Here is a 144,179-nt window from a genome sequence, read left to right on the forward strand (position 1 = left end):
AGAAGAGAAGTCAATGTAAAGACGGAGGCAGACATTGGAGTGATATGGCCTCAAGCCACGGGAGCTGAAAGAGGCAAAGAACAGATTCTCCCCTAAGACCTTCTGCAGGGAGTGCAGCCCTGCCAACGTCTTGATTTGGACTTCGGGCATCCAGACTGTGAGAGAATAAATTTCTGTTGTTTTCAGCCACTAAGTTTGTGGTAATTTGTTATGGCAGCCACAGGAAACTAATACAGATGGGCTGGAACTAGAAGGTAACATTGTTAAATTTTACCTTACACTGCTATCTCAGTTTTCATCCATCCAAGGTTTGCCTTTAGCAGAAACTGGTTAAAAAAGATGCCCAAGCACCTCTTTGATGAAGCAAACACTTGATTAAGGAATCCTTCTCCTGAATTCCCATTTGAAGCTATAATAGGATTCAGAGCACTGTCTTTGGCTGTAGTCTCCGGTATGCCACATCAAGAACCTAAAAGCACTTAAGCTAGAGAGTTGCTGAACCTAATTTCTCTTTTCTTTAAAGACCCCTGTAAAATAACGTAACGGAAAGTCAGATTCATAACAACTATTAAATTATTTTCGTATGCAAAACAGCAGAAAGCCATCGGGAGGAAAAAAGTCTTGCCTTACAAATAGTGACTGAAGTACACTGACAAGAGTAGTAGTACTACATATAAATGTTTTTTAAAAAAATATAGTAGTACTACAGAGCGGTAGTTTCTAGTCTAGATTTGTAAACCCCCGAAAGCCTTGTTTTGCTGTAGCCTGTCCCATCTCCACCTTGCTCTTTGAAGGGCTGCTAGTTTCCCAGGATGGAAACTCCTCCCAGGGTCCCGGCCTCCATCTGGGGGCGGCCCTCCAGTCTAACTTCTCCCCAGTCCCCTACCCCGCGGTCCATGTCCCCACCGCGCTCTAGAGGGAGCCCGCGGGCCGCGCGCCCGCCGCCGACTGGTTTTGCGCGAGGCCGCCTAGTCCCCGGACCTTGTTCCAACACCTGCACTGGCGGGGCCGACAGCCAATGAGAGCGCCTCCGCAAACGTGGTCCCTTGCGTCCTCACAGTATTCGTGAGCCCCCTGACCCCTGCTAACACAGAGCCAGATACACATCGCCGGCCTCACGTGTGCGCCTGGCGTGAGCCATGGCCCCTCCCCGCCCCGGGAAGCCTGGTGGCTGGGTTCCCACAGCTCCCCGGCCAGACTCTGTCCTGCCCGCTAGCTCCGGCCCTGGCCGCCCTCCGTCCCCGCCCTGTCGGGCTCCAGGCAAAACCCGGGGAGGCGGCCGCTCGGAGGCTCCCGGGAGGCGGCGCGGCGCGGCGGACTGAGCATGCGCAGTGAGCAAGGCCGGCTCCGGCGCAAGAAGGAAGTCTTCTCTGTGGTCCCGGCGGCTGCGCTGGGGTATGCGGTACCGGCTAACGTGGCTGCTGCACCCCGGGCTGTTCAGCACCTTCCGCTCGGTCCTCGGCGCCCGCCTGCCCCCTCCGGAGCGCCTCTGTGGGTAAGCCGAGCGGAGCGCCTGGGCCCTCGGGGCCCTTGGGTCACGGTGGTTTGGAGCTCGGGTTGCAAAGTGGTGATTCAGCACTTAAAGCCGCCGCTGCCGCCCCTCACGCCGCCTGTTCCGCCGGCCTGGGGCCCGGACGGCCGCACTGAGGCCTCCGGGGGCCCGGAAGGGCTGCTCGCGGGGAGGGAGCTAGGGCCGTTGCCCGGAGAGGAGGGTGTACCTCGGATGGTGAGGGCGGACGGAGACTGTGACCCGAGGTCATAGGGCGTGTGTTACAAGTGCGGGGAGCGGGGGGGCGCGGGCGCGGACAGTCACCGCGGCCCGCTCCCGGGAGCCGCGCCGGGCCGCGCCACTCTGGGGAGAGTCTTCGTGAGGGACTGGGAAGCCGAGGCGGACTGTCCCTTGCCATGGGGTAAAGGATCCGAGTCCAGGGAGACGGCTTTTCACCTTCCTCTCAGGTCCGCTTTTTCCTCTGCGGACTGAGTTTCCACTCCTCTATGGAAATGCCAGCCTTGGGAAGTGTAAAAGTTTGCCTGCCTCCGCCTTAGCGAGTAGCCGAATGTTGGCTTTACTGTGGGAGGGAATTTGGGAGCCGAAAGATACCCTGGGGATCCATCACCGCAGCTCTCTTGTTTTACACCTGAGACAACCGAGGCCCAGGAGAGATTGTGGCAGAAATCAGGATTGGGACGCAGGTTTTTGCCGTCCGGTGGCGTGCTCTCTCCACTTGGCTGCTCTGTGTGTACTAGAGATTTTCAGCGTTGTAGCTAACGCTGAATACCCTTTACTGTGAATAAAGAGGAACTGGCAAAGATGGGCAGTATTGTCTTGCCCTACTCAGGTACATTATTTGAACTCTCCGTCTGGTTTAACAAATATCTGGGACCTAATAAGTGCAGGGTACAATGATGACCCTCTGTGTAATATGGTCTACCTTCATAATTGCTGGAGCGGATTGAGATGCCACAAGAGCATAGCCATCTGAGAGGGTCAGAAGCTAGGCAGGATGTGTTTTAGGAGAATGGTGCGGGACAAAGATAGAGGAGGGGGTCTGGGTTGGCCTTTGAAGGAAAGGCAGAAGGTGGGTGTAATCCTACCTAGGTGTGCAGGTTAGTCTGTCTGTGTTGGGAGGACAGTGAGCAGATTAGTCGGAGCCTTAGAGAATTTCCTTGCGGGAATTAGGAGGAAACAAGTCCTGTGTTATAAAAGTAGGGTAATGCTAGCTTGACCTTTGGATTTTACTTGGGCTTTTTCTGGTGAATAATTGGTAGGGAGCCATTAGGAGTTTTTGAAGTAGGAAGTGATCTAATGAAACTGGTTGTTTAGGAAATTAGTTTGGTAGCTGTGTGCAGGATTGTAAGGGAGTGGAGAGGCCTGAGGCAGAGAAATTGTTTGGGCCTTAGTCTTTACTGCCCGAACTAGGATAGTAGTAACGGTACTAAAGGAGACCTAATGCAAATGAAGAATCTGTGGAACTTGTTTTCCCTCTTCTGTTTCCTACTACACCCCAGAATCCACTACAACATACAAAAAGATCCCTGAGTTTAAAAAGGGAAGTGGAGGTGCTGAGCATAGGCGGGGTACCTCTCTGGGTCTCCTTCATGTCAGAACACTTTTTTAAATTGTTGCTAATAGGCTGTGTTTCGCTCCACCTTATCTCCAGTGTACAGAATTTGTGATTTTAAAGAAAGTATCAATTTTAAGTTTTATACAACTAAAAGGTTTATATGTTCTACTTACAAGTCACTTTTCTCTATGGTTTTCTGCCACTGTTCTTCACTTTCATTGATGAAGTCCAGGGCATGTGTTGAACAACCAGAGCTTCAAAATATGGTGGTTCTCAGAGAGGGAAATTCGAGACTCAAAGCGTAATAAATGAGATCAACCTTTTAGAAAGCTCTACACTAAAAATTAGTGTCTGAGGCTAGTAAGGAAAATGCAGGTCTAATCAAAGGGATCAGGGTGTAGTTTTAGGAAGGAACATACTAACACCGGAAGTTACCATATATTCTGACCTTAAGGAAGGTACTCAGTCCTACTCTACATTGGAAGAATGTGTTAACAGAGATGGTTACGTAGCTATTTACTGGAAGAGCTGGGATTTAACCTGTGTCTGTCTGGTGCCAGAGCCTGAGCTCTTAACTGTTATTTTATACTTCCTTTGCCAGTGTTTGGGCATTCGTTTCCTGTTCTAACCTGTTGAGAAAGAAGTGGTCTTACAGCATTTGTATAAGATGAATTCATTTAAAAAGCAGCCTCATTGTTTTCTGTTCAGCCATATTGGATAAACGGAAGCTCTGCAGAATCATCTGAACCTAGGGGAACCTGGAGGTAATAACCCAGTTCCTGGCAACCACTTGAAACACCTGAGCATCAGTCATCTCACTTTGCAGGTAGCTCTACTTTGCCTTTCTCTGTTCTACAGGCTTAAGAAACAGTGGTTTGCCAGGTGGGGCTACCTATTAAGATTCAGGCTTTTAAACCACTTTTAACCAGAACAATGTCTTTTAACAATTTAAAAGGACCGGATGCCCTTGAATATCTTTCGCATTAGCCACGCACATAAAAAGTTACATTCTGCCTATCTGCCTTAAAGGTTAGAGTTGGGCACAGTCTCATTAGAGAGTCATGTGGGGAGCAGAAGTTCAGTATATGTTTCCTTGAGAATGGGTTTCCTTTCTGTTTTCCTGTTGGTATTTTAGATCTCCTAAACAGGTACCAGAGGCTCAGCCTACCTTTCAGCCAGGGTGATAAGGCTAAACTCTCTTTCCATAGGGTTAGATCCTCTAAGGTATGTTGGGTTCTGAAGGCTTGGGTAGGGTCTTCTTAACTGGCTTGTCTTCAGTCTGCCCTCACTCTTCTGTCTGTTCATTCAGCCTTACTTGAATGTCTGTTCTGTAGTGATCAGTCACTGTGCTCAGTGCTGTGGGGGATGCAAAGAGAGTCAGTTATACATTCTGTCTTCAAGGAGCGTTCAGTCATGTAGTGACTCGTCCATTCCTTTACCTCTGGCCTTTCACTGAACATCTCCATTTTTGTGTTCTGTTCCTTCTTTCAATTTATTTTGAAAAGCAACTCAGTATTATTATCACAGTACTCTTTTTTAAAAAATTAGTAGATCATGTTTGCCTCTTTTCTTTTTTTTCAAAAAAATATTTATTTATTTGGCTGTGCCAGGTCTTCATTGAGGTACGTGGGCTCTTTAGTTGCAGCACGCGTGTGGGATCTAGTTCCCTGACCAGGGATGGAACCCAGGCCCCCTGCATTGGGACCGTGGAGAATCCGCCTGCTAATGCAGTGGACACGGGTTCGAGCCCTGGTCCGGGAAGATCCCACATGCCACGGAGCAACTAAGCCCATGAGCCACAACTACTGAGCCTGTGCTCTAGAGCCCGTGAGCTACAACTACTGAGCCCACATGCCACAACTAATGAAGTCCGTGCGCCTAGAGCCCGTGCTCCGTGACAAGAGAAGCCACCACAATGAGAAGCCCGCACACCGCAATGAAGAGTAGCCCCCGCTCGCCGCAATTAGAGAAAGCCCACGCATAGCAATGAAGACCTAATGCAGCCAAAAATAAATAAATAAATAAATTTTAAAATAAATAAATAGGTTTTCCCTGGTGGCGCAGTGGTTGAGAGTCCGCCTGCTGATGCAGGGGACACGGGTTCGTGCCCCGGTCCTAGAGGATCCCACGTGCCGCGGAGCCGCTGGGCCCGTGAGCCATGGCCGCTGAGCCTGCGCGTCTGGAGCCTGTGCTCCGCAACGGGAGAGGCCACAACAGTGCGAGGCCCACGTACCACAAAAAAAAATAATAAATACATAAATAAAATAAAATGGTGCTTATAAAATTCTTATAGAGTTAAAAGCTATAAAAGCTTTTATTCTTCCCAAAGAACTGTATACTTTCTTTTTGCCTATTAAAAGTATGTAACAAAAAAAAAAAAAGAAAGAAAGAAAAAAGTAGGACTCACAGGCTGTTCCCTGAGGGGAAGATATCACACTGCTTGACACATTTATCCCATGAATGAATTAATGGTCTTCCTTCAACACTGGTTTTCTCTGTTGATTTTCCTAGTTTTGCATATGTTGGTGTTATCATTTTCTCAGTTTAGCTTGAAAATTGGAGTAATCTATGAATCTCTCTTTTCCCTTCATTGCCTATTCCCAAGACCAAACTCTCTTCAATCTTTCATTTTAAAGTTCCTTGGAGTAAACTTGATTATCCATCAGGATCCTAGTTCAGGCCATAATAAATCTTCCCTGACATCTCACATCTTCAAGTTTTATAACTGATTTTTCCAGCCTCCTATTATCCTATTAGTTGATGCTTATCATTGCTGTTGTCTTGTTTAGACACCACCAGTGGTTGTGCACCATTTCAAGATCAAGTCCAAACTTCTTGACCCAGCATTTAAGCATCTCATAAGCTGGTCTTAGCCCAACTTTTCTACCTAACTTCACTCTTCTCTGGTCAGACTCACTAATTTATTGATTCTTGTACATGACCTGTTGATTCCCATTCTAGAATGCCCTTCCCTCTTTTCTTTTTATATGACTCAACCTGTCCTTTTTAGACCTTATACAGGTCACACAGTTATCTTTCCTTTTTCTGAACTTAATGATTTTAAGATATTTTGAAATACCCATTTTACATTTAACCATATACTGCCTCATAATTTTTTACTCCTTTAATTATTTAATATTATACATGCCAGAGTGTATAGGACAAAGAAGAATAACAGAATGAACACCTGTGTACCCACCAACTAGTTCAGGAAATTTCTGGTAACTTTGAAGCCCTTTGTGCTCACCTCCCCTGAAGAGATGATGTTATCCTGAATTTGGATATTCATTCCCTTGATTTTTCTTTATTGCTTTATCAATCTTAATATATTCCTAAACAGTACATTGTTTAGTTTTGTCTGTTGTTGATCTTTATGGAAAATTTTCTTCTCTAAGTTACTTTTTTCATTTAACAGTGTTTTTTTTTTTTCCCTGTACGCGGGCCTCTCACTGTTGTGGCCTTTCCCGTTGCGGAGCACAGGCTCCGGACGCGCAGGCTCAGCGGCCACGGCTCACGGGCCCAGCCGCTCCGCGGCATGTGGGATCTTCCCGGACTGGGGCACGAACCCGTGTCCCCTGCATCAGCAGGCGGACTCTCAACCACTGCGCCATCAGGGAAGCCCTAACAGTGTTTTTGCGATTCATTCACATAGATGTATGTGTTCACTGTTGAAAGACAATCTTATGTGAAAATGTCACTAATTATTTTTTTATTCTGTTGTTGATGGAGATTTGAGTTGTTTTTTTTTTTTTCCCTATCACAAATAATCCATGTGGTAGGCTTGCCCCAGTACCCAATCTTATCTACCTACACTCACCAGGGTTCTTATCCAATCACATGTTTCGTCTAATTTGTGGCCACTTACCACATGTGCTTATTTAAATGTAAATTAACTAAAATTAACATTTCAGTTCCTCAGTCACCCTGTCCACATTTCAAGTCATTGTGGCTTGTGGCTGCCAAATGGGGCAGTGCAGATATAGAAAATATCCATCATCACAGAAGTTTTGTGAAACTGGCTTGATCTGTATGTATCTGGGCAATTCCCAAATGTGTATCGCTAGCCAGAACCTCTCCCCTGAACTTCAGATTTAGGTAATAAACTTCATACTCAGCATTTTCCTTTGTATGTCTGATATACATCCTTTTTTTTTTTTTTTTCGCCTTTTTTGGGTCTTCGTTGCTGGGCACGAGCTTTCTTTAGCGGCATGTGGGGGCTCCCCTTTGTTGCAGAGCACAGGCTCTAGGTGTGCAGGCTTCAGTAGTTGTGGCACACGGCCTTAGGTGCTCTGCGGCATGTGGGATCTTCCTCGACCAGGACTCGAGCCCATGTCCCCTTCATTGGCAGGCGGATTCTCAACCACTGTGCCACCAGGGAGGCCCCTGATATACATCTTAAACTGATCATGTCCAAAACCTGTCACCAAATCTTCTACCTCAAAACCTGCTCCTGCCACCGTCTTCTCCCTTATCTCAGGTAATGACACCTCTGCTCTTCCACTTGTTTAGGCTAACAACTTGGAATCATCCTTAACTCCTTTATTGTTCTCATAGCCCTCATCCAGTCAGCATATACATCCAGATTCAGACTCTTCTCACTGCCACCACCCTGGTTCTAATCACCCTTTTACCCAGATTACTATAATAGCCTCTTAACCAGTTTCCTCGCTTCTGCACGTGCCACTCTACATATAACCTGCTCTTGTCACCACTGGCAACATGATCTTTTTGAAATCTAAGTCATACATCTTTGTAGGGAATATAGAAGACCTTGCAGTTGATCCCCATTTTTGTTCGGACTTAAAAGTCCTTATAATGGTTAAGAAGGCCCTGTGGCGCCTGGCCTTGCATTACCTCTCTGATTTTGTTTCCAAAATGCTCTCACCTCAGCCAGTTGCACTGGTCTTGCTTGATTCGCTCTTGCTCAGATTATTTGCACTGTTGTCCCTCTGCTCAAAATGCTCTTCCAGCAGTGAGATCAGGGAGGGCTTCACAGAGAATATGGGAGGCAAACGCCTTTGAAGGGAATATAAAATTTGGGTCAACAGAGAAGGGGAAGAGAGAGAATATTTTAGATAGAAGGAATGGTATTAGCAAAGGCTTAGACGTATATTGTTCAATTCACAGTATAATCAAGGCACAGTGAGATTTTTTTCGTAAAGGGAATAGAGAGCCTCAGATACCTTTTGAGTAGTACTGACACAGAAGCTGTGATTGTGGGCCCCGCCCTTCGCTCGGCCCAAGATGGCGGCGCCCATCTGCGGTCTGTGGCTCCGGCCGCTGGTGCTGTCCTGGAACCACGAGCTGCTGTGCGTCTGGCGCGCCCTGCACACCTCCGCGGTCTGCGCCAAGAACCGGGCGGCCCGAGTCCGAGTGGGCAAGGGGGACAAGCCAGTGACCTACGAGGAGGCGCACGCGCCGCACCACATCGCCCATCGCATGGGGTGGCTGTCGCTGCACGTAGGTAACCTGGATGGGGAGCACCATGCTGCAGAGGGAATAGTGGAAGATGTTTTCCTTCGTAAATTTATGCTGGGCACCTTCCCAGGCTGCCTGGCCGACCAGCTTGTTCGAAAGCGCCGGGCTAACCAGGTGGAGATCTGTGCCCTGGTCCTGAGGCAGCTACCTGTAAGTTCTACTTCCTTGTGGGCTACAATGAGACTCTTTTGTCCCACTTTTACAGTGTCCTGTGCATCTGCACCTCCAAACTGTGCGCTCAAAGGTTGTGTATAAGTATAACTAGGACAACCAACCTGTTTGCATCAAACTGTAGCCTGCAAAGGACAGAAACTTGTGGAAAAGGACTGAAGTAGAAACGGGAAATACATCCCCTCAGACTACTGAGGCTTTGTCTTCAAAGTTGGCTGTTGAATAAATAGACTCTCCATGTTGTCTTGCTTCTTGGTCTGTCTAGAGAACTAGAATAGGGTTTCTTTGAGGATGCTCCGGGGTTCCCAGGAAGGCTGCCAGTTCCTGAGGTTTAGGTAATAGCTATGGTTCAGTGAGTAGCTTGTGCCCATCACTGTGTCAGGAACTTTACCTGAAGTTCTTTGTTTTCTCTTAAAATGGAAAGAGCCATTTTTGGAGATTATAAAACAATTAATTTTTTCAAAATTAAAATAATGTGGACATGTATTAAATCAGCCGTGAAGCTTACTTGTAATTCTACCCCAGAGAAAGCTACTGTGAACAGTTTGTTGTAATTCCAGATGTACTTTTATTCCCCCAGAAATAATGTAGCACATAGTCATCTGTTAAACAAGCTCAACTGCACCTAGTCTGTGCCAGACACTCTTCTGAGTAGCTTGGAACCCATCAATGACAAAAACATTCCATTCCAAGATCCTTGCCTTCATAATACTTGTATCCCAGTGGAGGGGGACAGGGAGGGTTAGGCCACATTGAAGACTCCAAGCAGGTGAGGAATATAGATATGCAGGTAAATGGACGAAGAATATTTCAGAAAGTGGCATCTGCAAAAGCCACACACGGTGCTGGGAAATGGGACAGGGATTGCTCACCTTCAACTTCACCCTGACACTGATGACCTTCACCTTGACCATGATCCTGGTACCCTTAACTTGACCCTGAACTGTAACACACCCACTCTAATCCTAACCCTTGATCATCCCTGATCCTACCCACAACTTGACCTTTACCCTCAGTCTCACTCTTACCTGAGGGTGCCAACCAGGCCCCACCCCACCCCGATCCTGTCTCCAGTGCTAACTGACTGACTCACCATGACCCTGACCCTGTGTCCCTCACATTTATGTAACCCTGACTCTCAGTCAGGAACTTGACTGAAGACTTCATCCTAACACTGTCTCAACCCTTACGGTGACCCTAACTCATCCTAACTGGTAACACTGATGCTTGCTTTGACAGATTATGCTCCTCATCCAAACTCTTATGACCTTGACTGTAAACCTGAAAGTCATTTAAATCTGACCTTAATCCTGACCCTCACTCATCACTAAACCAGACTATGACCTTGACCTTGAAATTCAGCCATCACCCAGACCGTGTCCCTCACACAGATTTGACCCTGACCATAACCCTATTCTTAGACTCAACAATCCTGAAGTCATTCAGGCCGTGAGACTCACCCTGATACCCTGACGACAAACCTCAACCTGAACCTGACTTTGATTCTCACCCTGACCCTTCTGACCTTCACTCTCACACTGACCCTCACACTCAGTCTGATCCTGGACCTGGCTTTTCATCTGAATTTGACCCTCACCCTGTTCCACGTTTTCATCATAATACTGACTCTGACCAGAAGGTGTTCTGACCCTCACCCTTACACCGACTTTGACTGAACCTCAGCTGGACTCATGTCCCTGACCCTCATGACCCAGATCCACCCACGTACTGAATCTTATTCAAATCCTCAGCCTGACACTGGCCCAACCCTGTACCTGACTGTGACCCTTAGGCTCACCCTTGCCTTGATATTGACTCATCCAGACCTTGACCCTGATCCTTTTTTTTTTAATCAGGTAAAGTTACATAAATTGAAAGTGTACAACATGTTAATTTAAGGACATTGTTATATTTTAATGTGATTGTAGCAATAACTAGCACCTCTATCTCATTACAAAATTATCCTTTCTTTTTAGTAGTTGGAAAAATTGTTACAGTCTCTTAGCAAGTTTGATGATTATAATATTTTTGTCCTTATTGTACAGTACTAAGCATTATATCTCTAGGGCTTATTTACTACTTGTAAATGTGTACTCTTAACATCTGTCCCCCCACCCCCTCGTCCCCTGCTAATCACTTTTATTCTGTTTTTAAAAATTTAGCTTTGTTAAGTTGTATATGTACGTGATGTCATACTCTATGTCTGCAAGTTCATCCGTGTTGTCGTAAATGGCAGAATGTCCTCCTTCCTCGAGGCTGAATAATATTGCATTGTGTGTGTGTATGAGAGAGAGAGAGAGAGAGAGAGACATCTTTATTCATTTGATGAGTACTTACATTGTTTCCATGTCTTGGCTATTGTGAATAATCCTGCAATAAAGATAGGAGTGCAAAAAAAAAAAGCTGTGATTGTGAACGATTAATCTGGCTATTTTTGGAAGCACAGTTGAAATGCAGTCAGAGATCGACAGAGGATAAAGTAGTAGTGCAAATAACAAGGAAAGGAGAGTGTCTGCAGAAGATATGTGTGAAAAGATTCAGCAGCTTTGACTGAGTATGGGTGGAGATGGAGGAATCAAAGAGGCCTAAGGACTTGGGCCTGCGTGACTTTGAAATTAGCCAGGAGTGACCACCAGGGTAGAGAAGGCTCTTGTGGGGAGATTCAGCTGCAGGCAGTGGGAAGAAGTCCAGGCAGGTGCTGGATGTCAGTGCTGCCTGGCGGGTGGCTGGTGTTCCAAAGGCATACCAAGAGAACAGGTTGGTCAGGTGCAGTGGTAGAGCACAGCAGTGCAGTCAGGTTGGCACTTCAAGAGCTGGCTGTATTGGGAAGTTGGATGACTCGAGGCCCCTCAGGACAGTGGACCAGACTGAGCAGTCCTTAAACATCCAGAAAGAGAACCAAAATGATGATCCAGTTTGTGGATTGGTAGCTCAGGGAAGAGTTCAATTAAAAAATCATGATGGGACTTCCCGGTGGCTCAGTGGTTAAGAATCTGCCTGCCAATGCAGGGGACACGGGTTTGAGCCCTGGTCGGGGAAGATCCTACATGCCGCAGAGCAGCTAAGCCTGTGCACCACAACTACTGAGCCTGTGCTCTAGGGCCCGCAAGCCACAAGTACTGAGCCCACATGCCACAACTACTGAAGCCCACATGCCTAGAGCCTGTGCTCTGCAACAAGAGAAGCCACTGCAATGAGAAGCCCGCGCACCAAAACGAAGAGTAGCCCCCGCTTGCCATGACTAGAGAAAGCCCTCGCGCAGCAATGAAGACCCAACGCAGCCAAAAATAAATAAAATAAAATAAATAAATTTATTTTTTAAAAAAATCATCATGATCCTTTGCCCAGTGTTACAGGCTACTTTATTTTAGGATGTGTAGAGTTATATTTGGAGCCAGGAGCTCTGAAGGAGCAAGGGTCCCTGTAATGGTATCCCTGGTACCTAGCACAGTGTCTGGCACATAGTAGGAGTTCATTATTTGTTGGACGAATTTGACAGGGACACGGGCTTCTGGAAGTAGGAAGCCCTAATCATAAACATAATTCAGTTTTTGCCTACAGTTTGCCATTTCCATTCTCCAGATGTCAGTGTAGCCAGTAATTAGTATTTGTGTGTGTGTCTCTTATAAAGAAATTAGAGGTGGTAGTGTATTTCCAAGATTTCTTGCAGGTCTGAGTTATTCGTAGGAACTACCTTGGTTTGAAAAGGGATAGGACATAAGAGACAGGACAGTGTGGTGGAAAAGGGCTCTACATATTGTACAAAGACTCAGTTCAACTGGATTCTGGTCTTGGTCTGCCATGAGCTTGGCTGTGTGGTTGTGGGTGCTCGATCAGATCATCTTTCAAGTTCCTCCCAACTCCATGAATCTGAGACCTTAATTTTTAAAAGCTCTAATCTCTGTTAGAACCTCAGAAGGGATTTTGCGTTGCTCTCTAGCTGTACTTTGGCTCTGAGAATAGGCAGTTTCTCATAATCAGTTGGAGTCATGATGCTAGTATAATTGAGTTGCTGGCAGTAGAGATTGTATAATTGTTTTATGAATTGATGTATAATAAAGAATATTCCTGGGCTTCCCGGGTGGTGCAGTGGTTGAGAATCCGCCTGCCAATGCAGGGGACACGGGTTCGTGCCCTGGTTCGGGAAGATCCCACATGCCACCGAGTGGCTAGGCCCGTGAGCCATGGCCGCTGAGCCTGTGCGTCCGGAGCCTGTGCTCCGCATTGGGAGAGGCCACAACAGTGAGAGGCCTGCGTACCACAAAAAAAAAAAAAAAGTTTTAATTTTTTAAATAGCTGTATAGTTGCCTTTGTAGTATAGCAACAAAGTCTCACTCAAGATCAGTTTATGAGGAAGATAATACTGCTTATTATGGAGCTTTTTGTCACAAAGGATCCAAGTTCACTTGCAATAGTGACTGGATAAAAAATATCAAACAATTCAATGACTAGCATAATGGGCCCTACAACTCATTTGTTTTTGTTTTCTTCTGTCTATTAAATACAGAAAAAAAAATGGCTTGTGGGGCAAACCTAATGCGTAATTGATTGACTTTCTTAAGGAATGAGATTCTGAATTCAGTAGTTGCACTGGTGATTTTTTTTCTGAAGAACACATGACCTACTACATATATGCTAAAAATCAAACATTCTGCCTTTTAAGGGAAAACTTAAATGAATCTATTTAATACATGGCTGATTTTTAAAATTAATTTTTATATTTACCAAAGTAATACAGGCAGAGTTTTAAGAGTTAAATAGTACTAAAAGGTTTACAGCAAAAACAGCAGCTCCCTGCTCCCAGAGGCAACCACATTCAACTTTTTTGGGGGGGCGCTGCACTGCGCTGTATGCAGGGATCTTAGTTCCCCAACCAGGGATGGAACCTGCATCCCCTTCCGTGGAAGGGCAGAGTCTTAACTACTGGACCACCAGGGAAGTCCCCACATTCAACTTTTTAAGCTATTTATTTTGAAATTTATTTTAATATTTCCAAATAATATGCTAATACTGTTATTCCTTGATTTCTTAATTTTAGGAATTATCTGTTGATTTGTTTTTATGGTAGATAAAGATTTAATTCTTTTCCCTTATCCTTCCTTCTTGCTCCATCTTACCAAACTAGTTATATCACAGATTTTGGATATAACAGTCTTCAGTATTTATATTTTTATGCCTTTGCAAATATTATTCACTGCCAGGCTAAGTAGTGTAATCTGATTACATTCTTTTTCTTGTTCATATTTTTGTTTTTGCCTTTTGTCATTTTCTGTTTACTTATTTCTTCTCCTTCCCAGTTGCTTCCACAGCTGCTTAGTATAATTTCTCACATGACCAAAGTTATTAAATGATCTATTGATTCCATATTTTTTCCTTGGAGTCTTCCCCTCCAGACACTTTCCCCTGAGCTGCAGTCTGTACTAGTTTTGCTCCAGGCCTGCTGTAAAGTGGTTGCCTGGAATTTCCCTTTGTTTCTCTCCTATAATGAATTTCCTGAATCTCATATTTTGTTCTATCTTGGTTTGCTCCTTCATTCAAAAGATACATGGTATATTTGAAACATGTATTCCAGTAACTTCTTGAGAAAGAGCACATGGGAGATAACTTTTTAAAGATCTTCTAATGATTTCCTAAACAGAAAAGTGTAGATTTGGGTTTTCGTATGAATCTACATATTTGTAGAATAAATCTACAAAATTGAGAAAGATGATCTGAATGGCTTCCACTCTTCCATCCAGCTCTAGAGTTGTAGGATTCTAAATACTTGAGAATTAAATGATTCTACAGATTATTTAGCAAATGGTTAAAGAAACAAACTTTTGAAGAGACCCTTTGCAGAACTTTGACCAAAAAAAGACATATAACTTTTCTTTTTCTCCCCTTTCTTTTGATTGTTCTTTGCATATTTCCATTTTATTTATTTTTTTCTTGCAATTTCATTGAGATCTAATTGGCATACAGCATGGTGTAAGTCTTAGGTGTACAGCATAATGATTTGACTTACATACATCCTGAAATGATTACTACAGTAAGTTTACTGAACATCCATCATCTATATAGATACAAAATTAAAGAAATAGAAAAAAATATTTTTCCTCGTGATGTGAACTCTTGGATTTACTCTCTTAACAACTTTCATATATAGCATAGAACAGTGTTAATTATATTTATCATGCTGTACATTACATTCCCAGTACTTATTTATCTCATAACTGGAAGTTTGTACCTTTTGACTGCCTTCATCCAATTCCCCCTTCCCCTATCCCTCTACCTCTGGTAACCACAAATCTGACCTCTTTTTCTAGGAGTTCTTTTTTTAAAAAATATTTTATTTATTTATTTGGCTGCACCGGGTCTTTAGTTGCAGCATGCGCGGTCTTTGTTGCCGCATGCAGGATCTTTAGTTGCAGTATGTGGAATCTTTGGTTGTGGCATGCGGGATCTAGTTCCCTAACTAGGGATTGAACCTGGGCCCCCTGTGTTGGGAGTGAGGAGTCTTAACCACTGGACCACCAGGGAAGTCCCTGTTTGTTCTTGTATAATTGATCTACAACACTATGTTAGTTCCTGTTACACAATATAGCAATTTGATATTTCTGTACATTTCAAAATGATCATCATAATAAGTTTAGTTACCATCTCATCATACAAAGATATTACATAATTATTGAATATATTCCCCACACTACATTTTATACCCTTCACTCATTTATTTTGTAACTGGGAGTTTGTACTTCTTAATCTCCCTCACCTATTTCTCTCCTCTCCTAGCCCCCTCCCCTCTGGCAACCACCTGTTTGTTCTCTGTATCTGTGATTCTGTTTGTTTGTTTGTTCATTTGTTCTGTTTTTTAGATCCCACATACAAGTGAAATCATACAGTATTTGTCTCTCTGACTTATTTCACTTAACATAATACCCTCTAGGTCCATCCATGTTGTTGCAAATGACAAGATTCCATTCTTTTTTATGGTTGAGTAATATTCCATTGTTTGAGATATATATATACACATACACACATATATCTCTCACATCTTTATTCATCTATTGATGTGCACTTGAATTATTTTATAACTTGGCTATTGTAAATCATGCTACAGTGAAATGATATATCCGATAAGGGGTTAATATCCAAAATATACAAAGAACTCATACAACTCAACATCAAAATAAACAACCCAATCAAAAAATGGGCAGAGAGGGACTTCCCTGACAGTCCAGTGGTTAAGTCTTTGCCGTCCAGTGCAGGGGGTGTGGGTTTGATCCCTGGTCGGGGAGCTAAGATCCCACATGCCTCAGGGCCAAAAAACCAAAACATAAAAGAGAAGCAATATTGTAACAAATTCAATAAAGAGTTTAAAAATGGTCCACATCAAAAAAAAAAATCTAAAAGAAAAAAATGGGCAGAGAATCTAATAGATATTTTTCCAAAGAAGACATAAAGATGGCCAACAGGCACATGAAAAGATGCTCATCACTAATCATCAGGGAAATAAATGAAAACCACAATGAGATCTCACCTCACATCTGTCAGGATGGCTATTATCAAAAAGACAACAAAGAAGAAGTGTTAGTGAGGATGTGGAGAAAAGAGAACCCTTGTGCGCTGTTGGTGGGGATGTAAATTGGTGTAGCCACTGTGGAAAACAGTATGGAGGTTCCTCAAAATATTGAAAATAGAACTACCATATGATCCAGCAATTCCACTCCTGGGTATATATCTGAAGAAAATGAAAACATTAATTCAAAAAGATATATGGAGTCCTGTGATCGTTGCAGCATTATTTACAATAGCCAAGATGTGGAAGTAACCAAAGTGCCCATCAGTAGATGAGTGGATAAAGATGATGTGGTGTACACACACACACACAAAATGTAGTATTACTCAGCCATAAAAAATAATGAAATCCTTTGTTTTTAATTGAACTTAAAAGATTTGTTTTTATGGAGCAAGTGCATTTGAGATTTTGCTTTTCAAACAAGAAGAAATGAAAACAAACATTAGTTTTCTTTTTTCCTTCTTTATTTGGTTGGTGAAAGTTTTCCCGCCTTCCCTTCTTCCCTAGGGCTACTCAGTGGCTTTTGTGTGTTCTGCTGATGGCTAATACAAGTCACCATGTACACATCATTAGCCACTGTCTGAAGGGGCTAGGTATTGGGCACCATTTAATTTAGGGTAAAATATTCTTGAGCTCAGAATCTGTTCCAGGAAGATATCAGTGAACTGGACTCCTGGTTCTGAGTTTGTACTCCAAACTGCCATCCCGTGACGAAATGTCATATTCTCTCTATAAGTCTGTTCCTTTGGGATCCAGTGTGATACAGTGGAAAAGTCACTGTCTAGTAGTCAGACCTGAGTTAAAGCCCTCTTTGGCGTGGGTTGGTTTTGTTATCTTGAACGAGTTACTTTGCATGGGCCTTTTTTTTTTTTTTTTTTTTTTTTTTTTTTTTTTTTTTTTTACTAGGCATTGGACTAAGTAGCTTCAAAATCCCTGAGTCCAATAAGTTTTGATTTCTGAACAGCATTGGCTTCTACTGATGTATAGTCCCCTTTGTTTTCTTGTGCTAAAATGTTGCCATCTCCTCACTTTGTGTTGTTTTTATTTTAGAGAGTTATTCTGGCCAACTATAAAGTATGTGGCTGTGGACCAGTAGGCTGGGATGTGGCATGCAAATATGTTTTGCAGTTGTTATTTTTTATTTATTTGAATTTATTTTAGGCTGCGTTGGGTCTCCGTTGTGGTGCGTGGGCTTCTCATTGCAGTGGCTTCTCTTGTTGAGGAGCGTGGGCTCTAGGCGCTTGGGCTTCAGTAGTTGTGGCACACAGGCTAAGTAGTTGTCACTCGTGGTCTCTAGAGCAGTCTCAGTAGTTGTGGCACACAGGCTTAGCTGCTCTGCAGCATGTGGGATCTTCCCGGACCAGGGATTGAACCTGTGTCCCCTGCATTGACAGGCGGATTCTTAACCACTGTGCCACCAGGGAAGTCTCTGCAGTTGTTATTTTTTAAATGTGTATAAACACTTAAAAATCCCAAGAGTTCAGTCCCTTTAGGGAAAGTGGCATGATGTGTGATACCGGGCCCACATTACTCTCTGGCAGCAGTTGGCCTGAGCTGAGATTTACTTCCCTTTCATATGGGACATGTATTCCTTCTCACCACAATTTGCTCATTTATGTTACCTGTTTGACCTCGTAAGCATGTAGATTCATGAGCCTTGCTATGAAGTGATTAGAAGAAATCAGTCTTATTAGTTTTTAGTCCTAGTTTTTGTTAATAGTAAAAAAAGAAGTAAAATACACATATTAATTGCTCTGAAGCTACAGAAATGATTGTGTAATCAGGACTACCCCCTGCTTTGTTTATGGTTTACAAAGAATTATCACATCATGTTATTTGATCCTTATGGCAACTGAATATAGTTGACAGAGAAATAAAAGAATCCCACATCTCTTAAGAATTTAATTCAGGTAGCTCTGCTGCCTCTTGAATTCACCTTATAGTCTGGAACCTGGGCAAGGCTGAAGGAGTGAGAGTGGGTGGGTATAGAAGAGCGTTAAGCTTGTTTCTAGGAAAGTAGGTAGCTTGTTTCTAGGAAAGTAGGTAGAGCGTCAACCTGGGCTAGATGGGCAAACATAAAAGGAATAGCAAGTCTCTTCTCCCAATCTGTGAGGCATCTCCAGAGATGCCCAACAAGAAGAGAGCAGAAAAAGTGAAAAAATTAGTATACAGAATGTCAAGAAGATGATAAGTATAATGTGACAGAGTGGGGAAGGCCAAGAGAAAGAAACAAGATGACTACTTTAGGGTCTCTGGTAGATAAGGTCAGATAAATAAGGCAGATGTGCACACTGACACTGGGAAGATACCATTCCTGGAAGCTGAGTAGACAAGGCTGTCTGGTAAGCTGGATACATGGTTAAAACAATAGACTTTTTTTTCCTAAAGTAAAATGGGTATTTGTTTGTACTAAACTTATAAATCGACCAGCTACACTGGTACTAATGTTATCATGACTCAGCAAAATACAAAACATCTTTCCACAAATATTAGAGTAATGGACAAATTAGGAGTTGTAATAATATAAATGCTGTATATATTTATAATAGCTTTATTGATACCATACAATTCACTCATTTAAAGTATGCCATTAAGTGGCTTTTGGTATATTCACAGAGTTTTGCAGCCATGACCACAGTCAATTTTAAACATCTTTATCCACTCAAAAAGAAATCCTTTACCCTTTAGCATTGACTTCTCATTTCCCTCTTCCTCTAGCCCCTGGCAACAATTAATTTGCTTTCTGTCTCTAAGGATTTGCCTATTCTGAATATTTCATATAAATGGAATCATGCAATATGTGGTCGTTTGTGTTTGGCTTCTTTTGCTTAGCATGTTTTCAACGTTTATCCATGTTGTAGCATGTGTCAGTGCTTCACTCCTTTTTATTGCTGATTAATATTCCATTATATGGATATGCCACATTTTATCCATTATCAGTTGATGGACATCTGGGTTGTTTACAGTCTTGAAATGTTATGAATAAGACAGCTATGAACATTCAGGTACAAGTTCTGTGTGGATATATGTTCTCATTTCTCTTGGTGTGTACCTAGGAATGGAAATGCTAAGTCACATGGAAACTGTGTTTAACCTTTTCAGGGACTGCCAGACTTTTTTTAAGCAGCTGTACCACTTTACATTCTTACCAACACTGTACGAGAGTTCCAATTTCTTCACATCCCTGCTAACATTTGTTATTATATATGTGTTTTGTTATAGCCGTCCTGCTGTGTGTGATGGTATTTCATTGCAGTTCTGATTTGCATTTCCCTGCCGGCTAATGATGTTGAGTATCTTTTCATGTGCTTATTATCCATTTATATTATATATCTTCTTTGGAGAAATGGCTGTTCAGATCCTTTGCCTGTTTTTTTCAACTGGGTTGTCTTGTTATTGAGTTGTAAGTGTTCCTTATATATTCCAGATATGTCTCCTATCAGATATATGATCTGCAAGTATTTTGTCCTATTCTGTAGGTTGTCTTAATGGTGTTCTTTGAAGCACAAAGTTTTGTGGGTTTTTTTTGGCTTAAACAACAGAAATTTATTTTCTCACGGTGGAGAAATGGAGGTTGGAAGACTGAAATTGAGGTGTTGGCAATTTGCTTTCTCCTGAGGCCTCTCTCCTTGGTTTGCAGGTGGCTGCCTTCTCTGTGTCCTCACATGGCTTTTCCTCTGTGCCCATGCATCCCTGGTGTCTCTGTATGTCCTAATCTTTTCTTATAAGGACACTAGTCAGATTTGATTACGGCCCACCCTAAAGGCATTTTAACTTAATTACCTCCTTAAAGGCCATATCTCCAAATACAGTTACATTCTGAAGTAGTGGGATGTTAAAAAACAAGACTACAGGCCCAAAATGGAGTTGCTTATACTAAGCCCCATGTCATCAAACTGAGACTTAATTACAGTTTTGGCTCTTCCAGAAATGGAATCTTAAACCAGTCAATCAGAAATTGTCTGATCAGCACTAGTTAGATAATCTGCCCGAGAGACCTCTGTCATCCCCTAAAGGAAAGTGACCTTACAATAACCAACCCGCTTTTTTGCCTAGTATAATTGGAGCTCCTTTCTATCTGCTGCATTGGCTGTTGCCCAATTCTAATTGATTTTTGCTCAAATAAACTCTTAAAATCTTTAACATGTCTTAGTTTATCTTTTAGTCATATAAACGTATGAATTGTGGGGGGAGCACAATTCAGTCCATAACAGCAACATTAAGGATTTCAGGTTTGCTCTTAAGAGCAATGGAAAACCATTGAAAGATTAGAAGCAAGGGCTATGTTAAAGGAGATGTAGCTGATGCTTCTAGACATCATTTTTTTTTTTTTTTACTAACAAAACCCTGTTTTTTATTCAAGGCTTCAGTGTGTTCAGTCAAAAATACAAACTGGTTTCCTTGGCACAAGGAACCTCTTGGGAAGCCATGTGACAGTATAAGTGGCTAATGAGATATAATTTGGAGGTCTACTGAGTGGACTTTAATAGTCTCAGGGGAGGCTTTTGTTTTACTGAAAAAAGGTATGTTCCTTTATCCTACACTCTTTCTTCTTCCTATCTGGGAAAAGGATACAATGCTTGGAGGTACAGCAGTCATCTTGAAACCATGAGGATGAAGGTTTCATGCTAAGGATACAGAGCAGGCAGATAGGAAGAGCTTGGTTCTCACATTACGCCCTTGAGCTGCTATATAAGCTCTGGTCAGTCTACATCCAGACTTTTTGTTATATGTGAATATTAAATCCCTACTTATTTAAACCACTGAGGTAGGGATTCCTGTTACAGCTGAACACATTACTTCCTGGTACAGAGGACTAGAGGAGAAGGAATACCAGTTTAGAGGCCTTTGCCAGAGTCCAGACCAGAGATAACAAGGACCTGCATTAGAATGGCAGCAATGGCCTTGGAGCAAAGTGGATGGATCCCAGATACAAGATACATTGCCTGAGCAGCCTCCACATTTGATCCCATGAATTTCCCCTTGCTTGTTAGGGCCTTTGAGTTTGCTTTATTTAGCCTTCCCTTAAAGTTCTATAGCATACACAGCCAGTAAACATTTTTGGAGCACCTACTCAGTGGTGGGTCCTGTATTTTTGGGTTTTTTTTTTTTTTTTTTTTTTTTGCGGTACGCGGGCCTCTCGTTGCTGTGGCCTCTCCCGTTGCGGAGCGCAGGCCCCGGACGCGCAGGCGCAGCGGCCATGGCTCACGGGCCCAGCCGCTCCGCGGCATGTGGGATCTTCCCGGACCGGGGCACGAACCCTCGTCCCCTACATCGGCAGGCGGACTCTCAACCACTGCGCCACGAGGGAAGCCCGGGTCCTGTATTTTTGAGGTATTTTTCCCTGGCTACTCATAAGTACATTGATCACTCTTTCCTGTGAAGTCAGTTGTTTTCAACTTTATGTCTGTAATCCACAGTAATAAATATATTTTATATCATGACTGAAACACATGCAACTTGATATATAACTGAAAAAGAAAAGTTTCGCAAAGCAGTATTTGAAATATGTGCCATAAGCTTCATTTTTTTTTCATTCTATTCTACTGTTTAAAAAAAAGATGCTGATCTCATCCACCACTCACTAAGTTTGCTTTCATGATCCACCAATGAGTCAAGGACCATGGATTGAGAACTCAATCTCTATCATTCTTTTGGCCGCCATTATTCACTACCTAGTGATATCACTTGAACTGATATTTGTGTTACCATCTGGACCATGAGCCCGCTCCCTGCCGTACTGTATCTATCCATAGTGCCTGGCACTGTGCCCGGCACATGGTGGATTGTATGCTTCTTGAGATCAAGAGCCTCGCAGTGTGACCCTTTGAGTCCCCTCAGCACTATGAACATGAGAAATCTACCCTTCCCATTTGTCTGGGGTCGAGTAGCAGGAGGTCTTTTTAAAAATTTTTTATTTATTTTTTATATAGCAGGTTCCTTATTTACTTTTTTTTTTTTTTTTTTTTGTGGTACGCGGGCCTCTCACTGCTGTGGCCTCTCCCGTTGTGGAGTGCAGGCTCTGGACGCACAGGCTCAGCGACCATGGCTCACTGGCCCAGCCGCTCCGTGGCACGTGGGATCTTCCCGGACTGGGGCATGAACCCACGTCCCCTGCATCAGCAGGCGGACTCTCAACCACTGCACCACCAGGGAAGCCCAAGATTTTTTGTTCTAGTTCTATAAAAAATGCCACTGGTAATTTGATAGGGATTGCATTGAATCTGTAGATTGCTTTGGGTAGTATAGTCATTTTCACAATATTGATTCTTCCAATCCAATAACGTGGTTTATCTCTCCAACTATTTGTGTCATCTTTGATTTCTTTCATCAGTGTCATAGTTTTCTGAGTACAGGTCTTTTACCTCCTTGGGTAGGTTTTATTCCTAGGTATTTTATTCTTTTTGTTGCAGTGGTGAATGATTCCTTAATTTCTCTTTCTGATCTTTCATTGTTATAGGAATGACAGAGATTTCTGTGCATTAATTTTGTATCCTGCAACTTTACCAAATTCATTGATTAGCGCTAGTAGTTTCCTGCTGGCATCTTTAGAATTCTCTGTGTATAGTATCATGTCATCTGCAAACCGTGACAGTGTTACTTCTTCTTTTCCAATTTGGATTTCTTTTATTTCTTTTTCTTCTCTGATTGCTGTGGCTAGGACTTCCAAAACTATGATGAATAATAGTGGCGAGAGTGGACATCCTTGTCTTGTTCCTGATCTTAGAGGAAATGCTTTCAGTTTTTCACTGTTGAGAATGATGTTTGCTGTGGGTTTGTTGCATATGGTCTTTATTATGTTGAGGTAGGTTCCCTCTATGCCCACTTTCTGGAGAGTTTTTATCGTAAATGGGTGTTGAATTTTGTCAAAAGCTTTTTCTGCATTTATTGTGATGATCATATGGTTTTTTATTCTTCAGTTTGTTAATATGGTGTATCACACATTGATTGATTTGCCTATACTGAAGAATCAAAGTTTTACTTATATATTTTTTAGTTTTGGCTGCGTCGGGTCTTAGTTGTGGCACGCAGGATCTTTGTTGTGGCACACAGGCTTCTCTCTAGTTGTCGTGTGCAGGTTTTCTCTCTCTAGTTGTGGCGTGTGGGCTCCAGAGCATTTGGGCTCTATAGTTTGAGGCACATGGGCTCAGTAGATGTGGCACGCGGGCTTAGTTGCCCCATGGTATGAGGGATCTTAGTGCCCTGACCAGGGATCGAACCCTCGTCCACTGCCTTGGAAGGCAGATTCCTTAACACTGGACCACCAGGGAAGTCTGTGAAGCACAAAGTTTTAAATTTTGATAAGTTTAATTTATCATTTTTTAAACTGCTTATACTTTTGAGGTCATACCTAAGAAACCACTGCCTAATCCAAGGTCATAAAGATTTACCCTTATGTTTCCTTCTAAGAGTTTTATTGTTTTAGCTCTTACATTTAGGCCTTTGATCCCTTTTGAGTTAATTTTTGTATATGGTGTAAGGTAGGAGTCCAGCTTCATCTTTTTGCATGTGGGTGTCTGATTGTCCCAGCACCATATGTTGGAAAGACAATTCTTTCCCCCATTTATTTGTTTTGGTATCCTTGTCAGAAATCAGTTGTAAGGGTGAGGGTTTCAATCTATTCTATTAATATGTAAGTCTGTCCTTATCCAGACCACACTACTTTGATTACTATAGCTTTATTGTAAGTTTTGAAGTCAGGAAGTTTGAGTCCTCTATCTTCATTCTTATTTTTCAAGATTGTTTTGACTATCCTAGGTTCCTTGCATTTCCATACAAATTTTAGGATGAGCTTGTCAATATCTGCAAAGAAGCCACCAGATGGAATTTTGATCTCTGGGGAGTATTGCTATCTTAAAGATATTAAATCTTCTAATCCATGAATATGGAGTTCTTTCCATTTATTTAGATCTTCTTTAATTACTTACAACAGCATTTTGCAGTTTTCACTGTATACGTTTTCTACTTCCTTGTTAAATTTATTTCTGTTCCATTTTTTGATGATATTGTAAATGGACTTGTTTTTTTATTTCAATTTTCGTTTGTTCATTGCTATTATAGAGAAGTACAGTTGATTTTTTGTTTTCTATATACAAGATTATGTCTTCTGTGAAAAGAGCTAGTTTTACTTCTTCCTTTCCAATTTGGATTCCTTTTATTTCATTTTCTTGCCTAATTGGCCTGGCTAGAACCTTCAAGTACAGTGTTGAATAGAAATGGCAAGAGTGGACATCCTTGTCTTGTTCTTGATCTTAGGGTGAAAACAGTCTTTCACCTTTAATTATTTTGCCAGCTGTGGCTCTTTCATAGATAGCCTTTATCAGGTTGAGGAAGTTCCCTTCTGTTCCTAGTTTTTTGACTTCATTATGAATAGGTATGAAGAGATGTATTTGGGGCTTCCCTGGTGGCACAGTGGTTAAGAATCCTCCTGCCAATGCAGGGGACACGGGTTTGAGCCCTGGTCCGGGAAGATCCCACATGCCGCCGAGCAACTAAGCCTATGCGCCACAACTATTGAGCCTGTGCTCTAGAGCCCGTGCACCACAGCTACTGAAGCCCGCGCATCTAGAGCACGTGCACTGCAACAAGAGAAGCCACTGCAGTGAGAAGCCCGCGCGCCACAAGGAAGAGTAGCCCCCACTCACCGCAACTAGAAAGCCCGCGCACAGCAATGAAGACCCAATGCAGCTTAAAAAAATAAATGTTTTTTAAAAAGATGTATTTTAAAAACAGCCTCATACTTGGCATTGAAAATATTACAGATATATTAAACAGAGTATTTTCTTTAACCATTTGACAGTAAGCTGCCAATTTGATGCCGTCACTCCCTAATTCTTTAGTGTGATTTCCTGTAAACAAGGACATTCTCCTATATAACCGCAATATGATCATTAAAATCAGAAAATTAACATCGATTCATTACTGCCACTTAAATCTCAGATCCCATTCAAATGTCACCAGTTGTCCAGTTTTATCCTTTACTGAAGGATACCTTAATGAAAGGATTCATTTCAAAATTAGCATTGTCTTTAGTGGTCGTGTCTCTTTAGTCTCTTCAGAAGGGAAGAGCCAAAGCATTTCATGACCTTGACTCTTTTAGAATTTACAGACTGGTTACTTTTAGAATGTCCCTAATTTGGGTTTTTCTGATTATTCCTCATGATCAAATGCAGGTGACCCAGCTTTGGCAGAAATATCACAAAATTGATGCAGTGTATGTTTTCATTGCATCCTATCAGTTGACACTCAGTTTTGTCCTTTATTGGCTATATTTACTTTGATCACTTTAAGATAGTTCCTCCCAGGCTTCTCCACGGTAAAATTACTCTTTTCCCTTTGTTATAAATATCTTCAGGGGAGATACTTTAAAACTATGTAACTGTAATGTTCCTCATCAAACTTTCAACTTATTCATTTTATTTATTTATATCAGTATAGACTTGTGTTGTCCTGTTTTATTTAAAGAGTTTTACTCTGTTACAGCTGTCTCCTGTATCCATTTAACATCCATCTTTCTTTTGGTATTTTTGTATTTTTTGGCACAATGAGATATACCAGGCTCATCGTCTCATTTCCCTGTCCCAGTCCTGGAATCAACCATTTCTCCAAGGAACCTGGTTCCTTTTAGTGGAGAATAAAATTTAGAAACCAAGTTCTAGGTGCTAAATGTACTCATCTGCTGTTTGGGGAGGAAGAGGAGGAAGATGGTTACTTCCAGGCCCTCTTATTAAACAGAGCCAGAGATACATGTATATACATAAATAGGTATTTGATGTAGATACAGATACATAGATATAGACAGATATTCTGTACACAGACCCACGTTAACATCTGTATTTATTTCTTGTCTGTCTATATGTGTATATTGAAAACCATGAACCATACAGATAACCTCCAATTCCAGTCAAAGACTACAAAGTTCATTTTAGCTTTTTTCCTTTCCGTGTTTGTAATTCTTTGCCCTGATAGTGAGGACCCTGGTTCTTATTATTCTTAATAAATACACTTACTTAATCATCCCGCTAGATGTAACCAACATCTCATCATTGCTGCCGCCCCCTTCCCTTTGAGGTGCTTCCTGGGCACTGTCACCCTGTGTTGGGCTACCCCAGGAGTCGTTGCCCTTTTTATTCTGTGAGAGCTTTGACACCCCGCTTGAGGCTGTTTTCTCAAAAGTATGCATGCCTACTTAACCCTGCTTGGGCCTCAACTACCATGCTGGGCCACCAAGAGCAATTCTACTCTCCTCACCCCACTCAGGAATGGGAATATTTTGAAATTTGCATTAGCCTTTATTTTAAATACCCTAAAGTTTGTAAATAGAGCCGAGTACAAGGCCTAACTTTGTATGTTGTCTGTAAAATTCAGGGAATAGAAAGTGATGGAAAAGGGTTTGGGTAACCATGTCCTCAAAAACAACACTATCTTGTCTTTTTTCCTAGGGGTTTTCTGGTTGGTGGCTGTAAAACAGGTGCTGTTTGAATAGGAAGTCGTAGGTGCAGAGTGGGTTGTTGGACTTAAATTTGTAACCATTTATGTGGGAAAAGTATATAAGCACATTTTCTAGAAGGAGATACATTTAAAATGTGTTTATCTTTAGATGGTGGAATCTAGGTAATTTGTATTTCCTCATACTTAAAAAAAACTATATACAACTAGCATAGATAACTTCATTTCTTTTATTATATGAGTAATTACAAAATAAAAGAAATAAAAATAAAACAAGTGCTTTAAATGCCCAGTACTGAGAACTTTTGCTTGATGGTCCTGGGATGCAGGAGAAGAAAAACGAAAAACGTATGTGCCCATATTCTTAGGAAACCCTTTGATAAACATTTAGTTTAATGTAGTTTTGTTTTTTTCTACCTTTGGCCTTCTAGTAGCATAGAATCCTGGCTCTTAACATCTTCTATAATGTAGTGTAGACATCCCAATGCATTAACTTTTTTTTTTTTTTTTTTTTTGGTGGGGACAGAGGGTCTGGATACAGATGTATTTTTAATTTTAAAAAGCTTTTTATTTTGAACTAATTTTAGACTTACAGAAAAGTTGCAGAAATAATACACTTCCCCCATACTTAATCTTTGTATAATTATCAAGAACAAGAACTTAATATCTTTACCTTTGTAGTTGATAAATACCTTGGAGGAGATACTTTGGGACTGTGCAAATTCTTTTTACCTTACTTTTTAGCATCCACCAGTAGATCTCTGCAACAGTTAGTACTGCACTTGATGATTATTTCCCTCTTTATTTATTAATTGAAATTGTGTGAGGGAGACCTGTTTTTCTCCCTCATTTGTTTACTTATTTACTTATCTCTTTCAGTATGGATTCACAGATACTTATTTTACTCTACAGGTTAAAATCCATTGCTATCATTATTTATGTGTTGAACAAATTGTTCTAGCCTTGGCTATTAGAAACGCCTTTGGGTTGGCTCCTGTGTACTTTCAGTAAGCCCCCATTTTTTTAGAGAACTTCTTTACTTCTGGCACTATAAGGTGTTTCAGACTCATTTTGTATTTTCTTTGCCCTAGCCCTGAAATCAACTACTTGATTCTTTTTATTGGAAAGTGATGTTTAGGGATCACAGTCTGGACACTAGATGTACCTACGGTCACTGAGGTGTCATTGCGTTTAGAGGATAGTCTAGCTACCCCCACACATAAACATATTTATGTTTCTAAATCTGGATGGATGTATTCCAAATCATGAGTTTGTATTGATATCTCTGATTCCAATTTAGTATTACAAAGCTTATTTTAGTCTTTTCTTTTTCCCTATTTATAGTTTCTTCCTCTAACAACGAGTACACTGGATTTCATTATCTACAACTTATTTACTTATCTGATCAGTTCTGGTACACATATAAAGTGCTTTCATAATTGCTAGCCCACACCTCTGTAAGAAACACTTTTGATAACTATATCATAACATTTATGTACAGTAATATCTGTCTTTATTGTATCCAATCAAAATACTATTTTCCAGTTAAAGTTAGTTCATTTCTGTCTTTTTAAAAAATTACTTTATTTATTTTTGGCTGCATTGGGTCTTTGTTGCTGCATGCGGGCTTTCTCTAGGTGCAGTGAGTGTGGGCTACTCTTCATTGTGGTGCGTGGGCTTCTCCTCGTGGTGGCTTCTCTTGTTGCAGAGCACAGGCTCTAGGCACACGGGCCGCGGTAGTTGCATCACGCGGGCTCAGTAGTTATGGCTCGCAAGCTCTAGAGCTCAGGCTCAGTAGTTGTGGCGCACGGGCTTAGTTGCTCCACGACATGTGGGATCTTCCTGGACTAGGGCTCGAATCCGTGTCCCCTGCATTGGCAGTCGGATTCTTAACCACTGAGCCACCAGGGAAGTCTCAAGTTAGTTCATTTCTTTCCCACCCTCTTCAGTATGATTATGTTCATTTCTAATATAGTTCGTTTCTTTTGTTAGTATTTTTATTTTATTTTGCACACTAACATCCTGACTGATTTTAATGGTTTTTTATTTTTTTAATTGTGAAATATACATAAGGTTTACCATTTTAACCATTTTTAAGTGTACAGTTCAGTGGCACTAACTGTATCACATCAGTGTAATTACATTGTTGCACAACCATCACCACCATCCATCTCCAGAACTTTTTCATTTTCACAAACTGAAGCTCTGTATCCGGCAAACAGTAACTTCCCATTCTTCCTTCCCCTCAGCCCCTGGCAACTACCATTCTACTTTCTGTCTCTGAATTTGACTACTCTAGATAATCACATATAAGTGGAATCAAACAGTCTTTGTCCTTTTGTGACTAGTTTACTTCACTTAACATAATGTCTTCAAGATTCATCCATGTTGGGATTCTGTATTAACTTTTGAACTGTACTGTCAGAGTCTTGGGAATGCTTGACAGTATCACTGCCACTGAGGGGCCCTGAGATGGTGAGGGGGGGACTCTGACTTCCTCTACTCCTTTTGAACCACAGTAGTTTAGTTTTATGATTTACACTTCTATAAGATTTCAGTAGAGGAAAGCATATTTTCTTTTTAAAAAAATAGTTTGGGAATCACATTATGAATAGTATTCAAGCCTCAACTTTAATACTAGGTGGTCAGGTGCTTCTGACATGACCTAGTCAGTGAAGACTATCCTAACTGTTCATCGGTTGCATAAGCATCAATAGCTCTCCTTCCACCTTCCACCATTAAACTTAGTTTTGCCTGCTGAGGCAACACAAAGTGGGTTTGCTCTTTTACCTAATAGTCTTGGATATTTGAACGTTGCTTTTATGGATTGGTCATAGTATTATGGAAGAGTCCATCCTGATACAGATCCTTTTGGGACTAGACGAGAATGTAGATAATTATTCTTTGGCTTGCATTGCTCTTGGGATTTTGGAGCCACAATGCCTGGACTCTGCCATTCACCTCTGTGTGGCCCGGTAATCGTTACTGCCCTGTTCAAGCCTTTTCCCTCATCAGCAAAATGGGGACAATAATAGTATCTACCTTACAAGTTTGTGGTGAGAATGAAATAAGGAAATGCATGTAATGTATATGTCTCCATCATATAGTTATGTGTTCAATAAATGTGGACTAATAACAGTAACGATGCCACCATTGCTATGAAGAGGAGAAGAAAGTGTTAATGTATTTTATTTTTGGATGCAACAACAGGGGTGTAATTTCAAAGTTGTAGGCAGCCACCTAGATGGGGCTTGAGGGGTAAGTTTTTTTAAAGTCTGTATCTAAATAGAATAGCATCTGCAATTAAAAAAAAAAAGTCATAAGAATCTAGGCTCTTACCTACAAAACTACCTGAAATTCTTATCCTATTTGTAGAAAGAAACAAAATGAATCCTAAAATTGACAGTGACATTGGGCCAAACCACATTAGGTCAGCAATTGAGAAAGTAGGTTCCGGAATTAGGCTGTGGGTTCTGTTGCACTGTCTGCTTAAAGCTTTTACCTCACATCACAAACCATTCAAAAAAATTTGTTTGGAAATTGCCCAAGTTGTGAGCCAACCAACTAGTTTCTTAAGGGAACCAAGTTGTCAGCAGCAACAGTGAATGGAAATGGAGCTCAGGTTTTTTCTTTATTAATCAGCTTGTATTGTGATATTGCTGATGCAAGTTAACAACAGTAACAAAAAGTTCACTTTGGGCTTATAAGTTTACTAATAAATTTACTAAGCAGAGACTAGTACGTTCAAGTCCATTAAGTTTTATCTTTTCAAAGATTCTTTCTGTACTGACCTGAAAAGTACAAAGAATAAAGACCAACTAATAGTTTACTATCCATAGAAAATCATACTGAACATTTCTGTGAGTATCCTTCCAGGGATTTAGTCTCTGTACATAAGATAAGCTTTTTAACTTGATGGAGTGATTAAGAAGAGCATGGTGCTTTGGTGTCTAAAGACTTGGGTTTAAATCTTAGTCCTTTTATTTAATGCGTGTATAGCCCTAGCCAAATAACTTTATGAGGTTTAATTTCCCCATCCAGGAAAAATGGGAATAATAGGATCTACCTAAGGGGTTTGTTGAAGGTATAATCCCTACAAAGAGTTTATGCTGTGTAAAATACTGACTGAGCATTCAGTAAGAGTCTGTGCCAGTCCCCTGGCTGTGCTCCTTCTAAGGCAGATCCCTTTACTTGTGTACTAGATTGCTTACTCAAGGACAAGGTTTCTACAAACCTCTCTCTTTTTCCTTCATTATCAGTTTTCCCCCCTCTTCATTTAAGCCTTTTCTGGTTCAGATTTTTTAAAATAAATAAGTAGGACTTCCCTGGTGGCGCAGTGGTTAAGAATCCGCCTGCCAATGCAGGGGACATGGGTTCGAACCCTGATCCGGGAAGATCCCACATGCCGCAGAGCAACTAAGCCTGTGCGCCACAACTACCGAGCTTGCGCTCCAGAGCCTGTGAGCCACAGCTACTGAGCCCTCATGCCACAGCTACTGAGGCCCGCGCCTAGAGCCCATGCTCTGCAACAAGAGAAGCCACCGCAATGAGAAGCCCGCTCACGGCAACGAAGAGTAGCCCCTGCTCACCGCAGCTAGAGAAAGCCCACGTGCAGCAACCAAGACCCAACACAGCCAAAAATAAATAAATTTTAAAACCTAAAAATAAATAGGTGGGAGTTTAATAGATAACAGCTTTCTGTGTTTTGATGAGTCTATCTCCTGGTTTTATTTTAAATGGATTAAATTGGTTGCAGTTATCCATTATTTTTGGATGATGAAGTCAGAACTATAAACTAGGGTCTTTCATCCTGAGCACTGTTGACACTTTGGGCCAGATAATTTGGTCGTGAACATTATCCTGTGCATTGTAGGATGCTTAGCAGCATCCCTGGCTTCTACTCGCTAGTTGCCAGTTGTACCTTTCAGTTGTGACAATTCATTTGTGACACATTGCCAAATGTCCCCTTGGGAAGCGAGTGGTTCTGTTGAGAACCACTGACTATAAACAGTGGCTTGCCTATAGCAATTATAAAGGGATAATTATTTGCCTGTTTTTCTGGTAGTCTTATAAAGTACCATCCTATTACCAGGCTGTCCTGGAGATGACAGTATTCAACTGGAATTTGCATGAGTATATGTTAAGAATGCCAGTAATAACATGGTGACTGTTGAGGTGGTCTGTTTGCTTCTCGCCACCCTAGGAACATAACAGTGGTGATGATTATAAGGTTACCATTTGTGGGTGCCTACTATTTATCAGACACTGCCTGGGTGAAGTTTACTTATACCTGTTTTACAGGAGAAAAGCTGTAAAGACTGTCCAAGTCTGATGCAACTTTAGGTACCTCTGTCAGTTTAGTGCACCCATATGAACACTTCACGTGACTCTTGATTGGCAGTACCAGATGAGGCCCCAAAGCCGTTTGACCAAGAGTTCAGTAGGATCCAGGATCTGATTAGCATAGGGGTCATTTGGTAAAGGTGAAGGTATATAATTACTGAACGTTGTCTGGAAGTGGTCATTGAGTCAGTACTGGCATGGAGAATCATACTAAGGCAGAGTAGAGGTCAAGCTTTCTGAACCGGCATTATCTGAAGAGGGCAGGATTCTCTTTCTGTCAGAACCAGGATGTACATGTCAGTGGAACTGAGCCCTCACATGGAGATTCACCACTCTGTACAGAATATGAGTGTGCTGTTTGCTTTCCTTGGAGGGCTGTTTTGATAGAATTATTTACAGATTGATAACTCTTCCTAGACAGTGATTTGAATTAATCTTTAGAGACCATGATAGGGATCTTTGAACTGTCCTTGCTGTTCTGAGGTCGTGGAGAATCTATGAGGACGATGACCCATGTGTAAAATTAATTCTGAGTTTGAAGAAATGTTCACTTTATATACTATTCTTTTTTTGTTTTAAAATAAAGAAAAGAACCTGTCTAATTCAAATCCTGGGTTAGTGGTGGGAATGTAAATTGATACAGCCACTGTGGAGAACAGTATGGAGGTTCCTTAAAAAACTAAAAATAGACCTCCCGTATGACCCAGCAATCCCACTACTGGGCATATACCCTGAGAAAACCATAATTCAAAAGAGTCATGTACCACAATGTTCATTGCAGCACTATTTACAATAGCCAGGACATGGAAGCAACCTAAGTGTCTATCGACAGATGAATGGATAAAGAAGTTGTGGCTCATATATACAATGGAATATTACTCAGCCATAAAAAGAAACGAAATTGAGTTATTTGTAGTGAGGTGGATGGACCTAGTGTCTGTCATACAGAGTGAAGTAAGTCAGAAAGAGAAAAACAAATACTGTATGCTAACAAATACTGTATGCTAACACATATATATGGAATCTAAAAAAAAAATGGCTCTGAAGAACCTGGGGGCAGGACAGGAATAAAGATATATGTAGAGAATGGACTTGAGGACACGGGAAGGGGGAGGGGTAGGCTGGGACAAAGTGAGAGCGTGGCATGGACATATATACACTACCAAATGTAAAATAGGTAGCTAGTGGGAAGCAGCCACATAGCACAGGGAGGTCAACTCAGTGCTTTGTGACCACCTAGAGGGGTGGGATAGGGAGGGTGGGAGGGAGATGCAAGAGGGAGGGGATATGGGGATATATGTATACATAGAGCTGATTCATTTTCTTATACAGCAGAAACTAACACACCATTGTAAAGCAATTATACTCCAATAAAGATGTTAAAAAAAAATCCTGGGTTAGTTGTTGTTTAATGTAAGTGTTGAAAATTATTGATGGGAGAATTTATTTATTTGAAGTTTAATCATTTTGCTTTTATTTGGATCACAGTTATTGCTTGTCACTCTTTTTTTTTTTTTTTAGCGGTATGCTGGCCTCTCACTGCTGTGACCTCTCCCGTTGCGGAGCACCGGCTCCGGACACACAGGCTCAGCGGCCATGGCTCACGGGCCCAGCCGCTCTGCGGCATGTGGGATCTTCCCGGACCGGGGCACAAACCCACATCCCCTGCATCGGCAGGTGAACGCTCAACCACTGCGCCACCAGGGAAGCCCACTTGTCACCCTTAATTGGTTGCTGCGAGTGTCAAGTTTTATCTTTAAATCTTTACTGGGGTCTGAAGTAATTACTAAAAGCTAGGCTTCAAATCATACATTATGAGTAAAGACTTGTTAAATGATTTAACATATTATTGACTCAGTTGACTCATGCTGTGCTTATTACATGGGTCTCCTAGTTGTTGTGGCCAAGAGGACATCAGCAGAAATAATTGTCTCAGGACACACCTGAGAAGGTTTAGATAATTATTATGTTAACTGGACTATTATTTCTTCTGAGCCTTCTTAGTTTAGCACCTGTTTGATATGGATAGTTACTTCTCAGCATCTAAGTGGTACTATTTCCAGGATGACTTTTTTAAAAAAAATTATTTATTTATTTATTTTTGGCTGTGTTGGGTCTTCATTGCTGCACGTGGCCTTCTTTAGTTGCGGTGAGCAGGGGCTACTCTTCCTTGTGGTGCACAGGCTTCTCATTGCAGTGGCTTCTCTTGTTGAGGAGCATGGGCTCTAGGTGCATGGGCTCAGTAGTTGTGGCTTCCAGGCTCTAGAGAGCAGGCTCAGTAGTTGTGGAGCACGGGCTTAGTTGCTCCCGCAGCATGTGGGATCTTCCCGGACCAGGGCTCGAACCCATGTCCCCTGCATTGGCAGGTGGATTCTTAACCACTGCGCCACCAAGGGAAGTCCCTCCAGGATGACTTTTGATGGATGATCTTTACAGCCTTGAGTAATTCATTTATCTCCCTCCTCTTTTATTTTACTATCTTTTATATTTTCAAAAACTCTATTTAAAAAAACTCTTAATCGAAATATATCATAAGTGTTCAGCTTGATGAATTTTCGCAAACTGACCATACCTCTGTGAACATACCTATATAACCAGCACATGTTCAGCATCTCAGAAGCCCCCCTCATGTTTTCTTTTGTTCACTACCCACTACCCCCAAGGGTAACCACCATCCTGACATAAAGCATAGCTTGATTTTACTTATTCTTGCACTTTTTTTAAATGGGAGAAAAAACATTTACTCTTTAGCATCTAACTTCTTTCACTCAACCTTACATTAGTGAGATTCATCCTTATTTTTGTTCTTTGTTCTAGATTATTCATTTTCATTGTTGTATACTATTCCATTGTGTGAATATATCACAGTGTATTTACCTTTTCATTGCTGATGGACATTTGATCTTTTCTAGTTTTAGCTATTATGAATAGTATTGCTATGAACATATAAATGCATTTATTTGGAGTATATAGCTAATACATGAACTATTAGGTCATATTGTCAGCTTTAGTATATACTGCCAGTTTTTGAAAATAGTTGTGCCAGTTTGCATCCCCATCGGCAGTGTATGAGAGTTTGGGTTGCCCTCTGACTTCTCTATCACTGGTGTTTTTTATTCTTTTCATTTTAAACATTCTGGTTGGTATGTAGTGGTATCTCAGAAAACCTCCTGTGGCAAAAATCAGCTGTGAATTTGGGGCATCTTGGGGCTTTAATCTGTCAAACCAAGCTCATGCACCCACCAGAGCCTCGTTTGTTTCTCTTCCCTTAGTAGAGTCCTTCTTCTTGGGTCAAATACGATCTTTAGTCTGCACCCAGAATTGGCAGATACCTCCAGAGAAGAGAATAGGTGATGATCATCCACTCACCTCAGAGGGCTCTCGCCTCTGGAATTCCAGTTTATCCACTCTTCATTGCTTCCACAACTCTCCAACATCTATGAAAATGTGATTTTTAAAATTTTTTGTGGCTTTTTCTAGTTATTGAAACTGAATCAGGTTGCTACGACCTATTATATCCTACGCGGAAGTGGAAGTTGTCAGTAGATTCTTGGGATTTTCTGTGTGCCCAGCGATGTCACCTGTGAGTAATGTTAGTTTTTTTTCCCCCTTCCTTTCTCATCTTTTTTTTTTCTTGCATTATCAGACTGGTCATAATTACCAGTACAGTGTTTAATAGAAGAGGTGATAATGGCATCTTTTTTGTAGGGATGGAGAATGAATGCATTATTTTATCATTGTGTATGACAATTGCTGTGGTTTTTGTAGTTTTTTTTAGATGAAGGAATTCTCTTCTATTTCTAGTTTGCTGACATTATTTTAAAGACATGAATGGTTATTGAATTTAAATACTTTTTCTGCACGTACCAAGATGATTATATGACTTTCTGTTTTGTTCCCCTATTCCTATGGCTTAATGTATGCTTCTGAAAAATCACGTATAATCTTACCATGTCTACTGTTATATTATTTTCATATTCCCTTTCATCCACGAGACAGTTCTGTACAGAGAGACAATTCTGTCTTTAAACCTGCTGTACATTTAAACCTACCATACATTTTCCTTTTTATTGTTTATTAGCAAAGTAGATAATATGGTTCTCAGCCCAGGAACTACTTGGGCAGGTTGGAAATATTCTTCCAGGCTCCTAGCACTACCTCTCTCTGTTTTATATAGGGAGGAATGAGTGAAAAACTGAAAAATCTCAGAGCATGATTTTGACCTATTTTAATTTTTATTTCCTTGTTTTTATTATTTGGGATTGTAAGGGAGGAGAATGGGGTCAGGGAAGGGCTGAGGGGGTGATAACGAGGAGCTGGGGAAGAAAGCCGCATGTGATTTCCTTAAGCATCACCTGCTCCTCCCCTTCCCATGCTTCCTCATTATAGTTCCAGCTTTGCCACAAATCAATTGTGTGAATGACCCTGGACAAGTCACTTAATCACTGAGCTTTTGTTTCCTCATCTGGGACTGAGGAGAATGGCCATGAACAGCTGCTGTGACCTGCCACTTAGAGAGGATGGAAAGATTCAATGAGCAGTTTATAAAGCATATGACACTTTTAAAATGCGAGAGATTTTTAAAAATATCTTTATTGGAATATAATTGCTTTACAATGTTGTGTTAGTTTGTGCTGTACAGCAAAGTGAATCAGCTATATGTATACACATATCCCCATATCCCCTCCACAAGTGGTTGTTAGGATTAGTTTTCTACAGTGGAATCTATCTCACATTTTCTAACAGCTTGAAAGTTACCTGTGGAAGACAGATGCTTGTGAAACACCTTCATCCCCCAAACTACAACTGTAAGAAACCTGTAGTTAACTGTGGCAAGAGGTATAAAATGGAGGTTTTGTTAATTTGCTTAAACCTTCATAAAGTCTCTATAAATTGTTCATAGCTAAGCTTGTCACTTTTGGAATGAACAACCTTTGATATGTATGTACCAAAGCTAAAACAAAATTTACGAAAGCTCTTTTCTCTAAAATCATACTGCTGTAGGATTCCTTTAAATTAACATAACCCTCGTAAATTTAAGGGTTTGTTTTTTCATTGTAAACTCCTTTCCAAAGGGCACAGAGTTAGAACAGCTGACATGCTGCCTGGAACAAAGGCAGAGCATCACATCGTGGAAAAGTAAGACTTAATTGACAGGATTTTAGTTTATACCCACCTTTATGATCTGTCTGGTGCATGAAGTGAGATACACTGGTCCTGTGTGTGAAGAGCCATGGGGTAGATCAGGGGACCGGTACCAGTCTGAGGCCTGTCAGGACCCAGGCCGCACAGCAGGAGGTAAGCAGCGGACCAGCAAACAAAGCTTCATCTGCCGCTCCCCATTGCTCCCCATCACTCGAATTACCACCTGAACCATTCCCACCCCAACAACCCCCACCCCCATCTGTAGAAAAACTGTTTTCCACAAAATTGGTCCCTGGTGCCAAAAAGGTTGGGGACTGCTGAGGTAGATGGTTCCCTGAGACATGTCATTTTTTAGGTCAAGTAACATGAATAGTATTATGGGAATATGTGGTCTTACAGTGAGACATCCGAGGGCTCATATCACCACTACCTTGATATTCTGTTTCACTAACCTCTGCCTTGTACAGGGAAGAAAGGGTGTTTGTGGAGTGGTTCTGATTCGAGGCGTTTTCTCTCTGGGTACCTCCTCCACGCTCAGGAGTGCCATGGGTAAGCTTCACTTCCGCCTAGGGGTTTGGTAGTGGATGGATGGATTCCACAGAAGGGAGGTTTCGATTTATAATTTGACTATTAGCCCAGTCATCTGCCTGTTCAGGTTTATAGGTCATCCATTTAGAAATTAGAAATGGATCAGGTCTAACTTTAAACATGTCTCGGGCTATGGGGGTGGGTAGGGAGCAAACAGCAGAGTAAACTTGCTCAATCTTCTATTAAAAATCATCTGTGAAACACTTAGAGACTTGAGAAAAAAGACTGTAAAGGGTCATCTGAATAAAAGATTATTTGCATAAAAGTTTTTCTCTTGGTACAGGAATTTATAAATGAACTATTTGGGTTTTTTTTTTTTTTTTTTTTCAGACCTTCAATTTAGGCCTAGATAAAGTCCATGATCTTTCAGTGGAAGTTCTGGTTGTAGTTCTGTTAACATCAAGCTCTTGTTTATCTGCTGAATGCCTCACATTTTTTTCTTCACCACCATTCTTTTGCTCAGGTCTCCCCTTCCTTTTATTTGTCATGCTTCTACTCACCTACTGTCTTTCCTGTCTCCCCTCCTGGACTGAGTTAGATGCCCCTTTTATTACTCCCATAGTTCCTTGGGGATAACTTTGTCACCACACTTAAAAAATAATGTCTTGTTTTCATCACTTTCATAAGTCTGGGTTCCTTCAGAGCAAGGGCTGTGCTGTATTCATCTTTGTAGCCAACATGTATGGTGTGGTGTCTGGGCCTTAACTGTTTGTTTGGATATCAGGGTGCTGAGGTGGACGAGGACTGGGAGTTAAGAGCTAAGTCCTAATTGTAACTTTTTGCTGTATAATCTTGGACAAGTGATCTTCAGTTTTCTTATAAGTAAGATGAGGGGACTAGTTCACCTCGGGATCTTGTTAAAACTGCAGATTCTGGCTTAGTAGGTCTCTAGTGGTTTCTGATATTTTGCATTTTTAACAAGCTTACAAGAAGATCTAGTGCTGCCAGTTCAAGAACTACAAAGGACTAGATAACATCTAATGGCTTTTCCAGCTTTTACCTTCTGTGATTTTAGTCACTGTTTTAAATTATGAACAAAATTACAAGATATGCTGTAATTGCTAAGCATCTCTCCAGTTTATCAGAATGTGAAACACTGACAATTCTGTGCCTTATTATGAAGTTGTATGATAATGTCCCTGTATTACTTCCAAGATTTTGACTTCGACAGGATAAAAATATCAAATAGATGTCCGGAAAAGCATTTGAGTTAGCACTAGCTTGTCATCTAAAAGTCACTACTTGCTTGCTTGCTCTTTGGTGCATATTGGAGAACATTTGCAATAAATAAAATGCTAATGAGGTAGCTGAGATGAGTAGACATGTGATCTCATCAGTATAAATACAGACAGGCAAGCTGTTGAGAAATTCATCATCATCAGAGGAGTTCCTGATCATTTCCTTCAGTTCTCCAGAAGGTGAGAATCAAATTGTCATATGACATATTGATAGATATGCTGTAGATAAAGGCAGACTGTACCTATTGAATATGGATTGCTGGGGATGGGTCTTGTTTGAAAACGTCTCTACTGTAGTTTCTTTTAGCTTTTACTTCCTCAAGAAGTCATGATATTTGATTTGGGAGCATTACCAGCTTAGAAATTTATAGCTTTCCTTGATCTGGTGTACAGATGTCTAAAAGTAGTTGGGTTAATTTTTATGTTTGATTCATAGAAAAAAAATCCACCTCTTTACTGTTAACCACACCAGGAATATTAAACAGACATAGCTTCAATGTCCAAATGAGTTATATACATGCCTGTGATTGACTGTGGTCATTTTTTTTCGTCTAAGCAAATGAAAATCTGGACAAGGGAAATTAAACCCTGAAAAAAATACAGAATGTAGCATATAGTTGAGGGTGGTTATCTTAATGATAATGAAATTTTCACCTCCCACAGAATAAGACAGTTTGTCCTACCAAAGTGAGCTGTATTTCATTTCCTGACTATGGTTGTGGATTGAACAGAAGTTTTAGAGCTAGCTTCATCATCATCATCATCATCATTGCATTTTAATCATTTGTAACCCTTGGTTCCCCTAGATCAAACTCGCTGGGACCAACACAGTAGAGGGAGTTGGGTATAAGCAATGGCAATGGAACCAAAATAAATAGCCTTTGGTTTTTGCTCCCACTTAGTGGAATCCATCACTAGAATTCCAACCTTCTCCCTCCCTCCTGGTAGAACCTTACAGGAGGGAGCTTAGGCATCCTCTGTGGTACACATGGAGCTTTTTTTACTGTTGCCTTTTTAAAAAATAATATATTTATTTATTTATTTTTGGCTGTGTTGGGTCTTCGTTGCTGCGCGCGGGCTTTCTCTAGTTCCGGCGAACAGGAGTTACTCTTCGTTGTGGTGCATGGGCTTCTCATTGCGGTGGCTTCTCACTGCAGAGCACGGGCTCTAGGTGCACGGGCTTCAGTAGCTGTGGCACGTGGGCTTAGCAGTTGTGGCTCGCGGTCTCTAGAGCACAGGCTCAGTAGTTGTGGTGCGTGGACTTAGTTGCTCCAATGCATGTGGGATCTTCCTGGACTAGGGCTCCAACCCGTGTCCCCTGTATTGGAAGGCAGATTGTTAACCACTGTGCCACCAGGGAAGGCCCTAATGTTGCCTCTTAATGCTGTCCTTCTTGCTGGGGGTCTTAATGGAGGCTACCTAGTGGCTTATTTAATCTTAATCTTGCTGTTAGGTTGGAACTCAGTTATTAAAGTTTTTGAAAGCCAGCTGTGTTTCAAAGGCATTTGCTGCAGTCCAAACAGGTTGTCTTTTGGGAAATACCTTAACCAGGATTATTATTGTTGTGACCTTCTTTGGAGGCTTAGATAGACCATTTTTTATTACCCTGATAATTTTTTTTTTAACAACAGAACACTATTTAAAGACTTTCCACTTAGACATTTTAATTTGTCTTTGATATTGAACTTAAGTAGCTTATGGCTAATGAAATAGAAAGGAGTTCTTAATAATAATATTGCCTTTTCACTTTCAAATTGCTTTTGGATTGTCCATGGTGGCCTTATAGCTCCAAAATGTTAGCATTATATTTTATGCTTTATTTTTAAATCTTTTTTTAAAATTAATTCATTATTTTATTTATTTATTTTTGGCTGTGTTGGGTCTTCGTTTCTGTGCAAGGGCTTTCTCTAGTTGCGGCGAGTGGGGGCCACTCTTCATCGCAGTGCGCGGGCCTCTCACTGTCGCTGCCTCTCTTGTTGCAGGGCACAGGCTCCAGATGCGCAGGCTCAGTAGTTGTGGCTCACGGGCCTAGTTGCTCCGTGGCATGTGGGATCTTCCCAGACCAGGGCTCAAACCTGTGTCCCTGCATTGGCAGTCAGATCCTCAACCACTGGGCCACCAGGGAAGCCCTATGCTTTATTTTTAAAGAAATTAGTTTTTACTATAAAAGGGCAAGATTATTAATACTATAAAATACTGTGTGTTTTCAGTATTACACATTTAGTATGACCTATAGTGTTGATATCCAGAATTCCAAATACTCTCCTCAAAAGAAGATCTAGGGGACATTTCTTTTTTTAATAATTTTTATTTTATATTGGAGTATAGTTGATTTACAATGTTGTGTTAGTTTCAGGTATATAGCAAAGTGATTCAGTTATACATATACACATATCTATTCTTTTTCAGATTCTTTTCCCGTATAGGTTATTACAAAACACTGAGTATAGGTCCCTGTGCTATACAGTAGGTTAGGGGACATTCTTAATAAGAGTGAACCTCTTTAGTTAATCAGTTGTTACCCAGAAGACTAGTTACAGATGATTTCATAGAGAAAGATATCCTGATAGAAGCAAACTGGATTTTTCCCTCTCCAATCTCCAGAGACTTTTTTTTAAAAAATGGGCACATTCCAGTACCAATTTTTTAAATTAATTAATTAATTAATTAATTTTTGGCTCTGTTGGGTCTTCGTTGCAGTGAGCAGGGGTTACTCTTTGTTGCAGTGTGCGGGCTCCTCATTGTGGTGTCTTCTCTTGTTGCAGAGTGCGGGCTCTAGGCATGTAGTCTCAGTAGTTGTGGCTCGTGGGCTCTACGGTGCAGGCTCAGTAGTTGTGGCGCATGGGCTTAATTGCTCCTTGGCATGTGGGATCTTCCCGGACCAGGGCGCGAATTCGTGTCCCCTGCATTGGCAGGCCGATTCTTAACCACTGTGCCACCAGGGAAGTCCCAATCTCCAGAGATTTTAACACAGAAAAATAAAAATTTTATCCAAAATTAATTGCATGCATATTTATGTCACCTCTGATTTACCATTAAATCTGGACGTCTGTCAGTCTTTTTTTTTTTTTTTTTTTTTTGCGGTACACGGGCTTCTCACTGTTGTGGCCTCTCCCGTTGCGGAGCACAGGCTCCGGACGCGCAGGCTCAGCGGCCATGGCTCACGGGCCCAGCCGCTCCGCGGCATGTGTGATCTTCCCAGACCGGGGCACGAACCCGTGTCCCCTGCATCGGCAGGCAGACTCTCAACCACTGCGCCACCAGGGAAGCCCTGTCAGTCTTTAAAGAGCAGTTAGATCCACTTCTTTTATGTTTCAGGTAAAAAGCAGATGTGTTAGCACAGGCTCATTTTTTTTCTCTGTAGTTTCGGACAAGTTTTTGGCTTTACCTGATTAGTATATTGACCTACTAATAATAGCAGGTTCAGTTTTTGTCTCTTTAGCAGTTCCCAACATAGACAAAAATAGCGTTCACTCTTAGTCTCAAAAACACACATACTGCAGATCTGGAAAATCCCTTCACTACACTCATACCAACTTACGGGTGCAGAGAAGGGATGGGTCCCTTCCCATCAGTGTAACTCCAGCCTTCCTAGAGAAGAAAGGAGAGGACTATCAGAGGAAGTGAAATCCTTTGTAAGAGAAATTATCAAGCATCTCTGTTAAGATCATTGGACTGTTCCAACTCAGACATTCAACTCTTCACCAGATTACAGAAGTTTCTTGGGGTCCTTCCAACTTTTTGTTTGTTTGTTTTTATGTGTTTGCTTTTGCTGCCTTCATAGGACAACCCAGGTCTCTTATTTTTATTAGGACTTCACAGGATTTTTCCTCAATGGTGTTGTTTCCTAGGTTTTGAGCATGTGAATATCAGACCCATCAGTTCCAGATCTGCCTTATCTCTGAATATCATAAGTTTGAGCAGTGTTTTGGTTAATCCAACAATAATACTTTCACAACTTCTCACCTCACTTACTCTAGTAGATACCTCTGAAATATGTGGGAAAACAGTTATTGGTATTGAAAACTCTTCTAGGTCAGCACACTGATGAACTCATGGCCCAACCAGTCCTGTTGCAAATCCCCATCGATGTGTTTTCCTAGATACAAATATGGCTCCACAGAAACAATATTGTTATCATTCTGTGAAAGAATGATGGTTAAGAGGGAGGAGAGGAATGATTATACCCTGTAGATAGGCTATAAAAAGTTTCCTCTAAAGTCTGGATCAAAATGGTAGAGTAGGAAGATCCTGAGCTCACCTCTGCCCCTGGACACACCAAATCTACAACTACAAATAGACAGCTATCTCTTAGAATGACCTGAGGAGTAGCAAAACAGATTTTCAGATTTGTTATATGTGAACCTCATGGTAACCACAAACAAAAACCTATAACAGATACACAAAAAATAAAGAGAAAGGAATACAAACATAACACTAAAGAAAGTCATCAGAGCACAAGGGGAAGGAACAAGAGAATAAGAAAGGAACAGAGGGCTTCCCTGGTGGCGCAGTGGTTGAGAATCCGCCTGCCGATGCAGGGGACACGGGTTCGTGCCCCGGTCTGGGAAGATCCCATATGTCGTGGAGCGGCTGGGCCCGTGAGCCATGGCTGCTGAGCCTGCGCGTCCGGGGCCTGTGCTCCGCAACGGGAGAGGCCACAACAGTGAGGCCCGCGTACCACAAAAAAAAAAGAACTAAATGCTCCAATCAAAAGACATAGGGTGGCTGAATGGATTTTTAAAAAGACCCATTTAGGGCTTCCCTGGTGGCGCAGTGGTTGGGAGTCTGCCTGCCAATGCAGGGGACACGGGTTCGAGCCCCGATCCGAGAAGATCCCACATGCCGCGGAGTGGCTGGACCCGTGAGCCATGGCCGCTGAGCCTGCGCGTCCGGAGCCTGCGCTCTGCAATGGGAGAGGCCACAACAGTGAGAGGCCCACGTACCACAAAAAAAAAAAAAAAAAAAGACCCATTTATATGCTGCCTGTAAGAGACTCACTTCAGATTTAAAGATACACACAGACTGAAATTGAAATGTTGGAAAAAGATATTTTATGCAAATAGAAATGAAAGGAAAGCTGGGTTAGCAATATTTACATCAGACAAAATAGACTTTGAAACAAAGACTGTTACAGAAGACAAAAAAAGGCATTACATAATGATAAAGGGGTCAATCCAACAAGAAGATAATAACACTTGTAAATGTGCACCCAACTCAGGAGCACCTAAATACATAAACCAAATATTAATAGATGTAAACTGAGACATTGACAGTAATACAATAATAGTAGGGGACTTTAAAGCCTCACTTACATCAATGGATAGATCATTCAGAGAGAAAATCAATAAGGAAACATTGGCCTTAAATGACATATTATATAAAATGGACTCAATAGATATCTATAGAACATTTCACCCCAAACTAGCAGAATATACCTTCTTTTCCAGTGCACATGGAACATTCTCCCAGATAGATCACATCTGAGCCACAAAACAAGTCTCAGAAAATTTAAGAACACTGAAATTATATTAAATAAGCACCTTTTTGGACCACAATGGTATGAAAACAGAAATCAGTTTACAAGAAAAATGGAAAAAACACAAACACACGGAGGCTAAACAACATGATGCTAAGCAACCAGTGGGCCAGTTGAAGAAAGCAAAGGGGAAATCACAAAATACCTTGAGACAAATGAAAATGGAAATACAATGTTCCAAAATCAGTGGAACACAGCAAAAGCAGTTTTAAGAAAGACGTTTGTAGCAATCCAAGCCTACCTCAGGAAACAAAAATCTCAAATAAATAATCTAACCTTACACCTAAAGGAACTAGAAAAAGAAGAACAAATTGAGCCCAAAGTTAGTAGAAGGAAGTAAAAAATATCAGCAGAAATAAATGAAATAGAGACTAAAAAACAATAGAAAATACAATGAAACTAAAAGCTGATTCTTGGAAGATATAAACAAAATTGATAAACCTTTAGCCAAACTCATAAAGAGAGGACCCAAATAAATAAAAACAAATGAAAGAGAAGTTACAACTGATACCACAGAAATGCAAAGGATCATAAGAGTCTGTGATGAACAGTTACTTGCCAACAAATTGGACAACCTAGAAGAAATGGATAAATTCCTAGAAACATACAGTCGTCTGAGACTGAATCACAAAGAAACAGAAAATCTGAACAGACAGATCACTAGTAATGAAATTGAATCAGTAATCAGAAAGTTCCAAACAGGGGCTTCCCTGGTGGCACAGTGGTTGAGAGTCTGCCTGCCGATGCAGGGGACACGGGTTTGTGCCCTGGTCCAGGAAGATCCCACATGCCATGGAGCAGCTGGGCCCGTGAGCCATGGCCGCTGAGCCTGCGCATCCGGAACCTGTGCTCCGCAACGGGAGAGGCCACAACAGTGAGAGGCCTGTGTACCGCAAAAAAAAAAGTTCCAAACAAAAGTCCAGAACCACACAGCTTCACAGGTGAACTCTACCAAACATTTTAAAAAGACTTAATATCAATCTGTCTTTCTCAGACTATTCTAAAAAATTAAAGAGGAAAAGGAACACTTCAAAAATCATTCTACAAGGGCAGTGTTACCCTGATACCAAAATCAGATAAAGACACTATAAAAAAAAGAAAATCACATGACAGTGTTCCTGATGAACAAAGATGCAAAAATCCTCAGCAAAATATTAGGAAACCAAATTCAACAATACATTAAAAGGGTCATATACCACAATGAAGTGGGATTTGTTCCAGCAATTCAAGGATGGTTCCGCATCTGCAAATCAATCAACATGAAATATCATATTAACAAAACGAAGGATAAAAATCATATGATCATCCCAACAGATGCAGAAATAGCATTTGACAAAATTCAACATCGATTTATGAAAAAAACTGTCAACAAAGTGAGTATAGAGGGAATATAACCTCAACATAATAAAGGCCATATATGACAGACCCACAACTAACATAATACTCAATGGTGAAAAACTGAATGTTATTCCTCTAAGATCAGGAACAGGACAAGAATGCCCACTCTCACCACTTTTATTCAACATAGTAATGGATTACTATTTTCAGATGACATGCTACTGTATATAGAAAACCTTAAAGACTCCACCAAAATAACTGTTAGAACTAATAAATGAATTCAGTGAATCTGTGGGATTCAAATTCAGTATACAGAAATCTGTTGTGTTTCTGTATAGTAATAACAAACTTTCAGAAGGAGAAATGAAGGAAATAATCCCATTTACATTTGCATCAAAAAGAATAAAATACCTAGGAATAAATTTAATCAAGGAGGTGAAAGACCTGAACTCTGAAAACTATAAGACATTGATGAAAGAAATTGAAGATGACACAAATAAATGGAAAGATTATATTATGCTCATGGATAGGAGAATTAATATTGGTAAAATGTACACATGACCCAAAGCAATCTACAGATTCAGTGCAATCCCTATGAAAATACTAACGGCATTTTTCACAGAATGGAACAAATAATCCTAAAATTCATATGGAACTGCAAAAGGCCCTTAATAACCAAAGTAGTCTTAAGAAAGAAAAACAAAGTTGGAGTTATCATGCTTCCTCATTTCAAACTATACTAGAAAGCTATAGTAATCAAAACAATATGGCACAAAAAACAGATGCATAGGGCTTCCCTGGTGGCGCAGTGGTTGAGAGTCCGCCTGCCAATGCAGAGTATGCGGGTTCGTGCCCTGGTCTGGGAGGATCCCACATGCCGCGGAGCGGCTGGGCCCGTGAGCCATGGCCGCTGAGCCTGCGCGTCCGGAGCCTGTGCTCCGCAACGGGAGAGGCCACGGCAGTGAGAGGCCCGCCTAGCACAAAAAAAAAAAAAAAAAAAAAAAAAAACAGATGCATAGATCAGTGGGACAGAATAGAGAGCCTAGAAATAAACCCACTCACATGTGGGTCAATTAATTTACAACAGAGGAGCCAAGACCATACATTGGGGAAGAGACATTCTCATCAGCAAGTGATGCTGGGAAAACTGAATCACTTTCCTATACCATATACAAAAATAAACTCAAAATGGATTAAAGACTTAAATGTAAGGCCTGAAACCATAAAACTCCTAGAAGAAAACATAGGCAGTATGCTCTTTGACATCGTTCTTAGCAATATTTTTTTGGATGTATCTCCTCAGGCAAAAATAAACAAATGGGACTACATCAAACTAAAAAGCTGTTGCACAGCTAAGGAAACCATTAACAAAATGAAAAGAAAATCTACTGAATGGTAGAACATATATGATATATTTGATAGAGGGTTAATATGATATATTTGATAAAGGATTAATATCCAAAATGTATAGAGAACTCACACAACTCAATATCAAAAAAAATCTGATTTAAAAAATGGGTATTTAAAAAATCAATATACATTTATCCATGGAAGACATACACATGGCCAGCAGACACATGAACAGATGCTCAACATCACTACATCAGGGAAATGCAAATCAGAACCACCCCACACCTGTCAGAATGGCTGTCATCAAAAAGACAATTAAGAACCATTGTTACTTTAAATTAAAAAAAAAAAAGTTTGAACATGATTTTTTCTGTATTGAAAGCTTGCATTATTTGTTTTATATTTGGATCCTTCTGAATCTTAGTGTAACTTTTGGAATATGAATTTATAATTGAATATTGAGATGTGAAGCCATGAAATCAGAAATATTAACAAATCAATGTAAGCAAGTGCCGATTGCCCATCATCACAAGACAGGTACAAAGAAATGTGAACTAAAAAAAAAAAAAGACAACAAATTAAGTGTTGGCAAGGACATGGAGAAAAGGGAACCCTTGTGCACTATTGGTGCACTTCATGCAATACACCAATTGTATGAAGTTTCCTCAAAAAATTAAAAATAGAACTACTATACAGTCTAGCAATTCCACTTCTGGGTATTTATCAAGAAAGTATGAGAGAGCTTCCCTGATGGCGCAGTGTTTGAGAGTCCTCCTGCTGATGCAGGGGACACAGGTTCGTGCCCTGGTCCGGGAGGATCCCACATGCCGCGGAGTGGCTGGGCCCATGAGCCATGGCCGCTGAGCCTGTGCATCCAGAGCCTGTGCTCTGCAATGGGAGAAGACACAACAGTGAGAGGCCTGCATACCGCAAAAAAAAAAAAAAAGAAAGTATGAGAACGCTAATTTGAAAAATATAGGCAGACCTATGTTCATTGCAGCATTATTTATAGTAGCCAAGATATGGATGAATGCCAAATAGCAAGATTTCATTATTTCTCATGGCTGAGTAATATTCCAGTGTGTGTGTCTGTGTCTGTGTCTGTCTGTGTGTCTCTGTGTACCATACCTCACACACACACACATACACACACACAGGAATATTACTCAGCCGTGAAAATAATGAAATCTTGCCATTTGCAACAGCACAGATGGACCTAGAGGGGTATTATGCTAAGTGAAATAAGTCAGACAGAGAAAGACAAATACCGTATGATTTCACTTGTATGTGGAATCTAAAAAAATGAAATAAGTGAACAAACAAACAGAAACAGACTCATAGATACAGAGGAAAAATTTTTGGTTGCTAGAGGGGAGGATGGAGGTGGGGGGTTGGGCAAAATAGGTGAAGGTGATTAAAAGGTACAAATTTCCAGTTATAAAATAAATAAGTCAATGGGGATGTAGGGAATATAGTCAATAATATTTTAAGAACTTTGTATGGTGATAGATGTTTACTAGACTCATTGTGGTGATCAGTTTGTGATGAATCACTGTGCTGTACACCTGAAACTAATATTGTATGTCAGTTGTACTTCATTATACACATTTTTTTAATCTGATGATATATGGTTTTGTTTGTTACTCTTTGTTCATTAAAAGAAAAAAGCACAATCCAACAATTAATAATTTTTTTCTTTTCAGTTTCCAAAAAAAGACTTACAGCAAAATGAATAATCCAGCTATCAAGAGAATAGGAAATCATATCATCAAATCTCCTGAAGACAAACGAGAATACCGTGGACTAGAGCTGGCCAATGGGATCAGAGTACTTCTCATCAGTGATCCCACAACAGATAAATCATCAGCAGCACTTGATGTACACATAGGTACAGTTTAAATTTATGAATTAATCTTTGTTCAGTTTCATTGACCTAATGTTGACAATTATTAGAACTTTCCATATTTGTGCAAATGGAGACCTGGTAGTTACCAGTTCGATGTACCTTACTTTGTACAGTAGTCCTGTACAGCTATTGGTAATCTACAGTTGTCTAAGTTAAATCACCTTATATTTACCAAAAGTATCTTGTTAGGTTCCCAGCTAAGGTGACCTAGCAGCAAGGAGATTCATTCCCATCCTTTAAAACAGTGACAGTTCTAATGCCTTTACTTTTATAAACTTTTGATATACTAGGGAATACCGTATTTCCTAAATTCTTGAGTGCACATTTCTTCCACATTTAATGCTGCTTTAATCAAGTTATTTCTTATTTATATGTACATTTAGTTTCTTTTTTTCCTCTCTGAAAAGCTTTTATTTAACTCAGTTGCATTTTAGAATTGGGAAAATAAGATAATAACCATCATAAGTTGAACAAATAATTATTGCCAAGCACAGCTCAGTGTGCTTTGCAAATTATCATCTAATTTGTAGTTGCACAACTCTCTAAGTAAGGTATGTATACAAAAAGTGAGGGCTTCACTGGTGGTGCAGTGGTTAAGAATCTGCCTGCCAATGCAGAGGACATGGGTTTAAGACCTGGTCCGGGAAGATCCCACATGACGCGGAGCAACAAAGCCCGTGTGCCACAACTACTGAGCCTGCATTCTAGAGCCCACGAGCCACAACTACTGAAGCCCGCGTGCCTAGAGCCCATGCTCCGCAACAAGAGAAGCCACCGCAATGAGAAGCCAGCGCACTGCAACGAAGAGTAGCCCCCGCTCGCTGCACCTAGAGAAAGCCCACGCGCAGCAACAAAGACCCAGTGCAGCCAAAAATAAATAAATTAAATAAATAAATAAAATGTTTTTTAAAAGGTGACTGAAGCAAAATATTTTGCTCAAAGTTTTACAGCTAGCATAGCTGCTAACCCTGAAACTTATGCTCTTAGCACTGTGCTATATTGTCTCCTGCAATAAAATATAAGAGCTAGAAAGTTTCCAGCTCGTATAAAACAGTGAATTCAATTCTTCCTCTTAGTGTGATGTGTGAGGAAACTAATGTCCAGAGGACTTAAGTATCTGCCCAAGGCCACCAACTAACTGATGTCAAAAGCTGGGGCTTGAATCTAAACTGCACCATTTAGAGTAGCCTATGCTTAACTTTCTCTGACTGTGGTTGGAGTTATCATGCTAACAGAAGTTCCAAACCATCTGTGATTCATCTGTACTCCATAGCTTTCAACATTTAAAAAAATGATTTATTACATATGTATATTTTCTCTTCTCTTTCAGGTTCCTTGTCAGATCCTGCAAATATTGCTGGCTTAAGTCATTTTTGTGAACATATGCTATTTTTAGGAACAAAGAAATACCCTAAAGAAAATGAATACAGCCAGTTTCTCAGTGAGCATGCAGGAAGTTCAAATGCCTTTACTAGTGGAGAGCATACCAATTACTATTTTGATGTTTCTCATGAACACCTAGAAGGTGCCCTAGACAGGTAATGCTGAAAATACCCTATGAATTATCCACCTTTGTTCACTTATCATGTTAATAATAATAATTAATATTTTTACAAAGATGTCTTCACAGCTTTATAGCTTAACAAAAGATATTTTAACCAGTATTTTCCCCCTCTGGATTTTATAAAAAAGAAAATAATGAATGATGTCATATATTTACTTTGTGGTAGAGGAAAAATAATGGCATGACTTTAAACCAGCCTTTAAGTCTACAAAATATTTTATTGACTTATAAAATTCTCACCAGGCCTTCCCATTCTAACTGGTATTACATATGAAGCATGTGATGAAGAATAAACTGTAATAGTGTCATGGACCTCCTTTCAACCATATTCCTGTTCCAGAATGCTAGAACTTAAATATTCTGTTCTCCTTTAATTCCTCAATCCTCAAGGATACTTAGTGGATACAGAATGTTTTGACCTGCTGTTTCAACCCTGCGGACATTTTGTGAAAGTATTTTCTGGAGCAAGCTCCATTGGGCTATTTTAATTTCTTGGTCAATTTTCTATACAGCTAACAATATATAATTTTTTGTATCAGTGATGTGATTCATTGTTCAAAGTGTAATTTTTCCCATGGTGAATTTTTACAGTTTTCTGTGTTACCAAGGTGTCATTCTGCAGCCTTTTGATGGGTCTATAATGAAGTTTGACTTCACAGTTTTAATAATTTTCAGCTTTAATTGCTTACTTATATTAATAGTCATTTTTTTTCAAACCTAGTAGTTTGAATTTATTCTGTAGCACAAAGAACATTAACAGAACAAGGGCATGGGTTCAGGATACAGGACTGGGTCGGAGTAGCCTGTTTCTTATTTATTCTAGCTTATGTTTCAGTCTTCAGGCAGCAGCTTTGAGGTGTAATCATCTTTTGTATGTATTCCCAGAAGACTTCCATTAATGAGTTCCCTGGGATCATACACTGAATTTAATTCCCTGCTTTACAAATGCTTCAGCAGATGTTCATATAATAGATCTCTGTTTGATGGAGGATGTCTGTTACTTGGATCAGAGTAAAAAAACCACTTGTATAGAGCATCTTTCAAAAATATTGATTATACTGTGTCAGAATCATGACCCTTTATGTGGACTTGTCCAGCTATGGTATGTAGCTATGAGGCACTTTTCCCAGCCTGAATTGAGGTAGGTAAAAGTGGTTATATGTCTAGAATTATCTGTTTCCGTATATCTTTGATTATAGGCTCTGGATAGATGGAGTTTCCCTTTGGATTGGTGTGTGTAAGGTACTTAGCACAGGATTGCATTCACTGTGTGCTTAAAATAATATCAAGTAATGGTAACAGTCTTTTTGACTGCTGGACTATGAGGTGCAGTTGCTGAGATGTTTATAAACCCAGGAGTCTCTTAGACCCACTGAATAGTAGTCTCATTCAGACAGAGCCTCTTCTCTTGGCTTCATCTGAATTCTGGACGTTGTTTTTTATAAGATGGGGTCTAAAGTTTCTTAAGAAGACTTACTACTATATGAAGTCATGATTTAAATTGCAACCTAATATAGGAGAGTTAATATATTAACTAAAGGAATCTTAGTTCAGCTTTGATACTACTATTAAAGAATAACCTCAAGAAAAGCATATTGGTTACTGATGTTAAAGTTACATGCCATGTTATTTGTTGAACCACTGCTTATTAAATTTTTAAAAGTCTCTTAATATTTCATAAAAGCCCATAATTATGTCTTAGTCAAACTACTGTGTCATAGGTTTTTCACTCCATTATTTTATCCACTAATTAAAGTTTGTTTCCTTTTCTTTATAAGAAGGAAAAATATTCAGACAGAGCCTTTTAAAAATAGGTCACTTAGTTTGTCCTAAAATGCCTGAGTCTTAGTGAAATTGCACTTAAAACTGTAAGTTTAAGATTTATTGCCTAAGAACCATCACCTGCCTTTTCCTTTCTTGGAGAATTAGGCATATACAACAGGGATTTTCATAGACATGCTGAATTGTAAATGTTAAATACATTGCTCTGTCTCATAAGTCTGCCCTGACTTTTTGTTGTTGTTGTATTGTGGCTTATAATAAGAAATATATATTTGGTCTTTGTCCCTGGTCCTGGCCCATAGCTCCTAAAACCCTTGGAATTTCCTAAGTGATGAGAGCCAAAGGTTGCTTTTTGTTATTTTAATGAAGTGACTTTGGGGAAGTCCCTTGATATTCTGAGGTTGGGGGCTGGTTGCCAGGGGAGCCAGCCCTGTGATTAAGGGTTGGAACTTGCAGTCCAGGGGCTGGAGATTGACTTCAGTCACCAGTGGTCAGTGATTTACCCAATCCTGACGAGGTTTGGAGAACTTACAGGTTGGTGAACACATGGAGATTTGGGGAGGGTGGCCTGCCTAGAGGGCATGGAAGCTCCATACCCTTCCCACATACCTTGCCTTATGCATCTCTTTCATCTGGCTGTTCCTGAATCATATCCTTTTATAATAAATCCAGTAATTTACTAAGTAAAACATTTCTCTGAGTCCTGTAAGCTGATCTAGGAAATTAATCAAACCCGAGGAGGAGGTCGTGGGAACCTCTGATCTACAGCCAGTTGGTCAGAAGCCCAGGTGACAACCTGGACTTGCAACTGGTGTTTGAAGTTGGGGGCAGTCTTATAGGACCTGTGAGATCTGATAATATCAGTATTGAGTTGAATTTTAGGCCACCCAGCTGGTGTTAGAGAATTGCTTGGTTGTGTGGTAACAACACATGGGAATTGTCAGAATCAGAGGTGTTAATCTTTTTATATTTTCACTAATTATTTAACATATCTGGGGTAGAGTTCTCTGAATTTACGTATGTATGGTATATTTTTCTTCTGTTGCTTAGAACTTATATTCCTTTTTACTTAGTAGCAATGGTAGTTTCTTCTTATTCTGTAGAATTTATATTTCCTATCTAAGTTTCAAACATTTTTTAAACATATTTTTAAAAGCCCACTTAAAATAACAGCTTTCAAATTGTTAATTATGTTTCATACCCTTAGGTTTGCACAGTTTTTCCTGTGCCCCTTGTTTGATGAGAGTTGCAAAGACAGAGAGGTAAATGCAGTTGATTCAGAACATGAGAAGAATGTGATGAACGATGCTTGGAGACTCTTTCAGTTGGAAAAAGCTACAGGGAATCCCAAACACCCCTTCAGCAAATTTGGAACAGGTTTGTCAGCTGCGGCTCTAATGCATCCGTTCTCCTTGACCTCACTTAAACCATGGCCCCTTTGCCCAGTATTGTATTTTACAGTTCAGGATAGAAGATTGCAGAACTCCTTATTCCTGTCTACCCTGTTGTTCATAAACTCAGAGTCTGGAGCTGATAAATGGTTGTTATATCATTGTTACTCCTTGGTATTTCTTAAACCATGCCCCTACACATATGTTATCTGGCAGGTCTCTATATAGGCACCTATATTTGTGATTCGTGACCTAAAAAGAGGTTAAAGCTTAGGTATGTGAGCTTCATGGAGAAGGTGATAGTTTATTGAGTAGAAGAGTGACCAAATATGAAGCAAGTTTGTTGGATAACAAGGTGATAGAATTGAATTTAGATTTTAGAAATAGTAAGAATGAAGTGGTAATAACCCCTTTAACAGATGAGTAACATTTTGGCTAGTAGTTCAAAAAGAAGGATGTCGGGCTTCCCTGGTGGCGCAGTGGTTGAGAGTCCGCCTGCTGATGCAGGGTGCACGGGTTCGTGCCCCGGTCCGGGAGGATCCCACATGCCGCGGAGCGGCTGGGCCCTTGATGCATGGCTGCTGAGCCTGCGGTCCGGAGCCTGTGCTCTGCAACGGGAGAGGCCACAGTAGTGAGAGGGCTGCGTACCGCAAAAAAAAAAAAAAAAAAAAAAAAAGAAGGATGTCAACAGGAGTTGGGCCCTTGACATTGGATATTCTTTTTAATTGAGGTGTAGTTGATGTACAATATTTTGTAATTTTCAGGTGTACAACAGAGTGATTCTGGCATTGGACTTGTACGTAATATGTGGAATGATATTCTCAAGATTGTAGTAACAGTGACCTAAGCAGTTATTTAGCCCTCTAGAGGTTACTCTGGCCATCCCGTACAAATAGGGGTCTGACTGTTTAAGGAACAGAGCAGTTAGAGCTGTGAATAGATATTTTTAAAATATATTTATTTATTTATTTGGCTGCATCAGGTCTTAGTTGTAGCACGTGGGATCTTTTAGCTGTGGCATGTGGGATCTTTAGTTGCAGCATGCAGGATCTTTTAGTTGCAGCATGCAAACTCTTAGTTGTGGCATGTGGGATCTAGTTCACTGACCAGGGATTGAACCCCGGGCCCCCTGCATTGGGAGCTTGGAGACTTAGCCACTGGACCACCAGGGAAGTCCCTGTGAGTAGATATTAACCATCATTTCAAAGGGAGGAGATAATAGATCTCTTTATTCTGAATGTATAGAATGCTCACTTCAAGGCTTGTTGAACCCCCCTGCTCCTATCACCTCCACCTACCTCTACTATCTACAGATAGATGCATAGCGTCTGCTCCGGGCATGACTATAAAAGACATATAAGGTCCCTGCTCTCAAAGTGCTACAACATCCTGGTAGGAGGTTAGAGGTAGGGATAACAGGGAGTAGAATAAAATAAATGTAGAGATTCTTGATTTTACAATTGTACCCTTTTTCTTTATTCAGTTTTTCATTAAAAAGTACATTTAATTTAAATATTAAATGATACAAAAGTATTTTTTTTAAAAAGCAAAAACAAAAAGTTGCCCTTTTCTTCATCTACTCTTGCCATTACCACTTTACCAGATGTAATCATTGTTAAAGGTTGCTGTGATTTTAAAATACTGCTTTGGTGGTTGAGAGTCCGCCTGCCGATGCAGGGTACACGGGTTCGTGCCCCGGTCCGGGAAGATCCCACATGCCGTGGAGCGGCTGGGCCCGTGAGCCATGGCCGCTGAGCCTGCGTGTCCGGAGCCTGTGCTCCGCAACGGGAGAGGCCACAACAGTGAGAGGCCTGCATACCACAAAAAATAAAATAAAATAAAATAAAATAAAATAAAATAAAATAAAATAAAATAAAATAAAATAAAATATTGCTTTGGGGATTATGAAATAGCATAAAAATAATAGATTGTTTAGTGTACTTAAAATTTATGCTTATTACATAAGTTAATTTGGGGGACTTTTTAAAAAAGACTATAAAGACAGCTTTCTTTCATTTTGGATACCATTCTAATATATCTAGTAGCAGCCAGGGAATTAGCATAGCTTTATAGAAATAGGAGTTTTTAAAAATTGTAATTAAGCAGTGATACTGTATTCTTTAGACTTACAATATTTGGCACTCTGTGACAGCATCATTGCTAAGGTGAATATTGTGGTCTCTAAAATGTCTATGTAATGATTAATTATCTGAAAAGTGGCTTTTGTAGAGGACATCAGCATATATGGTATATCAAGAGGGAATGAGTTTTAAAAACCAAATTTCAAAATCACTGCATCCAAATGAGTGTTGTCCTTTAAATAGTCCCTTTGGCAGGTTAGATACCTCCACCAACAATGCTGCTATTGTGCAGAACGTGTTAGAGCTCCTCTTTGGGAGTTGCCTTCTTTTAAATAGTCTCACTGGTGATAAATCACAATCAGCATAATCAGGAAGCAGCCACAGATCTTCCAGAAATAAATCCAATGAATAAGGTGAGCAGTATTACCTCTGGTCACAAACAAGAAACAATCTTGAAATGTCCTAGAAGAAGGTTTCGGGAGTGACGGGCAAAGAAAAACATTGAATGAGGTCAGTTACGTAGAGGTGGAGTTTAAGAGCATATTTCTTTTTTAACCACTGACAAGGCTAGGCAGTTAGCAAAATATGAGGTAATATAAACAGCTAAGAGGTGAGTTAGCCAGACTCAGTACAGAAGTACAGAAAATGTGATATAAGTAATGCAAATACCAAGTTACCTACTGATTTTAGAAATATAAACTAACATTGGACTTTTTGGAGTAGAGGTTCTGTCGATTGTTAAAGTCACAGACAAGTTTGAAAGTATGATGAAAGCTATATACCCTTACCTTAGAAATTACACACATATAGGGGCTTCCCTGGTGGCGCAGTGGTTGAGAATCCGCCTGCCGATGCGGGAGACACGGGTTCGTGCCCCGGTCCGGGAAGATCCCACATGCCGCGGAGCAACTGAGCCCGTGAGCCATGGCCGCTAGGCCTGCGCGTCCGGAGCCTGTGCTCCGCAACGGGAGAGGCCACAACAGTGAGAGGCCCGCATACCGCAAAAAAAAAAAAAAAAGAAATTACACACATATAAAATTTTGCAAAAGTTATTCTTGCAGAAGAATTCTTGTCAGAAATTCATACTTAATTTACTTCTCTTATTTTTTAGTAACTTCAGATGTTTCTGTGAATGTGGGCCATTTTGTCCATCAAGGGATTATGATTTATTATTTTAACATTAATATTTAAATATTAAAATATTATTTTAATAATAATATTATTATTTAATATCAGGAAAAGCTGGGTATTTTTAAATGAACAAAAACCAAGCATTGTGTTCTGTATTTTTAAGAAAACCTTACAGTAAAATGTTTGTCCTTAACAGTACTTTTTCTTTATACAACCCACAGTAAGAAGCATATTTTACTCAGAGCAGACGTATGCGTGTTTGTGTAAGCAACTGAAACAAAAGTTTTAGCAAACGATATCTTTCTTATATTTTCAGATGTAGTCTGGTACCCTCTGTTATATTCTGTTTCTTTTAAAAAAAATTCTGGTCTGCCAATACATTAAATTTATTTCATCACAATCGAGTGGGTCCCAACCTACAGTTTAAGTAATTCAGAGTGATAGGCAGTCATTTCATAGGCAGTGATAGACCCAGGAAAAGCATTTGATAAAACTCCTTCATGAACAAAACAACAAAAAAGCACTCATTCATGAACAAAACAACAAAAAACTCTTGAGTTGATAACAACCTATGCCAGACATCATGATTAATTCTTAAGTTTCAAAGGTATTTCTGTTGAAAGGCAAAAACAAAACAAGAATACCCTCTAATCACTTTCTTGTTCAGTTGTGCCGTAGGTACTAGTCATTGCAGGAAGTTAAGGGGAAAAAAACGTGGTAAGAGGCTGAAAGGAAGCAAAAGAAAACTTTCCTTATTTCCATATGATATGATTGCATAAAAAATTGAAGAACTCTTCAGATCAGTCATTAAAATAAGATTATTCACCAGCCAAAAGAAGAGAAACACTAACATTGCATTCTTGTATCAATATTAATCAGTTAGAAAAATGCTACAGGAAAAAATAATTTCATTTACAATATAAAAATAGCTATAAGGTATTTAGAAATAACTAACAGAAGAGCAAAAAATATATAATGGATATAAAAGAATGCCTGAGTAGGGCTTCCCTGGTGGTGCAGTGGTTAAGAATTCGCCTGCCAGTGCAGGGGACATAGGTTCGAGCCCTCGTCCAGGAGCATCCCACATGCCGTGGAGCAACTAAGCCCATGTGCCACAACTACTGAGCCTGCACTCTAGAGTCTGCGAGCCACAGCTACTGAGCCTGTGCTCTGCAGCCCACGTGCCACAACAACTGAAGCCTGCGCACCTAGAGCCCATGCTCCACAACAAGAGAAGCCACTGCAATGAGAAGCCTGCACACCACAATGAAGAGTAGCCCCCGCTCGCCACAACTAGAGAAAAGCCCACACACAGCAACGAAGACCCAATGCAGCCAAAAATAAATTAAAAAAAAAAAAAAAAAAAAAAAAAGCTTGAGTAAACAGGAAGATAAACCATGTCCATGAATGGGTAAACTCAACATGACACAGTTATTTCACCCCTAATTTATCTAAATTCAGTGTAGTGCCATTTGAAAGCCCTAGAAGTTTTTACTTTATAATCTTATAATCTGATTATTAAATTAATAAGAAAGAGTAAAGGGCCAAGAATAGCTAATTTTGAAGAACAACAAAGAAGGCACTACTTCTACCGGATATCAAAATTTTAGTTGTTACAGTAGTGGAACTAGTGCAAGGATACCTGAAGGTAACAGTAGAATAGATTATAGACCCTAGAAGCATATCCATAAGTGTATGGAAACTTGACATAAGACAGAGGTACATTACAAATGAGTAAGTAAAGGATGGACCTTTCAATATCTGGTGCAGGGGCAATTACTTATCTATGTAGAAGTAAGTAAAATTAGATCTCATCTCACACCATGCACAAAAATAAATTCCAGGTTGATTGGACCTAATTATAGAAAGAAAACTTTATACAACTTTTAGAAGAAAATATACAAGAATTTTTAAAAGTCTTAAGATAGGAAAAGCGTTCTCAAGCACACATAGCACAAACCATATTTTTAGAGGTAAAGATAAACCATAGATTTAAAGATAAATTTGACTTCATTAAAACTTAACATTCTGTTCAATAGAAACACAAAAACAAGACAAGCACATACCCAGTGAAGATATTTGCAAAGCATATAGCAGATGAGAACTTCTCTAAGTAAATAAGTAAAAGATAACACAGCGCACTAGAGAAATAGGCAAAGGCTGTTCTGAGTCATTTACTTTGTTTGAAAGTCATTTTTGTAGATATTATGTGCTAACTCTGTTCTCCGCACACGCGTCTCATTAACTCCACGTGTGATCCTCCTAGCCTCAGACTTCAGCCAGGAATCCCACCTCCTACTAGCATATTCCTACGTGATGTAAAGTTTTGTCCTCTGAAGGTGGGCTGTGCTGAGGTTGAATCTTTGCTGTACCGCTAAATGGCTGAGAGAGACTCTGGGCCAGTTTCTTAACTTCTGTAAGCCTCAGTTTCCTCCCATGTCAGGTTGGTGTGAGGATTAAAAGAGGTTGTGCGTGTGAAGTGGTTAGACAGAAGTCTGGCCATAAAGGTGCTCAGTAAATGATAGTAGCCTCCGTAATAACAATATAATAGAGGATCAGAAGCTGTGAAAGACAGCAAAACTTTGAAAAGGTCTTTGCCATGAAGTCGTGAGGGGCAGCCAGGGCTGCTTGAAGAGTCTCGGTGGGTTTGGTGAACTGACTGTTGGGCAGTGTTATTAAAGAAGTGTTGTTCTCCTGCTCTCTTTTTAGGCTGAACCAGTGGTTGGTGACCACATTCCCTTTGCCGCTTCATTTATCACTCACATATGCCTTTAGTTTTAGCTCCATAGTTCCTGATAAATTATATGTCTTTTCTCTGCCCTGTTGCCTTAAAATTTTTTTTTTCTCTGCGTCTCCATGGAATAAAAGCAGAAGCACTTGAATTTTTAGAAGTAGTTTGGAACAGGAAAGGGAAAACTTAGTTCTGGTTATTCTTTAGTGATCTGTTTCTCTAATCATAACCCCACAGACACTGTGGGAGCGACTGGGTTTAGTCAGCTGAGAAGGAAATGAAAGAAGGAAGTCAGGATGTGGGTGAGGGAAACAAAACAGGCCCTCCTTGACAGAATGAAAGGCAAAGTGAGAGAGTGCCTGGAAATAGAGGGTGGAGCTGTATTTAGATATGGGTGATGTTTTTCTTTCTTAATTATGTGACAGTTATGTTTTGTAGCACGTACCACAGGATCATAAGAATCTGAATTGGGTGTTATAAGTGCGCTCAGATTATCTCTCTCTCTCTCAGTTGACAAGTAATTTTTTAAAGTAATTTTTTAAAGGTCCTCTACATGTAAAGTGCATTAGAAAATGCAAAGTATAATCAATGGCTTTGCACTCAAGATGTTTCTGGTTTAGTCGGAGAGGCAAGTCAAACCCAGGATTTCACTGGAGTATAATCTCAGATTTGATTTTCCAGGATCATAATCTCTTCTCTCTTTTTTCCTCCTTGCTAATTTTTACTGAGTGCTCTACTAAGCACTTTGCCTGGATTATTTAACTCAGTTCTCACAATATCCCCAGTAGGTACGTGCTCTTATTATTTCTGTCTTATAGATGGGTGAACTAAGACTTCAGAGAAGGTAATTAAATTGCTTAGGGTCACTCAGCTTTTTGAATGCTGGATCCAGGTCTGGTGCTTTTAACTACTGTTCTACCTCCTTTAAGGTTTGCCTAAAATTAAATTCTCCAGGATCTCAGAGGAGATGCAAATTGAATTTTCCTGAAGGCTGGGTAGGATTTTCTTAAGTAGAGGAAGAGCCACTCAAGAAGAAAAGGAACAATATTTATTGTATGAGTATCAAGTACCACACACTGGGTAGGTGTTTTACCTAATATGATTTCACTTAACTTTAACCACAATACTGAAATTTTCATCATCCCATTTGACAGATGCCAAAACTAATACTGACAGAATAATTAGACCAAAGTTTCATAGCCTTGCGGGGAATACAGGGAGGAGGGAGAGAGGGAGGGTGGTAGCAAAAGTGTCTGTGTAGGTTATGGAATTCAATGTCAAATCAGTCCGAACTCTTAAGCCTGTGTTCTTTGTGATAATGTTAGGTTGACCCCCAAAACCAGGACAAGAAGCAAAGACCAAGGAGTGAGCCCTTGGCTGTTATTGGCCATAATAATGGATGCTTTTGTAGGAAGGAGTAGGAAAATGGATTAGGACCAAAAAAAGTATTGTGGGGCTTCCCTGGTGGCGCAGTGGTTGAGAATCCGCCTGCCGATGCAGGAGACACGGGTTCGTGCCCCGGTACGGGAAGATCCCACATGCCGCGGAGCAACTAAGCCCGTGAGCCATGGCCGCTGAGCCTGCGCGTCCGGAGCCTGTGCTCCGCAACGGGAGAGGCCACAACGGTGAGAGGCCCGCATACCGGAAAAAAAAAAAAAAAAAAAAAAGTATTGTGGAATACGAACCAAAAGGTAGTTGAATGTCTCTTGACCCTGGGATGATGATAATGACACACAAAATTAGATCCCAATAAAAGTTAATCATTTACATTTTTCTCCCTTTCCTCCCTCCACGCCTTCCTCTTCTTAACTGAAGAATTTAAAATGTACGAAAGTAAACAAAATACTATAACGAACCCTGTGTATACATCACTTTGCCCCTGGCCAGTCCTGTCTGATCTGCATTCCCAGTCACCCCCTCATATTATTTTGAAAAGATCCCAGACATCATATCATTTCACTCACATATATTTCAATATATGTCTCAAAAGATAATGACTTTTTAAAAACATGATAAAAGTACCACTATCATCAATATCATCAACTATGCAGGTAGTGTTCAAATTTCTAGTTGTCTCATAAAAGTCATAATTTTTTTTTTTTTTTTTTTTTGTGGTGCGCAGGCCTCCACTGTTGTGGCCTCTCCTGTTGCGGAGCACAGGCTCCGGACGCGCAGGCTTAGCAGCCATGGCTCACGGGCCCTGCCGCTCCGCGGTATGTGGGATCTTCCCGGACCGGGGCACGAACCCGTGTCCCCTGCATCGGCAGGAGGACTCTCAACCACTGCGCCACCAGGGAAGCCCAGAAGTCATAATTTTTAAAGGTTTATTTGAATAAAGATCCACTTAAGTGTCAAATGTTAGTGATTAATATGTCTTTTAAATTTTTAGTCTATAGATTCATTCTTCATCTCTCTCCTCTGCTCCCTCCCTTTGACCCCCTGGAATTTATTTATTGAAGAATCAGGATATTTATTGTGTAGAACTTTTCACAGCCTAGCTTTTGCTGATTGCATTCCCAACAGTGTAGTTTAACATATTCCCCTGTCTTCTGTATTTCCACAAATTGACAGTTGGATCTAGAGCCTTGATCAGATTCATGTTTGTCTTTTTTGGGGGAGGGCTTCATAGGTGGTGCTGTATCCTTTCATCAGGAGCATATAATGTCTAGTTTCCTGTTTACAATGTTGCAACCATCCTCGATGCATCATCTCTCTAATTCTAATTCTGTTGTTTTTCCTCATATTGATTTGCTTGAATACTACTATAAAAAGAAAATCTTTTTCTACTTTTGCCTACCCAGTGGTACAATTATTATAGGAAAAGCAAGACAAATGTTTGATTCATTCCTTTTATTTACCAGTTTTCAAAATATTGAGTTGGTTCCCTAGCATCCTTGAATGATGACTAATTTGTTTTTTTTTAGTATCATGATAAACTCATAGATATAAAAATATTTGATATGTTTCAGCCCGCTTAGTCATTTATTATTCTCCAAATTTTCCCCTGGCCTTTTTTTTTTTTTCCTTGCTAGGAAATGTGTCTATGGAAAATCAGAAATTTATTGCAAACTACAAGTGTACAGGTGCTTTATTATGGCATTTAAGAGGCTTTCACTTCAAGTCCCCTTTTCTTTTGTAACTCACATCTTGTACTTACACGTACTTACCCAGCTGCAGGAGAATTGTCCTTTTTAATTTTTTAGGAAAATTTATGTATCTCCAAAGACTTTGGTCTCTTCCAGGATTTTTAGAAGATTGCTATAGCAAGAAGAAAGCTTAAAAAGAAAAAAGAGGTTATAATAATTCCAAGTAACTAACTGTAGATATATTAACCTAACCTTCAGAATCTCGGGTTTTCAGAGAACAATTAAGAGTTTCATAGTTATAACTATCAAATGACTTTTCACTGAGAACCTTATGAGACATACAGTTGGAGCCAGCTTTGATTTCTAAAACACATTTCTAAAACTTCAAATTCAGCCCTTCCCACAGAGTATAAGAAATATTTGGCTGGCTTTAGAATTTTCCAGGAAAATACATTCTATTTACTTGAAAATCAGCACTCATATACATTAGTACTGAGTTTGTAAGCTTTTTTAAAAATAGAATTTATAGTTCTTATAATGAAAATATGAAATAAAATTTCTGAGCTTACAATTTACAAAACCGTCTTCGTATCCGTTACCACTTTCCGTAAACTTCACAGAAACCCAAGTTCCTATTAAGTAATTATTGTCTTACAGATGCTATGCTGAGCCTTAACACAGATTATTCATTTAATCCTCATGGCAATCCTGTGAGGTTGGTTCTCTTATTATTCTTATTTACCAAAAAAGAAACTGGGGCTTAGAGAAGTTAAGAAACTTGTCTCACAGCTGGTAAACGAAGGAGTCAGGGATTGACCCTTGCTTTTAACAATTGGGCATGTACCCATATTACCCCCATTTTACAGATAAAATAAATGACCCCTTGGAAATATTTGTAGACTTTTCCAAGGTTGCTTAATTAGTCGATGATGGAGTCAGGATGGGAAACCCTGAATCTCCCAACTGCCAAGCCAGTGCTCTCTCTTGGCAGGCCCAGAGCGGAAGGTCCCAGTGGGTCAGCAACCCTGACATCCTCAAGCCTCTGCTGGAGCTCACTCTTATGGTGAGAGAGCCAGAAAGGTAGGATTCAAGATTTTTGTAGCAGCATTTTAATTTGATATAAATGACCCGGCTGAATTAGTGTTAAATGAGGATAGTATATGTCTAGAGACTGAACTGGTATCTGTAATCCCAGCCATATTCACATTGTTCTCCACATATGGATTCTTAGGTAGAGAAAAGTCATCTGGACCATTTACTGAGCTTTCTTCCCTACTTTGGTGGAACGGTTTCTGTGCTGTACTCAGAAGCCAGGAATCCCTCCTCCAATTCAAATTGTAACAGAAGTAGATACTGTTTATTGCCTATTTTCTGCTGTATGTCAAGTATTATATTAAATTCTGTAACATTTTTACAGATTTATTTTTTGTCATAAAAGAGATCAGTATAAAAGCATTTGCCAGATGATTCTTTACACACTACTTAAAGAAACAGAACATTACTAATACAGTTTGAGCATCTGTTGTACACTTCTCCAATTGCATTTTTCTCCCTGCTCCCAAGAGGTAACCACTATCTTAAGTTTGGTGATTGTCACTGCCATGCTTTTCTTTATAAAACATTGCTAAGTCATGCATTTATTTCTAAGCAATATGTTGTATAGTTTTTTAGTTTTATAAAAATGGTATTTTATTGTGAGTAATCTCTACCACTTGTATTTTTTCATTCAGTGGTATATTTGTAAGGATTATCCATATTACAGACTGTGCCTCTGATAAGTTTTTTTAATATGTTAATTAATTTATGGCTGCGTTGGGTCTTCGTTGCTGCACGCAGACTTTCTTTAGTTGCGTCGAGCGGAGGCTACTCTTCGTTGTGGTGTGTGGGCTTCTCGCTGCGGTGTCTTTTCTTGTTGTGGAGCACACGCTCCAGGCACGCGGGCTCAGTAGTTGTGGCACGCGGGCTCAGTAGTTGTGGCACACAGGCTCTAGAGCGCAGGCCCAGTAGTTGTGGCTCACGGGCTTAGTTGCTCTGTGGCATGTGGGATCTTCCTGGACCAGGGCTCAAACCCCTGTCCCCTGCATTGGCAGGCGGATTCTTAACCACTGTGCCACCAGGGAAGCCCCCTCTGATAAGTTTTTTATTTTTATTTTTTGCTGCTATCTGAAAAATTTATTGAATGCATGTACTATTTATCCATTTTCCTGTTGATGAAACATCGCTGCTATAAGTGTTCTTATACATGTTTCCTTGTACACAGTTCTCTAGGGTTCTAGGAGTGGAATTCTGGGAGTGGAATTACTGTATATTAGGATATGTACATCTTTTAGATTAAACAGATATTGCCAAGTTGTTTCCTATAGTGGTTGATCCAGTTTGCACTCCCTCATGCAGCGTCTGAGTTCTCATTTCACCATCACCACGACACTTGGTGTCATCAGACTTTCTGTTCTATTTATTGGTTGTTAAATATTAGTCTTATGCTTTTTTACATCCTTTTTCTTTTTTTAATTTGGTGTTATATAAGTCTACCAATGTCAGGACAGCAGATTGAGCTTAAGAGAAGTAGGGTGACTTGCTCAAGGTCATGCAACCAGAAGACATTTGACCCTGGATTTGATGATAGCTCTGCCAACACCAAAGCCAGTGCTTGTTCCTCTGCGCCTCCCTACCTGGGGATGATAGCACTGAGAGTAACAGAGTCTACTCAGTAATTTAAGGACTAATTATGGAATTCTGTGCATTATGTCCTGCTTTTCCTTCCATTTTCTCAGCTAACTTTCTTGAGAACTTCCACTATAGCTAGCCTTCTTGTTTTTAAAAAACTTTTTTAAAAAAAATGGTTATAGGGCTTCCCTGGTGGCGCAGTGGTTGGGAGTCCACCTGCCGATGCAGGGGACACGGGTTTGTGCCCCAGTCTGGGAAGATCCCACGTGCCGCGGAGCAGCTGGGCCCGTGAGCCATGGCCGCTGGGCCTGCGCGTCTGGAGCCTGTGCTCCGCAACGGGAGAGGCCACAACGGTCAGAGGTCCGCGTGCCGCAAAAAAAAAAAAAAAAGTTTATAAAAGGGCTAATAAACTTAATAACAAGCCTGACTCTTTGGCCCATTTTTACTTAATATTCATGTTTTTCTGTCAGTGTATTAAGAGCTGACTATCCTGACCTCAAGAGAGTAATAGTGGAGAACTTTTTCCTCTTTCTGACTCAGGAGCTTCTAAGGATACAGGACTGCCATTCTGGGCTGTGTTCCCAAACAGACCACAGTTTCCTTGTGTCATCATATATTAGAAAGCCTAAAAGCATCTAGGTAGCAAATAAATGAATATGTAGATTCACAGAATGGTATCTATTTGTGGCTAAAAGCCGCTTTTCAGAACAAATGTGATTGGGCCTCTGTTTAGAAGTTTGGCCAGAGATACAGAATCCCTAGATTTTTGTACCTTAGGTAGGTCAGGTTGCTGTTCACAGAGTGGCTCCTTTGGCTCGTTTTTCTTTTAACTTTTTGTTGAAATATAATACATGTATTGAAAAGTGTGTGTGGCTCTGATAAATTGTTGTTGTTGTTGTTTTTACTTTGCTGCTATTTGACGAATCAGTTGAATGAATATACTGCTATTATTTATGTACAACTCACTGAATTTTCAAAACCTCAGTATACCATGGACCCAGCACCCAGTCAAGAAACAGATTACCAGCACCTCTTTGTGCCCCTTTGTAGTCACTATCCACCCACCAAAGGATAACCTCTGTTCTGACTTTTCATGACTCAGGTCTTAGTTTAGCCTGTTTTTATGCTTTATATAAATAAAGTGATGCAGTGTATACTCTTCTGTGTCTGTCTGGCTTCTCTTGTTCAACCTTAAAGTTGTGCAATTCCTCCATGCTGCTGCATATGAACAGTGGATTCTTCGTTTTTTCTGTGGTATGCTATACTGTTTTGGTCCTCTGGATCTTTTTACTCTAGCATTGTCAGTATTTGGCCAGTGATACATGTCTTAGTGTATTTGGGATATGTTCTTGCTTTATCTCTGTGTTTTTAAATGAACCTAAAGATAAAGGGTAAGGGTTAGAATGGTAAGATATTCAGGTACATTAAAATCAAAGCAGAATGAGCTAGAACTAGTCAAACTGAAAGAATTTTAAGTTCTAGATGGAGGCCATGATCTTGGTTTTTGTATACTTTGATTTGAGATTTTTTTTTAACCAGAATATTGACCAGATTGTGAATAGGCATATCACACTTAGACTGAAAAATCTGATTTCTATCTAACACTATCACATTTATAGTCTGTTGAAATAAAACATATTTTCTCCAAACTTGGGTGTCCCAGTGTGTGGATCTTGATGCACATACTTTAGGACTCTGAGCTTGGCAGTATAAATGAGTAAGGAAGCTCTAAGGACTAGTCTCTCTGGAACTGAGACTTTTATAACCTTCATTTAGTAGAAAAGGGAGGTACCATCAATACTCAAGCTTTACCTTAATATGAGAGAACTTCAAACCATTACACAGCAAAAAGCTTTTTTTTTTTCCTTTTCCTTGTTTTGTCTGAGGAGTTAGGACCCTGGATACTTTTTAGATCACCTGGATTCCTCAGGTAGAATGAGGGGTTATTTTAGGACCCCTAGGAGAGCAGATCTGGAGTTGAACTGGATCTTCAGTGAAACTGAGAGGACTGATAAAGAACCTGGAGACTTGATTAACAGGCTATGCTAGTGAATAGGAGTACATTTGATGGCTTTCTGACTAGAGAAAGGTTAATGAGTACCTGCTGGACTGTTTCTTGCACACTCCACTAGATCTGTTAATTGAAGCATTCTGGGGCATGAATCTTGGCTCAGAATCTTTAGCTCTACGTGGCTATAGACTGGGTCTGAGAACGCCATCTGGTGGCTCTCTCTAGATACCCAGTTTAGTGAAGGGGTCTCTCCCAATGCCAGTCCATCAGCCATTATAATAACCCAAGGGGAAAGAACACATCAAGAACATGTTCTGCCACAGTTTAATCTATGCAGGTGAAAAAGAGTAGCCCACTTAATAGTATAAGCAGGAACAATAATAAAAGTTATTATACTAGATCTTAGGGTATTTCTAGTCAAGATGCCATTTTTAGAGAGATACCAATCATTGAAATTCCACCTCCCAACCTTTAAATGGCAAGATCTTTATTAGAAATGTACTACTTAGAGAGTTTGACTATTTGCTTTTGACATGCATATTTTATCCTAATTGAATTAGTTATTAAATTTCATAAGAGGTCTCATAGTGGTACACTATGTACATTGCTTGAGACTTACAAAAATAGCATTGCATCCTATTTTTACCAGTGTAGATCAAATTCATGAGAATTCACATCACAAATTTAATGCTTCAGCCAAGAATAGTACATTTCTTTCCACCAGTAACTTGGCAAGTTCCAAAAAGATCCCTCAGTGACTATGTTCAATTAATTACAGAGCACCTAGGGAACTGGAAGTTAAAGTAAGTGTGAATGGAGGCCATGTGGATCTCATTTTGTCTTATAAGTGCTCATAATACCTACTATCTCTTAGGAATTTTAAGAAGTATAATTTTTATAAGGCACTTTAAGCTCTTGAGGGAAAACTCTCTATAGATTAAAATGTTACTAGTTTGTACTATACTATCCTGTTTATCCAGGTTATGGTCAAACATATTTGACTAATCATTGTATGTGTTGGTTTGGACTCTATTTTTTAAGTTTACCTTATAGCAATGTCAGTAATAATTACAAGACTTTAAAGTTCACATATTTTGCTTTTTCATAGAAATGTTTTTCCTTCCTTTCAGGTAACAAATATACTCTAGAGACTAGACCAAACCAAGAAGGCATTGATGTAAGACAAGAGCTACTGAAATTCCATTCTACTTATTATTCATCCAACTTAATGGCTATTTGTGTTTTAGGTCGAGGTAAGAATCCTTAAAATTTTTTCATAGTGTTACATAATCTTAGTTTTCCACTTTGGCTTTTTCAAAGTATTGGAAGAAGGATATAAGACACTTCCTTTTATCTGTTCAGAGGCTTTTGAAGAATATGTGGAGGGGAATTTTGTTTTTAACTCACTATGTTCTAAAAAGAAGCTTAGGTGATTTTAAATGGAAACCTGAAGAAAATATAAATTAATAGCAAGGAAAGGAAGTATAAAGGAAATGATTGAGAGATTTGATCTTATAAGATTCGAAAAAACTAAAAAAAATTAAAAGACAGATGATTATAAACTAGGAAAACTATTAGAATGCAACAAAGTTTGATATTGTTTCCCTATTAAATTACCATAATTTTGGTTTGGGTTTTGTTTTAACTAATACCCATTATGAGGAGAGGTACTCTTTTGTATTTGTGGTGTATACAATTTATGCAATTCCTCCACACTTTCTGGAGGACAGTTTAACAAGATGCATTGCCCTAAAAAGTACATTTTTACTTCTAGAAGTGCAATCTAAGGAAATAATCAGAGTTGTTCAAACAGGTGATGTACAAGGATGTTTCAGTATAGTATTTATTAGTGAAAAGTTAGATGCAAGCTAAATGCTCATTAACAGAAGATTGGTTAAACAGGGATGTTGTAGGTGTATAATAGAGCGTCTTATAGAAAATAGTATCCCTCCTCCCACTTCCTCTCCTCTCACCTGCTTTATTTTTCTTTAAAACATTTATCACCACCTGAAATAGTAAATATTCTTTATTGTTGTTTGCTGTACCAGAATATAAGTTACTTGAGAATAGAAACTGTTTTGTTCACTGCTTTGTCTGGGTTAGTGCTTGACATATAAGTACTCGGTAAGTAAATATTGAATGGATAAATAGTTTCATGACAGTGTTTTCATAACTTGGGAAAAGATTCTTATTGTATTAAGTAGAAAACAAAAGCACTCTGTAAAAGCACTGTGTGCTATCTGATCCCATTTGGGGATTTCTAAAAAATTCTGATAGACGTAAATGGGAGACATAAGACAAAGTAGAAAAACATACCAGAAATTTAATAATGTGGTATAGTAGTTAAGAACTCATGCTCTAGAGTCCGAGAGCTTGGGTTTGAACTCCTAATACACCACCTACTCAGTATAAAGTGGCTATGAGCTAACAAAGTTACTTCAGTTCTCTGTACTTCAGTTTTTGCATTTGTAAAATGGAGGTGGTACCTCATACCTGTTGTGAGGTTTAATAGAGATAATGCAGAAAAAGTGCATAGTGCCTGGCAACACAGTAAATGCTCCATAAATGGTAGCTACTTTCAGCATTCCATAATCATGAGCTTATGGGCAACTTTTGTTTTCTTCTTTTGTTTTTGGTTTTGTTTTTTTGCTTTTGTTTTTCAAAGTATTCTGCGATTGACAAATGTTACTTTTGTGGGTAGAAACTAAACAACTATATATATTTTAACTTGGTAATAGGAACAAGGATATAAAATGGGTCCAAGGAGTAAGGCTAATAAAAAGTGTATGTTATAATCCTGTGTGCTTTCTAAAGGTAGGTAGATCTATAGAGTGTTAAAAAATATCCCTTGGTACTTAGAGCCTCGTCCTGGGAGTAGGTTTCTAAGCTGTATTTTTGTCCATGTCATCTTGAGATAAAACACATGATTTCAATAAGCACTTATTAGGCAAGTAATAATGACAACAGATGACACATACATAAGCCCTGCCCTCAGTGTTCTTGGTTTAGTGGAAATGACAGAATAAGCATCTGAAAGAGACAAAGAGTTTTTTGTTCCAGTTCCCTCTCCCAGTGTGACTGACCTCCTGTGCTCAGTTCAGTGAATTTAATGACATGTCCGGGAGAAGTGTCCTTACAGTACAGTGGTGTGTGGAGGAAACAGGATCTCTTAAAGGATTAATAGATAATCCGCTTCTTCTTCTAGGAGGAGGGGAGAGGAAGAGTAACCATGTGGAAGGATCTCTGTCAGAAAGGGACAAAAAAGTTTTTCTCTCTTCTCCCACGGGGTCCTCCCTCTAGTTGTGGCAGCACCAATTACCTGGACACTTGACAAATAGGTAACTGTCAAGTAGAGACCCTAGGATTGCCAAGTCCTGGTAATGTAAAGATGAATGGGACTCAGTTCCCTGGTCTCTGGTAGCTCACAGTGAAGACAAAAGGTGCATTATTGTACAGCTGCCTTACCTTTAAAAAGCTACATGGTGAATTTAGCTTCTAAAAGGAAAGGCATACCCTAGTAGATCCTTGCTCTAAAGGGCCTCACTGTCATCAGCACTTCAGGTTGACAAATCATTGTTGACTGTGCATCTTGTTTCCAGTTACGTGTTCCATCTGTGTGTCTCTTTATGTCTTTATGTCAGATGTCTCTGACATCTCTTGCTCCAAATACACCCGATTCATTCCCGAGTTCACTTGTCATATAACAAACAGCCACAGGTTGGGCTTTTATTTGGCTCTGGACATTTTAGGGTCCTTCATACATGTCAAAAAAATTAAAGGAAAAATACATATGTTTTATAAATAAAGTGCACATGCCCACATTCATAGGCCTAAAAGAGAACTTCATACTATCTATAGGCAATTCTCATATAGTGATTAAGTGCTTTTTAGAGAGTTCATGGAAAAGTTCAAAATGGGTCCTACAATATCAAGGGAAATTTCTTATTCGATTCAAAGCTTCCTGACAGTAACAAGTAATGAATGTTTATACCATTTATAAATAACCTATTTTTGAGGAAGCAGAATCAAGGTGAGAGGTTATCTTGTTTATATATATATATATTTTTTTTTTTAATTTATTTTTTTTTGTGGTACGCGGGCCTCTCACTGTTGTGGCCTCTCCCATTGCGGAGCGCAGGCTCCGGACGCACAGGCTCAGCGGCCATGGCTCACGGGCCCAGCCGCTCCACGGCATGTGGGATCTTCCCGGGCCGGGGCACGAACCCGTGTCCCCTGCATCGGCAGGCGGACTCTCAACCACTGCGCCACCAGGGAAGCCCTATCTTGTTTATAAAAAGATAACCTTTTCTACTTTTTTCTTTCTAGAATAATAGTAATATGTGTGCACAGAAAAAAATTTATCCCATACAGAAAGGTATAAAATGGAAATCATGTTCTTCTTTATCCTACCTTATGACCACTGTGCCCTCTCCTCAACGATAGTCAATTTATATCATTTTTTGTTATACTTCCAAAAGCAGAATTTTGTTAATATACTTGGATTTATGTGTGTCTGTTTAAAAATTAAATGAGATTATACTACATGGCACTGAAATCTGTGGTTTTCACTTAATAGAGTTTTGAGATATTTTCATATCAGCACATACAGACCTCTCCCTCATTAACGGCTACATAATATTCCAGTATACAGACTTTTCGTAACATGCACACATTGATAGATGTTTAGGTCATTTCCAGTTTTTATTGTTGTTATAAATGGTGTTGCAGTGAACATCTCATACTTTTGCAAATACAACTGTCTTATTAAAAATATAGATAGATGATAACATAGAAGAACTTCGCATAAGTGGCTATATAATCTTATCAACAATTACAAATCTTTGCATGAGTTTGACACAGTATATGGTACAGAATCATATAGTGTTAGACCTTGAAGAGACTTGTGATCATCCTACCCAACTTTCATGGGGTTTTTTTTTTTTTTTTTTTTTTTTTTTTTTTTTTTTTTTAATTTTTGTGGTACGTGGGCCTCTCACCGCTGCAGCCTCTCCCGCTGCAGAGCACAGGCTCCGGACGCGCAGGCCCAGCGGCCATGGCTCACGGGCCCAGCCGCTCCGCGGCATGCGGGATCCTCCCGGACCGGGGCACGAACCCGCGTCCCCCGCATCAGCAGGCGGACTCTCAACCACTGCGCCACCAGGGAAGCCCTTTTTGTTTGTTTTTAAAAAATTTTTATTTATTTATTTTTGCTGTGTTGCATCTTCTTTTCTGTGTGAGGGCTTTCTCTAGTTGTGGCAAGAGGGGGCCACTCTTCATAGCGGTGCACGGGCCTCTCACTATCGCGGCCTCTCTTGTTGCGGAGCACAGGCTCCAGATGCGCAGGCTCAGTAGTTGTGGCTCACGGGCCTAGTTGCTCCGCGGCATGTGGGATCTTCCCAGACCAGGGCTCGAACCCGTGTTCCCTGCATTAGCAGGCAGACTCTCAACCACTGTGCCACCAGGGGACCCCCCAGCTTTCATGTTTTATAGAACCTGGAGTGGTTAAACAGTTTGTCCAAATAGTCTCTTGACATAATTGGTTGGTGAAGTTGGGGTTAGAATTGAACACCCAGGATTCTTCTCACCATTTTATACTATTCCCCCACAAAATCAGTTACTTAAAAACTCTAAATTTTACTTTTAGCAATGGATTTAGACTGTGTTTATAAAGTCAATGTTATAATCTGTCAGCTAGTGGTTTCGTATGTGCCTTGTAGGAATCGTAGATAAAATAGTTTCCAAATGCCAATCATTATTCTATTATTGTTTCCAATATTTGTTTGAAATTTATTGTAAGATAATATTTGTAAAACAGTTTTTTAAAGTATAAAGAGGCAGATATGTGTGAGGTATAATCAATATCAATACTGCATAGCTTCAGAAGTTATATAGGCACTGGTGGGATTTTACTAAATGCTTCAACTTTATCAGATGGAGTTTTAAGAAAATTCCTAGGTTTTCCTTTTAATAGTCCTGAGATTTTTCAGGCGATCATAAGGTGTTTTCTTCCCCCCCCAGCTTTATTGAGATATAATTAAAATATAACATTGTATAAATTTAAGGTATACAGGGACTTCCTGGTGGCACAGTGGTTAAGAATCCACCTGCCAGCGCAGGGGACATGGGTTCGATCCCTGCTCTGGGAAGATCCCACATGCCATGGAGCAGCTAAGCCCACGCGCCAAAACTACTGAGCCTGCGCTCTAGAGCCTGCAAGCCACAACTACTGAGCCCGTGTGCCACAACTGCTGAAGCCTGAACACCTAGAGCCCATGCTCCGCAACAGAGAGAAGCCACCGCAATGAGAGGCCCATGCACCACAATAAAGAATAGCCCCTGCTCGCCTCAAGTAGAGAAAGCCCGTGCAAAGTAATGAAGACCCAGTATAGCCAAAAATAAATAAATTTATTTAAAAAAAAAAACTTAAGGTGTACAACATAGTGATTTTATATATGTGTATATAATCCTAATAAATACTACCCATCATGTGTTATGATTAGTTTAAGTTCTGTTTCCATTGTCTGTTTTCTTGTAGAATCTTTAGATGACTTGACTGATCTGGTGGTGAAGTTATTTTCTGAAGTGGAGAACAAAAATGTCCCATTGCCAGAATTTCCTGAACATCCTTTCCAAGAAGAACATCTTAAAGTAAGTGCGTGTATTTCTAGTATTTTTTTCTTTTTTAAATTTATGGACATAATATATGCCTGGTTTACCAAAGAGTACATGAACATTTCCATTATTTATATAGTTTTAAAAAATCAAATCAAATCAATTTCACATTTATTAGGGATGTGTATCACCAAAAAAATAACAATATGTTCTGATCTTTGCATGTTAAAAGTAGTTTTGGTAGCTATAACCTTGGCAGACTGTAGAAGCTGTTATCAAGTGCCAGAAGGCAAGTATCCAAAAGTATTGAGCTGCATGGTCAAGGGGACCAAACATGGCCTGCATACCAACTGTAATGAAATCCCACTAAGAAAGAGCCCAGGTCATTTATTTCTGTATGGTCAGTATGGTTTTCTCTGGCAATTGATTCTCTCCTGAATTTGGGATTTTTCCATGAAAATCGTTATTTATTTATTTTTTTTTTGGAAAATCACTATTCTTCATAGTTTGTAAGTATTTTATTCAGTAGGAGTTGTACATAGCTAACCTTTTGTGATTTGTTTGTTTTATTTTTTCCCCAGCAACTTTACAAAATAGTACCCATTAAGGACATTAGGAATCTTTACGTGACATTTCCCATACCTGACCTTCAGAAATACTACAAATCAAATCCTGGTCATTATCTTGGTCATCTCATTGGACATGAAGGTCCTGGGAGTCTGTTATCAGAACTTAAATCAAAGGGTGAGTCTCTTGGACACCACCTTCTGAGGGTAGTACCCCACATCCACCATATTTTTTTACTCTGATTCTCATTTCTCCTAAATATTTTCTTGTGAAGGAACATTTTCAGATGATACCATTTAAGGGTGATGAGAGTGATGTGTTGGTTGTTAGTACGCTTCTGTTTTTTGCTTTGGGGTTTTTGTTTTTGTCTTTTTCCATAATTTGTTTTATCCTTCAGTATTGAGCTGTGAAGTTTACATATTTCAAAAGGTGTTGTAGTGCATGTTTTAAATAAGATAGAGGTTAAAAAAAGTAAAAGCTCACATTGGGTATTCTTTACCATCTCTGTGAAATGTGCTGAAATATTTATTTGCCTGCGCTTATCCATCAAACCAAAGGGTGTACTAGGATCAGTCAATAGATTTCCAAGGTTCCTCTCCATTCAGACTCTTTTTATATAACACTTAAACACAGTCGTCTACTCTTGATTTGGGAAATGATTTGAGGCGTCCCAAGGAAAGCTCCCAAACTAAAAAAATCACTTGAATCTTTTGCAGTGTCTGAACTGCTTTTCAGTGCTTTTCTGAACTGATTTTTTTTCCAGTCTTTTCTGCAAGAGGGCCATTCTGTATGAACATACAGAATGAATTTTTTTTTAATTCCTTGTCTTAAAAGAAGACACACATGCAATCATGTTGATTTCCTTTGAATGTTACAGGCTGGGTAAATACTCTTGTTGGTGGGCAAAAGGAAGGAGCCCGAGGTTTTATGTTTTTTATCATTAATGTGGACTTGACTGAGGAAGGATTATGTAAGTATTGACCTTTTTGTTTTTGAATGAAAATTGATTTCTTATGATTTACTTTTATTAACTTATGCTGTGGATCTGTTTTTTGCTGTAAAGCTATAAACACTTTAATTCATACCATTTTATCCATTGTATTTTTCATGTGTAACTTCATTTCATGGATGATTTTCCCTCCTTAAAAACTGATCATTACATTGCACTTGTAAAATGTGTACTTGACCTTTTATTTGCTCCTTTACTACCCCAAAGCCCCTTCAGTCACATATACCAAATCCTGGAGGGGCATGTATGTGGGACCCTAAAACCAGTCTCAGGGAGGTGAGAACTCCATCGCTAAGAGGGACCACCTTCTACTTACCTGACTTTACCTTAGGAGTGAGCTCATTGCTTTGAAGGATTCGAGGACTGAATGGTTTTTAATTGTGCCCCTTTTTTCCAGTACATGTTGAAGATATAATTTTGCACATGTTTCAATACATTCAGAAGTTACGTGCAGAAGGACCTCAAGAATGGGTTTTCCAAGAGTGCAAGGTACTTTTGTTTCACCAAAATTTTTCTTAAGCAAATTTTTCAAGAAACAAATATATGTGAATTAATTTAAATATAAGGAAAAGGAAAGAAATCAGATTGCTTTTCTATCCCTCAGAATAAAGTCAGCAGTTTCTTGAGCTTTTATCTATCAGAGCTTACTCTATTGTCTGCCGGCCTGAAGTTGCATGAGCTATGTCATTTTCAGATCTCGTGAGAAAAATTTGTAGCATACTCTCAAAGAAACAGTGAATTGTTATATATATGATTGTGTTCTTAAAAGTTATTTTATTGTCGTATGTATGGAAAAGACTGGCCTTTTTTTGCATAAAACAGAAGGTATTTGTCTTTTAAATGTTAAAGCCTTCTTTTAAGAGTTTTTAAAAATATCTACTATATAATTAAGGAATATCAAGACTCTGAAATGTATTTTAGGATAAGAGATTACCTCTTTACATAGATAAAAGTTTAAAGGTACAATCTCCGCTTGTGAAACTTATGACAATAACTTCTAATCAGGCTGCAGTTCTCTGAAAGGGTCAGCAAAATCATCATGTATACAACTGTTGGATCTCACAAGCTTCCTCCACAGTTTTCCTAATTCTTTGACTAATCGTTTCAACAAAATCATATTCTGTGTTTGTTATTTTCATTCATGTTCTGTACATTCCTAAATCGAGCATAGCCATTTTTTCAAAAAGTGTGATAGTTAAATATGGAGTAGAAAGTCTATAGTACAAACCAATCCCCCCCAAAAAGTATTTCTAAATAATAGGTGACTTATGTCTAATTGATTTAATTTTTCATTTAGGACTTGAATGCTGTTGCTTTTAGGTTTAAAGATAAAGAGAGGCCACGGGGTTATACCTCTAAGATTGCAGGAATATTGCATGTAAGTTTATTGTTATTTTACTCTATACATTGGCATGTAGAGTATTTCAGTGATCTTGTATAAATAATATTACTGTCATTACTACACAATTGATAAAAATTGAGGTATAGTCTAAAACTTTAGACTTTGTAGCAACCAGGTAAAATTTGATGTGAAGACATTCTTTAAATCTTAATTTTCATCATCCTAAAAATCATCATCTGTAATATTTTCATTTCATAGACATTTTGCTTGTTGGCTTTAAATATTTTTCAATTCTACAATGTATCAGGTGCTACTTACGTGAAAGCTATAAATCATCCACTTTTCTCCATTTCCATTGCTACCACCCTCGTATGAGCTACCATACGAGCTACCATACCAGCATTTCTTGCCTGGACTACCATCACAGTCTCTTACCTGGGTTCCCTGTTTGCCTTCTGCTGCCCCACCTTAGTTTATTTTTCCAGCCTTAGTGATCTTTTGAAGACCCAAATCAGATTGTTCCATTCCTCTGTGTCAAGTAAGTTTCCCATCAGCGTTGGAACAGATCTAAATTTTTACCTTGACCTACATGGCAATCTGGGCCCAGCCTCTCTCTGACTGAATTCCACTCCACTCCAGCTACACTGGCTATGTGCCTAATCTTCAAGCATTAAGTTTACTCCTCCCTCTCAGGGCCCTGACATTTGCTGTTTTCTCTGCCTGGAACACTTATGGTTCTTCCATGACTAGGTTCTTCCTATCATTTGGGTCTCCACTCAGATGTTTCTCCCTCAGAGAGACCTTCCCTGACCTCCCAATCATGAACCTGCCCCTTTTAAAATTTTCTTCATAGCACCTATCACTATAATGACAGTATTTGTTTGTTTGTTGTCCTCCTCCCTCCCAATTAGAATATAAGCTCCTTAGAGAGCAAGGACATCATCTGTCTTATCTTATCATTGTATCCACAGCAGCACCTAGAACAGTGCCTGGCACAGAGTAGGTGTTCTTTATATACTTGTTGAATGAATGAATCAGTCTATCTCAATAAGTTGCTCGTACTAAAAAGCATCTTCTACATTATTTTTCTTTACTAACTGAAAATAGAAGCCATTTTTCCTACACAGCAACTTTCTAAATGCTTGTCTGATTTCATTCATAGAAATTTGAGTAGAAATTCTGTTTATTAAAATGTATGTACTTTATATTAAGAATCCTACAGGTGTCAGCATTTAATCATCAAATTTTCTTTATTAACAAGTACTCAGTTTTAGCTAGAGGTATTACTCACATTTTTCCCTGAAAAAATGTGATTTTGTTCTCTATAATGTAAGTGTGTTTAGGGATTAACTGCAGAATCATTTCACAATATGAAATTGCTTAAAGTGTGGTAGGAAAGAGAAAAGATTCAGAAATATTTCCCCTCAATTAAATTTAAATTAATTTTAAATTTAAATTAAATTAAATTAATTTAAATTAAAATTTAATTGAAGGGAAGAGGGGGGTATAAAATAGAGGATTTAACATGTTAGAGATCTGTTTGCTTTAATAAGTTAGACTCTATTGTAGCCTTGCAAATTTTATTTATTTATTTTCCTTTTAAAAAGTATTATCCTCTAGAAGAAGTGCTCACAGCTGAATATTTACTGGAAGAATTTAGACCCGATTTAATAGAGATGGTTCTCGATAAACTCAGACCAGAAAATGTCCGGTGAGTTGCTCTACAGATTTTACTGTTACATACTAAATTTTCAATAATGATTGGAATCTGAAAATTTGAAATTATGAATAAAGTGCTTTCAAAGTTTTTATCAAGCATGATTACAAAAGTAGAGAGAATAAGTATAATGCAACAGTACCAAACTTCAACAGTCAGTACACGGCCGGTCTTCTTTATCTTTACCCACACTTGTTCACTCATCCTCCCTCCACTCTATTTATTTATTTATTTATTTATTTATTTATTTATTTTTGGCTGCATTGGGTCTTTGTTACTGCGCCCAAGTATTCTCTAGTTGCGGTGAACGGGGGCTACTCTTCGTTGTCGTGCGCAGGCTTCTCATTGCAATGGCTTCTTTTGTTGTGGAGCACAGGCTGTAGGTGCACTTCAGTAGTTGTGGCACGTGGGCTCAGTAGTTGTTGCTTGCAGGCTCTAGAGCACAGGCTCGGTAGTTGTGGCACACAAGCTTTGTTGCTCCGCGGCATGTGGGATCTTCCTGGACCAGGGATTGAACCCGTGTCCCCTGCGTTGGCAGGCGGATTCTTAACCACTGTGCCACCAGGGAAGAGCCTTCCCTCAACTCTAGATTATTTTAAGTCAATATCTCAAACACATGAAGATTCTTTTTTTTAACATAATCATAATTTCATTATGAATAAAATATAGTAATAGATCGTCTTAACCTGGCTTCATTCTTACTCAAATACTGGAAGTGTCAGCTCACTTATCTGGCTTAAAAAGCAAGTGAGGGCACCCTCTTTTTTTTAAAGTAGAAGTAAGGATTACAATCTCAGAATGCTTCTGACTGACCCGTGGTTAACCAGGAGATCAAAAGTTGGAGGAGCTCTTGCAGTAACAGAAGTATTCCTTTAAAACTGCCAGATTTGAAAGCTTATTATAAAGCTACAGTACTGAAGACATTGTAGTATTGGCATAAAGATAGGCAAAGAAATCATTAGTACAGAACAGAGTCTAGAAATAAGCCCACACATATATGATCAATTGATTTCTTTTTTATTGTGGTAAAAAAAAAACCCACATAACGTAATATTTATCACCTTAACCTTTTTTTGGCCACTCCACGCAGCATGTGGGATCTTACTTCCCAGACCAGGGATTGAATCCGTGTCCCCTGCAGTGTAAGCCTGGAGTCTTAACCACTGGACTGCCAGGGAGGTCCCCATCTTAACTACTTTTAAGTGTACAATTCAATAGTGTTAAGTATATTTGTATTGTTGTGAAACGTCTCCAGAACTTTTTTATCTTGCAAAACTGAATCTATACCCATTAAACGACTCCTCCTCTTACCCCTTCCCAGCCCCACCATCTCCTGTTCACAACCGTTCTACTTTCTCTTTGTGTGAATTTGACTACTTAAATACCTAATATAGATGGACTTGTGAAACATGTCTTTATTTCACTTAGCATAACATCCTTAAGGTTCATCTATGTTGTAGCATGTGACAGGATTTCCTTCCTTTTTAATGCTAAATAGTATTCCATAGTATGTATACACCACATTTTCTTTATCCATTCATCATTGGTCAGTTGATTTTTTTGACAAAAGCACTGACATAATTAAAATGGGAAAGGAAAGTCTTTTCAACAAATGATGCTCTTCCACATGCTGCATAGCCATGTGGAAAAAACGATTAAATGTGACCTTTACCTCACAACATTCACAAAAATTAATTTGAGATAGATCATAGACCTCAGTATAAAAGCATACTAGAAAACTTCTAGGAGAAAATATAGTTTGAAAATATCTTTAAAACCTTGAGATAAGCAAAGATTTTTTTAGAACATAAAAAGCAGTAACCATTAAAGATAGGACATTGATAAATTGGACTTCATCAGGTTTAAGAACTTCTGTTCTTAAAGTGATTTATGCATTTGCTTAGATGATTAAAATACAAGGAGGAAAAATAGAACACACACTAAATCATTTAAAGTAAGTAAAACAGTTGACATATTTCTATTTTCCTCAATGTAGCTTATATGTACTGAAAAAAAAACCACCTAAATTCTGTTGAATTTTATTATATACCTTCTAAAAACAAAACCTATAAAAATGAGGAGAAAGAGCTTTAAACTTAATCATAAAACTCAGTAAACACTACTAGTCATGCTGTCTTGGAGAGATCACTTTTTTCCTTTAACCAGTGTTTATTGAATAACTAATGTGAAACCTCAGAGTTCATTATTCTGCAAAGGGGACATGTAAAAAGTTATATAATGTCATGAACACTTACTCTCATTTAATTTCCTGGAAAATTACCCACCTGAAAAATGCAATAGTGCTTTATCTTTCTATGTGATGCCAAATGATTTAGCAAAGTTGAAAACTATTGTACAAATACGAGGCAATCCTATTTAAGATTATATCATATAACAAAGATGTGCTTTTTTTGGCAAGAAAAATCATGATTTAATTATGTTCGTATAATTTTTGCAGCCCTAGATCCAGTTATTTGACCCTGCAACACTTTCTTTCTCTTTTTTTTTTGGCCTCACTGCACAGCTTGTGGGATCTTAGTTCCATGACCAGGGATGGAACCTGCACCCTTGGCAATGAAAGTGTACAGTCTTACCCACTGGACTGCCACGGAATTCCCAGACCCAGAAACATTTTATAGGAGTGAATTTGCTGGAGCATACATTTTACTTTTGTTAAATTGCCTATTTCTAAATTCCATATCTTATGCAGTTAGAGTTGAGAACCTCTTTTTCTCTCTACCTTCCCCTTTAACGAAAAAGCACTTTTTCTCTATAGGATTGATCTCTGTGGCTGTTATAATTGTAACTGCAGTCAGTGACATAGTGCAGAACAGCCTGGGATAATAATGCCAACTGCCAAGCCAGATTGGGGTTGCTGGAGGGTAAGATTATTTTCTTTAATACCCACTGAGACAAGTTTACCATTGCAACCAGGTAGGAAAATTAATAGGAAAATCCTTCGGAATGAAAGGAACCTTAAAGATCATTTAATCCAACCTCTGTCAAGTATATATCTCTTCTGCAATATCTCTAACAAGTAGTTACCAGCCTCCGCTTAAATTCCGTCGAGGATGGGGAACTCATTAACTACCAAGGTAGTCAGTTCCATTTTTGCCAGTTCTGATTGTTAGAGAGTTCTTTTCAATGTTGAAACTTTGATTTTCCTTTTCAAAGATGTTTACCTGTTACTATTTCATCATCATCACCCACCTTCTTTGATCCTATCATTTGGTGCCCATTTTACCATTTTAAACCTACAAATACAGCTATAGAGTTTTTGCCATATGCCTTGCTTAGGTCATAAATAAATCCATTCATTTGGGAAGACTTATTCTTGGTAAATCCATGTAGGTCCCAGTGATAACTGTCTTCTTGTCCTGATGTTTGACAGTCTGACAGTTGACTGTAGAATTTTGTCAGGAGGTCAGTGCCTAATCCGCTGGTTTATGGTTTTTAGGCCACACTCCTTTTCCTTTCTGAAAATCAGAGCATTTGCCCATCTCCAGTCTTCTGCCTCTTCTCCTGTCATCCATTAATTATAGAAGGTGATAGGCAGTGATCCTGCTGGGATTTGTTAGTTGCCTAAGCATCAGAGAATGTGACTCATCTGTGTTGGAGATGTGACTTCATTTGAGTCACCCGGCTGACTCACTCGCCGATACTGAGCTCCAACTCCTTTTTTCTGTTGTTTGGTCCACCTTTGCACTTTAAAGATCCATGACGTCCTGTATCTGCTAACATGGGATCAGCATATCACATTTTTTTAAATTAATAAATTAATTTTTTGGCTGCGTTGGGTCTTCGTTGCTGCGTGCAGGCTTTCTCTAGTTGTGGCAAGCGGGGGCTACTTTTCGTTGCAGTGCACAGGCTTCTCATTGCGGTGGCTTCTCTTGTTGCAGAGCACGGGCTCTAAGTAGTCGTGGCACATGGGCTTAGTTGCTCTGAGGCATGTGGGATCTTCCTGGACCTGGGATCAGTCCTGTGTCCCCTGCATTGGTAGGCGGATTCTTAACCACTGCACCACCAGGGAAGTCCTAGCATATCACATTTTGCTTTAGGTCATGTGTCTCATTGGATTATGAGTTCCTGCCAGGTAGGAACTATGTTTTAAAACATCTTGCCCAGAATTCAAGCTGATTTAATTCTCTAAACTTTCAGCCTAACCTTTCTTGATTCCTTCTTACTTTAAGAAACCCTTTTTTAGAAAAATTTTTGAGCACATTTCGTGAACTTCAATTTCTTAGCACTTTAGCCTTACTGTTTTTTAAGTTTGATTTAGAGTCTGTCATCAGTAGATTTTTTTGTGCCTTCTTTCTTCCTCTGTTGTATATCTTTTAAAAATATGATTTGATAGCATGATATTCTGGAAATCTACTAGTAGAAGGACAGAGTTCATCTCGTTTGAATCCCTATTTAAAAAGTAATGAAACTGAAGCCCAGAGACTTGCTTAATTTAGATCTTAACTGTGATTTTGGCAAGATCTCAAAGAAAGTGAGTCACAGTATCGACCAGAATCCAAGTTTCTCATGGCCAGATCTGTGCACATTCTACTAATTCTTTTTTAGTTTATCATGGTTACCAGTGAAGCCTCTTCTCATTCTTGGCTGTCTTCCCTCTTTTCTCTCTCAGGGATTATTTGCAAAGTTCTCATGAGAATTCATTCCTGGGGAACCATATTGCTTTTTAATGTCTGTAGTCAGGATTATTTCTGAATGGATTCTATCAGCAGCAACAGCTATTCATTCCCACTGAACATTTCTAAATGGCTGACTGGAAGTCAACAGTCAGCATTCATTCTAGCCCACTGTTTCCTTTTCTTACTGTTGTAAGCTTCAGTGTGAAAATAAGGGGCCATTTCCTCTCACATTTCTAAGGACCATGTCAGTAGCCAGTTCTTTGTGGATGGGATTGAAGAGTAGCATTCCCCCCTCACCCCACAACACACACACATATTTAAGAAAAAAACTCATGGAGACTATTTTTTAGTATAATTTGGTTTTCAGCAGGTAGTCTAAGATGCTGCCGTGTCTGTGCTAGTTTTTCTGAATTGTCTGCACTTAAATATACTGCAACTCTCTGTGGTGTACCTCAATTATTGTGACTCTTTTCTCCTTTTCTCCTAATTCACGTGCTCTCACGGTTCCACACTCTGGTTCATAGATTTCTGTATACATTTGACATGTGTCTACTCTGTCTCTTCTGTTATTCGCCCTTCGTAATTTATTTGAAATTACATACTCTTCCATTGTATTTCAGTTTTGAATTCCTCGATGGTACACTAACTCTTGGTCTGCAAAGGTATCTCTTTTTGTTAGGCCAATATTGGATATTTCCCTGATTTGAGGAGCTATGCTTATCTACTTCATATTTACTTCCTTATGGTAACATGTCAACTGTTATCCCATACACTTTACTTTGGTATCTAACTATCTAGACCCCTTAGGATTGTAACTAATAAATCTCCCTTCTCCTCCTTTTTTAATCTGAGCGTTACTGGACAGCCTCCAGGGCCTGCTTCCTTCTGGGTCGTATAGTCATCCTCCAGAGCATTGGATATAGCTTTGCCCGAGTTTCTTCACTTTCTCTCTCAGAACTGAGTTTAAAGTTTTCTTGTTCCAGCGGGCAAGTCCACTGCCAAATGAATGCTCCAGTCTTCACAAGTTGTAATCCATCCCTTGTTCATTATTCTGATTCATGGGCTGTCACTCAGGGAAACCAGAGCCATCTATGTAATAAACTTCCAAAATCAAGCATCTCATGGAAGAGAAGATGGAATACCACCTCTCTACCACGGAATTCTACTTCCTAACATGTTTTTCCGAGGTCTCCCTGAGAATCAATCCATTCATTCTTTGAAAAATCAATAGGAATAGAAGCAATTTCTATGACTGAATCTTAGCTGGCTCTGTCATGTATTTGAGTGAATGCCCTTAAGAAATATCACATACCCTTCATGTGGCCATGTGCGTTCTGTATACACTACACATACCCCTCATAAGGGATTTTCAAATAGCCAACATGTATCACTTCTTCTAGATACAATAACAGAACTCTTTCATCTGTTAACCCCTATGATTCTTCTGTATGTTTCTGTCGAACATATTCTTATTTAGCATGTTTTCTAGAACTGATAGTGGTCAGTGTCAGCTAGGCCAGATCAGGAACACCTTAAACTGGAAGATTAGTCAGTCATTCTAACAGATAGGTGAGTCACATTGCTTATGATATCTACCCTGAAGCAAGTGAGAAAGCCAAGTCTAGCTAGCCGGGTAGAGTATTTTATCTAGAATGAATGAGGAATAGATGGTGGTTCAGACAGTCAGGCAGTGAAATTGGGGAGGTCCAGCGATGGGCAGGTGTTTGGAACACAGAGATCAGGATTCTGAAAATTAATGGGTGTTCAGTAGAGGGGAGTTTTGACTGCAAGTAGTGAGTGGGCTTTCAGCTGTGAGACTGACATTCAGACACTAGAACCTAACCTCTGGGAGGACAAGTGAGAACAAGGAGGAACAGACATGAACCTAGTTATTTGAATTGGGACATAAAGGAGAAGTGAAACCAATAACAGGACTGACTGCATGGCAAGCCTTCTGAGCTATTGGCCTAGCACTCTTATCTGCAAGATTCAAAGTAGGATTGGTCCCAGCCTGGGGTTGAGCCTGCTAGTCAGAGTGAAATGATTACAACTTTGATAGTTAAAAGGCAGCAGAGGCAGAACTGTCCATGATGATCCACACAGGGACAGAAGCTCCACTGGTATAGAGCTTCTTTTGCTCCTCTGCTTATAATCTTTTGACATTATTTTACCTCTGCTTTCCCTCCCTGAACTTTTTTTTCTCTGACTTCTCTTCTGTGCTCTTTCTGCTACCCCAGCAGAGAAAGATAGAGATGTTTTCTTGGTCTTGTCCCTGTCTCCCCTAGCATCAGGAAGGCCAGTGTACATGTAGTACATACGGTTGATGGTGGTGTCTGGCAGGAAAAAAAAAAATAACAGAGTATAAACTTAGCAAGTTATAATGAAAGTGTGTTTTTAATTTCTCTTGGATCTCTGAATGAGCCAACAAATTTTATTATCCATTCTTGTAACCCTGGGGCCTGAGCTGTTCCTGGGAAGGAGTACTTTGTTGTGCTTCTTTAAGGACTATTTTTCAACTGACCTGGTTCCACTTTTTTCCCTAGCTACTCTTCTTTTAAGATTTTAGTCAAAAGCATTCATAACAAGAATCTTTCTTGCAAGCAGTTTTTCATACCAAAAATGATGTGCTATAACCAAAGGATAACAGAGACTATGATCAAAGACTTCTATACATACATTGATTGCCGTTTCAGCTAGGCCTCATAGAACTTACTGGGTTGTAGAGGCCCAACACATTCTTGGATATTATTTATATTTTCGTGAGTCAGATTCTATAAATTTATGTATACAACATGAGTTTATAGGTTTTTTTTTCCATCTATCTCTAGGGTTGCAATAGTTTCCAAATCTTTTGAAGGAAAAACTGATCGCACAGAAGAGTGGTACGGAACCCAGTACAAACAAGAAGCTGTACCAGATGAAGTCATTAAGGTAGGGTTAACCCATCTGTGAAGTAGCTGATGTGTGAGGGACATACAGGAATATGAGCTCCCTGGATCAACCAATTCACGGCCCAAAGTGTGGAGAGTGATGGCCTAGCACTGTCTGTACCATCCCAAGAGGAGTGAACAGGGAGATGGAGAGCTGGAGCTTAGGTTTTGCATGAAGAAATGATACTGTAGCCACCTTCTCGTCTGTCTGTCAGACCAGTAGGGCTGTAAAGCAGACTCCAAGTCTCATACGATCAAAGATCAGTGAAGTCCAAAGTACACAGGGTTGCAAAGGCACCAAGACAGGCAGGAAGAGATGGAAATAGAGAACCTGAAAGACAGATGCAAGGGCTGAGAGCTCACAATCTTGCTGTGAACACAGGTGGGGAGAAATTTCTGGGATTCATACCATCTTCACTTTAGGAGGGGCTATATTTTATGCCTCATATTGTATCATTGCTCTTTTTGTCAACATAGGGTCATTATGATTTGTTTCAAAACAGGTATGTATAGATAGTATGTTACCCCGTTCGTCAGAAGTCAGGATTTTGTTTGTGAGTCTTAGCTGCTTGTCTAGTACTTTTTCTTTTTTGGTTCTCATTGGCTGTGTAGCTTTGAGACTGTGTCCTTTATTCATGGGGAGACACCAGAAAGCCTTGCTCTGACTAAATTCTAGTTAAACTTGGGTAATGGATATTTCTTAAATGTACCAGGGTAATGACGATACAGAAAAAAGTAGTTTAAGAAAGAAAAATTATTACTGGTACTTTTCTGACATATTCACAGCACATAGGAGATGACTGAAGCCCTTTAGTATGTGAAAATGTCCATCTTACTAAACTGTGAGGAAAGCTGATCTCCCATGAATTAGTGCTGGGTGTGAACTAACCCTCAAACAAGAGAAAACCCCTGTTCACCAAATTCTGACCATGACAAACCTGTCCCAAATGGGAATTTAAACAAATTGATCTGGAAGCTCATCAGTGAAATTATTTGCTAAGTGTTTACCAGTCCCTACGATTCAGCCATACTGGGGACTTAAGTTGCTACATGTAAATAATATGGCCAACATCCCCACCATCCCAGTGCCAAAAGACACAAATGCAGGGACCAAAATAGAACTACAAGAGCTGCAAGGCTGTGCCACATCAGTTGGAGACCAAATTACTGAACCCAGAATCATTGGCAGTTGGTTGCTTTTTTTTTTTTTTAAACAATGAAAAGTCTTATAAATCAGAGTTCATCGATCGTGGTCTGAGATCTGCCTCACTTAGCTTTTGGAAGTAGCCCATGGAACAGGTCCAACCTGCAGGTTTTGTCGATCTTGTCCCACAGTCCAGATTTAAATCTCAACTTTGTCCTTAACCTTATGCTTGAAATATTGGTCCACTTGAAAATGCATGTGGTCGTCTGGGAGAGAAGTAGACCAGGCCTTTAGAAGTGCTGAAGTCAGAGAAGCCCCCTTTAACCAGTTTTCAGGCCATACATGCAAGTAATTTAGTGTAGCTGAAAGTTTAACTCTTTTAAATGACCTGTTGTCTAGCCGTTGTGGGTATTTATCTCTGTGCAGATTATTCTCCATTCTTTAAAGAGCTGGAGCAAACATGATCTTCATATGGACCAGTTAGCCTCAGTTCCACAGTCTCAGATTGTTCCTTCACCTCAGCTGGTCGTTTTAGACATGTGTAAAGAGGAAAGATAGATAAGTGTAAAACCTTGATTAGTTCCAATTCAAGTTTCATGGAAAGTCATTGATAGATCTTGGGAGTAGCCTTTTTATATGTGATGGAAGAGAATGCTGTGTGACATTTATTCTCTTATTATTTGCCTAGATATTAAGCAATGTGACTGTTTTAAACTCTTAAATCAGATTCTGATTGCTTTTGTGTGTGTGTGTGTTTTCACTATTCATCCAGAAATGGCAAAATGCTGATCTGAATGGGAAATTTAAACTTCCAACGAAGAATGAATTTATTCCTACAAATTTTGAGATTTTATCATTAGAAAAAGAAGCAACACCATACCCTTCTCTTATTAAGGTAATATGTTAGAATCATTGATATTAAATTTAGGGGACAGACCTATTTCATAGAAGGGACTAGAGAGATGTTTTCTTGCATTTGGTACTCTGTTGATTTGCGGGGCTCACACCATATAGATAACAGAAAAGTTGCAGAGAGAATAACTGCAAAAAATATTAAAAGGCTAGACATTTTAAAACAAACAAAACTACTATACAGCATAGAATCTAGGAAATTGTTTTCTTTGCAGACAAGAAAATAGTAAGTCTGGAATGTAACTACAAGTCTATTGAAAGCGGGCTTTTTTCCATGTTCACTGAAGACCCAGTAAGGAAGTAGATTTATGCTGCATCATGAAAGTTAGAGATAAGAAAGAATCTCTACTGCCTGGAAGAGAGCATATCCAGGGGAAGCTGTTGGATTTCCTGCCCTTAAAAACAATTCTTTCTCATTTTAAGAGCACTATATGAAGTTAATGGAGTTATAAGCCAGTGGGAAGAGTGATTGAGAAGGGTGTTTTCTTTTTCAGAATGTTCTTTACATGTCATTATTTCACACCTTGGGTAGATTGTGTAGAAAAATGGATCAAATTATTACAGCACATCCTCTTTTCTAAACTTTAAAACTAACTCTAAACTTAACCACCATAGACAAACATCTTTCTTTCCCTTTTCTTCAAATGACCTAACATTCAGTTTAACTCAGTGAGATGAGAATTAGTGTTTAAGACTATGAAATATAATTTATCTCAAGCAACTAGATTATTAATGAGACAATCATTTTTCTTTAAAAATGACATTTTAATGAGTTATAGGTTAGGTTATTCAAAGAGAAAGCTTATTTACTTCTCCTATTTTTATTTTTTGTTTGTTTTAAATAGGCCATCTTAGCATAAACTAAGGAGAACATTAAACCATTTATATCTCTTGTCAGAGTTTCAAGTGAACTTTAAGACTTTTTTTAAAAATTTATTTGGCTGCATCAGGTCTTAGTTTTAGTATGTAGGATCTTCTTCACAGCATGCGGGATCTTTTGTTGCCGTGTGTGGGCTCTTTGTTGCAGCGTGTGGGCTTCTTTCTAGTTGTGGCATGCGGTCTCCAGAGTGCATGGACTCTGTAGTTGCGGCACATGGGCTCTCTAGTTGTGACGTGCAGGCTCAGTAGTTGCAGCACATAGGCTTAGTTGCCACGCAGCACATGGGGTCTTAGTTCCCCAACCAGGGATCAAACCCGCATCCCCTGCATTGGAAGACGAATTCTTAACCACTGGACCACCAGGGAAGTCCCTAAGACTTTTTAAAATATACTATGAATGAGTGAGTGGAGAGGCAAAGGAGTGGCTTATTTGTTCATCCTTGGCTGTGTTAGTTATCTGTTGCGGTGTAACAAATTACTCTAAAATCCAGCAGTTTAAAACCACAAACACTTATTTTATCTCATGCAGTTTCCAAGGGACAGGAATGTGGAAGTAGCTTAGTTGGGTAGTTCTGGCTCAGGGTCTCTCAGGTTATGGTCAAGCTGTGGGCTGGGACTTTGGTCATCCGAAGGCTCAACTAGGGCTGAAGGATTCTATTCCAAGTTAAGTTGTGTGGCTTTGGGCAGACCTTAGTTCTTCAGTACATGGGCCTCTCCATAGAGTTGTGTGACACGGCAGCTGGCTTACCCCAAAGTGAGTGATCCAAGAGGGAAAATGAGTGATCAACGTGGAAGCCAAGTGTCTTTTATAATCTAATCTCAGAAGTGTCGTATCATCATGTCTGCCATAATCTGTTTGTCAGACAGAGACCAATCCTGGTCCAGTGCAGGAGAGAGGACCACACCAGGGTGTGAATTCCAGCAGGCAGGGATCCATGTGGCCCACTTTGGTGGCTGGCTGCCACACACACACACACCCCAAAGACTCCTGCATCTGTGTCCCTGCATCCAGAAAGACAGGGACAGGACAGTTGGTATTGGCTTCACCTGTCTGTCTCTTCCTCCACTGTGTCCCCATCTCTTTGACCCAGGGTGCTGATAAGAGGGTGATTTCTCTCTACTGCTGGAATCACCAGTCATCTCTCCAGCTTCCCACCAGCTGACCCTCTGAGTATGCTTCAAGGCCATGGGACAGCAGTCTCTCCAGAACAAAACTCAGCTATTGCCTCTGTCCTCCTCTTGAATAGTGATTTGATTGAAGATTTTTGCCGAATGTGCCTGTATTTCCCTAAACATACTGTTTCTCCATCACAGGATACAGCTATGAGCAAACTCTGGTTCAAACAAGATGATAAGTTTTTCTTGCCCAAGGCCTGTCTCAACTTTGAATTTTTCAGGTACGTAAAATGAATCTAGCTACAAAGCTTCCTATGAAAATCAACAATTACATTTCTGAAAGTTTTCTTTGCTTCCTTAAGGACCTATGTCTGGAAATAAAAGGAATTAAGAGTTTTTTAGCCTAGACAAAGGAAGGCTGCTCCTTCCTGTTAAGGGAAGGCTGTAGACTCACCAGAAGTTTCACTGAAGAAAGACTAAATAATTTGGAGTGGTTTTTTTTGTTGTTGTGGTTTTGGTTTTGTATTCCTGGAACTTGCCCAGAAAAAGAGGTAGTAGTTACTAAATGATCTTGAATCCCTTCCAGCCTTTTAATTGTCTGGAGCCCTCAGATATTGCTTTCTCTATTCCTGGCTTGGTAGAAGATGTTTAATAAAATTTATGAATAATGCTACTATTGCAGTGATTTCTCAGTATAAATCTTTAGTTTGTCTCCTTTTATTTGTGTGATAATGTTATCACTCAATTCAAATTTTACTTTGTGAGTTTGCACTCTATAATTTTATATTTCTAAAATTCAGTAGTCTGTGTTTATAAAATAAACCTATCATTTTTTAATAATGTTCAATATAATGATCAACTTTTTCATTAATTTTTATTTGATTTGCTTGGCATGAAATTAAAGCTGGATGTGTTTTAAATGTTTTAGAAAAGAGAAAAAGAATCTCTTAAGTAGGAAGTTAAAAGTTCACGAACAAGTATGTTGAGATTGTAGGGATGTAAACATTGTTTATTTATAGCATGAGATTCATAGATTATCTAGAGCTGCGCTGAGATTGTTCGTGTTGTTTTTTGTTTGTTTGTTTACATCAAACATGGGCTTTGTGATTATGGCTTTCTGTTGGTAGAGAGCATTACAAAGCTGGTTTTATTTTTTGATAGTTCTGAGTGATAAAATTGTAAGCAGCTTGTCACACTTCCCCATTTGGCTCCTATGATTTGGCTTCAGAATACCTTTTGAGAGACCGTTTGACATGTTTGCGTTCTCTGAATGGCCCAGCATAGTGCTCAGAATTTAAAGTGTCTGCTTCCTACCAGTCCCTCTCCGTGTTCTGCTCTCTCTAGAGGTAAACACTGTTAGGTTTCTTGTACGTTCTTAAATAAATTTTCTGTTTGTGTATGTCCTTTTAATCTTTTCAGAAATAGGATAATATTTTGCATATGTACAGTTTTTAAAACTCTGATCCATATTTAAGCATGTAACATCTGGTTACAAAATAATATGCTTTAAGTTATTAACAAGTAAACAAGGATTTAAGCATTCCACTTGAATCATGTTCTCTTTTAAGTTAGTTTAGGACCCTCTCCAATTCACCAGCATAGCTGCTACGGATGCAGCATTTTAGGACACTTGAGCTTGATCCATATGACTTTGAGCTCCCAGATTCGTTTTTTTCTAGTTTTTCACTTCCACCTAAGCGTGCCTGTGGGGATGAACCCTTTCAAGGACTCTCTTTTGTTTTGATGCTTTTGTGAGTTGTGCTAGTAAGTTTCTGAACTGCTTCCTTCTATTTGACTAAAGACGGAAGTCTGTCATCGTGTATAATACTTAAAAAATTAAATGACAGAGTGTTATTTAGATTTGCCAGGTGGAGAATGTATAGCTTTAGAATTTTCTCTTTGATTTTAATTCTCTGTAGCTAAGCATTTTACCCCTATTTTTACTTAATTATCAGTTTTTGATAAAATTTCTGGCTCTGATGTTAGTGCATTGGTTATATTTATCGTGCTATAGATAGAGTGAAACTTTTAATTTGCTACCAAACAAACCAAGCCATGAGGCTACCTCAGGTCCTTTGTACTGGCTGTTTCCTCAGCCTGGAAAGTTCTCCACCCAGATATCCCCAGGGCTTGCTCCTTTGCTTCCTTCAGGTCTGAACCCAGATGTGTCACCTTTCAAGTGGCCTTGATTAATAATTAATAATAATTTTAATAATAATATTTAATTTATTAATAATTTTATGTAAATTAGCAGTCTTCCCGTCCCACTACCCATCACTCCTATTCCTCTTACCCTGCATAATTTTTCTCCATAACAACACTATCACCATCTGATGTATCATATTTAAATGTATTATTTGTCTCTTCCAACTAGGCTCTTAACTCTGTGAAGTCAGGGACTCTGCCTGATTTGTTCCTTCTTTATTCCCAGTACCTAGAGAAGAGCCTAGCACTGTAGTGAGAATGTAGTACATATTTGTTGAATGAAGGAATCTTTTACTTCTCATAAAGGTAAGCAGTGTCACATAGTCAAATGAATAGGTCATTTGACTTAAATCTGAATCCTAACTCTGCTGCTACTAGCCCAGGTGACATGAGGAAAATGATGCTTCTTATTTGGGAAATGAAGATTTAAGTTAGGTCATCTCTGTGGTCCTGTTTAGCTCTTGCACTCTGTAATTATTTCCTCTCTTTTGTTGTTCTTTTTCACTTAAAAATTTTCCTGTTTTAATATTTTTTCCTAGTTCTGGCTGTAGTTGTATGATGGAGATTATCAGTTACTTTACTGACAGTGCTCCAGTCTCTTGGTTTGGGAGGAAACTCAGGAGATAAGCTAACATTTTCACAGGTCTTAATTTTTCTCTTTCAAGTCTCAGTTTTTCCCTTTTAAGTTTATATAATCATAGCACACAAACTTCTCAATCTCTTCCTCCTGTCCACCAAGGGTATGGCTTGCTTAGAGAGAGAAAGAGGACATGCACACGCTGTATCAGCTCTATCAGCCATGCCTTCTCCTATTAGCCTAAATGTAGGCATGAGTTTTGGCCTGTTCCTCCTCCTTACCTACCCAGTGTTTCTAACTTGTCAGTTCTACCACGCCATCTGGGCTAAGCAATTCCTTCTCTCTCTTCACCACTACCAGCACGCATGGCATATTTCAAGCTTCTTTTTTAAACATCTTGTTTTTTTCCTCATGAGGAGAGTCAGATTCAGGAATTCAAAGTGTATCTTCAGGAAGTTATTTTAACCCCTGTTCAGTTCCTTGATCCATCTCGAAAGGCCATATCACATTGGGAAGTAATAAATCAGCTATTTTACTGTCAACATTTTCTTCCAGCCCATTTGCTTATGTGGACCCCTTGCACTGTAACATGGCCTATTTGTACCTTGAGCTCCTCAAAGACTCACTCAACGAGTATGCATATGCAGCAGAGCTAGCAGGCTTGAGCTATGACCTCCAAAATACCATCTATGGGATGTATGTAAGTACCCACGTCTTAGAGCCTTCCACTCATCAACATTTTTTATATTGATTTGCTGGAAGCATTTTTGATTGAGGGTGTGAGTTTAATTTCTTTTTTTTGTGACTAATCATATTTTCGCATCATTTAATTTTTAAGGTAGCTCTTACTCTTAAGTATTCAGCAATATACCATTCATATTATGCAAATTTTCCTTGATTTCTTTTTTTTAAACATCTTTCATCAGACTGTCATATTTTTCTCCCCAAAACAAAATTGGACCCTGATTTAGGTTTAGCTCTCTCCCATTCTGTATCTGAAGTCTTGGTCTTTGACAACAGAGAATGAAGTCTTCCTGCCATTGTAAAACAAAAGGTTGGCCTATACTATTTCCCTAGAAATTCAGATCATGAGGCTGCATATTCATACTCTTCGGTCATGTTTCTTCATTACCATGCCACTGCTTGAGGTATCAAAGCATTTCTTTTGTTTTTCTTTTTGTTAGTCGCTACATTTATGCTGATCCTCTCCATTGCAACATGACATACCTGTTTATCAGGTTATTGAAGGATGATTTAAAAGAGTATACATATGCAGCACGCCTCTCAGGTTTGAGCTATGGCATTGCATCAGGAATGAATGCAATACTTGTAAGTAAAATGAAAACGAAAGAAAAGGCGTCACACCATTTAAGCATTATGTTGAGTTTGGGAAAACTATTAACTTCTGCATTTTAAAACAAGAAGATTGATGGGTTTTTTTCCTTGCACTTTTTTAATGATTGAAGAACTCAAGTTAGTATTAGTTTCACTAACAAATGATTTAGTAGAGTTTAGTGCATCTTGTGAACATGTATTTGTGCTACATATATTTGCATGTTCCTCTGCTTGAAATGTTTAACATATTAATCCTGAAAGCATGTTGTTCTTTCCATGTATTTGAATATATTAACATCTGTAAGTGAAAGATACCCATAGTTACTGTTGTGGTGCTGAATTTTACTTATATTATACGCTTCTTTATTTCTGCTGACAGTAGTGGAAAGCTCCTGTGTTCAAACACGTCTGATATTTTCATTTAATTTATTTTGTAGCATGTACCATTAACTACTTTTAAGTGTGTTTTAAGATAAACATTATTAAATGCATCCCAAGAAATAACTAGATCCTTTCTTTTGAAACTGTTTCTGTTATGTTTCCAAACTTATATCTCATTTCCAAATTAACATCCCTCTTCTGGCACACATTCATCTTCACTTTGCTTAAAAATATATTGTATGTCTTCATAACAACTAAAATGAGAGCATGCACTGTGTACTCTTTCTAAGTCTATACAAAAGGTTTTAGGGTTTTTAAATTTTATTTATTTTGCATTGACTTTCTTCACACAAGTAACTTTTCTGGTAGTTTTTGTTTAATGTATAAGAATGTATATAACCTAACTATTCTCAGAGTCCAGGGAAATTTGAAGCTCAGGGGTCAAAATAAAATCCAAATAGCAAAGTAATAATCTATGGTTTATTTTTTGCTGCTGTTGAGTTTTAGTAGCATATCACCATTAAAATAAATAATTTTTAATTTGTGACAAAATGGGCTTTCTGCTAGTTGTCAGTCTAGTTCCCACGCTACATGATGTGCTTTCCATGGGCAGTGACCTTCACTCCTGCTGAGATTCTTGCCTATCAATTTTCATAAGGTAGAGGCGTCCAGAGATATTCTAGTTGCAGTGTATCCTCTACTTCTGTGGGTGCCACCATGTGGCAGTATAATAGTAGGAAATGTGATAATAGGCTTCCCCTGCTTTTCAAAATGTTATGCTTTCAGAAACTATTAAAGTAAATTGTCCTAAGGCAAAATCCAGACAGTACATACAGTGTACCCTTACTTCACAGCCAGTATTGCCACTGGCTTTTGGTACATCAGCAGAACTCATCAAACAAGCAAGTAGTGAGACCTATGGACCATTATTGGGCAACATTGAACAAGAAAAGTGGCAAAATGCCATATAATACAAAATTGGGGCTTCCTGATCTCTTAAAAGATGATTTTTTAAAATATTTAAATATAAACAATTTGGGGACATATCCAGTAGTTTGCTAGGTAACCCTCCCCTATGATTTTTACCTTCTTAACACAACTATAAAAAATCCTAAGCCTGCCATTCTTTAGAAATTCTTTTTGAAGGTTAAATTTAAAACACATTCTATAATTAATTTTGATTTAATGAGAACTTGAATTTTGATGATATATAGTGTGTACTGCCATAGTTTGGCACCAGGTAAGTTTTCCTGCTATTGTTTTTGTTTAGGAAAAGGATATGCTTTTGGATATTAGTAAATAAAGATGGTCAATGTTATCTTCCTAAGTGTTGAACTATATTTATGAGAAATGAAATTCATTTAATTTCTTGTTTTATTTTTATTTTGATACACCTGGTTTGGGGATTTTCTACATGTTTTAAAGTCAAGTTGAAGTTGTTTCATGTTAATTTTAGACTTTTAATATCCTGAACTCTTTCCGTAGCTCTCGGTGAAAGGTTATAATGACAAGCAGCCAATTTTGCTAAAGAAGATCATTGAGAAAATGGCTACCTTTGAGATTGATGAAAAACGATTTGAAATTATCAAAGAGGCAGTAAGTTTTCTCAACTTATTTTTATAATTTTTTTATTCATAAGGTGATATTACCACATTATGAACATTTTTGAAAAAGAGGTGAGGAGGAAAAGAAGCATTCATAACCCTGTGGCAGTCATTTTATCCTGTCTTTGCTAAATCCTATATTCTATCCAGAAGGAAAGCCTGGGAGACTCTGGTGGACACCTGGCCCCCTTCTCTGTAAGCCCTAAGAGCTAAGATAGCACTGACTTTCAGAGAGGAGCCTGAGGTAGACCTAGTGGCTTTCAGGGACTCCTTGAAGTTTTCATCCAACCTCTATTTAAGAAGAACACTCTAGAGCTTCCCTAGTGCCTCAGTGCTTAAGAATCCGCCTGCCAGTGCAGGGGACACAGGTTTGAGCCCTGGTCTGGGAAGATCCCACATCCCACAGAGCAACTAAGCCCATGCGCCACAACTACTGAGCCTGTGCTCTAGAGCCCGTGAGCTACAAATACTGAAGCCCACGTGCCTAGCTCCTGTGCTCTGCAACAAGAGAAGCCACCGCAGTGAGAAGCCCATGAACTGCAACAAAGAGTAGCCCTTGCTCGCTGCAACTAGAGAACGCCCATGTGCAGCAACGAAGACCCAACACATCCAAAAATAATTAATTAACTAACTAACTAATTAATTAAAAGGGGGGGGAAAATGAACACTCTATTCTGCAGGCAGGGACCTCAGCCTTCCATGACAGCCTTGTCACATTAGGGCAGACTATTTAGGCTTGATGTATCTTCCACTTAAATTCAACTCATGGTTGGTCCAGTAATGGAAATATGGGATGGATAGCTACTTTAAAAGCCAAACTGTGAACTTCATTTTACACCCAAAGAAATTATCATCAGTTTTCAAATTAAGATTCAATATTTTATATATATACATATCCATGTTGCTTGCTAAGAGAGACTTTTGGGATGACCTTATGGTGAAGAATTAAAGGATGCCAAGAGATGGAGGCCTTGAAAACTGGGGATAACTTTCTGAGGGATGAAAGAGATCCCGTAGTGAAGGTACTTAGAGTACATGTCAGATGCTGGGGGTAAAGCAGCAGCCTGGACAAAGAAAAAGTTTGCTCAGGACTTCTCTAGTGGTCCAGTGGTTAATACTCCAAGCTTCCACTGCAGAGGGCAAAGGTTCAATAACTGGTCAGGGAAGTAAGATCCTTCATGCCATGCAGTATGGCAAAAAAAAACAACACAAAACAAAACTACTTTTGAAAATACAACATGCAATCTTTTTTTTTTTTTTTTTTTACTTTTGGCTGCATTGGGTCTTTGTTGTTGCACACGGGCTTTTCTCTAGTTGCAGTGAACGGGGGCTATTCTTCGTTGCGGTGTGCGGGCTTCTCATTGCGGTGGCTTCTCTTGTTGCAGAGCATGGGCTCTAGGCACGTGGGCTTCAGTAGTTGTGGCACACGGGCTCAGTAGTTGTGATTCACGGGCTCTAGAGCACAGGCTCAGTAGTTGTGGCTCATGGGCGCAGTTGCTCCGCGGCGTGTGGGATCTTCCCGGACCAGGGCTCGAACCCATGTCCCCTGCACTGGCAGGCAGATTCTTAACCACTGCGCCACCAGGGAAGTCCGCAATCATTTTTAAGACTTAGTGTACACACCTCACTCCTGATACTATTTCTGGTGTTATAAGGAACATATATTTTAATTGAATTTAATTGAAGTTCTGTTCTCAGAATTTTACATTTTACATTTCTTAACTTTAACTTTACATTTCTTAATTATGGGGCCAAAAAACAAAAAAATTACTTTAAAAAAAATAAGACTTCAAAAAAAAAGAAAGAAAAAGCATGCTCTTTAGTTTAAGTATCAGAAGGGAGAGAGGAGTAAGTCCCGTTCTAAATTACATAACTTCGAAAAGGAGGATGAAGCAGATATCACTGCGTCCCATTTAACACATCATTTAGGCAAAATGAAGTTTGATTATAGCTGACCTTTTGAAATGATTTTTAAAAGATTGATAAAATTAACAAACCCACATCTCCCTTCACTAGTATATGCGATCTCTTAACAATTTCCGAGCTGAACAGCCTCACCAGCATGCCATGTACTACCTCCGCTTGCTGATGACTGAAGTGGCCTGGACTAAAGATGAATTGAAAGAAGCCCTGGATGGTGAGACTCTTTCTACTTATAGCCTAATGCTTTCTTCATTCTTTTTAAAAATCATTTTGGTTTATCCTATCACCTAGTGTTTATGCTTTCTAATAACTTGTAGTTCCATTAAAGCCAGCTGTGCGTACTGTTTTTTTTGGTTTTGTTTTTGTTTTTACAAAAGCAGTGGTGGGGGGCTTCCCTGGTGGTGCAGTGGTTGAGAGTCCGCCTGCCGATGCAGGGGACATGGGTTCGTGCCCCGGTCCGGGAGGATCGCACATGCCGCGGAGTGGCTGGGCCCGTGAGCCATGGCCGCTGAGCCTGTGCGTCTAGAGCCTGTGCTCCGCAGCGGGAGAGGCCACAACAGTGAGAGGCCTGCATACCGCAAAAAAAGAAAGAAAGAAAGAAAGGGAGGGAGGGAGGAAGGAAGGAGAGAAAGGAAGGAAGGGAGGGAAGGAGGGAGGAAAGAAGGAAGGAAGGAAAGAAAAGAAAGAAAGAAAAGAAAAAAGAAAAGAAAGCAGTGGTGGCCTTTGAAGTGGCTTTTATATTCAGGCAGTTTAACCACATTTGCTGTTTTCAACCTGGGACCCACAACAGTCAGTTACTACTGTTCATAGATTTCTGCAGATGACAGTGTTTTGACCCAAGCACTTACCTTGTTAGTATTGAAGTTTTCAGAAAAGGAATAAAGGGCTGAGCTTGAAAGTCTTATCACACAGAAAGAATGCTTAGGCATTTTTAGATCTATTCAGTTTGGTTAAAAAATGGAAACTATTAAAGCCTAAAAGAGTCATCTTTTGTTGCTTTTTTCCTAAAACCTTAAATCTAGTTTTCAGAGGTTTTGCTTTAAAGTCCTAAATTCCTCAAGGGCAGTGAATTATGCCTTCCTTTTATCCTCTTTATTTAGTATCTAGTATATTATGCCCTCATTATGTGTCTAATGAATGTCTATTCAGTGGAATGAAATTACTTTCAGGGTTGTTTCATTGGAAAGAATATAGACCAATACTATCCTTTATTATTGTTTTATCTTTCCACTTCTCAGCATTACTTTACCAATTAATCTTTCTTCCTACATGCTCAGCAATAAGAAAAAAGAAGTGTTGAATTTTTAATGATCTTTTATGACAAGTCCTTATTATGTATCGCTATGCCTTTGATGACTTTAGTGACAAAGCAAAGTATTGAAGGTCATTATTTTATTGGTTGAGTAGGCATATAGATTATAAAATTCATTAACTAGAACAGATACGTTTTTAATCTGGACAGTTAATACACCTTTCTTTGCAAAATGATTATGAGTCACATCTGGTTGTAACAAGCCGGAATTTTACCTTTTTAAAAAAATACCACATAATTGATTTTAAATACATTTTCAAGAGACCGAACCTGCATTCAGCATGATCCAAAAGCAGAGATTTGGGGATTCCCACCCCCTTTGTTAGATTCTGGGTCAGATGGTATATGAATTGTAAGCAGAATTAGTGCTAAAGTTTCACATAGGCATGTGATGCCTTCCTAAAATGTGTTTTATAAAGAGAAAGTCAGCACTTTTTCGGTTGAAATTTTCTGCTCTAATAATCATTCTGTTTTGATATATATATTCATCAATAATCTGGTAATGCCAACATGGCTTAATCTGGAGACAGCTCAATATGAGAGGCTGGCTCCCCCGTGACTCTACGTCTGTCAGCTATCCAGGTGCCAGGGTAGCAAGAACCTCAGAATTCAGTGCGGTCCAACAGCATTTACTGACTGCCTGCTATGCACCAGGCACCAGACTGCAGGTGCTGGAGATTAAAAAATGATCAATTAGGTGGGGTTTCTTGGATCAAGGAGCTCCAGTCTAGTGGCAAAGCATAAATGTAAAACAGATTGTTTTTTGTAGAGGCCAAGAGACTGAGTATTGTTATAGAAGTTTGCAGAGAGAGCTGAGGGGTCTAGTGAAGGGAACTTCTAGGGCAGTACAGTGGAGTGGGATGGGTTTGCATTTTGGAATTAGACTAAGATTCACATGCAGCTCTGCCACTTACTAGCTTGATGACTTTGGACAAGAAACTTAAATTTTCTTAACTTCAGTTTTCTCACCTTTAAAATGGGGATAATAGCACATAATTTATAGTTTATAAGATAACATCTATAAAATGCCTGATGCATAGTAAGCATTTGTTAATTCCCTTCCTATGTCTTTCTTTAAATTTTATTCACTAATTTTAGCATCCATTGTAGCATTTATTAGTATGGTGTCCTAATGGAGAAGGGACAACTCTTCTTTACTGAAGAATTAAATCAGTACATGTAAAAGTAATGAGAGGAATAGAAAATTCACTATTAGGATTCCATAATAATAATTGATACAGGCAATATCCACCATTGGATGCTAAATTAGTGGGTAAAAGTTAAGTAAGGACAAAATACTGGTGTAATCTCAAAGTATTTCCTCCAAAGTAAATATTTTAAAATTATAATGGGAAAAGAAGGCATTGGTGGGGTGGCTTTTCCTAATTGCTTGTAGAGCATATATGAGTTACTTAATTATAACCAAAAGATTAAAACAGTCCCCTGGCAGACAGCACTATAACCATGTGGTCAGTGTTTACATCACCAGTATTACAGCGTAACAGCATCATGTGCCCCCGATGTGATGCCCTGAGAAAGACATATTTCCTCTGGGGTATTCTTTCTAAGAGTACAGAAGCTCAATTTAAGCATGAGAAAACACTAGACAAGCCCAAATAAAGGGCATTCTATAAAATAACTGAGCAGTACTGCTTAAAAATGTTAAGGTCATGAAAGGCAAGGAAAGACCAAGGAACTGTTACAGATTGGAGGAAACTAAGGACACATGACAACTAAATGCAAGGTGGGATTGTGGATTAGATCCTGGAACAGAAAAGGGATATTAGTGGAAAACCTGAAATCCAAATAAAGTCTGTATTTTAGTTAATAGTATTGTCCCAGTGTTAACTTCTTAGTTTTGATCATCATCCTATGGTTGTTAAAGATGTTAACGTAAGAGAAAACTGGGTGAAGGGTATATAGGAACTCCCTGTAATATTTTTGCAACTCTTCTGTAAGTCTCAAATTATCTCAGAGTTTTTTTTTTTTAGGAAACCTTATAGGTAGAGCTTACTATTTCTTACACTTGTTTACAGATGTTACCCTTCCTCGCCTTAAGGCCTTCATACCTCAGCTCCTGTCACGGCTGCACATTGAAGCCCTTCTCCATGGAAACATAACAAAGCAGGTGGGGGATTGAGGTTTTAGCAATAATCTTTTATGCATCATTGCAAGAGAAAATTTTACCCTAGTTGGTCTAAGATTACTAACTAACCACCACAGTGTGGCTGTATAAGCACATTAGTGTTGACTCAGGCTTCCCTGCCCTATGCAGGAAGGTCGGGGAGGGTCTAGGGGGAGCAGAATGGTCATGGTTAACTGTGGACCTGCTTTCACAGCTGTCTCCTCTGTTTTTGCCTGCCTCATGCAATCACTGAAGGAAATGGGAATAATTATCCCTACTCTGTAGGACAGCAGGACTGTGTAGTGGATAAGAGCACATGGTGTAGAATCAGCCTGGATTCAAATCTGACTCTTCCGCTTACAAGTTATGTAATCTTCTGAAAACGTCTTAATCTCTCTATGCTCAGTTTCCTTATCGGTAAAATTACTTATAAGGATTAAATTAAATAGTACATTCCAAGTGTTTAGCACATGGAAAGCATTCCAGATTCCCTCGGTAGTCTGTCTTAAAAGCCCACACTCTCTACCACTCTGTTTTATTGCCTCCAAAACAATGTGCCAAGGTCAGGTGCTAATAAGTGGCTGAGACAGTACTCTTCCCCAGGTCAGTTTTATTCAGAATAAATAAAATAAAACCTCATGCTTACCTCCTTTGCTTTGCTATAACCCCAGGTGTCTGTGGTATGGGTCATTGACTTGGGACCACCTTTCTATCAGCAATACCTCTCCAGCTTTGGCAGTGCCTTTTCCCCAGAATCGAGATCAGTGCTGATGATTGTCTGGGTCTCTGTTTCTCTTCACTACTACCATACTGACTCTATTGCAAATTGATGAGTTCAGTTTTTATCCATTTGAACAGGATCAAATGTATTTAAGATTTAAAAATCCACTTTTATGATAAACTAGGTTAGTTTGTTTCACAAGCATGTTGTTTCATATTGCATGGGCTACTATCTAATCAAGATACATTTGTGATTTGTAATGTGCTATGACCTGTCTTCTTCCACAGGCTGCATTAGGAATTATGCAGATGGTTGAAGACACCCTTATTGAACATGCTCATACAAAACCACTCCTTCCAAGTCAGCTGGTTCGGTATAGAGAAGTTCAGCTCCCTGACAGTAAGTGGAAATGTTATATCTTTGGTAATGGACTACTTTGACATAATATTGTGTGTGATTACAGATGGGTTGAAGTCACTTGGATGATCATATATAGTTTTATGGTAAAGATCTACTGGGATCCTCTACTTTTTATAGCTAAAGGTAGATAATTCTGCAGGAAAATTATCTGTAGGAGTGCCAAAGAGGTAAAATTGGAGGTAGGCAATTATTTTGAAGAGAATGATACTGGAATTGACTGGTAATTGAGTATAGAGGAGTTAGGAAAAAATCACAAAACTAAAGAAATGTTGACTGTGAAGCATGGAATAAAATTTATTTTTTAAAAATGTGAATTAAAATTAGGAGTGCATAGGAGTCTTTGGCAGAAGACTCACAGGTGCAGATAACACCATGTATTCATTGCATGCATATTTGAAAAGGAATTAATATAAAGAATTGATAATAATATATTGGAGTTTGCAGTGTTGGGTTACTTTTACATTAACAGTGGTTTCCTTTGATATAGAACTCATTAAGCATTATTTTCAATGTTGTTCAGAATTGTATGGTGGGAAGTATGTTAGACCAGGAATAAGAAGCATTGATTTTTTTCTTTAAACTTTTTCTAAAAGTAATCACTTCCTCTTCTGACCCCCCAGCACAGGTTTTCTGAACCTTTCCTTGTTTAACCTACTCAGCACTTCTTCTCTTATATTGGGATTGAAGCGCATCTCCATCTCCCCTGTTAGGCTATACATTTCTTAAGGCTAGGGTCTGTGTCTGGCTCAGTTGAGTAGCTACTAAAGCATTACCTCAGGATCTCTTTGTTGAATGCTCAAAGACACTTGGAGCACAGCAATGCTATTGTGCAATGCCAGTCATTACATACCTGGAAATGGTTACTTTCAAACTTCACTTAGTTTGTTCCTCAGTCACGGCAGCATGCAGAGAGGGAGAATCAGGAACTGCCGTTCAAGGGAATTCCCTGGTGGTCCAGTGGTTAGAACTCTGCACTTTCACTGCCTAGGGCCCTGGTTTGATCCTTGGTTGGGAAACTAATATCCCACAAGCTGCTCGGTACAGCTGAAAGAACAAATGATTGAATGAATGAACAAACTGCCATTCAGAAACCATAGCACATGGTCATCAGGCAATGACTAAACACTGTGTATTTGCTTAGTTACATTTACTGCTCATGAAATAGTTATCAGATCATAAAGCATGGCCATCTGTTTATAACTTTGATGAATACTTGATCAGCATATCTGAGTTTTTGTCTTAGCTCTCCACCATCCAACTTTGTGTCCTTGGACAAGTCACCCCGCTTCTCAGGGTCTTAGTTTCCTCATCTCTAAAGTAAGGTGTTAGGCTAAGTCATCTCTAAGCATTGTGTACATTTGTGTAAATTTGTGTATTGACCTTCAGTGTGGGTGTTGGTAAACAATATTAGGAATAGAATGCTAAATAGATAATGGCACAACTAGTAATTTAAAAATTGTTTTGTATGGTTATTAAAACATAGGTAGTATTTCTGTTAAAGTTCTTATAGATATTAGCTAGTTCTAATCTAGTATGTACACTACATTTTAGATTTCATTAACTATGGATCTCATTTAGCATTAATACTTAGTCATAAAATGGGTTTTTTATATAAGTGTTTTGCCCTTTAAATTCAGTTAGTATTTATCGAGGGCCTACCAAGTACAGATCACTGTATTAGGATTCCCTTGGGTAAGTTGAGTTTCACATTCTTAATGAATTAATTGTAATAGTTTGGAACTGCCAAAAGACACCAACCAAACTGAACAACTTCATAACAGCCACACAAAACAGTAACTTTATTAAACCCTAAATAAATTTTTGAACGTGTTGCTGTCTTCTTGAAACTTCCTAGGAGGATGGTTTGTCTATCAGCAGAGGAACGAAGTTCACAATAACTGTGGCATCGAGATATACTACCAGACAGACATGCAGAGCACCTCGGAGAACATGTTTCTGGAGCTCTTCTGTCAGATCATCTCCGAGCCATGCTTCAACACCCTGCGCACCAAGGAACAGCTGGGTGAGGGGGAAGCAGGGGGTGGCAGGATACCTCAGTCCTTGAGGAACAGCCATTGTCCTCAAGAGCATTCTCCACATGTACAGTACCCTAGCATGATGCTTCAGGCGTGCTGTACTCAGAAAGACTGTGAAAGTCTTGTTTGTGGGGAATCCACTTCTAGAAGATAAGCAGTTAACGTCTCATGGACATTAGAGCAGTTCTTAAGGAGATGATACTGTGTTTACATTACATACAAGTCTATAAAAAGGTCATTTTGGGTGGGATGCTAAGGGAGGTCTGTTATGGGTGACAAGGTGGGAAGCAAGCCATCCACAGAAGTTTAGATTTACTGAATTTTGGGTTCACTGAGGGGGCAGGTATTTTCTTTTATTCATCTTTGTTTCCCAAGCCTGGGGCACATAGAAGGTACTCAGTAAGTGTCTGTTGAGGAAATGTTTCGGCAGAGTTCTAGGCACTGTTAAAAGCCTTGGAGATCCTGGCAGGTTTGATCAATTAAGGAAAGAAACAAGCCCCAGTAATGTACTTTGAAAAACCAATGAAAAAGGATTTGGGTGAGTGTCCCCAAGTAACAATCTTGTTTTAAATAACCACAGTGGTAGATGCTGGACAGCAAAAGTGGATAAGTTATGGGTGGTCTTTCCCTTCATGGAGCTCACAGTCTAGTCAGGAATGCACACCTGTAAGGAATAATTGTTCTACAGTGTGGCAAATGCTACTAAGAATGTTCAGACTCTAAAGGCTATGCTGAAGGTAGGGAGGTGTGGTTTGGGGCAGAGCAGCTGGAGAAGGCAAGCCACGAACGCTGCTTAGGAAAGATGTAGGCGGTAGGTAGTGTATCAGCTCACAAGGTGACAGTGGAAGTATGACCTTCAGTTACTTGGTCTAAAGATTTGCAGTCTGAATGGAGTTGGTCCAGGAAGGGGTTATCTAGCAAGAAACACAATAGTGGAGGCAAGTTCACATAAGGAACTTGGATGTGAAAAGAAGCCGAGCTAGGACAATGGTTAGGGGATGAAAATGAGTCCAGCATTTCATAGAGATGAGAATAACTTTAACATGGATTGAGGGGGATTAACTAGCAGACACGGAGGAGCTTGGGAATATTAAGTTTGAAAGATAAACAAGGGTTTTATCTCCAGATTTCTAACTATTCTTCAGAGAGCTCTTCTGCCCTGTCCTTAGGAACTGAAGCTATTTTAATTGCTTATTTCTTCAGAGTTGAATAATATAAAGCCCTAAAGTAGATTTTATTTGCTCTGACAGGATAATTTTTGAAAGATTAAAAGTGACCCATGTCTCAAATGCCAAGGTCCTGACTGGCTGATGTTTGTGTTTCAGGCTATATTGTCTTCAGTGGGCCACGCCGAGCCAACGGCATACAGGGCTTACGTTTCATCATCCAATCGGAAAAACCACCCCACTACCTAGAAAGCAGAGTGGAAGCTTTCTTAATTACCATGGAAAAGTCCATAGAGGACATGACAGAAGAGGCCTTCCAAAAACACATCCAAGCATTAGCGATTCGTCGACTAGACAAACCAAAGAAACTGTCTGCAGAGTGTGCTAAATACTGGGGGGAAATCATCTCCCAGCAATACAATTTTGACAGAGGTAAGGCAAAATTAGGGCCCCAACATTCATGGCATGTAAGTAAAACATTTGAGGACATTGATGCCATTCTACAAAATGGTATTTGTTTTGTAGGTGATGTTCCAGTACGATTTGGGAGGGGGGTGGAGGCATACCACTTCTAAAAGACCTTTATTTAATGTAACAACAATTTCCTAGTAGAAACCTTATCTTTTTTTTTTTCCTTCTCTGAACTAGAGCTGGATCTATCTATATCTCATAATAATGCACTAATAATAAATCTGATTTCACTTTTTGTGTTCATTCAGTACGCCCCTGAGGCTCTGAGCACAGATATGTAGGTATTTCTCATAACTCTAAACGGAAAATGTGCAAATTGAACTCTCTTGAGACAGGTGCTGCCCTGGAGGCGCAGGGGTTCAAACGTTGGCCTTTAGGGATCTCCCAAAATTTGTCAGTGCTTTTAGATTTGGGAGAGCTGTGCTCCCCAAAGTGTCCTGCTTATCAGCTTCCTTTTGCCTTTCTTAGAACAGAGATTAACAATGGAGTGCGCTCAACTACACTAGAAGTCAGAAAGAGTTGGGTTGTGTTCTCACTGTGACACCAACAAGCCAAAGATCTCGGCCAAGTCACATTTTGGGGGCCTCTGTTTCCTGACCTGTAATTTTTCTAGCAGTTGGATTCACTGTTAATGGTACTGGGTTGGCCAAGAAGTTCGTTCGGGCTTTTCCGTAAGATGTTAAGGAAAAACCTGTGCGAACTTCTTGGCCAACCCAAAACCTACCACTTATTGAGCATTTGCCCTGTGCCCCTGGTATTGTGTTTTTGTCAGTTAAGTAGTTGTTATCCCAATTTCTAGATGAGGAAACTGAGGCTCAGAAAAGTTGAAGTGACTAGCCCAAGACCCAACAGCTCATAACTAGAGAGATAGGATATCCTCTTACTTTTTACTTGAAATTTATTCCCTTACTACTTGCAGGAACAGATGATCACTCAAAAAGATGGGTTCTTTAGAGTGTTGAAGTATATTGTCATTTAGTGTAGTATTCTGGGATACTTAAAATGAAAATATTGTAAATTCTTGTTTGATTACTTTTTCAGATAATACAGAAGTTGCCTATTTAAAAACACTTACCAAGGAAGATATTATCAAATTCTATAAGGTAAGTTCAATTTGCATGTTTAGATTTTGACTGATAAGGAAATATTGTATGCACTGTGTTGTGTGTTGCTGCTTTGAACCCATTCAGGCAGGATTTATGAAGGCATTTTTATGGACCTACATATTTTTTACACATATTACTGTTAGGAAAAAGAGATAGTCCCTATTGAACCCAGTACTGTTTTTCTCTCCCTCTGGACCGAGGACCATGGTGGCCCTTCCTGGCTTCCAGATCCACCTGTTTAGGTTACCCTTTTGTTTCTTCTCTCTGTTCCTCACCCCAGCCCACAAAGAACATCGCTGAGCTTTTGGTGGGAAGAGAGAGCAAAGAAAAAAAATAGAACTTGGGAATCAGATTATTTTCCAGTCTCTGGCAACCATAAATCATCTTCATTAATTTAGGTGCCACTATGGCTCCTTTTTTTTTTTTTTTTTTCTTTTTTTTTTTTTTTTTGCGGTATGCGGGCCTCTCACTGTTGTGGCCTCTCCCGTTGCGGAGCACACGCGCAGGCCTAGCGGCCATGGCTCACGGGCTTAGTTGCTCCGCGGCATGTGGGATCTTCCCGGACCAGGGCACGAACCCGTGTCTCCTGCATCGGCAGGCGGACTCTCAACCACTGCGCCACCAGGGAAGCCCCACTATGGCTCCTTTTAAAAATAAATGATTACTCACCTTTGAAATGTGTTCAGAGATCTTCTGAGTTATTTTTTTTTAATTGTGTTTATTGAAGTATATTTGATTTACAATGTTGTGTTAGTTTCAGGTGTACAGCAAAATGATTCAGTTTTTTATATGAATATATTCTTCTTCATATTCTTTTCCATTATAGGTTATTATAAGATATTGAATATAGTTCCCTCTGCTGTACAGTAGGATCTTATTGTTTGTCTATTTTATATATAGTAGTTTATATCTTCTAATCCCAAACTAAAGATTTGTGAGTTTTATTTTTATTTTTTTTAAGTAGAATGAAAGACTTAAAAAAATTTATACTAATTATTATTTTTATTTATTTATGTATTTATTTATTTTTGGCTGTGTTGGGTCTTCGTTGCTGCAAGCAGGCTTTCTCTAGTTGCGGTGAGCAGGGGCTACTCTTCGCTGCAGTGCACGGGCTTCGCGTTGCAGTGGCTTCTCTTGTTGCAGAGCGCAGACTCCAGTAGTTGTGGCACGTGGGCTCAGTAGTTGTGGCTTGTGGGCTCTAGAGCGCAGGCTCAGTAGTTGTGGCGCACGGGCTTAGCTATTCTGCAGCCTGTGGGATCTTCCCAGGCCAGGGCTAGAACCTGTGTCGCCTGCATTGGCAGGTGGATTCTTAACCACTGTGCCACCAGGGAAGTCCCAGATTTGTGAGCTTCAAATGCCTAAGCTCACTGAGAAAGTTCATCAAGAGAAAAGAGAGGCACCACCATTAAAGTTTTCCCAGTACAGCTTGAAGAGGTTTACACCATCTAAATTTTCCCCACCTGTAACAATTCATAGAAGGGTAGCAAAAATTTTAAGTGGGCATATAATGTGTAGTAACCATGCTAAGTGCAGAAGTTAAAAATTTATGCTGCAATAGAGTTGTACCTAAAGTGTTTTATATATATATATATTCTTTGTAATGTATTGGGACCTCTAATTTGTGTAAAATACTTTTATGTCTGTTTTTTAGGACAAGGAACAAAATTCTACTCCATAATTACCATAGTACCTTAGAAATATACCCTATCTAGTATCCTTAGCCACTTCTCCTGGTTCATGTCTGATTTATCAGACACCAGGTTTTTCGTTGGGAGCTCAGGTCCTGCCTCATGCTAACATCTCTGGGAGGGATGTCATCCGCTTTTCAAGGTCATTTTTCAGGGATCTATTGTAACTGCCGTAACAGGAATGGTGCTTGCAGTTCTCATTGGAATGATTTTGTGAAATAAGTTGTACAGTGAAGGCTAATCAGATCTATTTCACCACTGTTGGTGCTGTGTGGGAGAGTGAGGAAAAGGAAATAGCCCTGAGTTGGAGGTGCTGATAGTTTCATAGAAGAAAAGGGTGATTTAGCACTGTCTACCAGTTACTTACACTTACCCCCAGCTCCTCTGCAGGACGACAAGGTTTCTGGTCTCTGTATGTGCAAACAAGTATTCATATAGCCAGTAACACGTTAGCAATAAGAAAAGAGAGAGTAGCAATTTTAGGTTCAAAATTTGACAGTATTTTGAATGTTCCTTTCTCAGCAATGGGATTTGAACCATTTTGGCTATGGACATGGCTGGCTGGGCAATTTACCATTTTCTTTACCTCATGGCTCCCTTGCATTATGTAGATGAATTGTGATTTTTTGCAGTAATAGTCTTTTTTATTTTATTTTATTTTATTTTATTTATTATTATTTTTTAATTTTGGCTGCATTGGGTCTTCGCTGCTGCATGCGGGCCCTCCCCAGCTGCGGCGAGCAGGGGCTACTCCTCACTGCGGTGCACAGGCCTCTCATTGCGGTGGCTGTTTCCCCTGTTGCGGGCTTAAGTAATGGTAGCGCGAGGGTTCTAGAGCGCAGGCTCAGCAGCTGCGGCGCACAGGCCTAGCCACTCCACGGCATGTGGGATCCTCCCAGACCAGGGCTCGAACCCGTGTCCCCTGCACTGGCAGGCAGACTCCCAACCACTGCGCCACCGGGAAAGTCCCAGTGAGTCTTTTAAAATATATATATATTTTGACAAGGGGGAGGCTAGGCCTGTGAAGGGACAGTGGATATATGGAAAATCTGTGCACCTTCCACTCAATTTTGCTGTGAACCCAAACTGCTGTAAAAAATAAAATCTATTTTTAAAAAAGTGTGTGTATGTATGTAACAAAAACACATATATATTTTTTTAATTTTAAAATTTTTTTCTTTTATTTTTTGGCCACACTATGCAGCTTGTGGGATCTTAACTCCCCGACCAGGGATCGAACCCATATCCCCTGCAGTGGAAGCACAGAGTCCTAACCACTGGACCACCGGGGAACTCCCAACACATAACATATTTTTTATTTTTTATTTATTTTTGCCGTATGCGGGCCTCTCACTGCTGTGGCCTCTCCCGTTGCGGAGCACAGGCTCTGAACGCACAGGCGCAGTGGCCACGGCTCACGGGCCCAGCCGCTCCACGGCATGTGGGATCTTCCCAGACCAGGGCACAAACCCATGTCTCCTGCATCGGCAGGCGGACTCTCAACCACTGCGCCACCAGGGAAGCCCCATACATATTTTTAAAATAAAACAATATATAAAATAAGATTCTGTTCTGAAATATAACCCCAGGTGTGGCGAGCATTGCCCTCTGAGGAAGGCGCCGTTAAGACCCTCATGAGCCTCAGGGCCTGATTGTACTCTCCTTGGTATGCATCCTGGACTTCATGGTATGAATGTAAAAAAGGAGATGGCCTTTGGCCAGATCGCTCCAGGGACCTGCTCAGATAATGAGAGTCCCTGATTGTTCCCTAAAGCTAGGAAAAGCAACCCTGGAGGGGAAATTGGTGCCTTTGAGGGAGAAGCGGAGAAGCCAGTCAACCAGCTGATGCCGATAAGATGGTGACTAAGCAAATTCCCTGCTTTAGGGGTATATATATGGCTGTGCTTTGTTATTAAACTTGCCTTGCAACCATCAGTTGCTTGTGCCCTTCTGATCCCATACCTTGGTGCGTTCAGTTCCCTACCCCCTCTCGTCGATTGTTGCTACACTTTGAGGACCCACCGCGGCTGGCGGCACCCAGGTAGTCTGTGTCTGTGGAGAGAGAACTGCAGTAGGACTGTGAGGGGCAGAGTTGGGTGTGAGAGCAGGGCTGCAGGACACGTGTCCGCTGCCAGGCTGTTCAGCCGTCCAGAGCCCTGCTCAGAGCTGCTGGCCTCCCTCAGTGATCTGTGGGGCAGCAGCAGGAGCACATATGGCCTCTGAGCACAGACTCGGGGCTCAGCCCCATCACCAACTAGCTAGCTCTGTGACCTTGGCCAAATTACTTAAGCTTCCTTATTTACAAGATAGAGATTATGGGATATTCATTGAAATGAGGTTTGTAAAGTGATTGGCACTTAGTAGCATTTATTAAACAGTCTCTATAGTTATCTCTTTATTAGTAATACTCAATCTTAGGATTTTTAAATATTTTAATCAGAATGTTTTAGATCGGAATATGTTTTCCTCCTTGGTGTTACAAAGTGGGTTTTAGTTGTGTTTATTTACTATTTAAGACTGTTACACTTTGTGAGGTTAGTTACTTGTTCTCAGCTGCCTACAAAAGAGGGTGCTCATGTTCAGCTCTTTGTGGTTCCTAAGACATTTATTTTAAGACATTATTAGTTATGTGTGTTCAAAAACAATGACTTAATATGACTTACTGTGATGTTTCCAGAAGAAATGAAGATTTCTCTTTCCTTCCACAAATTGTTATTTATTTGAAGTTACAGGTGGTACCTGATTATTGAATCTGTGAAAATAGCAGTTATAAGACTGACTTTCTTGTCTTAAAAAAATGAGAGTATTTATTACCAAGCTTACGCTAAATCTAGAGCAGGCTTTCCCTAGCTATGTTCCATGGTACAAGATACTAATAGGGGGTACCTAGAAAAAAGGGTTTCATAACCATGTACGTTTGGGAATGACTACTCTTTATTCTCATTCTTGGAGAATCACAGAGCATGTTAGCTTTTGAAAAGTTCTAAGAACCCCATAGTTAAGATTTCTTTAGCCCAGCGTTTGTTTAGTTTTGATTAAATACTTCCTAAGCTGCTATCACTATGGACACTTTTTTTTTTTTTTTTTGCAGAGAATACCTATAAATATCTCTTAGGACTCTAGTGTTCCTTAGAATAGAGTTTGCAAGAAAATGCAATTGGTTGGTTTTTAGAAAAATGGGGATTATCCAAAGTTGGCCAGGAAATTGAACAGGATATTCTGCTGTAACCGATACAGGTTAAGAGGGCAATGAAGGTTTGGGTGAAAAGGGATCAATAATAGATCTTTGGAAGCAAACGTTTTACTCCAGTAAGTAAGATGCTCTCAGATGAGACACTGCATGTTACTGGAGGCTGACCTGGGCTGAGCTCCTGAAAGAGGCTGTTCTGCCAGCTGGCAGAGCTGTGGGCAAGCTTGCTGTGCAACCTCAGCAGGGCTTCCATTGCAGCTGCACAGGGCCAGGCTTGCAAATAACTGTTCCGTAAATAACCGTGAGTCAGTCTGGCTTTGCTGATGATCTCTTCCTCTGAGGTTATAAAACATTGCTGCTGGCTGAGGCATCAGGGGAAGCTTCATCACAGCTTGTGTTTTCCCTTTGGAAAAGACAGATACAGGTCCAGCATCAAGGAAAAGGTGAGGAGACACTTCCCCACAGGGTTCTTCCAACATACCACTCCTGCCTTTCTTGGTAGTAACTACAGGGAGTCCCGCAAAGCAACGTGGTGGAATGGAGAGAACAAGCAAACCTCCCTTCTGGCACCATCCCTTCCAAACTGTGACTCCAGCTGTGTGACTCTGTTTCAGAGTCAGAATCTCTCAAACAGGAATCATCATGACGTTTAGCTTACAGAGAATCAAGTGAGCTAACATAGGAGAGAGGCTGATACAAGATGACACTCAAGAGATGTTAGTTTTCTTCTTTCCTTAGGGGGGCATGCATTGTGGTCATCCCTTAAGCTCAGGCCATTGTCTCTGCAGACACTGCAGATCACTAGGTGCAGCCCTGCGTCACACCCCAGTGAGAACTAGGCTAGGGTTTTTTTGTTTGTTTGTTTGTTTTGTTTTGTTTTTTGCGGTACGCGGGCCTCACACTGTTGTAGCCTCTCCCTTTGCGGAGCACAGGCTCCGGACACGCAGGCTCAGCGGCCATGGCTCACAGGCACAGCCTCTCCGCGGCATGTGGGATCCTCCCGGACCGGGGCACGAACCCGTGTCCCCTGCATTGGCAGGCGGATTCTCAACCACTGCGCCACCAGGGAAGCCCTAGGCTAGGGTTTTAATCCCAGTCCAGGTACATACTAGCCTTAGGAGCTTGAGCACTTAATCTCCTTGGACTCAGTTTTCTCATCGTAAGATGGGGTTAAGAATAATTCTTGCCTACCCTCCTAATCTTTGTGGAATTCAAATGAAATACTATAGGTAAGGGGAAAGAAAGGGAGGCATCTTGACTATTTCTGACTGCGTGAGAGCTGATTCTTCATGGTCATGGTCGTAAGAGAGCACCTCATTTTAAGTTCCTTAGTGGGGCAAAAGGGTGACCTTGCTATTCTTTCCACCCAGGAAATGTTGGCCGTAGATGCCCCAAGAAGACATAAGGTATCCGTCCATGTACTTGCCAGAGAAATGGATTCTTGTAAGTATTGAGTATTGACTTTTTCAAAAGTGTGTTTTTAGGCACACTATAGCTGTACCATGCCATAGTCACATCCCTTGCAGACCACCAGGAAGTAAAGGGGCACAGAAGGGGAACTAGCTGGAGACAGGGTCTGCTCTGTCAAAGCAGAAATAAGGGGAAAAAGGAAATGAGGCAGTGAAGGAGAGAGCCAACAGCAGATGACACAGTGCCGAGCTGGCCACAGCTCCATAAGAAAACAAGGCCAGGTGCTGGTAGGACATCTCCAAAGAAGCTGCATGGAACAACTGCATGTGGCCGGGGAAGGGTGAGAAGTTTATCTGTCCTTCCCATCTCCTGTCTCTGACTGGCCAGGGTTTGCCCCATGACCATTTACTCCCCCAGCCTTCCAGGTTGTTTTACTGGGTCCTTCCAGGTGGCCAGAGCCTCAGGGTCCAGTGAGGTCAGAGCTGGGCACTAAAGCAGCTGCGGCCAAGGCTATTTAAGCACAGTAACATCATGAACCATCATTAGGGACACTCTGGATAGGAGGCAGGACAAGCAAACAAGGCCTTGGGAGCACACACCCTAAAATGATCTGAAAGGCACATGAACGGGACCTGGTGCAGATTTTTAGTGAGCTGAGTCTGGTTTGCGTTTGTTTGTTTGCTCTTGTGTACAAGTATCAATAAGTGCAAAGCATTAAACCTTTTGTTTTTTATAGGTCCTGTGGTTGGAGAGTTCCCATGTCAAAATGATATAAATTTGTCACAAGCACCAGCCTTGCCACAAGTAAGAAATATAAATTTCATGTTAGCTTGCTCTGTTAGAGGACTTCCTACTTAGAAGGAGCTTGTTCACCAGGACACATAAGACCTAGAGATTTCAGGTTACGAGGTATTCGGGCATCTACTTTAGGTCTCCCTTAAAGACCAGGTTGCCATTCTTTCCTTTTTCAGCTGCAGAGACTCAGCCTTTGCCCTTGTGCGCCTTGTCGTCTAGCTTGAACAGTTGTGTTACTCTGCAATGAGTCATCTCCAGCCACATATGTCCCAGCCTTTTCCATGGTGCTTGTGCATTTTAATCATCTGGAAAGGTTGGCATTTACTTGCAAGAAGAGGAAGCTGGCAGTGTAATTAGGCTCTTGCCGGGTGGGCACACTGGCCTCTACCACTCCGCCAAAGCGGCGGCGGTCCTGAGCCCTCAGTGGGCCTGCCCTTGAGTGCCCAGAGGAAAGCCAGGATTCTTCCCTCTGGCCCAGAGTCCCACTGGGGACATTCTCCATAGGTTTGCATAGACCCTTTGACCTTACTACTGATCCAGGAAGAGAGGTCAGTAGATATAATATGTAATATATAGTGTAGAAACTAGTGTGTATATGTAAAAATAAGGTTTATGTCCTGTTCAGTCTGCTTTTTAGGCTAAATACACTAAGAGAAAACTTTTTTTCTTTGCAGCCTGAAGTGATTCAGAACATGACTGAGTTCAAGCGTGGTTTGCCACTGTTTCCCCTTGTGAAACCACATATTAACTTCATGGCTGCAAAACTCTGAAGATTCCCCACGGGCGGGAAAGCACAAGTGGATGCATTCCTGAGTCTTCCAAGGGCTAGGAAAACAATCTTGGCCACTTTAATATTTTCTGGTTCACTATTAGAGAGACAAACAGAAAAAAAAAAAAAAAGTTGTCAAATGTCATTATGTAGAAATATTAAAAATCCAAAGTACATTACAAAATCTTATAGATGTAGAATATTTTTAAAATACAAGCCTCTTAATATTTTAAAAGTTTTCTTTTCATTACTAAGAGAAATGTCCCTTATATAACAATACTTAAAATGATGGATGATATTCCTATAGAAACTTTCTTCCTTAGTCTGTAAAATAGTCACTTGTCAGAAGAAAAATATGTTAGCTTTTTTCTGAAAGCCTCCTAGGTTGGCAGAAAAGACTTCAAAACATATAGAAAGATAATACCTTTTTAAAAATGGATCCTCAATTTTGCTTTCTACTTAATGGTTTCATGTAAATAATGGAGAACATTACATTTGGCAGGTAATGAACAAAGCAATGTAATTTTCTTTTATTAGTGAAATTGCTGATTATATAAGGCATGGTTTTAATCTTTTTATAGAATTTGAACATGTTTTTTATTCAAACTAGTAAAATGCTGGAAAACTCTAGAACACCCTACTTACTTACAGTGCTAGAAATACAGACTTACCTTACATTAATTTTGTCCCAAACTGAATTTCTCAGGATTACTGTGATTTGTTTTTTTCTGATTGAATTATATTGACATTCTTGTTGTTCATAGTTGGTTTGCAGTGTTCCATCAGTGTCACTTTTTCCCATCAACACGTTGCTGTATTTATTTAACAAAAACAAACAGGGTCAACTTCAGATCCCACTGAGTGTGTGACATGCTTTTCCAACATCATCTATTCTAAACACCTGTAACTTCTTACTACCACGAAATTGCAGTCAGTATACGAACCAAAATATTTGCCCCATTATGAATATAAAAGGCAACACATGCAAAGACACCTTTTTGGAGGTAGAAAAAGGAAAGCCTTGGATTCTTAAATAGCGTGCTCTCCATAGAGACTCTAAATCCTGTTTTGCTACCAGTCTAATACTGCCTTAAGTGTAGTTACTTTTTGAATATATAAATTCAAACATACAAACACACAGATGATAACTGGAGTGAACTTTTAAAAAATATTTTTTTCATGAGATACAATTTTGGATGAAATTGTTACTGTAGATTTAACAGCTGTTTTGAAATATTTACTGTTATTAAAACTTAAAGAGAAATTGGAGACATACAGGCACTAGTAGTAACAGTAAGTGGCCCTGTAGTTCACTAACTCAGGCAAAGTAAAGAATGGCATTTTCAAATGACATTTTACCTTCATATGACTTGGATTTGCCAGCACTTCTTTCTGTAGAGTCATGCCTTTTCACATCTTAAGTTTTCACATTTGCTATTTTTCTGAATAATCTGAATTTGGGGCAAGAATGATAATCACAACTGTGGAGGCTGCTTTTGAAAGCGGGGCTCCATTTCTACTGTCAGACATATGTGGTGCTGTAACCGTCTTTTTATCCCTACCTTCAAGAGCTTCCTTGTATGAAGCCTGTCTTTGTCCATCAGAAGGTGCGTGAGTCATCATCACTTCCTTCTGGTTTTATGCATTTGTAGACTATGCAGCTTTTCATCAAACTGCAGATATATACGAGAGGGATCAAAAACTAGTCCTGAGTGCATAAGTCCACCACCGGAAAAGTAAATAATCCACTTATATCTTTTCTGTGGAAAATTATGTGCTACTGGGTCACTTTTAGCTCTTTAAAAAAAAAAGGGAGGGGGTGAAATTTAACAGTGTCATTTTTATGAGAAAGTCACGTGAAGAAATCTGAAAGGCATCTCATGCAGTCTTACAGGAACCCATGGTTGCTCTTAAGCGTGCTCTAGCATTGTCTGGTTTCCACTTTGGATCTAGAGCTACTGTCGGATCACTCAGGCATACTTAATGGATTCAGCTACATGGGTCCAAGCTGCAGTCCCTGAGCAATAACAGACTACCTGGATACTGCTCTTTACTCAGCCCTTAGTAAATGAGATTTGTGAAACACACTGAGGTGTTAGTTACCCGTGACTTTTTGAAAAGTCTTCTTTTTCACTACTTGATGTGGAAGAGAGAGCATGTGACACAGCCAGTATGTGGTAGAGTGCTAGGGTAATCCTGTTTACAATAAATTGCCTGAATTTCACCTCTGGAGTTTGCATTTGTATTATTTTTACAGTTTCAGTGGCCAATCCTCAACCTACCTCTCAACATCCCGATTTGACGATGTTTCTTGCTTTCGTTGTTCCTAATGTCGAAAGCAGTGGATTTTTTTTTTTTTTAAGTGAATCTGGGTAACAGTGATTTAGTCAAATAAATGGGTCAATTTCACAGTCTTAAGAGTAGATCACTTTTGTAAAACAGGAATCTCAGTGTGAGAGGCTGAACTCCTTGCTGACCCCAAACCCAGAAAGATTTGTCCTCTTGAGTTTCAGGGAGGAGAATTCAGAAGGTAGAAAAAATATTTCTCTCCTCATCTTCCTCGCGTGTCTCCAGCAGCAGGTTAGGCAGATGTCTTGTCCGAACCCTGGCTTCTTACTCCTTGTCAAAATAATCTTTCTACTCGTGTGGTTTACCAGCTGGTTCGACCAAGCATTTCAAGAGGGAGTCGTTTTTCTTCAGTTCCAACCTAGGACAGTAGTGCAGGGCACATGGTCAGCTTTGTGCTCAGGGAGGACACAGCTGCCCCATCCGGAAGCCTGCAGCCACCCCAGGTTTTAGGGCACGGTGCAGTTTTCCCCACTCTCGTGGTGTGTGAGGGGAATCATCTGGTCCCCTTCTCTTATTCGCAGCATGTTTATGGTGAAAACCAAGGATTCTCACATACTCATCTCCCTTTGTAAGGTTGGTTCCTGCCCTCCTAATCCCTCCCTGGAAGGGCCTCTGACCAGTAGGCTTCTAGATCCCTAGTATTCTGTGCTGACCATCCGATGAAGTTCATTCACTGTCCTTATCAACCTGAACGTTGACCACTCCATGGTTACTTGTGGCAAAGCTTATCGGTAGTACTGAATTGCTACTTTTCTCACCCAGTCTTTTGACATGGGAGGACGATGATTAAAATCATCATCATCCCAGGTTTTCGGAAGTGAAAATAGGCTCAGAAAGGCTAAACGGTTTGCCCCAGACCATGCAGGAAGCACAGATTCAAGCCTCCACTCAGGTCTTTAAACTTCTACATGTGTATGAAACTTAACTTTTTTCACAGATACCACCTTACTCAGTCTCCCAACCTTTGCCTATTTTGGAGGGAGTGAGACCAAATCTCAGAGTCTGTGTGCCTCTTCTCCAGTCCTCTGTTGTTTCCCCTCTGCTGGACTCCCGTGTGGCCAGTTATCGCCACTGGGATCTCCTTCTGTCTTAGAGTCAATCCAGACCTGGCCTGCTAGGCCCTTAAATCAATGCAGGCTCTCCTTGCTGTCGCCCGTGGAGTGATGAGATGATCTGGAATCCTTCAAGTGATTCTGAACAAGAGTGTGAAGAAGAGTCAAGTTCATCTGTAACCCCACCACTCCAAGACAACCACATTTTTTGCATTGTTATTTTGCAGTCTTTTTCCCATGCATGTAGAATGGGGTCATATATTCAGTGTTACAACTTTTTCCTTCCATAGTCTATCTATATTGAGAATTTTCCACGTGGATACTCTTGGGAAATTTGTGGTATTTGTTGTTGTTGTCATTATTGTTGAGTTTTTGGTGTCATACTGTAGTTTGTTTATCCAGTCCTCTTAAGAGTGGGATGTTTAGGGTGTTTTCAAACTCTGATCCATGATAAAACTCCTTGTTTAGACACAGTATGTGTGTGGTTTTCTGATTATTTCTTTAAATCACTGGGTTGTAGAATATGAATATATCATTTAACTTCTTTTTGGAAAAGTTTTAAATCTACAGAAGTTGTAGAAATAGTACAGTGAATGCCCATATAGCCTTCACCCTGTATTCACCAGTTTAATAATGTTTGCTGCGCATTGCTCCCTCCCTCCCTCTCTCTCTGTAGATGTCGTGACTCCTCACCCCTAAATACTTCATCAAGTATATCCTAATAACATTGTCGATGTGTAGTCAGGAATTGTGTCTCACCCAAAGGTAGGTCTGGCCTGTGTCCCCTTTGTTTTTGTTTAGACATTATAGACAAGTAATTTTGACAATTTAGATGAAAGAGGTACATTTCCTGAAAGACAAAAATTACCAAAACAGACATGAAAGGAAATAGAACATATGAATATTCCCTTAATCTGTTTTAAGAAATTGAATTAATGCCCTTTCCACAAAGAAAATCCCAAACCCAGATGGCTTCATTGGTGAATTCTATCAGACATTTAAGGATGAAATTATACCAATCTTACATTTTAGCAGGAGGGAACCCTTTTATGAGGTCAGCATTACCCTTATACCAAACTCAGACAAAGGTATTTCAAGTAAAGAAAGCTCTAAATCAATTACCCTTTTAAAAGTCCTGAAAGTCTTTAACAAAATGTTGGCAATTTGAATCCAACGATGTATTAAAAGGAATTTTTTATACAGCTGATTTTCAAATATTATACCAACTTTACATGAAGACAGAGTGGGAGGAATACAAGGTTGGTATAACATTTGAAAATCAATTAGTATTGTTTACCATAGTGACAGAATTAAGGAGGAAAAACCACATAGTTGTTTCAATAGGTAGAGTAAGAGCATTTTACAAAGTTCATACTAACAGCTCTCAGCAAACAAGGAATGGAAGGGGACTTCCTCAAACTAATAAAGGGAATTTTAAAAATACTTACTGGTCACATCATAAGTAAGGATAAAATATTGAATATTTTGACCCTAAGAGATGCACCAAGATGAGGATTTATGTTCTCACTGCTTTTTTCAAACTTGATATGAGGTCCTCGTCAGTACAATAAAGATTTGGAAGAATGAAGTAAAACTCTTCACAGAGGGCATGAGCACATACCAAAAAAACTCTAAGGACTACAAAAATGGTACTAATAATAACTGAATTAACAAGATTGCAGGAAATAACATTAACAAATCAATTTTATGTCAACAAATTATACTGTCCACAAAATTCAAATAATTTATAATAACACCAAAAAAGTATTTAGGGGCAAAATATTTTTAAATGTGAAAAACCCGTACACTGAAAACTTCAAAACGTTACTGAAGGAAAGTTTTTAAAGACCAAAATAAAAGGACAAAATCCATATTCATGGATTATAGGACAGTGCTTTTAAGATATCTGTTTTTCCCCACTGAGCTATAGATTCTAAAGCAATGCTTGTCAGAATTCCTGCAGGCTTTTTGGACAGACATTAAAATTAGACAAGCTGATTTAAAATTTTACATGAACATGCAAAGAATCTTGAATAGCTAAAATAATTCTGAAGAAGAACAAATTTATCCTTCCTGATAGCAGGGCTTATATGAAACTATAATCAAGCTAGTGAGTATTGGCCTAAGGATTGACATATGGATCAATGGAAGGGAATAGAGTCCAGAAATAGAGTCCCACCTTACTTTCAATTAATTTTTGACTAAAGGGTCATGGTAATTTGATGGGGGAAAAGTAGTCTTTTCTATGAATGGTTCAAGAACAACTGGATATCCTTACAGGGGAAAAAAAAAAAAAGAACCTTAACCCTTATCTCACAATATATACAGAATTAACTCAAAAAGGCCTACAGATTTAAGCATAAAAACTAGAACTGTAAAAGTTCTACAGGGAAACATAGGAGAAAATCTCTTCGAAGTTTGTTAGGCAAAAATTTCTTAGGATGCAAAAATCACTAACCATCAAAGAAAAAATGGACATATTGAAGTTTTTCAAGTTTAAAACTGTCTTCTCTTTAAAAGACACCAGTAAGAAAAGAAAATGGTAAGCTTCTGACTGGGAGGAAATATTTACAATACATAAATCAGACAAAGGACTTACATATAAGAATATACAAGGGCTTCCCTGGTGGCGCAGTGGTTGAGAGTCAGCCTGCCAATGCAGGCGGCACGGGTTCGTGCTCCGGTCCAGGAAGATCCCACATGCCGCGGAGCGGCTGGGCCCGTGAGCCATGGCCGCTGAGCCTGTGCGTCCAGAGCCTGTGCTCCGCGATGGGAGAGGCCGCAACAACGAGAGGCCCACGTACCGCAAAAAAAAAAAAAAAAAAAAAAAAGAATATACAAGAAACGCATAAGACAAAAATGTTGGAAAAGAATTCAATAGATGCTTCACCAAAGGAGATGTAAGTAATGGTCAATATGTACATGAAAAGATAACATCATGAGTCATGGGGAAATGCAAATTTAAGCCAACAGGAGAGCAAAACTACAGTGAGAAGGAAGATGGGTGATTGCCTGGAGACTGAGGTCAGCAGATGGGATCAAAGGACATAAGGAAACTTCTTTAGAGAAAGCCCATCGACCTCCTCAGTGACTGGGTAAGTCTCTCTTGGTCTTGGATCTCCCGTCTTGGTTGACGATTCTGAGTTTTATTCAGTGGTTGGCAAACTTGTTATGAGGAGTAGGTTTTCCTTGAACTTAAGGCAGTTCAAGAAGAGGTACCTGAATTCTCAGTTGAAAGACACTGGGAAGGTTGCTCAGTTCAAATGCACTGAGAAAATTGTCTAGGTGAAAGACACTGGAAAGGTTTGGACTGGGTGATTAGGTAAGGGCTAACCTGGTGTCTTTCCTTGAATGGGCTACTTTAACAGTTTGTTGGAATAAAAATGAAGACACCATATGAGAGCTTTTAGCTCCAAAATAAGAGACAAAAAGCTCCTCCCAGCTGGTTACAGCTTTCTCAGGCAACTGAGAAATTTACAGGAGTGGTGGAGGCAAGTCCTCATACCATGCAGCGGTCCCGTAGAGAAACCCACTCATTAATTAAAGACACGCTCATCTGGGGTTGTACACATTAGAACTGGCCATCCAGTGCTTGAGCACCCATGGTGGTTTTAGTCTGCTGGAGGGAGAAACCCAGACACCCTTCAAGGAGGAACTTGCATTATCTCCCTGCGCCTTTGAGATGTAAATGTACCTGATCTTCTTAGGCATCTTGTTCTATGTCTTGAGAGCTTGGTCTGTTGATCAGTGAGAAAACTCTGGCCTCTGCCATCTGGAAGGTACTCATACAGTGTACATTTGGAAGCCAGTTGAAGAGACTGGGGTTCCGAGCACTCCCTTTGGCCCTGTCAGCTCTCAGGAGAGTCTGTCATAAGGGTTCCCAATCCATAGGGGGCCTTCATCATGTCAACTTTCATTGGATCCACCTGTACAATAAAGGCCCTTACTTTCTAAGACTATTTTTGCAAATAAACTTTCTGGATCTTGTGAGGGCTGCATCCTTTGCATAATCCTATGGGGACACCTCTTGTGTCTTACTCGTTTGAATCCCTATTCAGATCCTACTCATCAATGGCCAAATGATGGATCCTTTAAATTGGAAACACTTCTAAACTGGTATATTTTTAGAGAGCTCTCCTTGTAAACAGCTATTTTATTGGTAGCTATGGAAAGACCAAATTAAAAGGTGGACACAAAGAAATGTAATGACTAACCTTAAGAACTCCCTTAGTTTAAAAAATAAACCAAAAAAACATCTGTTCGGGAAGCCTATTTGAATTTGTGATCTCAGCTTCCCTCACTGGGTCTTACAGATGCTAATAAGACATTAGGTTAATTAATATTAATTAGGTTAACGAGGGAATAGAAAGGGTTATTAAGGGGAAAGTCCTGTGGCTTGGATATTCATGGGGTTAAAACAAAGGCATTGAAACAGCACTACTTAAGGTTGGATTAGCCAAAGCAACCCTCTGTGGGCTCCACCCAATATTAAAGGGCCCCAAACAAGTTTGCTCTATTTACCCCAGTTTGGAAAAAGTTAAGGGGCTGGAAGGGAAAATTTACACTGAGAGAACTGATCAGCAATTGCTTAGAGCAACAGTTAGGCCAATTAATCAAGTTAAACATTGACAAAAGGGCCTGGGTTCCTTGGCTGGACCCCTCACTGGGGATCCCAAAGCCTTTTATACAGGAATGGATAAAACAGCTGGCAGATAAAACAGAAAAGTTTCTGGAACTCCTTATAAGACCAAGACTTGTTGATGGGGTCCTAAATGGAGGCTAAGGCTAAAGATAAAAAAAGTAAGTTATAGAAAGGTTATGGAAAAGGAACCCTGAGAAAAGAGTTTTGTGTATGGTTAGGACTGGCTAGGATTAGAACAAATTAAATAAATGAATCTTAAAAGTAAGGTTGTACAAAACTAGAATTTTATTCTTTCTGTTAAGAGGATAAAGTTTTTTTGGAATATCTGCTTTTGATAACAGTTTCTTTACCTCTTAAGTAATCTGTTGTAACTTTCTATATTTGCCTTTTAAATCTTTTGTTATCACTTTGGTTAAATGAATAAGTACTGTTTCACAGTGATCTACGCTACAATCCTAATTGATCAAGTGTTTTTAAAACTTTTGATATTTTTGACAAACTTCCCCAAATCAGATTCTAAATAGAGTTATTTTGACCTCTAGCTAACTTTGGGATGTTTCAGGGGGCCCCTGAAACATCTCAAAGAGAGGTATTAAACAGTTATACTTATTTGGTGTGTTAAATTACATGGGAAGCATTGGCAAATAAGTGATGATAAGCCTTCTTAAGTTATACTTAGTTAACATCTATTTCTCTCTACCTGATCCATCCAGAATTTGGCTTCTTTGGCTGGCTCCCCTCTGGACTTGGTGATTTATTATGATCCAGGTTGCAACTAGTTATACTAATCATTGTTCTAATTGATCTCTCTTTGTAGTTTTTAAACTGTTTATGCTTTGTGTCTCTTGCTGCTGTACTATAATCTTATTAATGTTACTAGTGATACCCTGTTATTTTATGATTGTTGTTTCTTGCATCACCTACTGTGTAACTAGCTCTCTGACTACACATATTTCCCAGCCAAAAAAAAGTCATGTGTATCCTGGCTCCTCGCCCACCTCTTCAGAGCAGTTCCTCAGAGCTACTGAGTGGCTGTCTCCCTCGCGGGAGTCCTCAGTAAGACCCCGAATCAAACTCAAACTCACAACTCTCATGTTGTGCATTTTTCTTTAAGTTAACACTAGAAATGCAAGAATTGTGAGCCCCATACCAGAATACTGGATCAAAGCTGCCTTTTAACAAGATTCTCAGATGAGTCATATGTACAGTAAAGTTTGAGGAACACTGTTGATAACATCCCATCAATTAAAACTCTCCTCACTTATGGTGGAAAACACAAGGAAGACTTTTAGTTAGTTTTACAAAACTATTTTTGAATATTCTGCTTTGCTTTAGAAATTTCTTTTACTCAAGTGCACAAAATGGTTTACAGCTCAGTGAATTATCCCAAAGTGAACACATCTGTGTACTGACAACTCCGGGGAAGAATTGTACCATTATCCCTTTCCCCTTTACACTTTCCACCTCTCTCTCTTACCTAAAGGTAACCACTATCTTGACTTCTTACAGCATAGATTAGTTTTACCTGCTTTGAACTTGATACAAATGAAATTTTAAAAATATGCCTTGCCTGTGCTTGACTTCGTACAAAATTTCATGTTAGATTACCCATTTATTGTGTGTGTAGCTATAGTTTTTTCCACTTTTATTCTGTAGAATTCCATTGTATGAATATATCACAATTTATCCATTGTACTATTAAAGGGCATTTAGGTTTCCAGTTTTTGGTTATTTATAAATAATGCTATAAACATTCTTAAACGTGTCTTTGGGTACACACTTATATGCATTTCTGTGGGTGTACCTAGGAGTGAAATTGCTATGTCATAGATAACCATGTATGTTCAACTTTAGGAGATGCCATCAAACCATTTTCCAAAGTGGTTGTACCAACTTACACACCCTCACCAGCAGGAATGAGAGTTGCAGTTACTCCCCATCACTTGGTATTGTTAGTCTTTTCAGTTGTGACCATTCTAATGGGTGTGGTAGGTGAACACTTTGTAGTTTTAATTTGTATTTCTTTGTATACTAATGAAGAAGAGAGCCTTTTCATATATTTATTGACTATTTGAATATTCCCTTTTGTGAAGTCTCATGCCCCCACCCCCTTTTTTATTGGGTTGCCAGTCTTTTTCTTAGTGAGTCATAGGAGTTGTGTGTATTCTGGATCTGAGCTCTTTTGTCAGTTATATGCATTGCAAATACTATTTCTCACTCTCTGGCTTGCCTTTTCACTCTTTTAATAGTATGTACTTTCCTAGTTGTTTTCAGTGAGAGAGCACAGAACCATCTGGTCAACCATTGCCAGAAGCAGAACTTGATCTCCTTTCTAATAACTAAAATTGATCCATTGTCAGTGGGAATTAATTTGAGAAGCTTTTTTTTTTTTTTTTTTGCGGTACGTGGGCCTCTCACTGTTGTGGCCTCTCCTGTTGAGGAGCACAGGCTCTGGATGCGCAGGCCCAGCGGCCATGGCTCACGGGCCCAGCCGCTCCGCGGCATGTGGGATCTTCCCGGACCAGGGCACGAACCCGTGTCCCCTGCATCGGCAGGCGGACTCTCAACCACTGCGCCACCAGGGAAGCCCATGAGAAGCTTTTTGAAAAGGTAGCAAACTGAGAAGGAAGCCAGTTCTGGCACTGTAAGATTTAATGAACACAAAGATGCAGGGAAAAGCAGGGTCTGAATGTGCACCTGAGATATGCAAGGGCTCTGTGTTCTTAGGTGAGTGTTTGTATTCATGAGAAGAGGGAAAACTCATTTTAACAAGTTCTTGAGAGGATTAAATGAGAAAATATGTGAGAAAGTTTTTGGTAAATACATAGGGTATCAAAATTGGGTTGAAATTATTTGACAGTTTTGCCCAGGGACCAGTCTAATTGTGTGTGTGTCTGTGTGTGTCTGTGTGTGTGTGTGTGTCTGTGTGTTTGCTTAGCACATACTGGGATTGTGGCACCCCTGGTGATCCTGAAGTGCACCCGGGCCTGAGAATTACCGCTGACGTTGCAAAGATGAGTTTGTCCACCAGAGGGAGAAAAAGCACTTCTCCATGAAAAAGGCCCCACATAAAACGCATTCTCCGACGTCACAGCTGCGTCAACTCCAATTTATGTAATGTGCCAAGCAGCACAAATGTGAGAAGATAGGTAAAATTATCTTTGGTACTGTTCTTGCCACCACTGGCAAAAGTTCCAGGTCTAACTTAAGGAATAACATGTGGAGAAAAATATATCTTATTTACCCACAACTAGCATCTAGAAATATTTTCAATTCCTTTTCTAGCTCACTTTGATAAAATAGACCATATAAACTGACATCAAAACTGAAAATAAAAAAGGATGGGTAGCGTTGTTGATATAGAGTGGAAATTTTTGAAATAAAATTACTCTAAGAATTATGCAAATGGAAATCAACATCAGCATGAGTAGATTAGTTTAAGATATGCTCACAGGATTTTAGGAAATATGCAGACATAATAATGAACCTTACGTTTATTTCTTTCTTAAAATTTTTTTATTTCTGGCCATGCGGCTTGTGGGATCTTAGTTGCCTCACCAGGAATCAGACCCTCGCCCTCAGCAAAAAAAGCACAGAGTCCTAACCACTAGACTGCCAGGGAATTCCCCTTTATGTTCATTTCTAAACCTGAAATACTTGATTGGCAATTCTCAACTCTCAGTTTCTCCCATCTCTTGCCAAGCTCTATCATAGAAGCTCATAGAAGCTATAAAAGCTACAATCTTAATCTCTGTCCCCTTTTAGCTGCAGATGGTCAATGAGATGTAGGTAAAAAGCACTAGGGAGGCTTCCCTTCCAGAATGAAATGATAAGACTTAGTACAAAAAAAATTCCTTTTCTCCCTTGTTCCCCCCTCCTCTTGCCCCATATTCCTGGGGACACAAAACTTGGAGGTGGAATAACCATCACTGTCCATGAGATGACAAGTGTGAGGATAAAAGCCAGTATAACTAAGGATGTCAGAGAGGACAGGCAGGAGGAGCCTGGATCCTTCCCTGATGAATATTATCTGAGCCAAAATCCATGGTTCGACATACCACTTGGTTAGGGGGAACATTTTCAACACAATGGTACTAGAAAAGGCAGGAAGTCCCACCCTACCTGGCATAGCCTGTGATTTCTTCAGGGTCGGCACCAGGTTAAAGTACACAGACCCCTGCTGTGACTGAACACACAGTCAACAGAATAGAAATAATAAACCAAATGGTAATAAAAAACAGGTATTTGTATCAACGCAAGCCTAATTTGGTCTTTAGGGTGGACAGACCACAAACAAAGGTATCTAATTGGAAAATGAACTGGGAAAGAGTAAGATTTCTACATTTTGATTAAGCAGAGTGGGCAATTTGCTATTTGATGGCTAGGATATTCAGGATAATTGCTGTTCTATGGTCTAGGGCAGGAGAATTTCGTGGAATAGGATTTCTCGGAAATCGGGGGTTGTGTAAAGAACTTGGAAGAATTGAGTTGGCAAAATAGGGGGAAGATATAGGCATATGAGGTCTCCTTGGAAAGGTCCTAAAGGTTTGGGTGGGTCCTCCCCGGAGCACAACCTAGAATTGTCCACCCTGGAGCTGTCACAAGGCGGCTCTGTGAGCTGCCCAGGGGACAGTGACAGTGTACTTCTGGAAAGCAAAAGTAATTGACTAAGAACTAGGAGGTAGTACATCCCTTTAATTGTTGAATTTCAGCAGGTCTGCTGCTGATGCTCTTCTCACATTCAGGCTTTTATTACACTCTGGTAACACTCAAGTCTTTATCTCCAAACCTAACCTCTCCGTGAGTTTTCAGGCTCATTTCCAACTGCCACCTGGATTTTTGCACATTCATTTCAAACTCACCAGGTCCAAAACGGAACGCGTTGAAGTGTCTTTTCTTCCTGTATATTCCGTTTCCCATTCTGTGTATTTTTTGGACAGCTTTTATTCAGTGCTGACTACGTGCCTGTCACTTTGCTAGTGCTGGTGGTACAAGGATGAGCCAAACCAGACATGATTCTACGCCACTGCGTTTTCAGTCTGGAAGGGCAGACTGCTACTAAGCAAATAAGCACACACATGAGTACACATTTCAATCTGTGATGACAAAGGAATGGACACCAGAGGGTATCTGACAATCAACAGGGGGACTGCTGTCTAATCGGGCAGAATATTACCCACCTGGTCACCAGGGCGTCATCCTCTCCTTTCCCTCTCTTACCATTTACATACAACCAACCACCACATCTTGCCTATTTGACCTCCTAAATATTTCTCAAGCCCATCTCCTCTTTCCCTTCCTCATTACCCTAGCTGAGACTGTCTCCATCTTCGTTGTGGACCGGGCATGACTCCTTGAAGCCAGGCTTTGTATATTTTCCTCTTTGTCTTCACTCTACCCCCATTCCTTTCCACACTGCCTTGAGACAGCTTTACCCCTCGCCTAATCTGACCAGGTCGCTTTCCTGACTAAAGTCTTTCTAGTGCTTTCCCATTTTATGTTAAAAATCAACTGACTGGTCTTCCCTGGTGGTGCAATGGTTACAAATCTGCCTGCCAATCCAGGGGACACGGGTTCGAGCCCTGGTTTGGGAAGATCCCACATGCCGCGGAACGGCTAAGCCCGTGCGCCACAACTATTGAGCCTGTGCTCTAGAGCCCGTGTACCACAACTACTGAAGCCCATGCACCTAGAGCCAGTGCTCTGCAACAAGAGAAGCCCGCGCACCACAACAAAGAGTAGCCCCCGCTCCACACGACTAGAGAAAGCCCGAGTGTGGCAGCAGAGACCCAGCACAGCCAAAAATAAATAATTAATTTTTAAAAATCTATTTTTTTAAAGTCAATTGATTTTTTAAAAAATAAATTTATTTATTTTTGGCTGCACTGGGTCTCTGTTGCTGTGCGTGGGGCTTTCTCATTGCAGTGGCTTCTCTTGTAGAGCACGGGCTCTAGGCACTCGGGCTTCAGTAGTTGTGGCATGTGGGCTCAGTAGTTGTGGCGCACAGGCTTAGTTGCTCCGCGACATGTGGGATGTTCCCAGACCAGGGCTCGAACCCATGTCCCTTGCATTGGCAGGCGGATTCCCAACCACTGTGCCACCAGGGAAGTCCCCTAAAAACTTAATAGATTTTATTTGGGGGGGAACAGTTTTAGGTTTATAGAAAAATTGAGCAGAATGTACAGATTCCAAAATACTCCATTCTCCCCCATTTTACCACCCCAACACAATTTCCCTTATTATTAACTTCTTACTTTAGTGTGGTACATTTGTTACAAGTGACAAATCAACACTGATATATTATTGTTAACTAAAGTCTATAGTTTACATTAGGGTTCACTCTTTGTGTTGTACAGTCTATGAACAAAGGGTTTGACAAATACATAATGTCATGTCAACCATTATTACAGTACAGACAGAATAGTTTCTCTGCCCTAAAAATCCCCTGTACTCCACCTATTCGTCTATCCCTCCTCTTAGAACTTCCGCCAACCATTTTACTGTCTCTATAGTTTTGCCTTTTCCAGAATTTCATAGTTGGAATAATACAGTATGTAGCCTTTTCAGAATGGCTTCTTTTATTTAACAACATGCATTTAAGTTTCTTCCAAGTTCTTTTTTTTGATAGCTCATTTCTTTTTATTGCTGAATAATATTCCACTGTATGGATGTATCACAGTTTATCCATTCACCTATTGAAGGACATCTTGATTGCATCTACATTTGGAGAATTGTGAATAAGACTGCTGTAAACATCTGTGTGCAGGTTTTTGTTTGTTTGTTTGTTTGTTTTTTTGTGGTACGCAGGCCTCTCACTGCTGTGGCCTCTCCCGTTGCAGAGCACAGGCTCTGGACGCACAGGCTCAGTGGCCATGGCTCATGGGCCCAGCCGCCCCACGGCATGTGGGATCTTCCCGGACCGGGGCATGAACCCGCGTCCCCTGCATCGGCAGGCGGACTCTCAACCGCTGCGCCACCAGGGAAGCCCTATGTGCAGGTTTTTGAGTGGACATAGTTTTCAGCTCATTTGGGTAAATACCAAGGAGCATGACTGCTGGGTTGTATGGTTAAACTGTTTACCTTTGTAAGAAACTACCAAACTATCTTCCAAAATGGCTCTACTATACTATTTTGCATTCCCACCAGCAATAAATGAGAGTTCCTGTGGCTCCACATCCAGGCCAGTATTTGGCATTGTCAGTGTTTGGGATTTTAGCCATCCTAGTAGCTATATAGTGGTATCTCATTGTTTAATTTGCAATTCCCTAATGACATTTGATATTGAAATAGCATCTTTTCATCTGCTATTTGGCATCTTTGGTAAGGTGTCTGTTCAAATGTTTGGTTCACTTTTTAATGGGGTTGTCTGTTTTCTTATTATTAAGTTTTAAGGGTTCTTTGTATATTTTGGTTACAAGTCCTTTACTAGAAACGTATTTTGCAAATATTTTCTCCCAGTCTGTGGCTTGTCATTTTATTCTCTTAAAGTGTCTTTCACAGAACAGAAATTTTTCATTTTAATGAAATCCAACTTATCAATTTTTTCTTTCATGGATTGTGTTTTTGGTGTTGTATCTAAAAACTATTGCCAAGGGATTTCCCTGGCGGTCCAGTGGTTAAGACTCTGTGCTTCCAATGCAGGTGACATGCGTTCGATCCCTGGTCAGGGAACTAAGATCCCACATCCCACATGGTACAGCCAAAAATAAATAAATAAAAACTGTTGCCAAACCCAAGGTCACCTCAGTTTTTTTCTATATTATCATCTAGTAGTACAGTTCTATATTTTACTGTTAGGTATAAGATCAATTTTCAGTTAATTTTTGTGAAAAGTATAAGGTCTGTGTCTAGATTCTTTTTTTTGCATGTGGATGTCCAGTTGTTCCAGCACCATTCGTTGAAAAGACTATCCTTTCTCCATTGAATTGCCTTTGCCTTTTTGTCAAGTATATGTTGGCTATATTTGTATGGGTCTATTTCTGGGCTCTCTATTCTGTTGCATTGATCTATTTGTCTGTTCTTTAATACACACCATCTTCATTACTGTAACTTTATAGTAAGTCTTGAAGTTGGTAGTGTCAGTCCTCCAGCTTTGTTCTTCAATATTGTTTTGGCTATTCTGGGTCTTTTGCCTTTGATATAAACTTTAGAATCAGTTTGTTGGTATTCAAAAAGTAACTTGGTAGGATTTTGATTGGGATTGTGTTGAATCTATAGATCGAGTTAGGAAGAACTGATATCTTAACATGAGTCTTCCTGTCCATGAATGTGGAATATCTCTCCATTTATTTAGATTTTATTGATTTCTTTCATCAGAATTTTGTAGTTTTCCTCATGCAGATAATATATATATTTTGTATATGTATAATACAACCACATGTTGTCTAAAGGAGACTTATTTTGGATACAAAGACACAAAGAGATTAAAAGTAAAAGGATGGAAAAGATATTCCATGAAAATAGTAACCAAAAGAGAGCTGAGGTTGTTATATTATTATCAGACAACATAGACTGTCAAAAAAGGTTATGAGACAAAAAAGGATATTATATATTGATAAAAGTTTCAGTTCATCAAGAATATATAAGAATTATAAACAAATACCTATCTAATAACATAGCCCCAAGTTATGTGGAGTAAAAATTGACAGAAATGAAGGGAAAAGTGGACAATTCTACAGTAATAGTTGACTGTTTCAATACCCCACTTCCAATAATGGATAGAACAGCCAGACAGAAGCTCAATAAGGAAACAGAGGACTTTGACAACACTATAAACCAGTTAGACCTAAAACACACATACAGAACACTTCACTGAACAACAGCAGAATACATTCTTCTCAAGCACAAATAGAATATTCTCTAGGATAGACTATATGTTAATCCACAACCAAAACTTAATAAATTTTAAAAGATTGGTATCATACAAAGTACCTTTCTTATTTCAATGGAATAAAACTAGAAATCAATAACAGAAGGAAAAAAATAGAAAACTAACAAATATGTGGAAATTAAACAACATACATTTAAAGAACCAATGGGTTAAGGAAGAAATTACAAGGGAAATGACAATAGCATGAGAAAAATGAAAATAAAAATACAACATACTATATGTATAGCTGCTTCGCTTTGTTATATATACAGCAGAAACTAATACACCATTGTAAAGCAATTATACTCCAATAAAGATGTTTAAAAAAATACAACATACTAAAAATTATTAGATACAGCCAAAGCAGTGCTAGGAGGGAAATTTATAGCTGTAAATACATATATTAATGAAGAAGAAATTTCTCACATCAATCACCTAATTGCTTACATTAAATAACTGGAAAAAGAGGAGAAAACTAAACCCAAATGTCACAGAAGAAAGGAAATAATAAAGATTAGAGAAATGATAAATGAAATAAAGAATAGGAAAAAAAACAGAGAAAATCAACAAAACCTCAATTTGGTTCTTTAAAAAGATCAACAGAATTTGTGCACATGGAGTTGTTCATAATATTCCTCTATTATTGTTTTAATGTCTGTGGGATCAGTAGTGCTGGCCTCTTTTTCATGTCTGATATTAGCAATTTGTGTCTTCTCTTTCTTGGTTAGCTTGGTTGGAGGATTATCGATTTTACTGATCTTTCAGAGAACCAGTTTTTTGTTTCTTTGATTTTCTCTATTGATTTCCTATATTCAGTTTCATTGATTTCTGCTCTAATTTTTTATTTTTTCTTTTCTTCTATTTATTTTGGATTTAGTTTGCTGTTTTCTAGTTTACTAAGGTGGAGGCTTACAGGATTAGATCTTCCTTCTTTTCTAATACATGCATTCAATGCTATGTATATTTTCCTTTAGCATCACTTTTGTTGGATACTACAAATTTTTATAAGTTGTATTTTCATTTAGTTCAAAAAATTTTTTTAATTTCTCTTGAGACTTGTTTTTTGACTTATGTGTTATTTAGAAGTATGTTATTTAATCTCCTGCTATTTGGAGGTTTTGCAGCTATCTTTCTGGTTTTGATTTCTAGTTTAATTCCATTGTGGTCTGAGAGTACACTGTATTATTTCTGTTTTGAATTTGTTAAAGTGCGTTTTACACCCCAGAATGTAGTCTATTTTGGTGAATGTTCCATGTGAGGTTGAGAAAAATGTATACTCTGCAGTGCTGGATGAAGTAATCTATAGATGTCAACAGATCTAATTGACTGATGGTGCAGTTCAGTTCAACCACATCCTTAACTGATTTTCTGCCTGCTGGATCTGTCCATTTCTGATAGAGGGATGTTGGAGTCACCAACTATGTAGAGGATTGGTTTATTTCTCCTTTCAATTCTATCCATCTTTGCCTCACAAAGTTTGGCTCTCTGTTGTTAGGTTCATCCACATTAAAGACTGTTATCGCTTCTGGGGGAATCGACCCATCATTATGTAATGCCCCTCTTTATTCCTGATCATTTTCTTTGTCTTGGCTCTACAGCTGGAAGGCCGGCGCTCGTCGCTGCAGACTCGTTCGTGAAGGGGACGCGCAGTTCCTGTTTGTGAGAGGTTGCTTTAGATGACCTGCTGTTATCTGCGGAGGAACAGCCAGGAACGGGTCATAAAATGTTGCAAATCACTGTCAGAATTCTGGGCCTTAGCCAGGTCCACATCCTCTCCCGCAGTGGCTTTTCGCCTTGGTGCACGGTCTGCGGGATGAAACTGTTTGCGTTTCTTCCTCCAAGCTCCTCACGTTCTGTAGTTTGGCCACAGAGTCAAAGCTCTTTTCACCCTGGGTGGGCAACTTGCAAGTGACCTTGTCATTGTCAAAGCCTCGCCTCGCGCTTCAGCGCCTCCCGGAGCTCTGCCGGACTCGGCGGCCCAAGTCCCAGGAGCTGGGGCTCCAAGCGGGGACAGGGGCGCAAGGCTGGAGGCCGACGGACAACTTCGTCCCCCGGCAGTCACGGCACATGTGCCCATCGCGGCCATTAAGGATGTTGATTCGTTACCAAACTGCCATCTAGAAAGCCAGTCACGATTTAAACTTCCATCAGAGATCATTCAATTACCGCGGGAGAAGGACTGGATCTTACTTTGGTACCCACCTTGCAATTTATTTAATGTTTGGGAGAGGGTGTTTTTTTAAAAAATGTATTCTTCACCAAAAAGTGAGACTAACTAATTCCTAGTGATGGATCTGCAAGTCCAGATTTGTGGGTGGCAACTTGATGTGATTACAGAGCCTCTGAGGTCTTACGGTGTGGGACGTCGTCTTAGACTTTGGAGCCCGACAAATGGGTTTGAATTCTGGTCAGACACTTACCAGTTGTGCAATCTTAACCCCAATTTCTTTCTCTTTAAAGGATTGCTCAATTATGTCTATGCAAAGGGCAGGTGGATCTTGGTGAATAACAGTGAATTATCAACTTACTTGGATGATAACTCCAACTTAGCTGCTCTTCAAGATGTCATTTCTTTGTTGGAGCAAAGCAACACATTCTTTGGCGCCTGGTATGTCTAAGTTGGAAGTAATTTACCTCCTGAATTTTGTCTACATACATAAATGATACGTGTTATTATAAAGAATTCAAAACATATAAACAGAAGAGAGTAAAGGTAGCCTGAAAGCTGCACCCTAAATTAACCCCCAATATTCGGGGAGCCTAGTGGACAAGAGGCTCACTGTTTGGTGTGTAGATTCTCACTTGTTCCCATGTTTTCAGCACAGCCTTACTGCCTACAGGGGAGGCTGGGGCCCTAGAGGCCAGAGCTTTGTTGAATGAGCATCTCCAGGGAGTAAACCTCCAGTCTTCAACCAGTGGAGTGGATATGGACTTCCAGCCACTCTGTGTTCAGACTCGCATTGACTCCCCCGAGTTTTCACCCACCTGATCCTCCACAGGGTCCCTGATGCCTCTGGTCCAGAGCTTCCGCGGGGCCGCAGCAGGGAGGAGCTTCCTCACACTCTGTTGCTGCTGGTTAGGGTTTGGCTTCCAACGTTTGCAGAAAAGTTACTACTTGTACACACACATTCTTGCTTCCAAACTTTTATCGCTATTGTCTTCCTGCCACTTCTGCTTATCCTTGTGGTTTGACCTTGTAAATTATTCCCTTTACTATCATTTTAGGAGTTATAGGAGGGGCGGGGAGGTAAATGCCCTTGTTCATTTTCTAATGATTAGTGGGAACTATCTCATAAAATTCTTATACACATTTTATGTACTATTTAAGTTTAATCTAGTGTCCTAGGACCCTTAGAGCAGAGTAACTGCTTTGTGTGTGTGTGTGTGTGTGTGTGTGTGTATGTGTATGTGTATGTGTATTGAGGATAAGGGGGCATCAGTGCTAGACTCAAATGTTTAATTGACCCTAATTTTATACTATTACTATATTTAATCACAAATGTAATCGTCTTTGTTCCTTTCCCCTCATATTTTATAAATAGCTTAAGTTTTAAAATCTATTCTTTCAAAAATTGGCCTTAAATCTTTGTCAATATTTGTTCCTTTCCAGGAACAAGTAGAACCTGCCTTGCCTGGAATGTATAAATTTTTCAAAATACAGTAGGACCTCATCTTTTTGTTAAACATCCTTTTGTCCCACTTAGAAATATTAAGAAAAACTAAACATTAAAAACTAAGAAAAAATTGTAAAGAAAATAAAATTTATCACAGTTCTCACAGATGAAGGGTTATAAAAATAAATCTACAATCATTTCTGTTTTTATTTTCCATTTCCTTCTGATATGAATTAAAAGTACTCTCATATAAGTCCATTTATGTCTGTAGTACAAACAAATAGCATCAACAAATGTTAAGTGCCAATTTTATTCAAATATTTCAGATTCTCTTAGGTGCAAGTGACAGAAACTCATCTCAAACTAACTGGTTGAAAAGGTAATTTGTTTGTTTGAATTCCTGGGAGTTCCAAGGGTTTATTCAGCTCTAGTTACAGCTGGATCAGAGGGGGTGTCAAATGATATTGTCCGGATTTGAGTGTAATGTGTGTCTCTCTATTTATCTATCAGAAACATTGTTTCATAAAAACTTTATCAGGCTGTTGACAATAATATTTAAACAAATATCCAAACAAGTGTTTCATTTCAGGCGGTTCCCTCAGCAGAATAATTTTTCTCTTGGGTTTTCCTTCAGGTAGTGCGGATTAGAGCCACAGAGTGAAATCGGTCCGGTAATTTTATAATCATAGTTCATTCACTGGTCCCCAACTGATATACTTTCTCTTATGGACACTTGTGTATTGCATCTGCAATCCCTTGGATGTTTGGTCTTTTCCCACCCTTATTAGCCATGGTGGGATGCAGAAGTTGCCTCACTCAATGGGAGATGAAAATGCCAAACTCTTGCTTTCCTAGACTCCCTTGCAGCTAGGGCATGGTCCAGTGACTAACAGTGACTTGGAAGTAGGAACCAGTGACTCAAAGGGGTAGGGACTGAGAGCCTCCACATGGATTGAGTTCCTAGGGCAGCAGTGGCAGCAAATGGTATGCAGGGTGCAGTGCTAGAGGGGTTGGTGGTGCAAGATGTAGACTCTTTTGCTTGCTGGTGGTGATAGGGATATCCACACTTGATGAGTTGTGCCATGTAGTAGTGGGCATTGATCCTGTGTTTCATAGAACCTGGCTCTCCATCCATATTGGCAATTTCGTGATCTACCCAACATTATAAATTCCTTTCTTGTCAAACTCAACCTGAGTTAGTTTCCATTGCTTGCAACTGAGACCCATGAACTGATAGCCTTGTCTTTCTCTGTGTCATTTCTCCTTTACTCTCTTCTTACATCTTATAGCACTCCCCTGGCCTATGCTACTTGAATCTTCTGATATTAGCTGGAAGAGGGGGTCTTGGAGAAGAGATCAAGAGAAGAGGATGGGAGGCCATACTGGGTCTGGGAGGCAGAGAGAGCCCTGCTGGAGGCCATCAGAAATCAGGCCAGCTGATTGCTAATTCAGTAGGTGCAAGCTTCCAGCCACAGGGACACACTCCTCTTGCCACCTTTGCATCCATGACCTGGTCCAGTCTACCATCACCACTCGTCTGGAATGTGGCACTATCTCCTGGCATCCATCTGCTTCTGCCATTGTCCCCCTAAATGCTTTATCAAACACAGGGATCCTGAGAAAACATAGCATCAGCCATTGTCAGTTCTCTGTGAAAACTCCCCAATGTCTCCCCATTTCTCTCAGATTAAAAGTCCTTTATAGAGGACTAAAGTATTTCCCCTCAAAATATTCTCATTACTATGCATTTGATCCCAGGAGAAACTAAGTGCAGGAGGGGATGCTGGGAGGGGAGGGGGCCCTTGCTGGAGTCCCCTTGGCCCCCACCCCATTTGGGAGCAAAGCCATGTTTTCTTGGACCCCTCAGAGCATCCAGGCTGTTCCACAGGGCAGGAATAGGGAGTGGAGGGAAGGGGCGCCTTGGTCTAAGGGAGGGATGCAGCGCCATCACCGGCCAGCGCCCATAACCATCCGTCTCCACACCAGCTGCGGGGTTAGCAGGCAGGGAGCCACTCTGCCCGATCTGTCCCCCAGCCCATGGACAGGCGACACTGTCAGGAAGGGATGGCTGGGAGATGGAAAGATGCAGCAGGGTCCGGTGGGAGGAGCTCTCTGCAGAGGAGCTAGATGTGGCCCAGATCAGTGCAATCCAGGGAAGCGATGGGGAAGAGGGTGGTGGGTGGTGGCGTAGTGGTGCTTTCAGACAAAGGCTCTCCTAGAACGGAGGATGCTGTGTCCCTGTCACCAGGGAGACCAACGACCCAGGGGCCCCAGGGGGAGCCTAATGTCCCTGCAGCCCCTCCACACTCCCAGCCCCAGAGTGCGTGGGGGAGGGATGGCACAGAGCTGGCAAGGAGGACAGCCACCCCTTGCCCAGCACCCTGTGGAGAAACGCCAGCTCTGGGGAAGGAGAGAGGGCTCAGGGTGCACGGTGGAAGGAGACCAGAGGCCCCCCCACCCCTGCAGCCCAGGGGCTGAGGTCGGGGCAGGCTGCGCTGGGGGTTTGCTTGGAGGGGAAAGTGGGGCGGAGTGGGTAGAGTAGAAGTGGGCCCTCCTAGGGGCCCGAGGCCCTCCCGGGGAACTCCAGAGATCCAGTCTCGGTGTCCCAGTGGAGCAAGGAGGAGAGGGGGCCGCTGGCCAGCAGCTTCTATCAGTGCATCCCGAGCCTTCCCTTTCCACCTGGGAGCTTCCCACCGCCCTGCCTGCCTGGGGTCCCCGCGAGACGCAAGTGATGGTGGCCACTCCGCCGCCGACTCTGAGTAAACAGCTGTGTGTTCTCACTGGAGTCGCCTGTGTTTATCTTACAGGGCATCGCGCCTCCCCACTGGGTGGAAGAGAAGAGGAGGAGGCCGCAGCGGGAGCAGGGTTCCAGGGAGGCACCCGGCCTGGTTGCGAGTTGGACCAGGTGGGAGAGCGCGGCCTCAGCTCGGGGTGGCCCTTCCTCTGGTCCCCGGGCGGTGGTTCTGGAGGCGATGCTTCTGGAAGCCGTGGAGACGAGGGTCCGCATTTCGATCCCCCGGGTCAGAAGTCTGCCCTCCCTGCTCGCGAGTCCCGGCTGCCCGCACAGCTGCGGTTCCTGCTTTGGCCGCACCTGCAGCTGCTTGCTTCGAGCGCCGCCTGCCCCCCGCATCGTCTCCTGACCCCGCACCCTCTCCTGCCCCCGCATCCTCTCCTGGCCCCCACATCATCTCCTCCCGCTCCACGGAGCTCCTGGTCTCCATCGTCCATCGCAAGTGTAGTGAGCGCGGCTCACGTTTTATCTCCGCCTCGGCTGCTCACCACGTGAGGGAGGAGTGTCATCCCTCTGTCTTTGCTTTCAGGTTCATTCAGGTTCCTCTGGCAAACCTCGATTTCTTCCTGTAGATTTGGACTTGAACTTCCCGAAGAAGCTCCCAGTGGAGCCGATTGTGGCTTTTGCCGCTGGCGGAGGCTGGGGTCTCACCTCAGGGCAGAATGTCTGGGTCTGGTACCTGTCGGGCTGCCCCTGTGGGCGGAGTTACCTTTGGACAGAGCCGGGGCTCCACTCCCGACTGACCTTGCAGGTAGACGGGTGGACTCGGGGACAGGTGAGGGCTGTGCTGGGCTTGGGCTCCTCACGGGTACTCTCCGTGGGGTGGGGCCCGGAGGCCGGCGTGGGCTACACGTGGATTCCTGGTGCAGGTGGGGCCGGGTTAGGCTGTGGCCGAAGCCGAAGCCAAGGGGGCCCCGGACCCGCACGGTTAGGCTGCGTTGGCCGTTCCACACGGAGGCCTGGCCGAGGCTGGCTCTCTCCCAACGCGGGGTTTCCTGCTCTGATTTGTGCCGGTGGAGGGGGCGCAGGGGGGGTGGGCAGCAGCGGTGGTCTTCTTCCCCTGCCGGCCCGCTGGCTGTGCTGTGGCCCTCCGCCCTGTGGTTCCCCGATCCTCCTCCCCTCCACATCCACACTCCTCCTCGGAGTGTTCTCAGAGCAGCAGTTAGAGGTGGGAATGTGCTGCTTGCAGCTGGCGGGGACCCTGTGCCGTTCCTGGGGGCGGGGGAAGGAGTGCTGCTGTTAGATCCGCTGAAGGCTGAGGCTTCAGGGTGGCCAGGTGGCCCTTTGGCTCAGATCCCTTATAACCCAGGAGCAGATATTGGAACATTTACCTTGTCTTTCCAGCCTATCAGTGAGTCCTGGATCTCTGTCTCCATGTGTAAACATGGACACCATGAATTCAGTCTGCTGGGGGTTTCTGATAGAGAGTGGCTCCATGTAGGGGTTTAGTTCCTCATATCCATGACCCACAGTAATCCACGGATCCTTCATGATTTGCTCTTACTTATTCCTGAGAATCAGAGATTTCTTAAACAGACTTTCATTCCATAAACATGCAGAAGAGAATATAATATATTCTGTTCTACTACCCCTCTGGCAGGTCCTTGAAGTTCTGTCCATCGAGAGGCAGGAATCCATCGGCCAGTGTAGACAGGATGACTTCCTGTGCTTTTTCCCTGGAAGAGTTCCGGACAGCATGAGGGGGACCACCCCAGAAGGTGTCCAGCTTGTTGTAAAAGGTGCATTTGTTGCTGAAGCCAAAGCGTGATGCTCACATCCAAGATCAGGTTTTCTGCCTTTAAATCTCTGTGGACAATACCCTCCTGGTGGACTCTGCTCTCAGATGCTTTGCTTTCCTACTGCCATGAGCCATGAGGTACTCAAACACCTTTCCTCCACTAACGTCCTCCTCTCCGCAAAGGCAGAGAGTTTCCTCAGCTTCCGTCACTTCAAATACTTCACTATGTTGGTATGATCCAAGCCTTCATGATTCCTGCTTTGCGGGACAGTCTCCGGAGGCTGGAGGAGTTCCGTTGAGTCTCATCAGCGACCTTCACGGCTCTCGCTTTCCCAGCCAGGATGTGCCGGCCAGCTTCACTGTAGCCCAGTCTCCCTTGCCGACGGTCTCGAGGGTCTGGAAGAGGCCGTGTGCATCTGGGTCTCTCCTCGGCAGAGACGGCTTAGAGGCCCCGCAGCACGCTGGACTTACTGCTGCGCTTGGAGTTGAGGCATCCTAAGGTCAGCTTACATCTGGGAAGAGCTGGTGAGAAGCTGGGTCCAAATCAAAAGAAAATCAGTTCAAAGTTCACCCCATGAACTGGTCTTTATGACTGAATCAAAACACAATGCCAGACAAAACTAAAAAGAAACAAAAGCAAATACTAACAAACTAAATTTAAAAAGAAAAAAATTGAGGGAAAAGAAAAATGATGAAAGTAAAATTAAAGAATAAAGAAAAGAAGTGAGGAAAAAATAATATAGGGGGAAAAAAATAAGCCCCAGCAACTAAAATAGACCAAAATGCCAAGGAGGAAACAAGCTGACTTTCTTCAAAGTCCCTCAGGTCACTGAAAAGCAGCTTACTGAGCCAGAAGGAGTAATAAACTGGTTCTAACTGGGAGCTTATTTGGTTCTTGGAATTCTAAAACAATAGTTCCTTATGAGGTCATAGGAAGAAACAGACCTATCAACAAAGTTGGGGATAACCACAGTGATTTTCTCACTTTTTGATCTCAAGTGAGACCCATTACTCTTAAAAAAAAGTTAGGGACTTCCCTGATGGTCAAGTGGTTAAGACTCTGCACTTCCACTGCATGGGGCACAGGTTCGATCCCTGGTCAGGGAAGTTCCCCATGCCGCAAGCAGAGCAGCCAAAAAAAAAAAAAAAAAAAAAAAATTGAGGACCCCAAAGGGCTTTTTGTTTATATGGGTTATGCCTATCAATATCTTGTTAGAAATTAAAACCTGTAGGATGCTTCAGTGCCTTTTCATTTCTAGTTTGAAAAGCTGTAATTTTGGCTTTTTAGGAGCTTGTAATGTCTACACTTAAAATATTCAATTCCTGGGCTTCCCTGGTGGTGCAGTGGTTGAGAGTCCGCCTGCCGATGCAGGGGACACGGGTTCGTGCCCCGGTCCTGGAAGATCCCACATGCTGCGGAGCGGCTGGGCCCATGAGCCATGGCCGCTGAGCCTGCGCGTCCAGAGCCTGTGCTCCGCAACGGGAGAGGCCACAACAGTGAGAGGCCCGCATACCGCAAAAAAACCCCACAAAACTTCAATTCCTTTTTCTTTAAACTCAAATTAATTGCTCTCAAAATGATGCCACAACTTAACTGGCATCATGATACTGTGTGAAAATGTTCTGTTGCATAAGACAGCATCTATTAAGGGAAGATAGTTCTCAGATTTTATTTACAGTTTCGCCCAGTTCTTAGTAGATTCCTCCCTTCCACGAGCCAGAGAACTCACTGTGTCAGTTTCAGCAGCTTTAAATGTAGAGGTTGCTGTTGTGAGTTGAGAAAGCATGACATCTACTCTTTTTAAACCAGCAATCCACTGTGTTCTGTTCCCCTCTTATTCAGCATGAGATGTGGGTAGGGGTGGCTGGGTGTCATCACCGACAGTTAAGAGGAGGGAACCAAGACACCTCCGCATGACTTTTTAAAGATGTTTTATTAACTATACTGTAGATACTGAAAAGGGTGCAAATCATCAGTGTGCTGCTTGGTGGCTGCTGGCAAATTGAATTCACGTACTTAACCGGCATCCAGATCAAGGTCCATACAAAGTACACACAGTGCTTTAAATTATTCAAAATATTATTTATTTTGCATATTTAGTGCCTGTTATCTGTCTATCCCATTTGAGTATCAACTCTGTGCAAGTGGGGTTTTTTTGTCTGTTCTTTGCTGTATCTTCATCACCTAAAACAGTTACTGGCACGTAGTAGTCTTGAATAAATGTTTGTTGAATGAATGAATGAATGAAAGAATGAAGTTCGCAACATGAATCTAATGGCCCAAGGAGTATGTCGGCATAGTCAAATCTGTTTCTTTTCCAGCTCTAAAACTTCAGGTAACTTTCTGAGCTTCAATTTTCTTATCAGTAAAATAGGACTAAATAACACCAATTTTGCAGGGTTGTGTGAGAATTAAACAAAATACGTGTACAATGTCTGACATCTAGCACACGCTCAGTATAGCTATATTTATTTTTTGTTGTAACTGCCTTTATGAGGCATAAGCAGATGGAAGGTATGTAGTAAAGAACTTGGCCCTGCCCAGATTGGTCTGACCTTTGTCCCTGGTTCCTGGGAGATAACCTTTAAACCCCTGGAATTTCCCAAGTGATGGGAGTGTCTTTGTTATTCATGTAGGGCCCCTTAGCTCACACCTGATAGTTTATGCTAATGAGGTGACTCTTGGTCTGCTCAGGCCAGGTGATATCAGCCTCACCTCCAGGGGGTGGAGTGGGGCTGGAGTCTAAGTTCAATCCTATGGACAATAAATCAATCACTCATGCTTATGGAATGAAGCCCCAATAAAACCTCTAGACACTGAAGCTTGGGTGAACTTCCCAGGTTGGCCACACTCCATGCGTATTGCTATATGTCAATATCAACATCTGGAGGGTCATACTTCTGAGGACAATGGGAGCTTTGCATTTGGGAACCTCCCATACTCTACCCTTTGTATCTCTTCTTCTGTCTAATTTTGATCTGTATCCTTTCCCTGAAATAAACCGAAACTGTGAGTATAACAGCTTTCAGTGAGTTCTGTGATTCCTTTTAGTGAATCTGTCCAACCCAAGGGTGGTTTTGGAAACCTGAACTTGCAAGGGGGAGGCAGGACCCCTGCGTTCCGGTCCAGGCTCAGTAGCTGGCTGTGTCAAACTGGCAAGAGCCACTTGGCCTCACTGGCCCAGTTTGCTCATCTGTGAAACGAGGAGGATAAGCCAAATGGTCTCTTGGCTCCTGTAGGCTTATTGTTAAATGAAGTTCTTTTCTTCTCAGGGAGTATTTGTCTCTGCCAGTGCCTCACATGCAAACACACAAACAGATGTGTGCAGAAGCCAGTCAAGGGAGAGGCCACAACCCCATCACGTTAGGTGAGGGTGACAGAAGACCCCTTTCCAGGACTTCTCTGGTGGTCC

At 40.3% G+C, this 144,179-nt stretch overlaps 1 protein-coding gene, 1 long non-coding RNA gene and 1 pseudogene across 11 annotated transcripts; all 3 read left to right on the top strand.

The window, feature by feature from the left end:
• Positions 1-1,289: 1,289 nt before the first annotated feature.
• IDE (insulin degrading enzyme) lies at positions 1,290-117,935 on the top strand. 10 transcript variants are annotated; one of them, XM_067025042.1, is made up of 26 exons: positions 3,774-3,891; positions 33,586-33,741; positions 48,966-49,150; positions 50,499-50,706; positions 53,722-53,891; positions 68,743-68,865; positions 74,148-74,260; positions 74,806-74,968; positions 75,669-75,761; positions 76,198-76,289; positions 77,098-77,178; positions 78,750-78,853; positions 86,325-86,427; positions 88,343-88,465; positions 90,676-90,758; positions 93,815-93,959; positions 96,461-96,571; positions 98,596-98,716; positions 101,851-101,942; positions 102,948-103,059; positions 104,936-105,103; positions 106,442-106,714; positions 107,795-107,856; positions 114,108-114,180; positions 114,884-114,951; positions 115,617-117,935. In XM_067025042.1, exons 2-26 carry the CDS (start codon positions 33,590-33,592, stop codon positions 115,710-115,712), a joined length of 3,114 nt encoding a protein of 1,037 aa, XP_066881143.1. In that variant the 5' UTR covers positions 3,774-3,891; positions 33,586-33,589; the 3' UTR covers positions 115,713-117,935. The 10 variants fall into 10 exon arrangements, with proteins under 10 accessions (XP_058911423.1, XP_058911424.1, XP_058911425.1 ...); XM_059055440.2 differs by lacking the exons at positions 3,774-3,891; positions 33,586-33,741 and adding an exon at positions 1,290-1,495; XM_059055441.2 differs by lacking the exons at positions 3,774-3,891; positions 33,586-33,741; positions 93,815-93,959 and adding exons at positions 1,304-1,495; positions 94,444-94,588.
• Positions 8,310-8,956, top strand: LOC131751574 (small ribosomal subunit protein uS3m pseudogene; annotated as a pseudogene).
• A 4,143-nt stretch (positions 117,936-122,078) lies between the features above and the next one.
• Positions 122,079-139,142, top strand: LOC136793525 (uncharacterized). Its single transcript, XR_010838869.1, has 4 exons — positions 122,079-122,207; positions 134,222-134,817; positions 135,084-135,231; positions 139,045-139,142. It is a non-coding gene; the product is annotated as an uncharacterized lncRNA (long non-coding RNA).
• Positions 139,143-144,179: the final 5,037 nt, after the last annotated feature.

The sequence above is a fragment of the Kogia breviceps genome, chromosome 2 (assembly GCF_026419965.1).
Source record: "Kogia breviceps isolate mKogBre1 chromosome 2, mKogBre1 haplotype 1, whole genome shotgun sequence".
Classification (NCBI taxonomy): Eukaryota; Metazoa; Chordata; class Mammalia; order Artiodactyla; family Physeteridae; genus Kogia; species Kogia breviceps.

Excerpts from the sequence above, each read along its gene's own strand:
- IDE (XM_067025042.1), top strand. The coding sequence starts at position 33,590 with ATGCTGGCCTCTCACTGCTGTGACCTCTCCCGTTGCGGAGCACCGGCT. Across the intron at positions 90,759-93,814 it reads CTCAACTTTGAATTTTTCAG|CCCATTTGCTTATGTGGACC; the intron begins GTACGTAAAATG and ends ATTTTCTTCCAG. Across the intron at positions 106,715-107,794 it reads GCAATACAATTTTGACAGAG|ATAATACAGAAGTTGCCTAT; the intron begins GTAAGGCAAAAT and ends TTACTTTTTCAG.